At 40.4% G+C, this 144,179-nt stretch overlaps 3 protein-coding genes and 2 long non-coding RNA genes across 8 annotated transcripts; 1 reads left to right on the top strand and 4 right to left on the bottom strand.

The window, feature by feature from the left end:
* Positions 1–993: 993 nt before the first annotated feature.
* LOC117543426 lies at positions 994–3,240 on the bottom strand. Its single transcript, XR_004568563.1, has 3 exons — positions 3,172–3,240; positions 2,950–3,014; positions 994–1,014 (listed from the first exon to the last, which is right to left on the bottom strand). It is a non-coding gene; the product is annotated as an uncharacterized LOC117543426 (long non-coding RNA).
* An 18,721-nt stretch (positions 3,241–21,961) lies between these two features.
* Positions 21,962–23,700, bottom strand: LOC117543425. Its single transcript, XR_004568562.1, has 4 exons — positions 23,416–23,700; positions 22,697–22,730; positions 22,468–22,624; positions 21,962–22,141 (listed from the first exon to the last, which is right to left on the bottom strand). It is a non-coding gene; the product is annotated as an uncharacterized LOC117543425 (long non-coding RNA).
* A 4,262-nt stretch (positions 23,701–27,962) lies between these two features.
* On the bottom strand, positions 27,963–49,875 carry mettl14 (methyltransferase like 14). Of its 3 annotated transcripts, none has more exons than XM_034211719.1 (11): positions 49,446–49,869; positions 48,857–48,945; positions 48,359–48,446; positions 37,778–37,855; positions 34,201–34,288; positions 33,301–33,391; positions 32,997–33,138; positions 30,901–30,993; positions 29,296–29,412; positions 28,724–28,934; positions 27,963–28,631 (listed from the first exon to the last, which is right to left on the bottom strand). In XM_034211719.1, exons 1-11 carry the CDS (start codon positions 49,509–49,511, stop codon positions 28,330–28,332), a joined length of 1,365 nt encoding a protein of 454 aa, XP_034067610.1. In that variant the 5' UTR covers positions 49,512–49,869; the 3' UTR covers positions 27,963–28,329. The 3 variants fall into 3 exon arrangements, with proteins under 3 accessions (XP_034067610.1, XP_034067611.1, XP_034067612.1); XM_034211721.1 differs by having other exon boundaries at positions 28,360–28,680; positions 28,730–28,934; positions 49,446–49,875; XM_034211720.1 differs by lacking the exon at positions 37,778–37,855.
* A 736-nt stretch (positions 49,876–50,611) lies between these two features.
* On the top strand, positions 50,612–71,443 carry LOC117543420 (neurotrypsin-like). 2 transcript variants are annotated; one of them, XM_034211714.1, is made up of 13 exons: positions 50,612–51,149; positions 52,850–52,988; positions 54,014–54,186; positions 54,404–54,554; positions 55,606–55,784; positions 55,962–56,103; positions 56,206–56,426; positions 58,411–58,552; positions 62,152–62,357; positions 62,967–63,045; positions 63,745–63,867; positions 67,168–67,463; positions 70,243–71,443. In XM_034211714.1, exons 1-13 carry the CDS (start codon positions 50,816–50,818, stop codon positions 70,572–70,574), a joined length of 2,517 nt encoding a protein of 838 aa, XP_034067605.1. In that variant the 5' UTR covers positions 50,612–50,815; the 3' UTR covers positions 70,575–71,443. The 2 variants fall into 2 exon arrangements, with proteins under 2 accessions (XP_034067605.1, XP_034067606.1); XM_034211715.1 differs by having other exon boundaries at positions 50,614–51,149; positions 54,407–54,554.
* A 3,631-nt stretch (positions 71,444–75,074) lies between these two features.
* ndst3 (N-deacetylase/N-sulfotransferase (heparan glucosaminyl) 3) lies at positions 75,075–119,233 on the bottom strand. Its single transcript, XM_034211713.1, is given in 16 exon segments — positions 75,075–76,191; positions 77,348–77,458; positions 78,476–78,578; positions 86,723–86,832; positions 87,194–87,364; positions 87,757–87,931; positions 88,440–88,563; positions 89,428–89,524; positions 90,257–90,439; positions 97,046–97,174; positions 102,163–102,348; positions 103,686–103,736; positions 103,738–103,841; positions 106,349–106,436; positions 115,709–116,985; positions 118,795–119,233. Coding segments are annotated over 15 exon segments (2,631 nt in total). The 5' UTR covers positions 116,699–116,985; positions 118,795–119,233; the 3' UTR covers positions 75,075–76,182.
* Positions 119,234–144,179: the final 24,946 nt, after the last annotated feature.

Below are 144,179 nucleotides of genomic sequence, written 5' to 3'. Positions count from 1 at the left end.
TGAAGTTGGGTTGACTGATGGTGAAGTAATGTTGACTGATGGTGAGGTTGGTTTGACTGGTGATGTAAGGTTGACTGGTGGTGATGTCATGCTAACAGATGGTGAAGTTGGTTTGACTGATGGTGAAGTAATGTTGACTGATGGTGAGGTTGGTTTGACTGGTGATGTAATATTGACTGGTGGTGATGTTGGGTTGACTGGTGATGTAATATTGACTGATGGTGAAGTAATGTTGGCTGGTGTTGATGTCATGTTTTCTGATGGTGAAGTTGGGTTGACTGGTGGTGAAGTAATGTTGACTGTTGGTGATGTTGGGTTGACTGGTGATGTAAGGTTGACTGGTGATGTCATGTTGACTGATGGTGAAGTAATGTTGACTGATGGTGAGGTTGGGTTGACTGGTGATGTCATGTTTACTGATGGTGAGGTTGGGTTGAATGGTGATGTAATGTTGACTGGTGGGGATGTCATGTTGACTGGTGATGATGTCATGTTGACTGGTGATGATGTCCGGTTGACTGGTGTTGATGTCATCTTTACTGATGGTGATGTTGGGTTGACTGGTGATTGTTGACTGGTGGGGATGTCATGTTGACTGGTGATGATGTCCAGTTGACTGGTGGTGATGTTGGGTTGACTGGTGATGAAGTCATGTTGACTGGAGGTGAGGTGATGTTGACAAGTGGTGTTGAAGGGGCACCTGTGGTTGGGGCTGGAGTTGCAGCAAAAACAACTACAAATACAAATACAAATGTTCAAATACGTTATTGTGTGGTTTTGATAAACATATTCTTGTCACAAGATAGTCAGTATGTCCTCCCAATAATCAAACTTGACAGTTGGAAGATAGCAGCAAGTCTTACCTGCTGCAGAAATAGAAGATGTGTTGACACTGAGAGAAAAAATTGGAGCTGGAAGAGGCAGTCACCAAAGTTCCAGCTGCAGAAGTGGTATTTGGTAATGTATTCCCTTCATTGAATATCAGTTCAGCCTTCTACCTCAACGGATCCTTGACTGTAACACACAAATATTTTGAAAAGTCAATTTTTGATTCCTTATTGTCCTATGTATATGTTTAGCAAACAAGTAGAACAGCCATTTTACAAATGTAATGGCAAGCAATTGTTTTATACCTGAAGCTGTTGATGACAGTACGTGATTGAAGCTGGATCCATATTGTTCTGAATAGACCATAGTCGAGGCTGTTGAAGAATTTGGTTGAAAACATTCAAACCTTTAAGAATAAAGATGATATAAGAAAATAATCATTTGAAATTAGTGTTTTTAATAAATGTTCTTGAGTAGCAAAGGATAGTGTAAGACGCAAAAACAGAAGAAATATATAATATGAACTTACCGCTGTGGTCACTTTGTTCTTTAGTTCAAGGAACGCTGGTGAAGATTTGTTTGCAAGTTGAGGAGTAAAAGTTTTCTTTCAACTTAAATCCCAACTTGATTTTTGGCTCTGTTGTGGTAGGTGTTGAGGTTGTAGTTGTAGTTGGAGAGCTAGTAGTTGTGATGCTTGGTGGTGCTGATGTTCCAGTGACAGCGGAGTGCTTGCCATTACCCTTGAAATAAGGAATATTTATTGGAAAATAAATTATAACATTACACCAAAAAAGGTTGCTTTACGATATATACATTTCAGCCAGTGATAGTGGGTCCAATATGAAAAAGACTGATTGCTACATGTTTGGTGTATCTCACATTAAATAAAATGAAAACATATATTAATTATGGACCTAGTGGTATAATAATCATTAAGTTAATACAAAATATAGTATATCCATTGTGGAGAGCATAGTATTACCAGGCAAGGGCATTGTTGTAACTGGTGGTGAAGTCATGTTGACTGATGATGAGGTTGGGTTGACTGGTGATGTAATATTGACTGGTGGTGATGTCATCTTTACTGATGGTGAAGTTGGGTTGACTGATGGTGAGGTTGGGTTGACTGGTGATGTAAGGTTGACTGGTGGTTGATGTCATGCTGACAGATGGTGAAGTTGGGTTAACTGGGGATGTAATGTTGACTGGTGATGAGGTTGGGTTGACTGATGATGTAATATTGGCTGGTGTTGATGTCATCTTAACTGATGGTGAAGTTGGGTTGACTGATGGTGAAGTAATGTTGACTGATGGTGAGGTTGGTTTGACTGGTGATGTAAGGTTGACTGGTGGTGATGTCATGCTAACAGATGGTGAAGTTGGGTTGACTGATGGTGAAGTAATGTTGACTGATGGTGAGGTTGGTTTGACTGGTGAAGTAATGTTGGCTGATGTTGATGTCATGTTTACTGATGGTGAAGTTGGGTTGACTGATGGTGAAGTAATGTTGACTGATGGTGAGGTTGGGTTGACTGGTGATGTAATGTTGACTGGTGGGGATGTCATGTTGACTGGTGATGATGTCATGTTGACTGGTGATGATGTCCGGTTGACTGGTGGTGATGTTGGGTTGACTGGTGATGAAGTCATGTTGACTGGAGTTGAGGTGATGTTGACAAGTGGTGTTGAAGGGGCAACTGTGGTTGGGGCTGGAGTTGCAGCCAAAACAACTACAAATACAAATGTTCAAATACGTTATTGTGTGGTTTTGATAAACATATTCTTGTCACAGAGATAGTCAGTATTCCTCCCAATAATCAAAACTTGACAGTTGGAAGATACAGCAAGTCTTACCTGCTGCAGAAATAGAGAGATGTGTTGACACTGAGAGAAAAATTGGAGCTGGAAGAGGCAGTCACCAAAGTTCCAGCTGCAGAAGTGGTATTTGGTAATGTATTCCCTTCATTGAATATCAGTTCAGCATCTACCATCAACGGATCCTTGACTGTAACACAAATATTTTGAAAAGTCATTTTTGATTCCTTATTGTCCTATTGTATATGTTAGCAAACAAGTAGAACAGCCATTTTACAAATGTAATAGCAAGCAATTGTTTTATACCTGAAGCTGTTGATGACAGTACGATTGAAGCTGGATCCATATTGTTCTGAATAGACCATGTCGAGCTGTGAATGAATTTGGTTGAAAAACATTCAAACATTTAAGAATAAAGATGAAATAAGAAAAGAATCATTTGAAATGAGTGTTTTTTAATAAATGTTCTTGAGTAGCAAAGGATAGGGTAAGACGCAAAAACAGAAGAAATATATAATATGAACTTACCGCTGTGGTCACTTTGTTCTTTAGTTCAAGGAACGCTGGTGAAGATTTGTTTGCAAGTTGAGGAGTAAAAAGTTTCTTTCAACTTAAATCCCAACTTGATTTTGGCTCTGTTGTGGGAGGTGTTGAGGTTGTAGTTGTAGTTGGAGAGCTAACAGTTGTGATGCTAGGTGGTGCTGATGTTCCCAGGTGACAGGCGGAGTGCTTGCATTACCTTGAAATAAGGAAATATTTATTGGAAATAAATATAACATTACACCAAAAAAGGTTGCTTTACTATATATACATTTCAGCCAGTGATAGTGGTCCAATAAAGAAAAAAGACTGATGCTACATGTTTGGTGTATCTCACATTTAAATAAAAATGAAAACATATAATTAATTATGGACTAGTGGTATAATAATCATTAAGTTAATACAAAATATAGTATATCCATTGTGGAGAGCATGTATTACCAGGCAAGGGCATTGTTGTAACTGGTGGTGAAGTCATGTTGACTGATGGTGAGGTTGGGTTGACTGGTGATGTAATGTTGACTGGTGGTGATGTCATCTTTACTGATGGTGAAGTTGGGTTGACTGATGGTGAAGTAATGTTGACTGATGGGGAGGTTGGGTTGACTGGTGATGTAAGGTTGGCTGGTGGTGATGTCATGCTAACAGATGGTGAAGTTGGGTTGACTGATGTGAAGTAATGTTGACTGATGGTGAGGTTGGTTTGACTGGTGATGTAATATTGACTGTGGTGATGTTGGGGTTGACTGGTGATGTAATATTGACTGATGGTGAAGTAATGTTGGCTGGTGTTGATGTCATGTTTACTGATGGTGAAGTTGGGTTGACTGGTGGTGAAGTAATGTTGACTGTTGGTGATGTTGGGTTGACTGGTGATGTAAGGTTGACTGGTGATGTCATGTTTACTGATGGTGAAGTTGGGTTGACTGATGGTGAAGTAATGTTGACTGATGGTGAGGTTGGGTTGACTGGTGATGTCATGTTTACTGATGGTGAGGTTGGGTTGAATGGTGATGTCATGTTGACTGGTGGGGATGTCATGTTGACTGGTGATGATGTCATGTTGACTGGTGGTGAAGTCATGTTGACTGATGATGAGGTTGGGTTGACTGGTGATGTAAGGTTGACTGGTGGGTGATGTCATGTTTACTGATGGTGAAGTTGGGTTGACTGATGGTGAAGTAATGTTGACTGATGGTGAGGTTGGGTTGACTGGTGATGTCATGTTAACTGATGGTGAGGTTGGGTTGAATGGTGATGTCATGTTGACTGATGATGAGGTTGGGTTGACTGGTGATGTAATATTGACTGGTGGTGATGTCATGTTTACTGATGGTGAAGTTGGGTTGACTGGTGATGTACTATTGACTGGTGGTGATGTCATGTTAACTGATGGTGAGGTTGGGTTGAATGGTGATGTCATGTTGACTGATGATGAGTGGGGATTGAATGGTGATGTGGTGAAGTTTACTGGAAGTGAGGTGATGTTGTGTGGTGGTGACGTCATGTTGACTGGTGATGAGGTGCGGTTGAACGGTGATGCCATATTTTCTGGTGGTGAAGTAAAGTTTACTGGTGGTGAAGTAATGTTGAGAAGTGGTGATGTCATGTTGACTGGTGATGAGGTCGGGTTGACTGGTGATGTCATGTTGAATGGTGGTAAAGTAAAGTTTCCTGATGGTGAAGTAATGTTGACTGGTGCTGTCATGTTGATTTGTGATGAGGTGGGATTGACTGGTGTTGAAGTAAGGTTGACTGTTGATGCCATATTGACTGGTGGTGAAGTAATGTTGGGAAGAGGTGATGTCAAAATTGACTTCTATTGAGGTGGGGTGTTTTACTGGTGAGGTCATATTACCCTTGTGTTGAAGTAATGTTGACTGGTGGTGAAGAAGTCATGTGACTGGTTTGAGGTTGGGTTGACTGGTTGAGGTCATGTTGAAGTGTGGTGGAAGTCATATTTAGTGGTGGTGACGTCATGTTGACAGTTGGAGAGGTTGGATTGACTGTTGGGGAAGTCATGTTGACTGGTAGTGACGTCACATTGATTGGTGGTGAAGTCATGTTGATTGGCGAAGTGGCAATTCACTGTAAGGTAAGGTGAAGGTAAGGGTGTATGAAATACAATTAAATGGCACTGTTATTTGTGTTTGAGGGGACCAAGTTGCTTTACCTGGAGACAATTGTGGTGATTGGTGGATTTGAGGTTCACATTGGCCTGGTGTGGATGTTGGTTGACCGTAATGTGGTTGAGTCAACTGCAAAAGAAAATGTTCATGAGAAAAATTCAAGTAACACATGATAATAATTGTTCAATTGTTGTAGAAGTCCAGTCCTGCTTTTTATTCTCCAAGGTTGCTTTAGGTGTGATCCCTGTTGATCCTTATAAATCACTGATACAATCAAATGTACAAGGAATAAAAAAACCTTTATTCGGCAGATCAACCTAAATATTTTATTAGAAGTGCATATAAGCATGTTTAATAATCAAAGCCTAGTGGCTAAGTTATTAACTCAATATTTTACACTTGATGATTGGTCAATAAGGATACCTGCCATACCAGCACATATTGTGTGCTCATTCATCTGCTGTTGTCTTAAAAGAATGTACAGAAGTATCATAATGTTACCTGTGTTGCACTAGTGGTTGAGGCCGACGTTGTTCTCACCTCTTCTGTAAAGAAAATGTCACAATGATCCAACTTAATTCCGTCCGAAGTAATATTACATTTAAATTAAATTAAATTGTCCCTTAATCTTCCCCCACTCCCCTCCCCTCTTTCTCTCTTTCTCTCTTTCTCTCTTTCTCACACACACAAACACACATACATTCAAATAAATACCTGCACATAAGAGAAGGAATATAAGAAGAATCATCTTCTCTTTTTCCCGTTCCTGTGAAATAAAAGAGAAATATATATATATTTTAATATGCAAAATGTGTCCTAATTTACACTGTTAATTGTCAAAACAGCTCCACAATTAATCCTACCATCACATGTTTCATGCTTAAAGACGGGTTATTCAACTGAATGACCAGTTTGAGGTTATAGTTTAAGGTATTTGTAATATGTTGTTGCTCCCATTTATATCTATTAGGATGCAACATTTAGAAACACCACTATATTTAACTAAATGCAATTCAACAGAAACGTAAAAGTATATCCTTAAAAATCACTTTCATTAAGAGCTTATTAATGATTTGTATGAAAATGTTGTGTAAAACATCTATAAAAATGGATGGAAAATACAACCAATTATTAACAATTTACACATTTCTAGCTATCTATCTTGATAATGGTTCTTTACAAGTAATTTATTAGCCATTTTCGGGTCAATTATGTTACAAATTGTTACAAATTTGATCCATCTATCTATGTTATTATTTTAGATGTTTAATACAAATGTTGTTCTCAAGGTTTACAAATCCTTTGGGAATAATAATTCACAGATATTTAATCTTGTACATAAGTAATTAGTACAGAAATTCCCTCTTTAAAAAGCTAATTATAGTATTTATAATAAACATTATTCATTATCATTGAATTGTTATGTAAATATGATTCACTATTAGCTATCTTCGTTAAATACGTTATGTTAAATGATATATACATTATTTATGTATTAATGATAGTTATGACAAGGTCGTATCCCTTATAAACTACCATTGAATCACATGATGCATAGCAACTTAAAAGTAACAATAAAAGTGCTTTTGACTATGGTTTATACCCTTGTCCTAGCACCTGCCAGGCTATTCAAGTTTCTGTAATGGTGTATGTGTATGCTCTGCCAACAAGACTACTGAAATAATTTTTTTAAATATGTATTTTATCAAACATATAATGGCCTAGTTAAATTATCTTATCCAAATTTGATTGTGATCTGGACTCTGATTCTTACACCAAAGGGGCTTTAACATTTTATTAAAAATCTTATATTGAACATTCATATTTAATAGAAAAACAATTGTATCAACATTTCCAGCCCAGGATTCATTAGTGTCCTGTGATAAACCTTATTTATTCGAATATCAGAATACATACTTTACTATGTTGTCCAATTAGGAACCATTTGGTTATTTTCCATCATAAATAGTGATTTATATTTGTCAAATAAAAGCAACAACGGTTAAATTAATTGAAATTCCTACTCAACAAACGTGTTTATAGCACGGCCCAACCCTGACAAGCCAAGCATTGCAATCCATTATGTTAATTATATTGTTCAATTATTATTTAACCTTTCCAGCCTTCAGAATAACATGCATTACACGTATTAATGCTTTGTTTGTCAGGATTTTTTTGTTATTAAAAATAATGAAAATGAAAGGTGTTTCTTAGCAAATACCTAAATAGTAAGAGTCAATAGAAATGTGCAATTTAAAAGCAGTACACATATTAAAGGAAAAGTGTAGATTGTGAATTAAAGTTAGAAATCATTTGATGCATTTCCGAGCCCAAATGGAAGTTATTCATTCAAAACAGTTTCATTCTAATTCAAAAAAACTTGTACAGAAAAAACCACCAATTAAAATGTTTTACCTAGGCATTTATTATGAACTCATCATTATACCAAAATTGCATACTATGTGGTTTAGCGACAGTCTATTTTAAAATAAAGTGTTAACAGATATTGGTCATGGTTAATTCTTAAAGGTTGAAATGTATAAAACATGAAGGTGAATATTCTTACCCTCGTTGGAGTTCCAAGTCCAATTGTGCAGCAATATTGTTAAATTTGCAAGCAGTTCAATCAATGGTAGAAACTGACACAAAGAAGGCACAACACACCTTGAAGATGTGAAGATGGAAGTGAACACTTGTCAGTGAGTCAGGGCTTTTTGAGACCAGACATTCTTCTTTTTTTATTTCTCAGGAATTACAACAACATCATTGTACAAAACAAACTCTTCATTAATCCCTTGTCAATGTTGTTTGAAGAGATGCATTCTTTCATCACTTGACAAAAGAGATCCGCTCAACTAACTTCATGCTAGAGACAGTCTGAGATAATCTGTTAAAACAATCTCACATTTTTCGAAGCAGACACTTACAGTATCAGAATCAGAATACCTTTATTAGTCCCACAGAGGGGACATTTGCAGCGTTTAACAGCAGGAAAGAGCCACAGACAGCTTACCCAGCAACCCAGTCTCATGGCATTTCGTGTTCACCAACACAACATTTAATCTATTGATTCGATTTTCCACTTTTTTCGTGTTGCACAGCACGATTTTAAAGGCAATGTATTTACTGGTTATGTGTTTCGTGCCTGCAGCACGTCTTTTCCTCCGGTCGGGTTTGATTGATTGATTGAAAAGTCTATTAACAGCTTGTACATTGGGTACAGTACAGTACAGCTCAAAACATACAATTGTTAAGGGGATGCAGACCAGAGAAAACTTTCGTCTTGTTTACATCAGGGTCCCCCATTTCCAATTCATCATGTCATTTAAGACATATAAGATATATTTGACATACAGATGGCTTATTTACGATTTACATACAGGTGGTTTTTTTACATACAGATTGCTTATTTACAATTTTCATTTTAGATTTCGTTCTAATACATCCTAACCGGACATTTAAGACATACCAAGTCTACAGATATACAGTTAGTAACAGAGTCTAAAATGCGGAGTACATACATAGATGGGGGGGGAAGCTGTCCATTTGAACGACAGGTTTGAGATTTGTACCATTACCGGGGCCAGGTTTTGCAATGGCTCTCCCCCGAAGGTGCTCTTTAAGAGAGGTTTTGAAGGTAAGTATAGTTTTACTTTCCTCTACAGTTGTGGGAAGAGCGTTCCACCTTGATGTGGCATAATTGCGAAACGTGTATTCCCACCCCCTTTTTTTGTGGCCAAATCTGGGTTTCCTTCATGATTTGTGGAGCTCCCTCCTGGTGTTATGATCATGGTATTCCTTGACCTTTGGGAAGAATTTTGACATGTACATGGGTACCATAGAGGTGTAAGTGGATCTTGTAGACCCATTGCAAGTAGCTGTACTCTGTCGTCTACTCTAAGCCATCCTAGGTTGTCAAAGTGGGCAAAGGTGAGGTGGGTTCTAGATGAAAGGTCAAGCAGTAGGGTCGTGGAAGACCGGAAGCTGTGTGGGTTCATAAAAACATGTTCTTAACTCAATATCAAGCGCACAATTATTGCTTTTATTTTAAATCGTATAATTTCGGACTTTTGTTGCCGTCTGTGAGGAAAATAAATGGGGCTCAGAGCCTCAGAATACTGAAATCTGTATTTTTTAAATCTTTTTTCCTTCTATATTTGTTATTCTTTTCAAATAACACACTGTTATTTACTCACCAATAACACACAATTATCCTTGCTTTTATTTATTGGTTTAATTCCATAATCTCTGGCTTTTTTGGGCGTCCGTCAGGAACTGAATTTAAAAATAAAAATACCGGAAACAGACGTAGGCATTTCGCAAGAAATCTACCCTCGTGGGGGCGCGCTCATGTGATTGGCTTAGAATTGAGAAGACATCTGATTGGCTATAGATAGAAAAATGACAAGTACGACTCGGTGGTGAGCGTCAGGGGAGTCTCAAAAAAACCCACACAACGAATGCACAGCGATCCGTTCACAGAAAGCGGTTTGTGTTTGTAGGTGCAGCGGTTTTAAACGGAAAACTAATATGTGAGGATCAAAAATACAATATGTAAAACTTTTTTCTGCATTGGGATTTTATTTACATGTATATGAAACGGAACACATTTGTGTGTGCATCGAAAACACAAGTGTGGATCCGGAAATACAAGTGGTGAATCCTTTTTCGGATCATGAAAATACAAGTGTGAATCCTTCTGTGTGTGCATGTGTGTATTATGAGACTGTTCTGAGCCCATAGGGGAGTGTTGGCCGCCGTCTGAAATCCACCACCAGCTCCTTGGTCTTCGCTGCGTTCAGCTGAAGGTGGTTCCTCTGGCACCATAAGGTGAAGTCCTGCGTCAGCTCCCTGTACTCCCTGTCATCCTCGTTGGTGATGAGGCCAATGATGGCGGAGAACTTCTGCAGGTGACAGGTTGCAGTGTTGTGGGTGAAGTCTGCAGTGTAGAGGGTGAAGAGAAACGGTGCCAGCACCGTCCCCCGTACTGCTGATGATGGTGTCTGATTGACACTCCCTGGTCCTCACGTACTGTGGGCGGTTGGTGAGGTAGTCTAGGATCCAGGAGGTGAGGTGGTGATCCACCCCCGAGAGCTGCAGCTTGTCCCCCCAGGAGTGGGGTCTGGATGGTGTTGAAGGCACTGGAGAAATCAAAGAAAAATGATCCTCACTGTGCCCCCCCCATGTTTCTCCAGGTGGGAGAGGGACCTCTGCAGCAGGTAGATGACAGCGTCATCCACCCCGATGGCAGGCTGGCAGGCGAACTGCAGCGGGAATTTACAAGTATAACTAATGGCAAACAATGGATGGTTTGATTAAAATTAACTAGAAGCCTCTGGTTTGTGGTATCCGACTCAGAATCAGTCAACAAAAACACTAAGTTAATAATGTTAGTGCTGCACCTATGTCTATTGAGGAAATGTACAGTATAGGATCCGATTCTCTTTTGTCATGCATCCTCGACAAAGTATTTCCTAGAGCACAGCTTAATTTATACTCACATATTTACAGAGTTGTGCACTGTGCATGCATTTTAAAAACATTAATGGATCATATTTTTAAACTACTACGTGCTAAATTCTGACCTTGGCAATAGCTTGTCAACAAAATAATCCAAACTCAAGGGCCTTTAACTTGCTTTTTTAAGAGATTTTGAAAAAAGTATTTGTCAGTGAGGTGTGTAAGTAGACACCAAATAGAAAGTACTAAAGAGTATTTAACAACAACCAATACATGAATTGGTGGAAATAAGTAAGATTACGTTGCCAAATGATCAGGATCACTTTCCCTCACCATACATCTGCAACAATGGACTTAATGACTAAATCTTTGCTTTTTTCAGTGGAAACCTTTGAATAACTGCAAGAAGAAAAATACCATGTTTTAATCCTCTCTTTGTCACAGAAATAAAACAGGAAGTACATAATGTCAAGAGTATTTATCTTGTTTTCGTCAAAATAGTGTAAATATATGATCTTTGTTTCCTGTGTGTGCAATGTATTGTTGTTAGAGAAAGGAATAATGTGGTATACCTTTAATGCACACATTCTAAAGCCTCTATGGCAGGGGCAGGGCTCGACATTAAGGGCTGCCCGATGGCCCGGGGCCATCTAGTATTTAGCTCGGGCAATGAAGCCTCACCTGCTGGTTGCCCGATCGGGCAATCTATTATGCCAGTATCATGCAGCTCGCGGATCAGTAATGAGTGACCCGACAGTAAAACTAAACATATCTATAACTAGTTTAGGTAGTTTGAGAGGTAATTAAAATAGCTACGTGTGATATTCTAACCTGAAGTGTGTGTTTTGTCCACTCACCGCTGCATGTGATTATGCAGAGCTGCGTGTCGAGTCTCGACTCGTCAGCAGCAGCTGATCTCTCTCTCCCGTCAGATTAGACTTCACTCGCGTTTATGTCCATATCGATCAGATCCAGCTAGTTCTAGCTAATGATATGACTACCTGCTTATTAAAAGACACCTAAACAATAAGTGTCGCTATGCAACTGGGTGAGGCCACAAAGTATAGCGCAGCATTATGTATTTGTTTACATGCCCACCGGAACCCCGAGGCATTACCAACAGATCAACGCACAATCAACCCATACAGGACATCTCTTTCTCCACATTAAGTGTTAGACATTAGAATTGACTATTCTTGTCTGTCACATAAGTGGCGCAACTGAAGCGGTATTGCGCTAAAGGGAAATTATTTTGACTGGACATTTTGACCAAGAGATTTAGATTTTGCCGGCTAACGGGAACTCTGACGTCGCCATTTTGTGTGCTTCGCGGATGCGCTCGGCTCCTCTCGACTGCTGCTCGGGTCTGCTCGGTCAGCTTCCGGATGAGGAGGCATTCGTTCGACCAACTTACAGTAGATAATATTACAAACATTTTTAATAGGGGCCATAACAGTGTAAATAATGTTTGTTTTGGCAGTTATAACTGAATGTAATGTTTTCTACTTTTTTCCATCTGGGAAGGCATTTGCCTTCATCAGATGGAAAGTGTCTTGACCAACAACTTAAGTGTTTCTTATAGCTATGCAGGGCATGCAAGCGAGCAAACACAAACAAGAACAAACAAACAATGAAATGAGAATAAAATTGAAATTGTACAATATAATATTGTGGTGGTTCATCTTATAATTCAGTCAAGAAATGCACAGACAGCATCTAAGACCTGCAAAAATCTAAATGTTCTAGGGGGAGGCCCCCCAAACCCTCCGCGCAGCTATTTTTCGGGCAAGAATCGCATATTGGGCTCAGGGCCATCTGTAATTAGCTTAGATTAGGCCACAGGGCGCATCTCCCGAAAATCCTTAATGATCATGCCACTGCAGGGTACTCAAATACAAATCTTAAAGGTCCAAAATAAAAAAATGTTTCAATAAGACAAGGTCCGTTATTACGGTCATTCAAACTTTTAAACAATTGCAAAAAGATTCTTAACACTAAGAGTTGCCAAAAACAAAAATAATCTGTATGCAGCAGGTTTTTCATTGTTATTGTTTCTTGCTGTGCTTGACCCCTCAGAGTCGCAGTGTAAGAGCTGCACAGTTAGGAATAAAGGCGCTGCACCCCTCTTCATTCAAGCATTCCCATTATTGCTTTATAAATGTCTTGCCCCCTTTGTGTGTCACTGAGGTTCGTCAGGCCCAACACATCTTCAACAAACTCCCCCTTTGCCTCATCATAAAAACTCACAACACCAGCACTGAGCATTGTGAGTGGTGGGGTTACATGACGTGCATCTTGTGCTGCATTCACTTGCACTCGGACATTAGAGACTTTCTCTCATAAATGTCCGATGAGCCACAACTTTTCTTTCAAAAACAAAGACTGCCACTGGGGTGGCAGCTGGGGTGGCAAGGCCTATTTTAGGGTGTCAGTTGCCACCCGAGGTGAGGTGAAACTAGGCTACTAGCTACAGTACAGATGGAACTAGATGAGCTGTTAACTCTCGCTCTGAATTTTTTTTTGTTTTTGTTTTAATTCTCGCTCTGACTTAGACAGGTTGAAAGAGACACACACATTTTTCCCACCCGCATTCCGCGAAGACCCCCCCTAACTGTGCCTCTGATTTCGCAGATTGTTTGGGGGGAAAAACCAGCTGAACTGGATGCTGAATGTGATTGGACCAAAAGCGTTGACACACACAGGGGAACACAGTGGAACAGTCAGACATGAAGAGCGCTGTATGCAGTGGACATAGCGGAGAATTTTGACTGCGTTGCGAATAGCGTTGTGGCGATGTCTCACATATATACAGAGAGATCATACATATGAAAAGTATAATTTGCTCAGAGTCCGGAGGACAGTGGTGGTGGTTCGGTCCGGATCCGGACCGGAGTCCGTAGTTTGAGGATGCCCGCTCTATGGTTTAGTATCTAGTAACATGGCAATATTTGTTCTAAGAGACCGAATGTCACGTGCATGGTATTTCCGAGCATAAAACCAGCAAATGGGATGTTCTGTTCCTGCCGTGAGGATATCATGTGTGTTTCACTACTGACAGTGACAGCATTGTCAAACCTCTGACAATAAATGCCATTGACTGTTTTTGTATTCCCTTTTTGAAAAGGTTTGTGTAGGTTTACTGGGTAGGCTGAAAAAAAGAAAAATGATCACAGCAATACACACCCAAGGTGTAATAGATCTAAATGCAAAAAGATGAAAAAGAAAAGTAACAAAGTCTTATTACATCTGTTTGAATCAAATATTTACTACATATAATTTTGATCAATATAGGAACCTAATTGACATATGTACAAACTTTATTTTCATGTGTTACTGTAAATAAATGCATTGTGGTAAATGTATTATACACATGTATAAGCTCATCACGTTGATGGGAACTCAGAAAAGGTTGGTCCTCTTGATTTTAAATCATGTTTCATTTAACATATTTTAGAAGTGTTCAAAATAACTCATATCTCTATTTTCTTAGATCACAAAGTTGATATCTGGCACAAAACAAAAAGAAAATAAGTACACAAAACAAGGGGTATTCAGAGAGAAAACAAACAAAACAATGTAAACACATTTAACAAAAATAGAAACAACCAATTTTGTCATTTCTATGTTGAAGACAGTTCTGAAAACATTGTGCAAAGTTATATTATCAGAATCAGAATCGAATACCTTTAATCGTACCGCAGAGGGGACATTTACATTTATTCCAGCAGAAAAGAGCCAAAGACAGCTTAATGTTTAACAAGAAGTATAGGAAAGAATCTAATGAAAGACCCCATGTGACTCCTTTAAGTCTGAATGGCTGTGACACACCACACAAACTTACGACTGTAGTAAGGTAGCTTCAAAAGTACAGGAATTTAAACCACTCTGACAATGAATCAGATTTTCCAACATTCCGGAGACAAGTCCTATCAGATGAGCATTCCTGGTACATGACTCACCCAGAGGAGTAGTCAAGAATTCCCTTTTTTATTATGTAGCTAATAAAAATATGCACATCAAAATGCATCCAATCGGTCACACAATTAGAAATTAGTCTTACACGTTGAATAAGCTATTGTGATATTGATGCTTTTGGGTGGATAAACAAAAAAGTAGTATGTATGTCTACTATAAATGTGTTTTTGTTTTTTTGTATTATGTAACACACAAATAATAAAAGCCTCTGTGTACTCCAAACCGTGCCAATACAAATAGAGGGGACCCATCTCACTATGCGTATAGGCAGCTCAAAAGGCAACCTAGACATCTGCAAAACCTGCTAAACCAACCGCCACACCTTTTGCTCAGGTTAGAGGAAGTGTTCTACCAATCTACCCATTCCTACAGTAGGGGGCAGGGCTGGACTGGGACAAGCAAATCGGCTCTGGCATTTAGACCCAGACCGGCACAAATCCATAAAACAAACGAATAGTAGCGGTTCCTGACAAGAAGAATAACTCAGTATAATTTAAAACAACGCTATTATTATCCTTTTTTACGTACCAGGGGCAAAACTAAACTAATGCATACAAAAAGTATGTGTAACTATCAATCATTAGAAATTAGACCTTCAAACCCTCTCACCAAACCGAACAGTGACCGAGCAGGGGGGTCTGATGGTGGTGGAGGCGGGGAGGGAGCGGATCAACAGCTTGAGCAGCTGTCAACTCAACATTGTAAATAACCAACCAAAACGATCACCGGTTCATCTTGTTTTTGGTGTGAGAATAGTTTGGACAGCGTGAGAGCGTGAGATTGAGAGTGAAAGCGTGTGTCACACGCTAGATGCGTGAGAGTTGGCAACCCTGGTTTACCTGCTGCAGGTGGGGCCGACCAGTTATACAAGAGGGAGATAATAGCTGTACTTATTTTTTAATGAGCCACATGCCATGATGCACCAACTTCAGACTTCCTTACAGAGCATCTTTTCTTGGGCTTGTTTCTCCCACAGATTGACCCTCTGATATGACTCCCTGATAAACACTGCTATGTCATTGATTAGGTTGAAAAGTGTTCCACATTCGATGACCAGTTGGGTAGTTTCAGCCAGGACAAGATTAAGAACATGAGCATAGCACCACACATGGACATGAGTGGGTGACTGGGAGGTCATCAGTGCAAGAAAATCCTTTGTACCGGCCTTGCATATTGGATGCTCCATCTGTTGCATTACCTATACACATGCCCTTGTCCAGTTTCAGATGCTCTAAGACCTCTGAGAGCAAGTTCACAAAGTATTGTCCGGTGGATACATGGCACTTCACTAAAGCCACAAGCCTCTCTTGCACAGTCTCATTGACATATCTTAAGGTTACTGAACACTGATCCTGAGAAGTTATGTCTTGTGTTGTGTCCAGCTGAACAGAAAACATTCCGTCCTTCTGGACATCACTGGAGATACTTTCTTTGATTAGACTACCAACAGTTTCTATTATGGAGTTAACAGTAGTTTTGGAGAGTAGGTGATGAGAGACCCTCTACCTTTTGTTCCACTGGATTGGTGCAATGTATTGCTCTTCTCTACGCAATCATCCAGATGCTCTTTTAAGCAGACATCATACTTTCCTAATAAAAGGATGAGCTCCAAAAAGTTACCGTGGTCCACGGTGTTGTCAGCTAGCATATATGCTCCCTCATTCTCCACCTGCCTGCACTTTCACCACATCCACCACACGCTCCAAAACCTGACGTCTCTTTCGGACTTGTTCCCTATGAGCAGACATCTGACTGCCAGCAAACATGCTTTCAATGTCTGCTTTAGAGCACCGTAAGAAAAAAGCATCAGCACAGGTTGAATGTGTAATGCTCTTTTCGTGCTCCTCTGTACGCTGGTGTGCGTGCCTCCAATCTGACATTCCAGTTATAAATGTGCCAGTGTCAGCCCTCTTCCCAAATGCCAGACATACAAAACAACATATGACGTCCCTTGCAATATGTAAGCCACTTTCTGCTGGTGCCATCTTTACAGGTGAAGACCTTCTGCACAACTGGATTTCTGGTATGTTGTTGTGGGTGCTGTTCTAAAAACATCTGTAACATAGATGGCTCGGGGCGGGCAAAGTAATCTATGTCCTCCTGCTCTTTGCTCTCCTCACTCTCGCTGACACTCTCCTCCTCTGGGGATGCTACCTGGCTCAACACAATGATACAGAATGAATGGATTCCCTGATAGAGGTCCATACAAATAGGCATTGACATAACAATACCACACAGTTAATGGTCAAAACTACATGTGTGCCTCCATTTTTTATCTATTTCTATATTATTCATTCTATATATTGTCAATCAAAACTACCACAAAAAGCTGACTATACAAACATTTTTCAGGTCCCAAAAGACCACTGTTGCCCTTATAACCAAATAAGTAAATAAACTAAACAAAACAAGCTGCCAGCTGACAGTAATTGTTCATGAATGTTGGTTAACTTTCAATGAGTATCAGTCCCATTAAGCTATATTTTAACTTGCCAGGGAAAACCTAAAAAAGCCAGCTTACTAGCTTGTAGGCTAACGAATGTTTCTCTTATAATATGTGTCTTATTAGTGCTTCATCAAAGGGATATTAATGGGTTCCAGAACTACAGCACTGTAAAACCTGACAAGTTAATAGAACTCAAACGTTTTGTTGAAACCGATTACATCGACATTTTTGAGTACCTTAACTTAAATGTTTTAAGTTAAAGTATAATCTTATCAATTGAGTTCTATTTACTAGTAATTTTTAAGTGACACAAACATATTGTTTTAAGTTAAAGAAACATGGATATATTAAGTTATTTAAACTAATAATTTTTTGTTAACACTGTACATATAAAGATCAAGTATCTTTAACTTAAACATTTTCATATCTCTTCAACTAGCTATTTTGTGAGCACAGTAGATATGAAAATCAGGTAGATTTAACTTAAATATTTGTATTATCTAAACCCCAATATGAATTAAAAATTTCAATTGAGTAGTACTCAAAACGGAATGTCGAATACTTAAAACGTTTGTTGAGAAACCGATTACATCGACATTTTAGTTAACTGTAACTCAAAATCCCTAAGTTAACATTTTGACTAAACATTAAAAAGCACTTTAACACTGACAATTTAAATGCAAATTACTGTTTTATTAATTGACATAATCTTTACCAAACAATATAGATACATTATAGCAAATAACTAACTTTTCAATACAAAATAAATTAAACAGTGCTAAGGCCTTGACAAATATCTATGATATATTTTCTTAAAAGTATAAAATAATGGGAAACAGTCCTTCAACTTGAAGCTGAACAGTAACACAGTTTTCAATGAACATATTTAAAGTGCAGGATGTAAACAGAGAACTGTGTGTGTGTGTGTGTAATATGTATGTAAGGTATCAAATGTATGTGAAAATGTTTTCCATCCTTTAACATTTACAAACAAACAACTTGAACAGTAACACATTACAATGCATAGAACACATTTAAAGCAGCAGTATGTAAACAGAGAACATTGTGTGTGTGTAAAATATGTCTTGTAAGGTATCAAATGTTGTCCATCCTTTTTTTACATTTACAAACAAACAAACAAACTTGAACAGTAACACATATTACAATGCATATTTCAGATTTAAAGAGTGTGTGTGGTGCACAACGCCAGCGTCCAGCCACAAGGGAGTGTGGTTGTGTGGGGCACAACGCCAGCGTCCAGCCACAAGGGAGTTGTGGTGTGTGTGGGGCACAACGCCAGCGTCACAGCCACAAGGGAGTGTGGGGCACAACGCCAGCGTCCAGCCACAAGGGAGTGTGTGGTGTGTGTGTGTGGCACAATGCCAGCGTCCAGCCACAAGGGAGTGTGGTGTGTGTTATATTATAGGATGACTAAAATGTGAGAAGCTCATTTTTTAGGCTTCAATACCCCCTGGACCTCATGTTCCCTTCATCCAGGGCCCATCAATACTTTCTGGATGAAGTCGAAAGTGTTTGCCAACTCTTTCGGGGTAACTCAGATGGAGGGCATAGATCAGTGCGAAAAGATGGATGAATGCCTCAGCCAGTGTGGGAGTTCGAATAACTTGTCCCCACTCTATGACGACAGCGATTTCTCTGGGCAGAAGAGCGTGGCATTTGTCGACCTAGCACTGATCAGGAGAAGTCCGACCGCGACGTCATCTACTTCTGGATCCTCAGATGCTCTACCTGATGACAAGAACAGATACACGTTACCTATTACCCCAAATTGCCTTAGCTATCTCAGAAATATGTTTGCTGAAAAATACATCAGTGACATATCACATCAAATAACCTAATGTTTTGTGCATAACGTGGGTTTAAGGAAACGCCTATTCGCATTGCACCAGAAACTTCAGCCTCTAAAATAACCAATCAGTTGACATAAATTCTTTCTACAGAAAAAACATGTATAACCTTCATAAGGGTATTATTTATTGCATCACTGTATTAGACTGTTACTAGTAGCTAGTTGTACCTGTGAAGTTAAAACTTCTTTGCAGCAATGTTGAGCGCATCATCAAATGAGGGAAACTGGATTCACCTGTCAATACACTGATATTTATTGAGAGACAGACAATTACATACGGCCGGGAAATCATCCTAGTTTCACACTGTCCTTGTGCTCCACCAAGGTAATCTCTGAACCAAAAGACACAAAACATCTAACCAACACGAGGAGAGGCGGGCTTCCAGAAAGCCCGCGTATAATCAATAGCCGATGCGAGACAATGGTCTGCTTGTCTCAAAGAGATGCTGCCAGGTCAACCCTCGGACATAGGAGAAGCGTTTGACCTGTGACCTCAACCTACAGAGAAGTCTCTGACTGACTACAAGCAGATGTTTGCAGTATCACAGACTCTAAGGAACCATAAAAGACTCTATAAACAGATCAGATGAAAATATTCTCTTACAGTACCTAATAAACTGGAAACTGAATATGTATAGTATAATCTCTCCCTACTACACATACAAAAATATATGGGGAACACTAGAGATTATTTTGTATTAAACACTGATGCTGCAGGAAAGAAAGCTCTCTTTGATTGTGTGTATGTGTCTGTCTGTTTGTGTGTATGTGTGTGTACACATGTGTGTCTGTTTGTTTGTATGTATGCATGTATGTGTGTCTGTTCGTGTGTCTATGTATGTGTGTGTGTCTGTGTGTCTATATGTGTGTGTCAGAGATGTTCACAAGTCTTTTTTTGCAAGTCCAAGTCAAGTCTCAAGTCTTTGGTCACGAGTCCAAGTCAAGTCTCAAGTCTTTGTGGGGTGAGACTTGATCAAGTCTCAAGTCTTTGGTCACGAGTCCAAGTCAAGTCTCAAGTCTCTAAAAAATAAAAGTCTCATGTCTCTTCTGGTTGTAATAAGCCTTCTATTGTCTGCTGCTATCCAGTCTGTTAAGAATACTGCACAGCTATATCTAAGAAATTCAAAGCATTTACTGTATTATTATCACTCCTATATCTATTAGCATACAGTATCAGTACTGATTAGTTGTTTGTTATATGATCACTTTAAACAGGCTATTGCAATGCAATATGAGGAAAAACATCACACTTTAGCTAAATGCAAACAACTTATAAGCAAAACACTTCAGAATCAGAATCACAAATACTTTATTAATCCCCCGCAGGGAAACTGTGTTAAAAGTACTTAAAGAAAACATTTGTTCTTTGCAACTAAAAAAACTATTGCTGCAATATTATCTGAAATATACTGAACTGGTGATATTAAAACATGACCTGTTCCAAAAGAGATATCTACCATTAACACCATTTACCAGCCAAATGCTGGTAAATCATGCAAGTGGCTGGTACTGTATGTTGCACGTACCAGCCACAAATAACAATGGCAATCTATTGAGTGGCTGGTAACATTTCAACATTCACTAGGCTAGCCATTTGGCCAGTGGACAAAAATGTTAAAATGTGACCTCTGCAACCGTATTGTTTAATTACACTGGGTCTCTAATTACATCTTTTAAGTCTACTATAAATAAACATATTCCTCTATCCTCTCACTCAAACCCAGTGTAATGGTAACCCGATAAACCTGTAACATTAACGTTACCTGGTCAACAATAAACCTGTAACCTGCCTATAAACCGACAGATGTATTTATGTATGTAACTATGTATTTTTCTACATTTAACGTTAGCCAGTAGATGGTGGCAGCGGAACGTAATGATTAACGTTACCGACCTTTTTTATGTCATGTCAAGAGTTGGATGTCAACGCAAACAAGTGTGACAAGCAAACATTCACTCATCTTTTCAAATATTCAGTTACAAAGCTAGTAGCAAGCTAAGTTAACATTACATAGCTGATGCTGAGCTAAACATGTTTGCTAACCGTCCATATGCGTTAATGTGACTGACCTCTCCGGGTGAGTTTTCAAGTGCCTGATGAAATTTGACGTTGTTGCACCAGCATCCTTGATTTTAATATTGCAGACTTTGCAGTGTGCGCTCCTTTTGTTGGTGCCGCCGGCGTTTTTGTTCGAAGTTTTTATAGTTGAACCTAATTACAAGCGGTACAGCTGCAGGTGTGCCGCCGGTCGCCATGGTGTTACCATGATGTTAATGTTAAAGGTGGGGTAGGTACGTTTGAGAAACCGGCTCGAGATACACTTGTTGTTATATTCCATGGAATGCTCTTAACATCCCGATAGCCGGCCCGGCTAAAATAACCGGATGGCCCTACCTGCCTGTCAGCCTCCCATCGGGGCAGAAACTTATCTCGTGCCCTCATTGGTCATGTGCTCGTTCGTGTGTGTTGGAGGAGGGGCTCTGTGAGGAAGTGGCAGATTTTCTCCGGTTGTGTATTTTCAGATTCTAGCGATCTCGAGCCGGTTTCTCAAACTTACCTACCCCACCTTTAATACGCCAAAAATAGAAAACACAATGATTGTTCACGAGTCCCAAAACACGAGTCCAAGTCGAGTCCGAAGTCTTTTGAGCAGGAGTCCAAGTCAAGTCTGAAGTCTCTGTGTGTGCGACTTAAGTGCGACTCGAGTCCGAGTCTCAGACTCGAGTCCCCATCTCTGGTGTGTGTGTGTCTATGTGTGTGTCTATGTATGTGTGTGTGTGTGTCTGTGTCTATGTGTGTCTGTGTGTCTATGTATGTGTGTATGTATGTTCGTGTGTCTATGTATGTGTGTGTCTATGTATGTGTGTGTCTGTCTGTGTGTGTCTATCTGTGTGTGTGCATGTGTATGTATATTTATAAGATAAACTATATTTTTTGCTGATCTGTCACATACATTCAAAACAGTTATTATGCTGACTTACATGCCACAGCCTCAGAAACCTGGAGTCATCCTCATGCAGAAATCCAGGCAGACCACGGAGGACAGCAGCACATCGGCAATGGACGTCACCTTGATCCTTGAGTGCGAAAACATATCTTTGTTTTACTTTGGATGCTAAACAGCATAGCCACACAACAATTTATATCACAAGGGCTCTTCCATGACTGAAGAGATTAACATTTTGAAGCAATTGAGGCGTCTGCGATCCCACCTGTATCTCATTAGCACAACAACAAGGTGCAATAACATTAACACTGCTGTTCCCTGCCCAAACACAAGTATCTTAATAAATCTAAATCTATCAGGCTGACCCCCGCCCCCCAACACACACACCCCCCAACACACACACAGAAAATCCACTCTAGTATGATAATAAAACACCAAGAGGCTTAACCGACTCACCTGGAGGTCATAGGCGGTGAAGAGCTGATCCAGAACTTCAGACAATTTTCCTTTGAGTGCCGCCTTCTTCCTGAACAAGCTCAACATGCCGATCCAACTCCGCGTAAAAGTGGTTCTTCAGGTTGAAGTTCGTTATTCTATGAAACTCTGCACAAATCTGCCAAAATATAAAATGACTATTTAATTCAGAGTACAATGTATATGTGGACTGTGTGGACGCAAGGCTTACCAGGCTGAAGAAGCCATTTATCTGCCAGTTGCTCCTAAAGAGAAAAAACATTGAAGGTTAGCTGGGTTGCAAAGTTTTCACAAAATGATCAGAGAAACACTATTTTCGAGCATACAATGGCGGCAGGCGGCGCGCTTTCTTCTTTTGTTACCGCATGCATGTCTGGGCATGTTTTATTAACTTAGCGGCAAAGAGGATTTAGGTTAATTTTATCCACATTCATTTTATCCACTAACGTTGTACCATAACCGTGCGTTCTGCATGTTTTGTAAAAGCAAGCTAACTTGAAACCCATTGTAAAATGAATAGTCTAGTTAGTATTTCAAGTTAGCTTGCTTTTACAAAAATGCAGAACGCACGGTTATGGTAATTGTAGTGGATGAAATGAACTTAAATTCTCTATGCCTCTAAGTTAATAAAATATGACCATACATTGCATGCAGTAACAAAAGAGAAGAAAAAAAACTCCCGCCATTTGCGGTTTGAATTTTCCGGAGAACTTTTTTCAACACAAACGTTCCACTTTGAGATATAACTTAAAGCAATATAAAATACTGTCTTACAGGTTTAAATCATTGTTCAAGTGAGGCAGATATTAAATCTAGGCTAGCTAACAAAAGCTCAAATCAAACTAACACACCATGCGACACAAAGAGCATTAGATGCAGAAATGAATAACAAATCATTTAAATACTGTGCAAAGGCAAGACGTAACTTACCGCGGTAGCGCGGTCAAATTCCGGCAGTGAGACTCGAGGGCACGGTGGGCAAAGTATACTTCTGGAAGTTTGAGTGATTTCATTCGAGAGGAGCTATAATGGCGGACTCATGAACGAACGCGGGTGAGAGCAGTGAGGCACGTCGGGGGCGGAGCACATACGTGATGACGTCAGACAGATTCAGTAAAAACATTTGAGTACAATCCCCAATATGACCCAAAGTGGATGAATACTGTATACACAATATTACAAATCAGTTCATAGTCATCAGAACATTTGCGGTGAAATAACTTTTATAAATGTTTGGGTTAAAACAACCCATATTCTTCAAGAAGCTTGTACTGTTCGGTCTTACAGTGTATCATAACCTTAATAATAATCTTTTCCTAATTTTCTTAGCTTCTGCTTACCGCGAGTTCTCCTCGCTCTCTCCACTCGCGCTGATCTCTCTCCCTCTCATCATCTTCCTCACCACCAATATCGTTAGAAGAAGATGGACCTGCACCTGTACTAAACCATGGATGTATAATAAGAACTGGATACAGCGTGGGAGGCGGGGCCTCATTCATTCCTATGAGAGCTGCTCATTAGCGCATGATGATAAAATGGCCCAACTTTTGAGAGAGTGAAACGTCACAGATTACCCAGCATGCCTGAGAAGTACCCGTATGTGCACTCATAGAGCATGCGCAACTTTAACCAAAATGCTCGTTCACATCAAGCACGTCAATTTGCGTACACATAACAGCACCGCGCGTTCATGACAGCATGGTAATGGATTGTTGTTATCATGGATTTGATATGAACGAGGCGGCAGTTAGCAGCTAGCGGCTAGCTAGTAATGATGCTAATGTCCACATCAATCGTTATGTACTTATATTACGCTGTAACAGGATCTAGTGATATCCAACAGAGCTTCATTTAGCATAAAATAATTATTGCACTGTATATATATATATATATATAAATATTATTTATATATATATATATATTTATATACAGTGCAATAAGCTTCTTAGTGCAATACGAAGCTACAGGGACGTTAATAATGTCGGTAATATTAACTTTATTTAATACAACATTTACGGTACAAGATTTAATCATACAGCCCATGTAGTATGATAATGAATTACAGCAAACATGTGCAATATATCCATTATTACAGCTCCGTGGGATGGCAGTAAGACGATATGGATCCGTTCTTATTGTGCATCCATGGGTAAAGATAAACGCAACTCACATTGGTTTCTCATACAGCATCTCTGTAAACTACGTGTATTCACTGAATTTCACTCTCTGCCTTTAACGGGTCGTTGTAGCTCCAATAGCTCCAGCCCCCACCCTCCCTGTGAGCACAGTGTGCTCTGATTGGTCGGGACCATAGACTATATATAAATATACCAATTCTAACAATCTACCCATTCCTACAGTAGGGGGCAGGGCTGGACTGGGACAGCAAATCGGCTCTGGCATTTAGACCCAGACCGGCCCAAATCCATAAAACAAACGAATAGTAGCGGTTCCTGACAAGAAGAATAACTCAGTATAATTTAAAACAACGCTATTATTATCCTTTTTACGTACCAGGGGCAAACTAAACTAATACATACAACAAGTATGTGTAACTATCAATCATTAGAAATTAGACCTTCAAACCCTCTCACAAAGCGAACAGTGACCGAGCAGGGGGGTCTGATGGTGGTGGAGGCGGGGAGGGAGCGGATCAACAGCTTGAGCAGCTGTCAACTCAACATTCTAAATAACCAACCAAAAACGATCGCTGGTTCATCTTGTTTTTGGCGTGAGAATAGTTTGGGAAGCGTGAGAGCGTGAGATTGAGAGTGAAAGCGTGTGTCACACGCTAGATGCGTGAGAGTTGGCAACCCTGGTTTACCTGCTGCAGGTGGGGCCGACCAGTTATACAAGAGGGAGATAATAGCTGTACTTATTTTTTAATGAGCCACATGCCATGATGCACCAACTTCAGACTTCCTTACAGAGCCACTCCTCCAACACACACAAACGCGCACATGACCAATGAGGGCACGAGATAAGTTTGTGCACAGATGCAGATCTCTCTCCCTCTCATCATCTTCCTCACCACCAATATCGTTAGAAGAAGATGGACCTGCACTTGTACTAAACATGTCGGTTATTTTGACACAAGCGGCAGCACGAGGGCCTGCTTTTTTCTTGCCCGCAATTGTTCTGCTCCCCCTTTTCGCTTGGCCTTCACCATTTCTAACTCGAACTTATTTTTTTCTCGAAAAAAAAGGCAGTTTGGCTTCAACGGCCGGCTCACCTCCTGGGGACGTGATTTAATGATGCACACCGAGCGGCCAAAGGGGGAGGTAATTAAAGATTTGATTGGGCCGGCCCAGTGTCAATTACTAAAAACATTTAAACAGAGGGCCAATCTACCCGTTTTATGGGCCGGGACTTAAAAAAAAAAAAGACGTGTTGGCCCAAAAGGCAGGTCGGCCCACCGGGAAAATGCCCGGTATGCCAGATGGCAAGTCCAGCCCTGGTACAACAGGAACTGACAGGGGACTTTTTGTGGGCTTGAGAATCAACCAGTTGACACATAAAAGCACTACTGTGTATATTTGATGACAAAACGCTTCACACAAAAACTGGTCCAGACTAAAGTATTGAAGCCAAACTAGGAGCTCTGTGAGCATACTTATGCACAGTTTTAATTTAAGGTACATTTTCACTGACTTAGTAAAGGTTAATCTTCACTAATTCATTGATTGTTGGGACTTTGAATCAACCCTGAATTATAGTTTTACAATCTTTACTTCTGTACCAAAAGTCATAAGGCACGTTCACACCGCAGTACTTTTCCCACAAAGGTTCATGAGAACGTAGTTAATGAGAACTCTTTAGTTCTCATGAACTAAGTACAGATCGCGTTCACACCGGAATAAATCCCTGGAGAAGGATTAGGCAAATGATTATGAAGCCGCTGACGTCACTCCTTCTTCTTCTGCTTTGGGTTTACTGGCAGGCCGCAAAAAACTTCACGGCGTATACCGCCACCCGAAAATATTATACTATGGGCTGTATGATGTAAATCTTGTATTAAATAAAGTTAATATTACCGACGTTACGTAGATTAACGTCCCTGTAGCTTCTTATTGCACTTGCAATATACCATTAAAGGAGTTGAACGTTGCTGTTTGCTATTACTATAATACCACGCAGGGATAAGCCAGAGTTTACAACCTTTGCATGTGGGCACAACACATTTGGACCCAGATGAATTAGCTATACCATATGATATCGTCATAGGAAGTATTAATTATACTTGTATATGTATATATATATATGTATATAGCCTGTGTTGTATATTTATACACACAAATGAACAACCTTGTGTGTGTCAAATAACAAGTTATTGTAGTGTTTATTTTAGTGTTGTTTTATGCGTATCCACATTTTGATTTCAGAACACAGGAGAATGCTGGGCACAACATAAAGCTCAACAGTGAAGCTGGCAATGCTGAACAAAACCATCACTAGATCCTGTTAAATCAGCATTATATAAAAGTAGCCTACATAACGATTGATGTGTACATTAGCATAATTACTAATTGAGTGGCGAAGTCCCTCCCCTTCCGGTGGACCTCCATGGGACCTTATTTCGGAGAAATTATGTATTGAAGAAAACTGTAGTTTCCATAGTTGAAAAACTATGATTTTTGGATTATCCGACCGCAACCCTGCTCTCTAGCAGTGGGTAAAAAAGGTTCCAATTAACTAATTTTAGTTCCGGCTCTTTTTGGTATGAACGCGACATTTCGGAACTATATCGGAACTAAAGCGGGGAAAGTACTGAGGTGTGAACGCGGCAATTGAAATCAATACAACAATGTACAGACAAATGTAAAGGAAGATGCATGGCATTGTTCTAAGGAACCGCCCTTTGACTTTCAGTGTACATGCTAACGTCATGCAGGGAGAGCATGAACAGATGATTACAGCCAATCAGCTTCCAAAGCACTGAAGCTAATGTTGTGCAAACATAAATGACAGCATGTCTGCAGAGGAAAAGGCTGTTAACACAGCATTTGGATATATGTGTTTATCATGTTAGATAACAAAAACGTTGCATTACACCCCTTAAACCCAAAAGGGCTTTGTTTGTAGTAAATCCTTAACCTTGACGATCATTGTTAACTATCTCATCTGTCTCTTATCTTCTGTAGGAGAGCAATTTCTAAGGCTAGAGATGTTTTAGTGCCCTCTTCCTCCTCTGAGCAGAGATTTAGACATTGAAAGTCCAGGTCTAAAAGGATTATTAACTAATCCACAAAATCTGTTAAATACTCACTATGTCCTGATGATTAGTTTTCCATTCTACTGAGGGCTGACGATGATTGTTTGAGTGATGGCATACTCTAGTTTTTTTTCTAGTGTATTCATGATTATTTTTTCGTGTTATGTCTGTAGGTGTTCTGTTTCGCCTGTCTGCAAGACTAACTTCGCCTTGGGGACAAATATCCATTATATTCAAAACCCAATACAAAAATAAACACGAACACAACATTTGAAAAGAATGTTTATAAAGGCAACACACATTTTATCTTAAGTGTTTGCATGAAGAAAATATAAACACAAAAAGATTAAAAAAACATTGATTACATTTGCCAACTTCTCTGCTGTCACATTCCAACCATAACAAACTTCAAATAGCCTGCTTTACAAATGTTAATGTTTTTAAAGGTGGTCTTGATTTGCGAAGATTATCTTGCCAAAATCCAATGAAAAAAATCCCTCTTTGCTTTATATCGAGGGAACCAGTGTGATCATCAATCATCAATGTGGTCATCGTCAGTGTTGGCCAATAAAAAATGGTCAGGACTCTATGCACATAGGGATTCCCACCATAAGTCTGGTTAATTATTCGCTCTAGCGAGGAGGAAAGCCCCTATGTGGCCCTCCCCGACCCCTGAACCCTCCCCTGTCTCCTCGGAAATTTGGCCGGTTTCTTTCACGGCCCCTGTCTCCGCCTCTTCCTGAATTTGGCCCACCACGTCCCCCTCTAGCTGCTCCGCCCCCACGGTCCGACTTCATCTTAGAAGGGGGAGATTTAGGTCGCAGCCTCTCTATTTCCTCAGTGCAGCCAGATAGGTTGTCATTGACGAAATGTGAGGCGTAGGTCTCTGGGTTAAAGTTACTGTTTGTCAAAGTAGGACCTACAGTCAGCCAGCCTAAAAAGAGAAAAAAGCACAAATGCAATAAGAAACTTAAAGCAAACATACAAGCAGATATTACCAAAGAAAGAAAAGTGGTTCAATCTCACCTGGCCTGATGGTTGAGTCTCGTCCAAACAGGTGCAACCTTCTGCGGCCCAAACAGAAATGCTCAATGATATGGAAGATCTCCACAGGCTTCTCAACATTTCCCATCTCAGGCTCCTCAGTGATGATCAAGTCAATGTCCACATTCGCATGGATGAAGTCACCGTCAGTGCTCCTGCGCACTGTTCCTTTGATTCCCATCAGGCAGTGTTCCTGGAGGGAGGATATTGATTTCAGAATCAGAAATCCATGATTTGTCCCATAGACGGAAAATGGTTCGTGTTACAGAAGCAAGGGACAGTGCATATGAAAAGGTACAAAAAAAATAGTAGTCTAACATATTAAGTATGAGAGAGAGAGAGAGAGAGATAGATATAATAAAATAGCATTAAAAGGTTAAAAAAATATATACATGTGGAAAATATACATGAGGAAATACAAATTTCCAGTAACAAATATATCATAAAATATAATTAAAACAGGTTTAACTTGGAATTCATCATGGACTTCTTATGATCCCAAAGCAATTAGATGATGTTATATGTACATTAACATATATTTCACATTGCTGTACCTTGGTCCTCTGGAATACTGCCTTCGGGTCCAGCGCCTTGGTTTTGCCTGGGTTGTTCTTATTGGTCTTGATCCAACAGATGTCCTCACACCGCCTAAAGCCCCACTTCCTCAAACACTGAAATGGTTGGAATAAAGGAAGTTATTATGTTAAACTATAGCCGTTTCTCAATGTCGAGTAAACCTGCTGCAGAGCCACTATTTCAAGTATACTATGTCATCGAGTGGCGCCGAAGGACTGTTTAAATGCATGTTAAATGCCCAGCATTCGGCGCTACTCAATGACGTAGTATAGTTGAAATAGTGGCTCTGCAGCAGGTTTACTCGACATTAAGAAACGGCCTATGTGTAACAACAATGCTGAGGGTCATGCAATACCTTTGAAAATTACTGTATCTTAGGCTATTGACATAATCAATGCGTTATTGACACAATGCATCCCTGGCACACTAATAAAACATGTTTCAAACAACAAACTGGTTTCCAAACTGATGAAAAGTGCATTAACTAGGCTCCATTTCAACATGCCTCGGAGACCTCCCCTCTGCATTAGCCCTGGGTGGTATCCCTGCAGACAAAGTGTTGTTTTCAGTTGTTTGAAAACTGAACTGAACTTGGTGAAATTGATACTTTGAAGGGTTGAAGGGTTAAGCGAACAAAAATGGTAACTGGTAGCAGTAATGCATGCAAGATTTGGGTGCTTACCATTGTAGAACAATTTAAATCAAATCAAATAAATGCACTATCTGACATGCTTATTAGTTGTTGTAATACTAAAGGTGAGTAGAATTACATGTGTAGGTTATAGGTTCACTCTCCTAGATAATTATTAAGAGAATGTCATTGATAAGTCGATATTCTATTGAAAAAATGCCAGATAAAATATAACTGCAGTTCATATTTTATTATTCTCCTGTTGACGTTGTGTGATTCATTTATTTCCTTCATTATCTGTGAATGCAAGGACAAATGGTTGTTTTGCAAGACATCAAAAAACCTGTATAAGTATAGCTACTGCTTGATAATCATCAAACTGAGGCAGCATGTTACGTTGGGTATTGCAATTATTCAAAGACGACACCCTTGCCGCATTGAAATGAGCCTACAGGTATCTCATGATCTGTAAAAAGCTGAGCCAACACCTCAACACTTCTTTTCACCTACACATTCCCAAGATGGATCCATATCATGTATGTGATGTAATAACAATGAGGGTGAATGTTGGGAAGTGGAATTACTAATGAAAAGCAGCCTTTCTCTATGATACTTAAGCAATAATGAAGATTCTGAATAATCTGCACAAAACGGTTTTTTCTTTATTCCTGGCCTGGCTTGTTGAAATGTTCAATATTTGGTTTAATGACCCTTTGCATTTGTGTTTGGGGAAAACTCATATTTATACAAATATAACAATAGTCTTTATATGAATCACAGTTGTGGAAAAACAGGTGCTGGTCAAACATTCCTACTCAGGTAAAAACTACAAGAAAATCAATTTCAGACAAAGTAAGCCATGCAGTGATGCTGTGCTGTTGGCAAGCACAATAGGGACATGTGTAACACCAACAATGACCATACAGCAAAGTAAATATGACCGTCATGTTACCATTCTGCCCATGTCCAGGCCTTCACCAGAGCCACACCAGAGAAAGACAAAGGAACGAAGATCTGATATCTCCTCAATTTCCAGTTTCATGATCTACAACAGCAGAGAAGAGGAAAGAGAGGTGAGGGAACACAATGCCATAATCATCCATCCAGTGGATACATAAATCACAAAACACTTTAACACTTCCTTTCCCTGAGGAAGTCCTGTCATGAGAACATTTAGCCCTGAAATCTGCTCATTGGCAGGGTCCTTGTGGATCCATGTTGCCCCCTACTGGGAGAGGATATGCATTCTCTTATTGTCTGTAATCCCACACAAAATCCTGCACAGGTCTAGTTTTGCACACGGACCCATTACCCCATTTATCTCTGTGTTCTATCTGGACCAGACCCTTTAATAGAGACCCAGAACCAGTGATTAGACACACAGGCTATACAGTCACTCCCTTTATAGTGCTTCATTTTTACTCTGGTCTAAGCTGGGATCTCTGCTCTTAAATCACAAATCCAGCTATGGAAATTTGAATAGAGATATTACAGAAGGGTGCATTTGTACACAGCAACAAGGAAGGTGGGCTATGCCAGGCAATGTTTTTGTAAGGTATTTCTAACCGTTCTAATGCAACGCTATGGGTGTGTAGGGATGGGTACCGAGCCCCAGTATTAAACGGGCCCTGGGGCTGAATTATTAAAGACCGTGGTAACGTTAAGCTCCGACATTATTGGTCTTTTTATCGGTACTGGAGACATCTAAAAAGTATATGTCATATGTATTATTGCTACACAAACATTATATTGCAGTTTTAGTGTCGCCAACTCCGTTTATAATACGCAAAAAGCGTCCATGACTATTTTCGATCTCTCTCCCCCGCCTGCTTGCAAGGGGGCGGGGCAGTTTACACACACGTGGCTGCCACACACACACACCACACACACACACACACACACACACACACACACACACACACACACACACACACACACACACACACACACACACACACACACACACACACACACACACACACACACACACACACACACACAACACACACACACAACACACACACACACAGCACACACACACACACACACACACACACACACACGTGTGGTTCAACTTTACCTGTCTCGATGTGGACAATGCTCGTTACCAAAAGTGCAATAAGAGTTTAGCATGTGAGGGCGGTAACACGAGCAATTTGCCTAAACATTTAGCAAAAGTGCACCACATTCAGACGGAGGAATGCACCGGGTTCGACTGTCTTTCTAGTAGCTCTGTAGCCCCATCCACGAGTAACGTTTCCACGTCAGGTGTTATGTATGCTAGCAGCAACACACCGAGTTAACTCAATGATACAAACATGGGTTAATGATTAGAGGTAACAGAGTTATTTAGTTTGTTAAAGTTTCAGCTATTCTGTTTACAGTTCTGTCATCAGATTATTTAATACGATTTGTTAAAACATTGTTGTTTCTTTTGATGTGAAATATTATGTATTTCATTTCAATAAAAAGCAATGTTAGTTTTGTTCACAATTTGTTTAGTTAGTTTACCTTCTTTTTTTCTCCAAAAGAACCGATAAGAGTACCGTTTAAAGACCGGACCGATAAGTGGTATCGATAAAAGTAGTAGTACCGTTAAAACCTTAACGATACCCATCCCTATGGGTGTGGCTTAATTTTGAAATGGTTGGAAATAATGCTGGCTAAGGTGAGATATCCTCCACAGAAAGTACATCTGATATCTTTGTTCTCTTTATATATTATGACTGCTGAAGTGCCCTTTGTCTTGCGGCTGTGGTGTGATGCAGATTCTCAGCTTGGTGGTACCATCACTTTAGAAGGGAAAAACTGTTCACATTTACGTTTTTTTAAGCTCCACTGCCCAGATAAGTTTGCCAATGTCTTCAACATTCCCCATACTTTTTTTTTGTTTGAGTTCTCCTTTTTAATAGATGCATTAATACACTCTCATACAATCATGCAGATTTGTATCGCCTTCTTTGTTGTTTTATCTCTATTTTTGTTTTTTAAATACATTCACATATTAGCCCTAACTGCTAAATGCAGACTAGTAACATGCATACTTACATCATCCCAGTTCCAGAACTGTTCAGTGTGGCTGGTGCCTGATTCTCTGTAGTATTCCTCTAGGGGGGGCTCAACCAGAATCACATCAAACTTGCACTTCAAATCCTGCAGGTCAAAGTTCTCCGGTTCAGCCTGGAGGTACCTAAACACAGACAGACAAAGACGCTCTCAGTTATAAGAGCAAACCTTCCCAAATAGTTAAGGCCAACTTCAACTTGGTCTTCTTAATTCAACATATGTTCTCTGGGTGTTATCACATTGACATTAAGGTAAATATTTAAAATCACATCATCATTAAACGTACATGGGAGGAGTGTTGGTGGTTGAGATGAGTTCGTCCTTCAGTCTGATAAGCTCCCGAAGCTTTGGGTATTCTTCAAACCGGTCAGCCAGGCCTGAAGCACAAAGGAAAACGAGGTAAGACGCCCACACAAATGTACGCACATAAAGGCAAGGCAAGGCAAGGCAAGTTTATTTATATAGCACTTTTCAACACAAGGCAATTCAAGTGCTTTACAAAAAATGAAAGACATTAAGAAAAAGGCATTTAAAATCAGTCATTAAAAAGAAAAGCTAATAAAATAAACATTAAAAGAAAAAATACATGGATAAAAGTTACAGTGCAGTCTAAGATATGAATAGTTCAATTAAACATTAAAAGAAAAAGTACATGGATAAAAGTTACAGTGCAGTTTAAGATATGAATAGTTCAATTAAAAGCAGCGACAAAAAGAAAAGTCTTCAGCCTGGATTTAAAAGTAGTCAGAGTTGCAGCGGACCTGCAGGTTTCTGGGAGTTTGTTCCAGATATTTGGAGCATAATAACTGAACGCTGCTTTACCATGTTTAGTTCTGACTCTGGGGACAGAAAGCTGACCAGTCCCTGAAGACCTGAGAGATCTGGATGGTTCATAATTTAGCAGGAGGTCAGAAATGTATTTTGGGCCTAAACCATTCAGTGCTTTATAAACCAGCAGCAGTATTTTGAAATCTATTATTTGACACACAGGAAGCCAGTGTAAAGACTTCAGAACAGGAGTGATGTGATCCACTTTCTTAGTGTTAGTGAGGACTCGAGCAGCAGCGTTCTGAATCAGCTGCAGCTTTCCAATAGATTTTTTAGTGAGACCTGTGAAGACACCATTGCAGTAGTCGAGTCTACTGAAGATAAAAGCATGAAGAAACACACAGAAGCACACACTCACCAACATCTCTAATGAAGTTTTGGGGCCGGTGCCCTGTGTCCACAAAGTGCTGACAGTAGTCATTGTGTGGGTTCAAACTCTGAGTACCCTGAAAACAAATAGATGGAAAAAATACATTTAAGAAAAATATATCTGCATAAACAGAGACGACACAATAGGGACATACTGTACGTCACACCAACAACAACAACAACAACAACAACAACAACCATACAGCTGTACATAATCTGGTGTGAACAGATGAACATGGTTTAACAGCGAGTGTCATTCCATTGCACAAAAAGTTGCATAATTCCATTGTCAGGTGCATAAAAAAGTCCTGAATGATTGGATGAATGCAATGTAAATATCCTGAATGCCGTAAGTTGTAAAACTTTGTGAAAATGGCATATAAGATAAATTAAGAAAAATATATCTGCATAAAGAGAGACAACACAAATATGAATGACAGGATGTGTATTCAAGCCTTTAAATCAGGGGTGGGGAACCTCCGGCCTCCGGGCCGTATACGGTCCGCGAGACCATTTGATACGGCCCTCGAGGTAATTTATAAACACACGAAAGAAAAAAAAAGATTATAGAAATCAAGACCGCAAAATAATTAAACAAGCAAGTTTTTCCTAGCCAAGGTCAGGTTCCTTGAACACAACACAAGCCTAACGTGTATATCTCGTGATATATGTCTCATCTGACAGAGGTGTAGTTCTGACGGAGAGCACCGGAATGCCGCTCCGGCACTTCAAAAATTGCAGTACGCATAAGGAGCCGTACACATGCAGCAGTTTTTGCGTGGCTGTGTCTTTAGTGTCTTTAGTTGTAAGCCCAGTTAATCTGTCATACTGATCCAGGGCCAACCCTCCCTACAGCCGATCACGCAGACTGCGTGGGGCCTCACCTCGCGGAGGGGGAGCCTCAACTGAGCCGCAAATGCGGCGCACCTATGAGCTTATGCGGCGCAATTAGTGTGGTATCGCGGCTGCAAGGCTCCACGCTCCATGTGCTTTATAAATAAATGTGATTGATTGATAAATAAAAAGAAAATCTGTTTACAGTTCTGTTTCATATGGATGTTGAGAGATGTATCCATAGAGCTCCTAATGTTGTTCTCAAAGTGCACCAGATTGATGCTTTTAACTTCAACATTTAAAAAAAAATCTTCCCGGGGGAGCTTGCCCCCGGACCCCCCTAGAGGAGGTGAGGACCCCCACCATATCTCTGATAGATATGGACCCCCATCCATATCTTTCTGTTTTGGTGGTCATGCCACAACCGTGCACGTGAATGCATGCGCGAGTCATGGTAAATTATCTAGATTAAGAGGTTGCTTTTTCTTTGCACAGCATGAAAGAAAGGCGAAATGAATGGGCTGTGATTTTTGTTATTTTAAGCAGAGGTTGAGGTCAATAACTTGTAGGGCCCTCGGAGGATGTTGTAAAAATCGAAATGGCCCTTGAGAGGAAAAAGGTTCCCCACCCCTGCTTTAAATACACATGTGATGCATCAGATTGTATAGACTTAATCAAAACTGTAAGTTCTAATTCAATGCAATACATTCTGAGAAACTCCAAGACAATATGAGGAACAAAACATTCTAAATACAGATGTCACATGATGTGTCATAACTTGTGACACCACGCAGGCTTTCTAGAGCTTATTATTACCTTTCACAGTGTGACTGATCACCAACGGCGCAAAGCATTTTCATGGTACAATAACATGCTATGCTTGTGTGTACCTTGTGACAACTGTTTTTCATCACCTCTTAAAACTGGTTGTGCATGACTAGTTTCTTCTTTGTAAAATAAAACATTGCAACTCATTTATATCAATACACAAAAAACTAACCTGTAATTACAGGTTGTGGCTAAGTGTGTGTGGTAGCTGCTACCCTACTTCTCACATGCTATTTACTTTACTAAAGCTTAGACGAATGGGAGATAAAGCATGTCCTTCCAGCTTTGGATCATACATTTAAAAAAAGAAATGTCTAAGATATCAAAAAGCGTAGTAAAATGGTTATCTGACCCTGGCTATTTTTAAAGTCTTATAAGCCGTTCATCCGAACATTTTGTCGATGTAGGTTAATGTAAATTTGTGACAGACGTATGATCAATACCTAGCCATCTGAAATTCAGAGAGTTGAAATAACAGATTTTGTTGAAAGTATTCGCTGTGGTTGATGGTGGACATACAAATAAATGCTACGTTGAAAACGTTGTTGACATGTACGCCTACATTGCACATCTCATCATATTCCTTTTAAATGTGGCCATGTTTTATTTTAATGTTAATTATTATCATTATTATGGTGTTGAAAGTGAGAATTACATAAACCCATTAAAAAGGTTGTATATTTTAATATATACTGTATATATGGCTGAGTGGTTCAACGGTCATTGTTTTTTTCTTTGCGCAAAAAACAGTGTAATTGCAGTTAAACATGATAAAAGAACAGAAAACTATCTTCAATTATAAAAATACAGATTACTAGACCTACAGTATAAGAGACATTTTCTCCCAACTAAAAAATTGTAAAACACATCATATACCCGCATTAAATCGCAAAAGCGCAGCAAATTATTCAGAAGCTAATAGCATTATCAGCTGGTTGACATAAATAGCAGCTAAATCTAGTTCGCCTGTGCAGTGGCGTTTTTATATGTACAAAAGTGGTGGGGCACAAAAAACTTAGATGTCTATATATAAGCTTCTGCAGTGAGGTTCATGGCTGGTGAGGCACTGACTCTTCAGGTTTACAAATATTATATTTTGACCTAAATCAAAATATAATATTATTTTCAAAAGCCTCTTTAGTCTGATGCTTCAATTAATTTTAAACAGACAGTTCAACAAAAGGATACCCAACACATGTAATTGTATCATTTAAATATTGAATTGTTCTCTCTTAGTAAGATCCATGCGCAGTTTATTTCTGGGTTTTAGGACGTATCTCTCTCCTCCTCTTCACCTGCTCTTCACACACCACACTTTTCGCGGCACACGTACTTACAGCCAATCAGCTCTGAATGATGTGAGATGACGTATGGTGGGGATGGCAGCTATATGCCCCTATGGTCATTATTTTTTTGCCACACACATTAAATAGGATAATACTCTGAGCATGCGCAGTGTAGTTTTTACAGTCACCATTGACTTAAACAGGGAGAGGGAGGGGCAGGATCGGGTTTTGTCCCACATGGCTCAAAACAGCTCAATAGGCACACACTGTAGACACTAATTAGAAGAACACAGACTAAAACAGCAATGTACAGACGAATCAGATGATTAAACATGATCTTAAAATATATTGTTTAATTTATTTTTTGCATTTTTTTGTAATCATTACTTTTAATACTTTCTGCTGACACTAGGTGGGGCTGTGCCCCACCTGCCCCTAATGACCAGTCGCCACTGCGCCTGTGACATTTATGGTGTTCCAGTAAAGTAGTAGGTCCTGCACGCAACAGTATGTAAGGGCAGGTGCAGGTGCAATGCATAATAAAAGTAATAATTAAAAGTATGCGACTTGGAACGCAGCCAGTGTGTCTGTAAAAAGAAAGAGAGCAGGTTTTCAAACCTTGAGGAAAGTACTAGAGTCCTTGTACACTTCTTCATACGGGTTGTTTTCATCCGGCTGCTGCACCTCCGGCTCATCCTAACACACAAAAACACAATGAGGTTCATACTTTGGTCAGTGTGCGAAAAAGCACACGTCCGATCGTCCGGAACGTGTTATTTACAATATCGGACAAGTAAATCTCAAGGCAGAACTCATTCGCAAATTGTCCGTGTCCCCGCGGACCGCAGTTTTGTTTTTGTTCCTTGTGTTCGTTCTCTTTCTCTGTCCTCGCGCTGTCCTCACATCAACTCCTGAACAACAACAAAAAGCCGGCGTTTTATCCAGTTTGTACACAACGATGGAGAAACTTAACAAGCAGCAGTGGTCCACTGAAGAGACCAGCTACCTGCTGGGAATCTGGTCTTCTGAAGAGGTACAGAGGAAGCTGGAGCACAATCGGCCATTGTTGTTGTTGTCGGCGTCAGCTGTGAGGGGTTTCCGCACGGTTTGGCTTTATGAAGCAGGCACGCAAACGGTTACGTCATGACGCAAACGATGACGCAATGACGCAGCACCAGTCGGATTCTGGGCAGTGTGAAAAGAGCCGGAGCTAAACCGAAGAACCGGTTCTGAACCTGAAAAGCTCTAGCACGGAGCTTGAACCGGAGTTGCGTTGGTGTGAATGACGTATGAGCAGTGTTGGGCAAGTTACTTTAAAAAAGTAACTTTTAAAAAGTAACTAGTAATAGTTATAGTTACTGCTCTCGAAAAAGTTACTTTATTAGTTACTAAATTATAGAAGTAACTAGTAACAAGTTACTTTACTTAAAAAATAATAACAATAAAAATACAAGTTGTTGTGTTGTTCTGTGGCACCGTAAGAGAAAAGACAACTCCCCATCATTGTAGCAATTATCATTATGAAATAGTGGAACAATAAAACACAAAAGTGCGATTTTAAAAGATCGTTTTTTGGCTGTATAGATGGTGTTGCTCCATCTGGGTCACTGCCGGTGGTTGAGACGGTGGGGTCTTTGGCGACTAGTTTTATAGCCCCATGCACATTACTTAGGTGCTTCAGGAGATTGGCATTGCTGTTATTCGATGTGGACAATGCTTTCTGTCCTGCACACAGTTTACATTTTACCGTAACATTTGTTGCGTCCTTTATCCCCACAAATTGAAAATAGTGGTTATATTTCCAAGTTGCAAATGCGCTGCTGCTCTCGCTGATACTTGCATCTGCCATTGTGTGTGTGTGTGTGTGTGTGTGTGTGTGTGTGTGTGTGTGTGTGTGTGTGTGTGTGGTGTGTGTGTGTGTGTGCTAGTGGTGAGCGTTGCTGTGTGTGTGTGTGTGTGTGTTAGCATTAGCAAGTGTTTGTGTGTGTGTGTAATTTCCCCATAAGGCAAGACCCGCCCAACTCTGTCTCTGATTGGCTTACCCTGAAATGTTACCCCGCGTTAACCAATCATCACTCCTCTCTGGTTACTTTCTCTTTTCCATGGTACTGTGAGAGGACATCGCTGTATTCGCCTGTAAGCTACATCCGCAGGGAGATTCGGTTCAGTTCCATCACATAATGTAACGCAGTAACGCACCCATTTAAATCACAGTAACTATAACGGCGTTACTTAATGGGAATAGGTAACTAGTAACGCTATTAGTTACCGCAAAAAGTAGTTGCGTTACAGTAACACGTTACTTTGTAACTTTGTAACGCGTTAGTCCCAACACTGGGTATGAGTAAGCGGGGACATTTTCAAACTCTTAGGCCCAATTCCAAATCACACCCTACCCACTCCCACTCCGTGACGGAGTGAACTCTGTGGTGGAGTGACACTTGCAGCTAAACGAGGCTCCCTCCTGTCATGTTGAGGGTGTAAATACAGCGGCAAGCTTTGGAACAAACTCTCCTCTCTCCGGCAGAAACAGGAAATGCCGTAACTGTATCTAACAACGGTTTCAAAAAAGCATCTCTTGGACACATTTTTTAATGAATAACTAAAATAAAACTCCAAACATCTTTAATCGTGTTACTTTTTTGTAAAGCTCTTTTAGTTTTAAACCTGATGTTTATAAACTTCTTAGTTTTTGCAACAGTCTGTAAATATACACAACTTTATAATAAAATGCATAGGTATGACTAAACACAGTTTAGTCACAGATCCTAAGTTAAAAAAATATGAGGTTATCATGAGGTTGTTAACATCGCAATTTATCAGTGAATGTTTGCAGGAACTACTTGTTAACAGCTTGTTTCCTGACAGACACACACAGCATTGAGTCCGGTCAGGTAGGGCAGCACGTGAAGTCTGCACCGATGCAGACTTGCTGTTTGAGGGCTTGGTAACCCACTCCCCCTCCACACTCGTTGGTTTGGAACAGCACTTAATGTGGCGGACCCTCCGCGCGAACGTGCAAATGGAGGGGTAGTGTGTAGGGGGATTGGAATTGGGCCTTAATCTGCCCTCATGTCATCTTCACCCAAAAGGTATCAATGCTGTGTACCATTGTGCTTTACGTTTTATTACTGGATGTGGATATTGGGTACACCATTGCACTTTATATGCTGCTGCTAATTGGCCATCTTTGTCTGCTCGCAGACTTTTCCCACTGGTTGGGTTTTATTTATAAATCTCTGCTTGGGCTTGTTCCTTCTTACATTTGCACATTTATGTGTAAAAGAGAAAGTCTATATGGCCTGGGCTCCCAAGATTTTATTCAGATGCTGGTTCCTAAAGTAAGAACAGAACTGGGTAAAACAGCTTTTAAATATGCTGCCCCCACTGCTTAGAATAATGTACAGGAAGAGCTTAAACTCCCAGAATTGATCACTATGGGGGAATTCAAGTCCATCTTAAAGGACAGAGAACAAGACACCATTGGTAGATGTGATTGCTCGTATATCCTAAAATTGAAGTCGTTTTAAAGTTTACCAGTTTTTAATGATTTTTAATAGTTTCTTTTATGTTGCATATTTGACTGGCTAATGTGCCATTTTATTTGTGTTTTACTGCTGTCTTTGTCTGTCTGTATTGTCTGTGTTTTATCTGTTGTAACTTTGTTCATGCTGCCCTTCTTGGCCAGGTCACTCTTGTAAAAGAGATCTCAATTAGTTATTTTACCTGGTTAAATAAAGGATATATAGCATTAGTTTATATATATATAATATATATAAACTAATGCTGTCAAAATTATCGCGTTAACGGCGGTAATTAATTTTTTGAATTAATTGCATTAAAATATTTAACGCATTTAACGCATGTGCAGAATGGCCCGCCCCATACATCCCACCAGTGGCAGCGCCAGGGTATGGCTAGGGTAGGCTACACCCATACCAAGAAATGGCTTAGCCCCACCATGAAAATTATGTTAAAGTAAGCAAAATAAAGTCCGCCAACTTGCGCCGAGTATTGCACAGACAGCAGTTTGTTTGTTTGTAGCCTTTATTTAACCAGGTGAAGCCCCTTGAGATCAAAAGATCTCTTTTTCAAGGGTGACCTGCAGGACATTAGTTACACATGTAACATAAAAACAACAGAACAACAATAAGGATGACATACAACATAATGTACAGGGTACAGTTTACAAACTCTATTTACAGTGACAGGTACCATGAGTATCAAACAGCATGTCACCCAGCCGAGTTTTAAAATGATGCAGGGGAAGCAAAGTGCTCAGTTTTAAACATGTTTGCAGACTGTTCCAATTTAGTGGAGCTGCACAACTAAAAGCTTTCTTCCCTAAGACAATCCTAGCACTTGGCACATTTAATAAAACAACATCATGAGATCTCAGGCAATATGTACTTTCAATTCGTCGAGAGATCAGAGAGCAGATATAAAATGGGAGTTTACCCAACATGGCTTTGTAAATGAACATGTACCAATGACTGAGCCTCCGTACAGTTAGTGAAGGCAGACCTGCCTTGGCATACAGGGTACAGTGATGAGTAAGTGCTTTATAGTTAGTAACAAATCTCAGAGCACTGTGATAGGCGGCATCTAACTTTTCCAGGCAATGGGCAGGTGCATTCATATAGATCAAATCACCATAGTCCAGCACAGGTAAAAAGGTCACAGTGACTAGCCTTTTCCTGGCTTCAAAAGAGAAACAGGACTTGTTTCTGAAAAAGAAACCTAGTCTAACCCTCAGCTTTTTAAGCAGGTTATTGACATGAAGTTTAAAAGTAAGACAATCATCAAGCCAGATACCTAGGTATTTATAAATGGTAACCACTTCAAGTACTTGTCCTTGCATAGTAACAATATCCAAAACAGGCTCTGGTGTCTTTTTAGCTTTTGAAAATAGCATTAACTTGGTTTTATCAACATTTAAAATAAGCTTAAGTTCAGCAAGCTGAGTCTGAATAATGTTAAAAACAGCCTGTAATTTAACACCAGCCTCCTTAATGGAGGGACCTGCACAATACATCACGGTATCATCAGCATAAAAATGTAAAGCAGCTTCATCCACATTTTCACCTAAACTGTTGATATATATGGAGAATAAAAGTGGACCTAAAACAGAACCTTGAGGAACACCATTAGCAATGTTTAACCACTCAGAAGACAGCCCATCAAAGTGAACACATTGGGACCTTTCAGAGAGGTAGTTCACAAACCAACCCACTGCATGGCTGGATATGCCGATACTGAGTAGCCTCTGCTTTAAGATGCGATGATCGACGGTATCAAACGCTTTGGAAAGGTCAATAAATAGAGCTGCACAACTCTGCTTATTGTCTAAAATACTCGTAATGTCATTCACCACTTTCATTGTGGCAGTGATGGTGCTATGTTGTTTTCTGAAGCCTGACTGATATTTAGACAGGATATCATTTTTACATAAAAACTCCTTTACCTGTTCACTCACTAGGCGTTCGAGCACCTTCGCCAGAACTGACAATTTAGAGATTGGCCTATAGTTATTTAAAATAGTTGCCTCCCCTCCTTTTAGTAAAGGCAAGACATAAGCTGACTTCCATACTTTTGGAATTGCATTTGTGCTGAGGGAGAGGTTAAAAAGAGTAGTAAGAGGAAGAGCAATAAAATCTGCAGCTATCTTTAAAAAGAAAGGTTCTACGTTGTCCGGGCCAGCCGGTTTCTTAGGATCTAGCTTAGATAAGGCTTCATGAACAACATTGACAGTAAAAGGAGTAAAACTGAAAGTTTTCCAGACCACATTGTTCAGAGTCACGGATTGGGGTGTTCACAGAAGCAGAGTTAGTCACAGAATCAAACATAGAACCGCAGGACACAAAATGCTCATTAAAGCAATTTAACATGGTGGCCCGGTCCGATATAGTGCCAGATGCTGTGGTAAGGCACGGAGATAGCTCATTACGGATCTCACCGGTGGATATCGATTTTATTGCTTTCCAAAATGTCCTAGGATTATTTAGGTTTTCTGTGGTAACTGACAAATAGTACTTCGACTTTGCACTTTTGACATTTGAAGTGAAGCTATTCCTTAGCTGCCTAAAACGCAGCCACTCTACCTCTGAGCCTGATTGCCTAGCCTTTGCCCAGGCCTTGTTTCTCTCATGAAGGAGACTAGACAGCTCAGCAGAAAACCAAGGATTGTCTCGTCCCTTTACTCTAAATGTACGCAGGGGTGCATGTCTATCAATGATCTCCATAAAACCAAGATAAAATAAGACCATGCGGTTTCCACATCAGCACACAGATCGATTTTAACCCAATCAAAATCAAACAGATCATGCACAAAACCCTGCTCAACAAAATGCTTTTTGTCTCTCTTAATGATAATGCGAGGTTTAACCTTTTGGACCTTAGTGTCCCTAATTGTGGCTACAACACAGTGATCGCTCAGATCATTTGCAAATACTCCCACAGATGAATATTTATGGGGAACATTAGTTAAAATGAGATCAATTAGGGAGGATTTATTAGGGGACTTAATATTTGGGCGAGTAGGACTGTCAACAATCTGAGTAACATTCAAAGAGATACAAAGGTTTTTAAAATCCTCTGACACTGCAGTTAACCAATCCCAGTTAAAATCTCCAAGTAGCACTATTTCCTTGTAGTCTAGTTGTGATAAAAGATTTGCTAGTGAAGACAAGGAGTCTTTGACAGCTGAGGGGGGTCTGTAACAACTCACTACCATGACCTGTTGACCCTTTGCCACTTCTATATTTATGGCTAAAAATTCAAATTGCTTACTGATCGATTTGGAAACTAATGTGGTTACACTGAACTTATTCTTAACATAAATGGCAACGCCACCACCTTTATTAGGCCGGTCTGTACGATACACATTAAAACCATTTAAGGCAATGTCAGAGGCCAAAATAGATTTATTTAGCCATGTTTCTGATAAGACAATGACGTCAGCGTCAGTCGATTTTGCCCAGATACGGACAAAATCTAGTTTACCTAACAGACTGCGCACATTCAAGTGGATGAAACCCAACCCAGACCTAGCTTTAAAATCAGCAGGAGTAGCGATCTGACTACTACTACTGGGCGGACCAGGGTTAGGTTGTACATTTCCTGACAGTAATAACAACAACAAAAAACAGGCATCTTTTCCTCTTAAACGACACAAATACATTGTCATCTAATTTAGAAACACCGGAAAAGTCTGCGAGAGTGTGATTAGAGCTTAAGAAGCAGTCCTTAAGAACCATCATCGCAGGAAAATAAAAAAGACAAACATATTTTGTCGAGCAGATTGACTGTGACAAGGCAACCGGTAATTGTTTGAGCAACACATCCGAACCTTTGCAGGGGATGCCCACTGCGGGTAGCAGAACAGACCTGAATCCAGTAGTCTTCTCAGAATGAATAGAGATCTTCTCATAGTCCAAAACAGTTAACAGGCACAGCAGAATCCCGATATGGGCCATTTTCCCAGACCAGCACACAGTATCCGCGATGTTCCTGGAGCAAAATCAGCACAGCAGCAAAGGACAGGCGAAAACAGCAGCGTGGAAGTGCTCCGGTCCCTCCGTGGTATCCCCGGGGTGAAAGCAGGCCTCTGCAACAGCAGAATCAGGACAGGTGGAAAGCAGGCCCCAGCGGTGGTAAAATCCTCGTCCGCACAGCAGCACACGCCCGGTGGAAGCAGGCCAAGCCCGAAGCGTGGATCCACTCCGTCTCTCCGCGACGACTCCGGGGTAAAAACCTCTCCAGTACAGCCGTATTATACAGGTGGGAGCAGGCCTCCGTAGATCGCAGATCGCAGGCAGCAAACAGGTGGAGCCGCTCCGTCTCTTCGCGACGAGCAGGCCTCCGTAAATCGCAGATCGCATGCAGCAACAGGTGGAGTCGCTCCGTCTCTTCGCTCCGTCTCCGGAGGAAAAAACACCTCAGTACAGCCGCACTCGACAGGTGGGAGTAGGCCTCCACAGTTAGTAAGATTGATTTCAGTAGCCACTTGTCTGGAAATACCGAAGACCAGAAACGGTTTTAAAAACTTTTGTCACGTAGTGATCGTCTTCTCAATAGAACATCTTTGATAATGTCTTCTGGCCAATCAGAATCAAGATAACGGCGTGGTGTTGTTGCAGGAAGTCCCGACGGAGAATACTTTTGCTGTAGTAGGTGCACATAACTGGTACGCAGGTTATGTGCGTAATCTGAAATGCGTACCGTCACTTGTGTCACAAAGCGCATTTGCGTACCGACGTACTTGTGAAGCTTTTCCAGAAGGCGGTTAGATCACCGGACGACAGAGTCGGTCTCCGTGTGCACAGACAGGGCTGCTGTTAACGTCGGTCTGTACAACAGAATTGTGTCAAAACTACGCCAACCGGCTGCGGAGGGAGACTCCCCCCCTTCACTGGAGAACTGCGCTAAAACAGCTGATCACAACGTTCACACTCTGTGGTCATGAAGTACTCCACTAGCCCCCCCCCCCGTCGACTTTCCTGAAGTACTCCCCCGTTGATAGAAATCAACACGTAATGAATTAAGACCCCACGGTTTGATGATTGATAGGTGCTCTCTTTCATTTTGACACAGAAAAATGTTACAATAAACATGTTAAATGGATATATCCACCTTCTTTCATTTATCTTTCCATTCCCACAACAATATACATAAATAAATGACATATTTTGGACATAGTTCGAATGGTGATTAATAGGGATGCTCCGATCGCCAATTTCGGGGCCGATCGCCGATCACCGGAATCAGTATCGGCCGATACCGATCGCCGATCCGATCGAGTGGGCGGGGCCTAAATGGAAGATTTAAACATCACTTTAAATCTTCCATTTAAAGTGATGTTTATAACTCAGTTAATGGGGCTCATTCACTGGAGCTTCCACAAACAACAATCAACTTAATTATTACATTCAAATGATGTACATTATTCAAGTTTACATTCACTTTGGATAATAACACGGGAGAAATTAGCGGAAGCGCTCTCTTTTCCTCTCTCCCTCTCCTGACAGCCTGTCAGTATCTCATGCAGCTCACTGATCCAGTAATGAGTGACCTGACAATGAAGAATAAATATATTTATAATAACTAGTTTAGCTTGTTCCAGAGGTAGATAAAATAGCTAAGTGTGTTAGGTCTAACTCTTACGGTACGTCCACACAGCAGCTTTTCAAAAATCTTGAAAATCTTGGAGATGGGCGTGTCTGAAAGCTTGGGGATTTTTTGCGAGCAACGCGACCAACAACCAATCACATGAATCTTCCGCCCCCGACATACAAAGCAAAAAACCCCGGGGATTTTATGCGAGCAATATATATATATGTAAACTCCCCAAACAGGCGAAAACTTACCAGTTTCACCCACTGTCTCTGCCACCTCCCTCCATATCTGGTTCCTCCGGTTTGTATCCCGTTAATAGTTCTGGTCGTAAAGAACCGGGTGATTTGCTACCGTAATTTCTCGTTTGGAATATGAGGAAATGAACTGCGGTCTGGTTCTCCCTGTGTGTGTGTTTCGCTGCGCTTACCTGTCCGGCGGGCGGAGCTGCAGGATTTCTGCTTCACACACACGTTGCATACCGCTATTTTACTGTCTTTTTCGGACACCATAAAATAATGCCAGACCGGTGAAGCCATTTTGGCGAGCTTGTTTTGCCGCACACAGAGAAAAGTGTCGGCTCTCGCGATCGGCATGTTTAGAGAGCACCGATCGATCGGTAGAGAGTGAGTATCGGCCGATATCGATCGGTGACCGATCGATCGGAGCATCCCTAGTGATTAATCATGATTAATTCATTTTTAAGCTGTGATTAATCTGATTAAAAATGTTAATCGTTTGACACCCTTATATATATATATATATATATATATATATATATATACACATATACATATATATATATATATATATATACATATATATATATATACATATATACATATATATATATATATACATATACATATACATATACATATATATATATATATATATACATATATAATGGGTGAAACTGTTCACAATAATGTTTTACAATAACCTCAAGTTTTAAATGTGATAGATCCTACATTTTAAAACTCATGGAAACAACAGAAAAATGTTTGCAGCATCTTGAGAGATCACAGTTGTGGGTGGCGGCAAAAAAAACAACTTTTTATCTGGTTTTGTTGTCTCCTTCTCATGTTTTATTTACAGTGGTGCAAACACACCTATGGTGAAAAAAGAGAGAACTATTCGAAGCAGAAAAAAAACAGCGTAATATACCATCTGACAAAGGCCTGCACTATAATGCTTCAATTAACTGGCTATTCTTTATAATATACTCAAATCAATAGGAGACAGAGATGTTAAGTTAGAAATCAAGGGTTTTTACAGGTAGATATTATCAAGGGTGTAACTTTGGTTTAAGAAGTGGGGGGGGACACAAAACGGGGTCCTCCGCAATTAACCATATATATTATCATTATATATAATGAATGTGCAAACTTATCTAGTATCCTATCCATATGAACCTGTTTATTTGTGGGGGGACCTCACCTCCTCTTGGGGGGTCCAGGGGCATGCTCCCCCAGGAAGATTTTTTTTTTTTCTTTAAATTGAAGTTAAATGCATCAATCTGGTGCGCTTTGAGGGCAACATTAAGAGATTTATGGATACATCTCTTAACACTCATATAAAACAGAACTGTATAATGCTTCAATTAACTGTCTTCTGTTGGTCGCTTGTTAGCAGACCCTTCAAGCGATAGGAGAGTGCACAGGTAGAGGAGGCGTAGTGCGAGGGATCATTGTCCACTAGTCGTGCTCGCTGATGGATACAAAAATATACTTTGGCGGCCGTTAATAGGCTATACGTGGGCGGTCGCCCCCAAGTAAAGTCTATGTTTTGAAGTGAGAAGTTGTCCATCAGTCCGTGAGTTGGACACCCCCCCCCCCCCCCCACACTCTTCGGTTCTCCACGAATTACAGAAGTCACCCAAATCAGCATTAAAAAAGCGGGAGGCGCCGAAAAGCGACTAATTAGCATCACTATATTTAGGAAACTTGGTGTTATGTTAAAGCTAAGTGTGTTTTCATACTGTAAATTGCTGGCACATTTGTTTAGAAAAGTGCAATATTAAATCAGGTTTATAATCATATGATAGGGTGGATGCTTCTTTAACCCATGTAGATTCCTAATGCTCACCTTTGGTTCTTCAACATCTTCCTCTGTGTCCTCTCCCTCCGTCAGGGCCTTCCTTTTGGAAGGTACGGCTAAACTGTCAAATGAAGCCCTGCAAGACACAACAAATATGAGATACATTCCAAGATACTTTGCCACATTAATGCACAAAACCCACATTTTAGCGCTGACAATAACAAAGCAAAACGTCTAAGCAAGCGGGACAAACATATAACAATACTTTAAAGAAAATGAGGTGGGCTGTTGTGTGTAGAGGAGTGAGTGAATACAATATGATCAATGTGTGCATAAATGCAAGGATCAGATCAAACAAAAACCTTAAAAAGGTTTGGATAGGCAGCTACTCTGTATCGTGTTTTGTGTTATTCATGCCATTAAAATCCATTTGTAAATTAAATTAACTAACTCTTATGCTTACAACTGCACCCCTAATTTATTATTTATATTGTTACTAACCTGTTCGCCAGGATTTTGTTCAACCCGTTTTTGATCATAGCTTACCTGCATGTCTCTCTTGTCTCCTCGATTTCTTTTAGTTCATCTTTGCTGTTTAGGACAGCTCCGATGCTGTCTGCACTTTCAGCTCCCAACTGGGGTTAGAGAAAAAGGAGAAAGTCATTTATTTATGTCCTTTATTATAAAATGCATTGTTTAGCTCAGAGTTGTCTCTCAGCATGTTACTGCTTTTGTGTAGCAGCAGCTTCAACAACTTATTTAAAGTAAAGTTGTATTTTATCTAACACCATTTTCATTATAGTCTGACTACTATATCTGCAACAATAGCTTAACATATAGATACAATTAATTAACATTCAATGTTTCAGGGATGTTATTTATGCCTGGAGTCCACTCGATGGAGAACAATGTAAATGCGGAGATAACTCAGCTATGTTATCTTCCCTTATGCATGTATTGGTGCCACATGGCTCTTTCCTTGTCCACCACGTTTTCAAAAATGCGTAATTTAAACAACATGTTGTGATCTAGCAGCTCCATAGATGGTCAACAGATACCATTATAGCTTCAGTTAGATTACTTGTGAACTATTAGCTAACATTACATGCTAACATCACCAAGAAGCTCCACTTGCCTGTTGAGCTAAAAGCTCGCGTCTACGTTTTTGTTTCTCGCGAATCTCTTGCAGTCGACTGTTCATTTTCTTCACTTTGTATAGTTTCTAATCAACTATCAACCACATTTGCTCGTTGATACACACAGTTAAAGTTGATTAGCAAGCTATTATGGTAGCCAACAATCGGCCAATGTGTAATAGCCGCTAAAAAATAACAATGGGTGCACTCGTTACGGCCCCGGGACGCTCCGGTTTGTCACTGCCTTGGTGTACTGTAGATGGAGCAAGCAGCTACAATAAGGCATTACAGACATCTGGGAGTGGCTGTTGCCTTGCGTTGTATACTGAGGCGTTTATTTTGTATACGGTGCTGGCAGTCCACTTTCATTGTGTCAATTTGGTTAACCGACAAACGCTATTTATCCAGTGCCGACTCCGTCAACCCACTTACGGCGTACGCCGGTTAACATTAGGAGTGAACACTTTTGTGATCGAATGGATGCTGCGTGATGATGTCACCCGGTAGGACGCTTCTGTTTGACGTTTACTGATGCCTCCTCCAATCAGAGGATACTATACTGTAGACGCTGGAGGCGCTATTTAGTCAATTCCATCCTGTCATCACTACTCAGGGAGAGAGCACTTCAAGCAAAATCATGCAATCCAATACCGCTCTGCCTCTGCGCCAAACTGCAGCATCTCTCAGATAGTGTGCTTCACTAATGTAGCCACAACAAGAAGATCCTTAACAAATTGTTAATTGTAAATGCTTTTTACTTGCCAGGCTTAAGTAAAATATGGATACTAGACCTATAGGTTAAATATGGTGTGGGAATTGCTTAAACTTATGATGTGAATCAGAAGTGTAATGCATAGGCCTACGCCAGAATAAACTGTTAACACAATCTTTTAGTTCATTTTCGCTTTGTTTCAACAATTGCAAGTGTGCTTTTAATGTTTTGGGAGCATGGATACCATGCCACGGTTTACATGGCCCGGCTAATATGTGCAATAGCCTTATTACAATTTACAATAAGTGTCCCTCTCTATTCCCTGTGAATTTGGTTGTGATAGGCCTACTATAAACATGATTACAGATTTTGTATTAGAGATAGGCCTACAATTGCCAAATATAATAAAATGGTTTCAAATCGCATTATGGGGGAAATTACTTCGATTATACGTTATTGGTTCGTTGGGGGGCAATCTGGCCATTAGCCCACGCAAATCTGAGTTTCATTGATCGGCGTCGTTTCTCCTTTCCCGGTTCACACTCTCGTCCCACCGCAAAGCGATGAGCCTGACTGGAAATCGCCTCCTCAGCTGATGATAGGAGCGATTGATGATAGAAGGCACTGTCTTCGCCTCCTTACAGTCAGAGACCTACCATGAATTTGGCATTTATTGCTCTAACAGCCGCGCTTTTGGCTGCGAATAGCGGCTTCTGTTATTCTAGCAGCGTTCCGTCATTCATCCTGCCGTTTACTGACTGCGTCCAGAGCCGTGGGAAAGACGGTTTCTACCGGGGAGCGATAGACGTCACCGAGTCCGGCACCCGGTGTATGAACTGGACCGAAGTGGCCGGCTTCAAGGAGCGCTACCCTGGCAAAGGAGTTGGAGAGCATAACCACTGCCGCAACCCGGACGGCAGGATCCGACCCTGGTGCTTTTTTAGGAACCACAAAGGCAGAGCTGACTGGGGCTATTGCGACTGTAAACAAGGTAAACACGAAGACCCATACACAGCAATAGCCTACCTATTTTGGGGGGATTCATAATCTGTAGGAATATGTCAACAACATTATGAATTTATATTGAAATTTGCCAAAATGAAATGAATGATAATCTAAAAAATAATACAGGTGGCCCAATATCTAGAAAGTCGCTTTAACTTATAACATGCTAAGATAAGATGTAGATGTACTTTACTAGGACATTATTAATATGAATTTGGGCTGATGAAAAGCAGTTTTTGTTTTACCTCTGTGTGCAAGAATGTTCTAGCTCAATTGTGTTCAACTCAGGAAGCCCATGCTGAAGTAATTAGAGGACACACCTTCAGTGTCCCAGGTGTGAGAGCAGTCTATGCAGATAGCAAGTCTAAGCACATTTGTGTTGTAATGAGTGCACAGGTATTTGCTTATATGGGGTGGAATAACACATTCCAAAGGATCACAAAAAGCAAGTGAGTCATCTCAATACACTGTCTCTTACCATATTAAAAATAGTTTGACATGGGGAACACCACATTATCCAAACCTATGAAGTACACAGGCTTGAGCCAATTAGTGTTGCTAAAAAGAAAAGTGAGGGCAATGAGGACTCTACATCTTTGGACTGATGAAAGGGAGAGAAGTATGACATATAGTGGTGAAAGGAAAAGTGTGATATCCATCTGGCACACGAGAAGCAGCCTGTGGTATTTTTAGTCTTGTAGTGTGTTGGCACATCATGAATAAATCCTCCTCCTGTAATTGATACATGGAATTGATGTATTGATCCAGTTATGTAAGATGTTTGAACAATTGCACACCTTATATTTGGAGTCCAGATTATTTTTGTTTTAACTTCATGTAAGGAAAAGACTGACTCCCCTATGCATGTGTGTTTGAAAATGCACCCTTACATTCCCGGTTATCCTAATAACCTACATAATGTGCATGTAAAAATAGATATGCGCAAAGCATTCAAGTTACTCGATCAATAAACAACCTGCACGGAAGGAAAAAGTCTATGAGGAAAATCTGTACACTTTAGGCAACATCTGTTAAACACTCAATCCCAAATCCTCTTGCACCATGCGTGTTTGAGGACAAAAGACGGACAGAAGGACATAGTCAAACAGTGTTATAGTGTATTTTAACAACAGTTAAAAATAAGTGTTTTCTTTATATAGACTGGTTGTGATGTGTCGACTCACACAACATGTTATGTCAATGGATATCATGAACTGATGTAAAATGATACTTTTTAAATGCAGCCCTTTTGACACAGACAGATTGATTGGATCATTTATAACACAGTTGTATACGCCTGTGTGATCCCCTGTCATCATGACCAAATCAAACAAAGGCTGCCTTTCTTTTACCTCTTTTTTTAACACTTTCATTTAGGGCTTGACAATATATCAACGTAATATTGATAAAGTGCTATGAGAATAGATATTGTTTGAGATTTTGATATCATTGTAACTTAACATATGTTTTTTTTCCCCCTAAATTGTGTAATTTTCTGAACTTGACAGAATTGCCGTTCTGTTATTTGCGTTTACCTTCAAAGTGAATGCATCCACATCAATCCTAATTAATTCTAAGAAATATAAATGTGTACATATTTGTGTGAAAGCACCAATAGCCAACCCTACAGTGTTGTCAGAATATGCTGTACTAATAGTCTGTTCTCCAACTCTCTTTCCATCCCAGGCTCTGTACGTTTGCAAGGAGGCCGCACCAAGCTAGATGGCAGGGTCGAAATGTATCTTGGAGGAGTGTGGGGGTCTGTCTGTAGCGATGACTGGGGGGACGAAGACGCTGCAGTGGTTTGCAGACAGCTGGGCAAGGGGTGAGAGAGAACCCATGCACACACATGCACTCAGACATGGATTATTTGCTGGCCTCTGTCTGCCTCCCCCGCTTACATATTTTTTTAGACACAGGTGCCAGTACAATCACCATCTGCCACATAAATTCACATGTGAAGCTGCCTACAGAGATTTGACATATGGTAAGAGTGTGATAGAAATCTGGTGGGAATGCTAGAACATTTCCCCACAACCTAGACATACACATGCACTCTCTTCACAGTCCTTGTACCTTTCTTATGTGACCCTTGCATTCCAACCCCCCATTCTCCAGCGGTATTTAAATACCTTCAGTGCTCAGCTATTTACCTTGTTACCAGCTCTCTTTGTTACTCTCTTGACTGTGTCTTATGGTCTTGAATTTAAAGGTGCTTTCATGCTAGAAAAGCCACTGACTTGTCGGGTCCACAGGGAGAACGTAGACAGATCATACATATTGACAGTGTTAATAAGCTGGGGTCAGTTTCTCAATTCAGAAAGCGTCTTATTTCCCTGGAGAACAGAGACCTTCTGTGCACTTACTACACATGTTGACACTAACTCCAACACTGGCACGCATGCTGACATGAACACATGCCTGTGTGTGCATATTCACACAGGAGTCAATGAAAGTACACAGCGGAAAGGGAAAGGGGCAAATGTCAGCCATATGTCAGCTGGAATCGTTGGTGATGACTTTCACGTGGCCAGTTACTGAAGCTGTTTTGAGTAAAACTGCTGACCGCATTGGCCCTCCAATGGCAGATCATGAACATACTTATGGCTCAAGGTTACTGCTACCATGTAAACACGTGTGTTGTACCTTTTCTTATAAGATGGGCTGCCTGAGCCTGGCTGCAGCAATTACCTCAGGTGACTTAAACATGAGGGCCAAAATCCCCTAATTAGGTTACATTTCTCTTGAAAAAACTCTCATACGATAAAACGGTTCAACGTCACTTGTCGGTTAAAAAACCTATTTCAGATAAGGTAAACTTTGTCGTTTACTTTCTACATCTCCTTCCAGGATCTCAGGTCGTGCACGTGCAGTTCCCCTGTTTCATCCAAGCATGGCCAAACTCCATTGGAGGGCAGTCCATTGCCAGGGAGAGGAGTCAGACCTGCTCCAGTGTCCTAAGACTGTGTGGAATGGAGGGGAATGTAATCTGGCTGCAGCCATCACTTGCACACAGCAGCAAGGTAGGCACTCCTCATTCGGAATTGTAGGTCTATGATGGATGGAGTGTTTGGATGTGATGAGAACTCTGATAAATCAACAAACCTTCAACATTTCTACAACTCCTACTCAATTCTAACTTTCCTCATGTTTGTACTTTAAAATGACAAAAGTCCTGACATTTTTGTTACCTTGCCTAGTAGTGAAAATGTGTGTTTTAAATGCTTGTGTGGGCTCCAGCAGAAGTGGCGCTCCCTATAAGGCTGGTGGGAGGTGCATCGGGGTCAGAGGGCACAGTGGAGGTCTTCCATGCGGGGCAGTGGGGGTCCATATGTGACGACCAATGGGATGACAGTGATGCAGAGGTGGTGTGTCGACAACTGGGGCTGAGGTGAAGGGGCAAACACACACACACACACAAATTAGTGCCCATCCTCACATGAATTCCAACCAGTAATTAGCATAAAAGGAAATACATTATGTATGGGGAAAAGAATCAAATGTGTGAGAGAAAAATCGACTTGGAGGCTGAGATAAATGAATGTGGGTGTCCAGCCGTCAGTCTTTCTCTCTGTCTCCAAAAGTATGAAAAGTATTCTTTCCATTTGGACACACACAGAGAGGAGCGAGCAGTAAAGCACATCTGGGGTCAGATAATGAATCAGGCTCATTGTTCCTGCATGAATTCTAGTACCACTGAGATATGCATATTTAGCAACGCTACACACTCTTCAAATCTTGATGTGTGCACTTTTTGTCTATGCCAATGTGGTGTTGGTGTTGCAATGTCTCTGGATATGCATGGCAAGCATCTAAAACATGTACAATAGGTTTATTTCATCCAATTTCCACATTAAACTGAACAGCATCCTTAAAGGCATCCTATGCAAAATGCACTTTTTGATGTATTTTATACATACATATGTGTCCCCGGTGTATCAGGAAACTCACAAAGTGTCAGAAAATAAAACCCTCTCTCTTTTCCTCCGTACCCAAACGGGGGTACAATGGAGCTGATCCAGATTTGCTGCCGATATGCCGTAATATCGGAAATGTGGGCTGGCTTTACACCCAGGGCCCTATCAGAAACGTTGCTATAAGAATAAATGCAATGCCTGACGTGTTTTGGAAGTAATATGGTCTTTAATTACATTAGCAAGCATCGCTAACACTCAGAGCTAACGCAGTACTGGAGAGTATGTGTAAAAAAGCAGGAAATTAAAAAGGGAACTCACATTGTAGTAAACCCGCAAGAAAAGAAGCATTTGAGCTCCATACTTTTTCAGAAATAATCCTTGAATTGGTTTGGAACATGATATGGCGTTTAATCGCATGATAGGAGATCTTTAAAGTCAGTAAGGGTGAATCAGTGCATCTGTTTTTAAATGTGTCAAAATAACTGCAAACCAAACCTTCTATTATTCTGTCCTTTTTTTATGTAGCGGTGTAGCGAGGGCATGGGGCCAGGGACATTTTGGCAAGGGTTCAGGCCGTGTGCTGCTGGATGAGGTACGATGCACAGGCAATGAGCTCACTCTGGAGCAGTGTCCAAAAAGTGCCTGGGGGGAACACAACTGTCAGCACTCTGAGGATGCAGGAGTGTCCTGCAACCCTCTCACAGGTAGAACACCACCTGACCCAGCATTAGCAGTCAATGCTATTCAAATATGTTCACATATAGAGATATAAAAGCCAAACCAGGAGATTTGATGTTATTGGGGCAGAAGGGCTTGGATGTACTCTCTGGGGCTTGGATGTATGGGGCAATGGCCAACTCTCTTTTTCTCTTTCTCTTCAGATGGCTCTCTTAGGTTGGTTGGGGGCGCAACCAGCTATGAGGGACGTTTAGAAGTATTTTACCGTGGTCGGTGGGGGACAGTGTGTGATGACGGCTGGACAGACTCTAACACACAAGTAGTGTGCCGACAACTTGGTTACAGGTAATGTGAAGTGGTCATGTTGTCGTACACATGCATCAATCTCAGTACTATTAATAAGTTTGAATAACATCGTGTTTGTGTGTGAACATGTCTACCTGGCAGATTAGGTGAGACTCTCCTTTCCGAAGGATTAGACATCACTCCAGTCCCGCGCTTCGGGGTGGGGTCAGGTCCCATTCTCTTGGATGATGTGAGCTGCACAGGGAAAGAACCGAGCATATTAGTGTGCAACAGGAATGAGTGGCTCCGGCACGACTGCACACATCATGAAGATGTTAACATCGCTTGCAGCCCTGGTCGCAATGGAGAGAGTCTTCCAATGAGTAAGACAGAATCTTATCTTACTGTAAGACTTAAAGGCTAAGATGGCATTGAATGGGTGAAAGAGGCTCAATGTTACTTTTACTATTTTGTTGGATACTGATACAAAGGACATGATGTATGTGCAGATTTAGTTTGTCACAATTCTTTGAAAGACAACGAGCTTGGCACTTTGCACAAAGAGCACACATACTCTGTTGTCAGTGGAAAAGGAAAGCGAATCATGAAAGCTTCTATGTCATTTCCTGCCACTTCATAAAACCTGATAATGGAAGTGCAAGCTGAAATCTGTTTCTAAGATCTCTGCCAAACTCAACCTGCAGTTAATTTGATCTCATCTTACTTAGAAGAGGAAAGCCAACCTGCTCCAAGAGAGGGATAGAGGATGTAAGTCATGCTTACGTTTAAAGGCACAGCTGTTAGTTGGTGTGTCCTGCCTTATTAACTGGGCAGCTTGTAAAGTCGTCATGCTTAATGGATCTACTGCAAACCTTTACCTAAAGTAAATCACCCTGATGTAAAATTATTCACTATTTTTAACTGCAAAATCATATTGGGCACCAGTGGGTTGATGTATTGCCAGACACATAACACTGAACTACTTCCTCTTTATTAGAGGAGACAGAAGGGTTCAGTGGTTTTTGCTGAAAGGGGAAGAAAGGGTTGAATGGTAGGACCATTAATCAAGCTGTGTCTATAGCCTCCAGACAGCAATAAAGATGTAAACGCATAGCGCTGGATAGAACTACTAGTGGCTCAGATTTCACCTCATACTATATATAACTGTTTCATTCTCTGTCATCTGTCTTAATGTTGAATGTAATAGATATGAGTCTGGTGAATGTCACAGAGAGGATACATCATGTTTTTTTCAAGTGATGAAAAGTTGCAGTTAGGTAGCTTATGTTTTTTGGCCAGAGCCTAAGAGACACTGTCACCTGACAATTACCACTGAATAATTGTGTTATTACTACAAATAATTTGTGTGTATTTGTTTGAGTGTTTATGTGTGTACCAAATCCTTCCTTCCCGCTCAACTAAAACAGGCAGATTGGTTTATGTTGTTTTGGGAAAAGGAGAAAAAGCAGATAAGCCCGTCTGTGCTTTGAACACCCCCCCCACTACTCCTCTCTCTCCTTCTCTCTCTCTTTCACTATTTTCTAAGAGACCATCTTGTATGTATTGTAACAGAGCAGCAATGCTGAGAGAGTTCAGAGATAAAAACAGTGTTTGTAGTTCTAAGATAGATGACAAAAATGACCATTTCCTCAACTGCCAACCCCAACAAACAAGTAAACATTCCCACATTTAACTCTCATTACCTTAATGACCCACTCCTATAACTCCTACACGCACAGTGTTCAAAGGCGGCATAGTATTCAACTCATACAGCCACAGAGAACATTTTAAGGCTAAATTGAAGACTGCTGAAGTTGTGTAATGAAAATGAAGTTTTGAGCTACAAAACAAAAACATCTTTATTTTCCATAGCATAAAATGACTTGGTCAGGGTGTAAACTGATCCTGAAAAGGTCCACACATGGAAAATACATTAGCATCCCATAAATGACATTAGTGTGTGTTTGTGTGTAAATGTCTAGGCATCTGTGGGCAGACCATGATGATATGATTGAAACTTAAATACCAGACTGATTTGATTAACACAAGCGAATAGCATTTGAGAGACAAATACAAGAGGGGGAGACTGTGAAAAAACAGAAAGGCAATGAAAATAAAGGATCTGTTTATAGAGTCAGATGTTTAAAAATGTCCCCTTCTGGACACACAAGTTGTTACGCATGCAGACAGATGTTCAAGTTACTTCCTTTGTAGGGGACATGAGCACATGCCCCACTCAGTTTTGATGAGAAATGTGTGTAGTGTCAGTGTTATTTATAGAGTCAGGGGTTTTGGGGAACTTTAGAAATATTGTTTAGCAGGGCAAGTCTGTGTAGTGATTCTGAATTGTGCTTGTGTGTTCTTCAGGTATGCCGGTAAGACTAGTGGGAGGAGAGAGTCCTAGGGAAGGTCGGGTGGAGCTCTATCTGTCCGGGCAATGGGGGACCGTTTGTGATGACGGATGGACTGACCATGACGCTGAGGTGGTATGCCGGCAGATGGGATACAGGTATGCAGTGGCGGCCGGCACATAGGGGCGCTTGGGGCGCTGCCCCCCCTCTTCCCACATGTTTGATTGTCATTAAAAATAAATAAGAAAATATATTTAAAAAATATATATATTTTATATTTTTATTTGTAATGAACAAGGTAAATATTATATAGTTGGTATCGGTAAAATGTATAATATACAATAAAATCTCGATTAAAATGGTGTTACGATGTCTAAAGTTACTGATAAGTCACATGTTTCCTGCCTGGCCGCAGCATGTATCATTACCCTCTCTCGTCTGGGCGGTAAGAAAGGAGCCCTCAGCCAGAGCAGCAGCAGCCAACACATTGCTGACTGTTGCTATCTGTAAACTATGCCGCCGAAACATAATTTCAGTCAATCAGCGTCATCAGATCTGATGGTTACAGGGCGCCAATTTCAGCGCCCGATGCAGTCTGTGAGTTGTTTTGACTCGTAGCCAAGGTGACGCTACAGTAGTTGATGAGGATGGCTGCGTCTGCAGGTGGAGACTCCGGGTGCTAGTGGATCGCCGGAGCTGTACATTAATGATCATTAATCATTATCCATGAGCTAATAGAATGCCATACTCAAACAAAACGTTTTTTTTATGCACTCAATTATGTAGGTTCATTTGGGAAGTGTAGAAATGACCATTGAGGTTTAAGAGAGGAAAGCATTTCACAGCAGCATCCAACTATTATGTCCATTATGGATTAACTATCGATAATCTGTCAATTAGGAATTTTGCAAATACATTTTCAGAATTTTGCTGGAAAACTAAAATGATAAAAGTTAGTTGACAGTTCATTTTTAGTCATGGTCAGAATGTTGGAATACAGTTAACATTTTGAGAGGCTCAGTTGAGAGCTGTGGCATTGCAATGTGATCACTCTATACATTACACTCACTTAAGTGAAGCCAGACGGCCTACTCTGTTTGCAAAATCAATCTCCACTTCTCAGAATTGGCATCTGTCTTACACCTGCCCCCCCTTACTCTGTCTGCCGTTCATCCTTCCAACTCTTTCAACCCTTGACTGTTTTGAGTTAGCACCTCATCAAGCATGTCTGGAGTTTCCAACCATCTCTGCAATGGAAAAAGTTAAACTATATGCTTTAAATCATTACATTACTTATCTTATTCTTATATTACTATATCTATCACTATATTTCATTAATCCATCTTAACAAATGTTACGCTCAAGTTTCAGAGCACTTGTGCGGAGCCGCCTCTGGTGTGCTGCCAGCTACTTTTATTAGGGGTTTAAGCTGTGCTCTTTTGCAGAGCCAAGATACACATCCAATTAAAGGGCAGGCCAATTGTGCATGACACATTCACGGTGACAGATATGTTGAGGCTAAGCTACGTCATCTCATCCTCTCTGTGTCCCATTATGCCTTCCCTCTGAGACACTGTCGCATTTTCCAAAAACAATGGCAATGAGGTGGCAAGGGAAAACTGTACCATAACAAACTGTCTTCAATTTATCTCTCATCACTGCTCAGCATGACGCTCATCCCTTAGTCACCCACTTTTCTGTGACACATTGCATGTAGATGAAAGCCACATCTGGAGTGCATAAGCATGAGAGAGAAATGAAGCGTGTTAGAGGCATGTAAAAGTCATGTTAGGATCATCATTCTGTCTCACACAGGGTGTGGTGAAAGGTCATTACACACACAGCAGGTCCCCAAGGGTGAGAGGTTGCTCTGGGAGTGATAAAAGAAAGTATGCATTAATACACAGAGACTTTCACACAAATTATTTTCAAGTTCAACTGTCACATTAAAGAAGGACCAACATTTAACTGGAAAACACAAAGGAAAAAGTTTCCAGCATAATACATACAAATATATTTGGGGGAAAAAATTCAGGGCCAAAATAGAGCGTACTAAAACATACCATTAACTTGGAAACTGATTTAAAGGCAAAAGGTTTGCTTGTTTGTAACCAATTATTTTGTATATCTGCAAATGTAAAAAAAGGCAAAGCTGAAAATGTATTTATGAAGCAAAAGTATGTAATTTATACTAAGGTAATTTCAAAGTGCTTATACACTTACACTCAAAAATGGATTTAAAACAAAATCAAATCTAATCATAATGAGAAAATAAAGTTAAAAAAACAACAATAATATATACATAACTAGAGGGCAACAGAATTGGGTTTTATTGTAAGCCTTTAAAATCACATTGTGAAGATGTTGCCATGCGACAAAAAAGGTTACAGAGGCTAATCTTTTCTTTCATCCTCCCTTGCGATATTTACAACAGATCCAACAAAATGCAGCCAAGTAAATAAATACTATCCATTCAACATTTTAAAGATGCAAACACGAAATATAATATCTGAGAAAACTTTTGACTTCTCTTTTTAACTTGATCTTTTAATATCCGAAGCAGATTGTGTGGCATTTTTTGACTGATGCTGTGTTTCCAAAGAAACACACCAAGCAGGTTCAATGTCAGGATCTAGGCTCGGTTCCAAGTGAGTTGGAGGTTCGCCCTTTGCTTGCTAAATACCGCTCAGGGAGCTATTGGAGTCACAGACACAATTCTAGATGTCTCAATAAGAGACATGAGATTCCCTTTGGACAATTTGGGATACAAGACCTGCCACCTATCATACCCCCGGGACGCAACACAAGATCCTCCCTGTCGGTAATCTATCAGTCTTAATTAAAATCCCAGTTACAGCCTATACAGGCCTACATACACACCCACAACCTATAGGCCTCTTTGTGCTAGCTGTTTGACAATTAAAGTCAGAGGTGAGAAATTGATACAAATACTGTTATCAGATTGTAAAAGTGGTTTGACCCGGTGTGCGTCACTGCCAGAGAATGTCAGACCATAACATCTATACTAACATGTCATCACCGCCTATCTGATAATACACACGCACGCACGCACGCACGCACGTACGCACGCACGCACGCACGCACGCACGCACGCACGCACGCACGCACGCACGCACGCACGCACGCACGCACGCACGCACGCACACACACACACACACACACACACACGCACACACACACACACACACACACACACACACAGACAGCAATATCTGGCAGCCAAGCATTTAACATTTCAATGTTAGTGGAACAGACCAACACACATTGCTACATTTACAATTCTGACAAAGTGCAGGGAGAGCATTACTCCAGTTTCATCTCTTTCCTTTGCCCACTGGTGAAGCCTACAATGTATTATATTTTATTTATTACTTTTCTAGGTGAAACCTGATTACATTGTTTGAATTGTTGAATCCTTATAGGTCTCTCAGGTTGGCAAACCAGGGTCTAGATGTTCAGAGCTAAGTTTAAAATGATGGGAGGGCAAGCATTTGAAGTCAAAGCCCTACATTTTGGAGTTTGGAATAGTTTACCTCTTTCTCTTTTTTGAAAAGCTTCTCATGACGTTTATTTACTTGCTTCCTGTCTTTTTTGTATTTAATGCTCCTATTATGAAACTTAGTTTCTTACCTCAAGCCTACAGTAAATACGGAGTTTCAGTTTTCCAACTAGTATCATTTATTAAGCAATGGCAACTAAATCTGTGTGTGTTTTGTTTCCCTGCTATTTACCACAGTGGGGTGGCAAAGGCCCGTGTGATGGCGTACTTCGGGGAAGGCACAGGACCGATCCACGTGGACAATGTGAAGTGCAGCGGCGAGGAGCGTTCGTTGGCAGACTGCATCAAACAGCCACCCGGCACACACAACTGTCGCCATAGTGAGGATGCTGGGGTCATCTGTGACTATGGTGAATCTCAGCACAGCTACCAAGAGGTGAAAGGTCAGTACAGTTTGTTTTTTCCTTACAATAAATGAATGTGTTTAACAAACATTTCCATCATGTCAAATACACTGAAAAACTAATGAGAAACAAATGGCTAAAGAGAAGTTAGGAGGGAAGATTCTGAGAGAACTTCTGTGGGTGTGTGTTTGTTTCCAGATGGTAAAATGGAGAGAGCAATGTTATTTCTTCACCCTGTCTGTCACCCATCAGGGCGACTCACACAATGCTATCCGTTACCGACACATATGCTATTACTTCAATTTTTCACATGCACATACTGGGGAAAGTCAAACCAAGGCAGGAGAATGTTTTGTCTCTTCAGTATGATAGATTACCTCTTGTTAAAAATAGCTCAGTCTATGTTTGTATGTTTTAACACAAGATACACACAGACTATGAAAACGATCTCTCATTTATTTTATTTACTTTATTTTTCAGGTTCATATGTAGAAGTAAAATATTAATTTGAAGCAGTATTCTTTTTTGGATAAGTCTAAATATTTAAAAAAGTCAACATCTGAGCTAAAATGTATGGTTTAACAATCATCACCCTCCTACACTCTCTCACATATACACACTCAATGGTTCCTCTTTTGTCTCTGTCAGATCCTGTCAACTCAATCTGTGGTTTGCGGCTTATACACACTCGCCAGAAACGAATTATAGGAGGAGAAAACTCTCTGAGGTAAGCTGGAAAGGACAGGAGGGATTAATGAGAGTGCATAGAACGCCTGCCAAAGACATATAGAATAAGAATATTGGACACATGGAAAACAGCTGATCTATAGCTACATGCATATAATATATAATTGTGTGTACTTACAAACACAAACTATATGTGGGCAAAGCAAAATGTCAGTATTAAATGTATTTAATGTTTGTCATCTGCAACAATTTACTCTAAAGCAAAGCATGTGTGAATGATGTGTGGGCGTGTGTGTGTTGTGTGTGTATTGTGTATGAAGAAGAGATAAACATGCTGGGATAAACATAGAGAAAAGCAACATGTATGCATCTTTGTGTGTGAGTGTCTGTGTGGTCACATGTATGGATGTAAAACCAAATAACTTTGGTACTGAGTATTTACACACTGAGTATTTATTTGTGTTTTAGTGGGTACGCATGTTTAGAATACATCAGGCGTGTTTACACTAGAAGTTCACACTAAATGTATTCTGGCATTTATGCTTATGTTGAAAAATAAATCCTATTTGTAAATGGTGCTTGTAATGTTCTGTATCACTTTCTAAGGTTGCACGTGGATGGCATACCCAATATGAAAGTGTTTTAATTGTTGCAATGTTGGCTCTTCTTAAGGGTTTTTTCACTTCTTAAAAAAGTGTCTTAATGTGTTTTTGTGTGTGTGTGCGCTGTGTGTCTTTAGAGGGGGCTGGCCATGGCAGGCCGCGGTTCGGTTGCGAGGATCTCGTGGAGACGGGAGGTTGGTGTGTGGAGCGACTCTGATTGACAGCTGCTGGGTCCTCACATCAGCACACTGCTTCAAGAGGTCAAAAACACACACTGCCTATTCACTCATGTTTGTATGTGTCACAATTTGAAATGGACACGCTATGTTACATTTAAAAAAATATATATATATTGCAATGCAGAAGGTTCAGTATGAAGGCAAGGAAATAATGACTTACCTTAATATATCTGTTTACGTGCCTCTCAAAACACAGGCCAAGCATCTCCCCCCTCCCCCTTTTCCATGCACTCACAACACAGCGTTTCCACCCGTCAGTGTCAGTGATTGGTTGAGAGTCTTTATTCATGGTAATGTGGCTGTGCTTATGCATACATTTAACTCTGCCTTGAGCTCCAGCAGAACTACACAAACTAATTGTCTGCTTCCCCTTGTATATTTAAGTCTGGCAGAAGCAGGAGAACCTCAACAATGTGAGCATTGATAAGCAGTGCTTTAGTTGTGGTTGTGGTGCAGTCGGCCGGGAGTCATCATTTTCACTTCATCTGGTCTAGTGGCCTCCACATGGTACCACCACCTTGAAATCAATCACCTTATGAATACAGCAGAGAAGGCGGAAGAAAATAAAAAAAATAGGAAAAGGAAATGAGTAGAAAAAAATAAATATAAAATAAAGTTCAATAAAGTTGCGGGTTGTGAGAGCACCAACCCTAATGTCTGCATTTTATATTTATGCAGCACATGTATGGCTGTCAGACTCCATTTTTAAGAGTAATATATTTTGGTTGCATTATGAAGTATGAGTCTCAATAATTGGGTTTGAGGAAACCAGAACTCTTTACAGGGCTCTGCAGCTCTACCACTATAAATCCAGATTGTTCCACATTAAAGAGAGTCATGTGGTCATTCACTAAATCCTTTCCAATGCCATTTCTCCAGGCATCCCCAGGGCTTAATGGAGGGACGTCTACGCTGTGATCTGACTTGCACCTCTGCTTTGTTTAAATGACACACACAGGAAGCATACAGCTGAGCTTTATGCTGCAAATTTAGACCACTTGGGATGTAGCAATCATGACTTCTCGGACTGATTAATACTAACAAATGTGTTGACCAGATTAAAACTAGCGGGCAGACCTCTGGCAAAGCTATATGCCATATCTCCTAATCTTAACAAATGTAAAACATTGTGCGTATCCTCCCTGTGTTTTGAATCTGTTACAACATTTAATGGCTATTCATTGGCCTACGCTACACCCTTCACAAACTTTCTGGAAAATCAGGCCGGACATTTTTGTGATCCATTTTTACAATCACACACAGATCAAACAGAAAACATAACCTCCATGGCAGAAGCAATACTGACTCTAAGTCCTTTATAACTTTGGTAAGTCATTTTATTGCACTACAGTGTAAGCACTACAGAAGCCATAATAGTTAGCCTTAAACATAACACCTTCAGATCGTTCTTCAATCAATCAATCAATCAATCAATCAATCAATCAATCAATCAATCAATCAATCAATCAATCAATCAATCAATCAATCAATGTTTATTTATATAGCCCAATATCACAAATGTTACATTTGTCTCAGTGGACTTCACAGTTTGTACAGAATATCAGTATTTAATATCAGTTATTGTGGTTGAGTGCCATAGTTTCCTTTGTGTAAGAGGGAATAATATATCTTTCCGGGACTTGAACTGGTGACCTTCCAGTTGCCAAGCCAAATCCCTATGGACTTTGCCACCACCGCCCTAATTATATTAAATGGAATATAATAATGTTTTGTAGCTTGTGGAATGAAATTGTCAGATTCAGACGGATGACACTCCTACAATAGTAACACCTTGCTGACTGCTGGAGATTGGCGCAACATAAGTACAACAACATGTACAGTTTCCTAGTGTAACAGTTAATGATTTACTATAGAGTCTTATTGTGGCCCAAAGAAAACTCTAAGTGAACACCAACATAGAGCATACTGTATTAAAACACCACCGAATTTATATTTTATATTTGAGCTGTATGTAAGATTTGTTATCATAGACACTGTAAGGAAACAAACAAGGTTAAATACAACACAATACCCCTGCTGCCTGATCACATGACATATCAGTCTTTAGTACTTCAAGCTGTAAGCTTGGGCAATGACAGCTTTGTTTGCTGCGAGCAAGCCAGAGCACGTAGACCAAGATAGGAACTTCCGACTTAACAGTGTCACCTTTCTTACAGTAACCAACATAGGGTGGTAAATAAACAAACACACATGGCAACAAAGAAATACACCTATGCAGTCACACAATTAACATAAAATACATAATTAAGTTGGCATACACACTCCTGCTTGTTCTAATTTTGACACAAGCACCGATACTTTTATAATTACATGTTAATGTGCAACTACTAAGTGTAGCTAACATGATCATGTTTCCTTATCCCTCACACTACTATTACCGATTAGTGGCTTCATAAAAGAGTGACCTCAGGTCGGTGGTCACATGCTGTCAACATGATAAACCTATTTATATCTTGAAGCTGTACAGCTAGGGGCTTGCCAAAAGTAACACAACTCCAGCAGATTTTTAACTGCTTTTAGCCACAACAACAATACTTGAAAAGTAACTGAGGTGTCACATTCAAACTCCTTTCTAATCCTGAGATGTTGCCTTTATGTTCGGTATGTACTGTACGTAGATGAGTAGTCAGCAGTGTATCCGCTTTTCCAGGAACGTCATGGCTTTCCCAGGTCAGGAGATCTTTCCGGAAACACTCCACCAGTTGTAACTGGACACAGAGACTTGGCTCGATCGAAAGGCATCTTCCTTTACACCTCTCCACTTCCTTCTCTTCTCTCCCTGCCTCTCCTTTTCCCCTGACTTCCCCTACTTTACCTTTATTTAAAAAAGGCCAAACAGCTCAATCAAGCAAACAGAAAGCATGGAAAATAATTCATTATGTCAACCTATGAGTCAGTTTAACGCATAAACACAAAGTCACAATGACTGATGTGTTGTTATTATTCTTCCCTTTTTCATTTCTTAAGTTGTCCAAACAGCTTTCAACTCTTTCTTAGTAATGGTTACGGCAGAGACCAAGACAGACCATCAACATATCGAAAACGTTGCAGGAAGAATATAATGCCTCAAACATATGGGTTAAAATCTATTATTCTATTAACTACAGTAGTGCTGCTGACTTTATTACTGTGTGAGCTCAGTGTAATGGATTGTTCTTTTTCCAGATGTAGTTTAACTATTGATGATTTAACTCCAGCCAATGCTCGTTATTTATGTATCAGCAGTGGGATTGCTCATGCACACACATCCTCTTTCTTTAATGGTCCTTCTCGATCCTTTCCCTCTATTTCTCTCTGCAGATATGGAAACAGCACCAAGCAGTATAAAGTTAGAGTGGGCGACTACCACTCACTTGTGCCTGAGGAATACGAAGAAGAGTACGGTGTTGATCAAATCGTCATCCACCCAAGCTACCGGTCCCAAAGCAACGATTACGACCTTGCCTTGGTTCGTCTGTCACCTGGGGCAGTGGGCCAGATGCCGGGAGAGTGTGTGTCATTCAGCCGTCATGTTCTTCCCGCCTGTCTGCCCATGAAGAAAGAGAGAGTGCTCAAACAAGCCAGCAACTGTCACATTACCGGCTGGGGGGATACAGGTGAGGGTGTGTGTGTGTGTTGTGTGTGTGTGTGTGTGTGATGTGTGTGTGTGTGTGTGTGTGTGTGTGTGTGTGTGTTGTATGTGTGTGTGTGTGTGTGGCCTAGCATTACTATACTTGTGGGGACCTAAATCTGTTTACATAGTCACGTGTGGGGACTCGCCTCCCTTATGGGGACAAAATGGAGGTCCCCATGAGGGGAATCATTAATTTTAGCGTGAAGACTTGGTTAGGTTTAGGGTAAGGGTAAGGTTAAGGTTAAGGGTAAGGGTAAGGGTAAGGGTTAGGGTCAGGGTTAGGCATGTGTTGGTTATGGTTAAGGTTAGGATAAGTCTCCAGAAAATGCATGTGAGTCAATTTAATGTCCCCTGAAGTGATGTATACATGGTATGTGGTGTGTGTGTGTGTGTGTGTGTGTGTGTGTGTGTGTGTGTGTGTGTGTGTGTGTGTGTGTGTGTGTGTGTGTGTGTGTGTGTGTGTGTGTGTGTGTGTGTGTGTGTGTGTGGTATAGTGTAGAGAGGAGGTGGGTGTGATGGCCCTGAGGTGCAAATCATTATTTTATTCTTGAATTTAAAATGTTGGAGGAACTGTTAATGGGAAGGTGTAGGAGCTTTAAGCTTTTAAATATGTAAAGATACGGGAAGTGAGAAAAGATGGGACTTTAAAAGATAGATCCAACCAGATCTAACCCATTTCCCTTTTTTTTTTTATCTCTAAAATGTTAATTTCAGGACTATATTTTTATGTTTGTTTATTCTTCTTCCTTGAGCCAAGCTCTTGAAATGAATGCAAACAGAGCTGCAGTTTTTTTACAATCATCATCGCAAACAATCTGGTATATGCCTCACTAGAATTCCGTTTATTTAAAAAATATTGATCAGGTAAATTGGAATCTAGAAAATATTTGTAAAGGAGATCTGGGATCATAGAACATCATATCACACCACAACTATATGTGGTAGAGTTCGACTTGAACAGACAGGTAAAACATCCAGTGCTGTAACCACGGTATTTCTACCATATGTAAGTCATTTTGAAAGTCAGCTGCAAATGCATTTAAAGGAGAAGAGAATCCTTCACTAGTAATTGCACTTGTTTGAATTCACGCTCTGTATCTTTCAAAACACTTGACTGTATGCACCGCCACACATCTGTTAGTGATCTTTAAATGACATGCCAATGTCATTAATCATTGCAACTTAGTCACAAAGGGCAACAGAAGGTCTCCTAAATACTTATGCATAAACATGTACTCCCTTTTGAGATGGTGTGTCTTCTTTGACGATTGAATTCACAAGGGAGATTGTGTGTGTTTGTCTTTGTGGGAAAGAGTGTTTTTATTACTGAAGTGTGATGACAACATCACAGTTATTTATAGTGTGATGCTGGCAATGCTTGTTTAACTTAAAGCACAATGTCTTCTTTGTTCAGCTGTTGCATTTGGCTATAAGCCACTCATATACAGTATCACACACACACACCACCACACACACACACACACACACACACACACACACACACACACACACACACACACACACACACACACACACACACACCACAACCACACACACACACACACACAACCACACACACCCACACACCCACACACACAACACACACACACACCACACACACACACACACATACATACCTAGCATCCTAAGCCACCATGGATAGTTATTAACACTGTGTGGTCACAGAGAGAAGCAGCAGAAAAACCCAACACTGCACTTCGTTACCTTTGCATCAGTAGTCCCCTTTCAGTTTGTTTGTGCATTCCGACGTTCACGTGTAGAAAGCCATGGCAGGGTCCGGTCCTTGTCGTTACTGGTTGTTTGAGGGTACTGGAAATATCTGGAAGGATTAAAAAGAGGTACAGGAGAAAGAGGGCAGAATATTAGTAGAAGAAAATATTGTTGGATAGGTTCAACCTCTCAACAAACACATTTGGCCAAAGGGGTAAGTTCCATGCTGGAAGTTCAACAATATGATCCGGAGACTTGCATATTAATCAAAGGTAGCATATTGTGGGTTAAACCTGCAAACAGGCCAACATAAAACGGGACACAGTCAGCATGCCAGGGGAATTACATTTCTTATTCATTTTAATTGGGATCCTTCATAAGATGAAAGAAAACAGCCTCTCCTAATACTCTGCCAGAAACCTTGAAATTGATTAATCTCTAAATTAGAGCTCGCTAATGCCTGAAAAAATGAGGGTGCCTTTGATAAGAAGGTCAAGTCAACCGGAGTCTGCTGCCCAATTGTAGGGCAAAGCAACAAAAAAAAGCTATGCTCATGGACTTCATGTGTCAAATAAATCAGAAAATAGGAGTCTTATAGTAGTCTAGTAGTAGAGTCTCACACTGATGTTGTTATTCTAGCGTGTTAATTTTCAGCAGGTATGGTGGTTACCATGTTAGTTTGGTGTAATTAGTGCTACACACAAAGTACATCTGAGGTTGATTTGAATTTAATTGCAGTGATTTATTCATAACCAAAGTGTTAATATACATTATGATGGGATGAAGGTCACTGGGTAAACATTCACAAATGAACATGATTGTGGGTCCCACAATTGGATGGTAAACCCTGTAATAGTTTCCAGACTTTCTCTCAAAACCCAAACTGCCAACCTACTGGTCATGCTACAAGACCAAATAGATGAGCAGACTGACCAACATAACCATCCCATGCCACTATCATGGTTTAAACACTAACATTATGCTCACAAACACTTTAATTCTAAACTGTAATGCTTTGCCTTTTTTCTCAGGTCGCTCATACTCCAAGACCCTTCAGCAGGCCCCCATATCCTTACTGCCCCGTCGTCACTGCCAGCATCATTTCCACAGCGCCTTCACAAGCCGCATGCTCTGCGCCGGCAGCATCCAGTCGGAGAGGCGTGTGGACAGTTGCCGTGGTGACAGTGGAGGTCCGTTGGTGTGTGAGCGTCCAGGAGGGGGTTGGGTGGTTTACGGGGTCACATCCTGGGGTCATGCTTGCCGGACACAACAGTCCCCTGGCGTCTACACCAAAGTGTCTGCCTTCAGCCCCTGGATACGCAAGGTGATTACACGTGATGACCAAAAAGAGAGAGGACGATAGAAGGACAATTATATATTGAGAAGAATCACACTTAAGACTTTCTTGAACTGATACAACAATATAGTTCAGTCATGAATAACTGATGTCATGATGTTATCACCTGATAATCCGGGGATGTTAGTTACAACCTGACTTTCAAATTAAAAGCACAAGGCAATGCTGGACTTGCTATAAATTGGATAAACCATCCACTTAGAAACTTTTAAATATTTTTGGGAGAGAGGAGGGTTATAAGCACTTATGTAACTGATTTAATATCATCTTGAGATGCAAGATTTTGTATTGTATTCAAATCTCAACCCAAGAGAATCTATGTAACTTAAATATCTTGTTTCATGTGACATTGCATGCTAAACTTCTGTGCTTGCTTTTACAATGAAATGATTGTGTAACTTATGATATGTGATTAAAAATGTTGAAAAGGGACCACAGTTAAAAATACAACAACATACTGTTAACATGTACAGAATTAGCCACGCATTGTATGGACTTGAACACTTTCACAAAGAACCCCCTTAGGTACTTATTGCATATTATCTTGTGCTTTTGTGTTTAGCATTCTAGTCATATTGACATTTGCCAAACTGAAATATGTAATTCGACCTCATTTTATTATTGTTTTTTTTTTTCTCTGTGCTCATTGTTTTGCTGTGTAAAAAGCATATTTCAGGTCTTAGTTATTTCTCAGGCATTTATCATTTGCATGCAGTCAGTATTTCTCCGTGTCTCAGTGCTGCTTAACATTTGCAGAGGAAGAAAGGGACTAAAGTGTTTCTGCGTCCAAGCACATTATAGCAAGTGTTGATTTGTCATATCCTCTTCTAATTCATGAGCTTTTGTTTTGGCGGGATAGGGTTGTTGTTGTTGTTGTTAAAAGAGACAATCTGGTACACTTGAAAAACTACACTGCCATCTTTTTAGGTGTAAACTGACTATTTGTACTGTAACATTTCTTTATAAATACGATTTTGTAAAAAAAATTGATGTTGACACACCGATGAAATATTAAGGCACATTGCTGATGGAACTGTAATGTATAATTAGCAGGTAACACTTTATAGTAACCATTATTAATAAAGGGTTGATTGATATTAAGATTAACTTTAAATAAAGTTATAGATTTAAAATTAAATACATGAACTTGCAATTTAAATTATGATCAGATGTGAATGCAAGAATGTATTATCTTTCTCAAGTCAAACCTTTCAGTAACACTATCTTACTAAAATTGATCAAGAACATCAAGAATAACACCTTTTATCAAAGGTTTAATGTTCAAGTTCTTAAGTCTTATCTATTTTTTATTTACAAAAACAGCTATATACACAAACTTTCACAATGATACACTTGGGTAAAAAAACTTTTTTCGCACTTGATATCACACATTCTGTGATCCTCCCACATCTGAAAGAACCCTTTTAGGTTTGTTTCTGACTGCAAACTGTCAAAGTGAGCACCACTGTGTCAGACAATGTGTATGCACACACACCCAGACACAGTGTGGCTGGTTTGTCACACTGTATACGCTACAGAAATGGCAGCCAGTTGTCCTTATTTACAAGGCAAACATGTAATGTTGACTCAACACAACTTAAGAACTGGGACCAACTGCTACAGTGGGAGGCTGCATGAGATGTTGGCATGAAAAAAATCACATTTATCATCTTCCCAGAATTTGTTATTGTTCCTCATGTGCTTAAACAATATGTTTTGCATCATTAATGTAACTTTTTACCAGTTATGTAATGGCATTGTTTCTTCTGACAAAACACTACAGTACATTTCCCATGCATTTAGTGAAAGCGTATTGTCTTTAAAAAGCGAAATACTTCCTCTTGCCACAACATCTATATCAGTACAGTATGTTACAGAACAGCACCGCCGTGTGGTTGACCCATTACATGAAACTGGTCCATAAATCTGTATGGATGGCCCTTGCAATTGCAATTGAATTTACTTTTACAGCAAGATACAATGATTATATCCCCACATAGAACATTGTCCCCTGGACATTAACACTGTATCATCTATAGCATTTTCGAAACCAAAATACATAACTTGAGCCCACAATGATTCAAACGACTTTGAAAGGCATCATACAAATAATGTTGTTGTCATTACGCTCATATTTGGGGTTGATCCGATGTTTTGGCTCTACTTTAGACAAGCTTTAGATTTTGAATATCACGTTCAATGTAACTTTCGCTTATCAAGTTGCTCAAAATGCATTAAGGACTTTATATCAGTGTACCATTCCCTTTTTCCTCCTTATATATTTGGGATGAAGCATAGTGAAGTTACGAAACGCGTTATCAAAATAATGAGTCAACCAGGTGTGATGGTTTCACACTGCTAAACTATTCCACGGTAACAACATATTAGGAAGGAGGAAGCTACTTAATTAACGAATAAGCTCAGAAGGCACAAGGAGGGGATAAATATAAATTTTTCTGATCTTGTTTCACATCTGCTAAATGTTTTGCCTAAACTGACAGAACTTCTCTCAGCCAAAGCACAGTAGTCCTTAATTTGTAAGAGCACCCTCCTGTGGTCACTATCACACATTACAACATATTGGAACTAATTTTCTAAGGTTAATATTATGGAACATCTAACATCAAAACGTTTTGTTATTCCCCCGTCCACCAAAAAAAGTGTGAATGTCATATAGCGTAAAATAAATAATTTAAAAAACCATTGATAAACAATTAACATAATATACACTTTAACTAAATACATTTTATGGTAGTTGAATTGAAGATTCTATTGAATTTCATAGTGGTTATTATGACAATTATTCAATTTAATTATTTTTGCTTTCTTGTGCTGGTTTTTTATGTTGATTATCTTTGTCAAAACATTGTTTATGTCTGCTGATTACATTTCCAACATCGACGCTGCAGTTATATTGAAAATGTTCAAGATACTGAATAAACATTGTGAATATACAATCAAAACACCTGATGAATAGAGGAACCAGGGAGCATTGCCCTTTTTGTCTTTTTCTTTTTGCTATTCCCACTGAACCTCTAGCTCTCTGCACTAATGAGCTTATATTAGATGTCACCAGAGGAGGTGCAGAACAGAAGGTCTCATTATACATGGATAATTTATTTCTGCTCATATCTATTTCCATCCCTTAAAATCTGGCAACACTTGGGAAAACCAGTTGGGAAAGATCTGAGAAAACTGCTAAAACATGAAAAGAGTGATCTCATGCGGATTAAAATTGGCTGCTAGAAAAATCATCTTTAACCAGATGTGTTTGAAGATGGCTGGATTTTTTTTTACAGTTTTGGGATTTGGGTTACTTTTTTATATCTCTATGTACAACACGAGTAATGTACTTATTTTATCATTGTATTTAAACTTGAATTATTTAAACTATAATCTTAAAAAAAGCCTTTTGGAACAACAGATCTACATACTTATAAGAAAAAGATATTGCTGCAACAACCTAAATCTTCGTATGGCATTTTACCAGGCTGCAACTTCTGCTTTACAGTGACTGTAAAAACATTTCCTATTTGATATCCCTAAAACATTATGACTGTTTGCTGATATCCTATAAAGTATAATTTCTTTCATCTTTACCGTATCTGCAGACCACAGACTTAATATGTAAAAACGGAGTGCTTCCTGGTATTACTCACCGCTTTGAACTCTAAAGGTCGAACCCTGCTGTCGATAAACCATAACTGGATTATTTCAGCCCTCTAACAGAGTCAGTTATATCTCCTTACAAACACAATGGACTCCTGCAAGGATGCAGCTACTGTAGATACGGTTAGTGATTTATGGGAAGCTTTATTGTATACTTCCATTATCATCCATATCTGGCAAAAAGGGCTCTTTGAGTTTAAAGTGTGTTGAAAGTGCCTTGGATCTTTTCAAATATAGACCATATGTTCACTATCTGACATTCACATGCTGTGTGTTGTCCTTTACTTCTGCCATGGATGTTTTAATTGATTTCTCCCAGAGTACAGTCTTACATTTTTTCCTTTTGTGACTACATGGCTAAACTTTAGCTGCCGCTTTGGTAATGTCAAATCTTCTCTGTCACATTCAGGGTTTATTGCAAATGTTCTTCATTTTATGATCAGAGACTTTAACAAAACATTGCTCAACAAATACAATCTCTCCTTACAACCCTTACTGCAGCATACCACACCCTCTGATATGTGATTACCATGTTGTCCATTGAAGTATGGGTTCACATTTCAAGTATGTCTGAGAAGAAAAATCAGGTGTGTTATGTGTTATATTGTTTACAACATTAATGGTGACTGTGTTAAAACCAAAGACAGTAAAAATGTGTCAAACAGCAAACTGTCATCCATGCCATTTTCACTTACCTTAAAAAGGACAAAGAGGCTACTGTCAACCATTTATGCCACATCATGTGTGAACGAATGTTAGTATGATGGTGTGTCCCTGTACAATATGGGTTATCTGTGTTGTGTACTTGGTCACAAAAGACACATATTATGCACTCAGTAATATTGATTTCTTTAATTTTGGTTTGTGTGTTTGACATTTAGAGGTTTTTTTGCATTCAGATTGAAGCTCAACAACGTAGGCCACTGGTTTTTTAAAAGGAAAGAAAAAGAAGGTTGAAACTTACAAAACAAAGACTGCCTGCTGTTACAGTAGCTACTTAAAGAGTCTTGGAATTAAGTGTCATATCCATTAGGCTCATTTTGCTCAGTTTACTTCCCACAAACTCATGTCCCCTCAGTCTTCAGCGCTGAAGTCATCAGTGCTCATGCTCTGCTAAATGGACACAGCGTTCTTCTGCATGGCTTGTCAAAGGAAAATAATGAGTGGGCAATGCATCTTGCTTCAATGACTAATTTCTAGTCCACACTTTCCAGTGAAAGCCTCAAGTGACATCTCTAAGGGTGAACAAGGCTACCAGATCTACCAGAAACTAGCTTCACTTAAAACAACTTTTTACAAATTGATAAGAACCTGTCATGGCAAGTAACAGCCAGTCACCCACCCTGAGTCTATGCACTTATCCTCCCTGCTTATACACTCTTATTGTGACAAAACAACACTATAAAAAATATTTAAACAAAACCACAAAGGCTGCGTTTCTTTTGTCTTGAAAATACATGGAATGGAACATAGTGCAAAGTCATCTCTATGGGAACCACGCACAGCTGACCCGCGCTGTCCTGGCATCATAAATTAAAGGTGAAAATAAAATAAAATAACCATCAAAGTCACTGCAGGTCTGCACGAGAGTTCACAAAAGTTCTGAACAGCGTGTGACCTTCAAAGATTGCTCTTCATCTTCCTAATGTGGCTCTTCCTTTTAGTCCCGCTTTCTTTAGAGCTGTCGGAGTCTTCTGAAACTCTGATTCCTCCATCCATTCTTTCAAGAGTTCAGTTTCAGAGCGCCAACATTTGTTTGCGCTTTCATGCCTTCGGCTCCTTCCAGCAGTGTCCTAGCTCCGAGGTGGAACAAGGCATCTTGTCCTTGCCATCACCTCAGGGTTCACTAAAAGGCCACAGACAGTGTATCTGAAGGTCAGGTGCTCCTGGTCACTTCCTGGTCTTGGACCTCTTGACCTTTAACCCTGGTTAATGGATGCCAACGTTATCTAACCTTCAGAAATAGGTAACAAGATGGAGGGGGTGGAGAATAAAAAACAGAGAAAAAGGACAAAGATAAGAAAAAGTAATTTAATCCAATTCCTTCGCCTATTGATTCAAATGCCAACCATGAAAAAGGGAAAGAAAACAGGCTCTGATTGCTGTGAATTGGCTGGAAAACCTAAGCAGCCTTGTCAAGTGGCTCCCTCTGATTCATAAACAGTGACAAACAGTTGCACAAACAAATCCGCAGACAAAGAAAACATTGTTGAGCACTGCAGTAGAAAGAGGGCTCTGCAGAGATCAAGGTGAGCAATTACACCAGGAAGCTTCACAGCCACATGTTTAGAATAACCTGACTGGATTATGAAGTAATTACCGTACTCAAATAGATGTCTTGCTTTGCTTACATGTTAGTGATATTTGTATTTTCTTTGTATTTTGAATCATCCCATCATGTCCTACATCTGTTGCTGTTGCTGTGTGTTTAACTAAGGGCAATGACATATATTTCATCGTACCAATTAAATCCAAATCAATGACTGTGGTGGGTTTGAATCCTCAAGCGTCTTTGAGCACCTGATAAAGCGCTAGATGAATACAATGTATTATTATTAATATTTTGTTTCTAGCACTGTCTAAAAGATAGATTAGGCTTAGATCTAAGTGTCAGACTTCCTATAGATGTTGTAGTTCGTCCATGGCTTATCGCTTTTGTTGTTGACTATCTTGAGTAAATCAAATTTGCAACTAATTCTGTGTGAATTAAGACTTTTTTTCAACAGTTACAAATACCTTTTACTGGATATTTACAGCAGTAGCTTATAGAATTACTTTATTACTTATTTTCTGCCAAGAATAAGTTCTTCTTATACAACATAATGATGCTGTGTTTTGCTCATTGGCCTACACTACACACCAGCCTGAAATATCTGATTAAAACACACTTGCACAGTCCTGATGAGTGTTTGAGATTAACATGCTTAAAGAAAAGTTGTATATTTTATTTGTAACTGTAACACTGATTGTTGGCTAATTAGTCACAAACTAATTTAAAACCACATTTTCTTGGCTTTAAGAGCTTTTAAAAAAAGATTATTTGCTGACGTAAGACCATTTAAAAATGATAACTTCATTAGATAAATGTTGCAAATGTTGTGGCTGCTGACCTTCTGCAACTCTTCTCTTAGCCAGGAGGGAAGGGGCTGTCCGAGGCGATGCAGCAGCTTTGACAGCTCCACGTTGTGTTCCCTGTAGTACCGGGAGAGATATGCGTGTGCCTGAAGAGAGTAGAGTAAGGCCACAGAGAACAAAATACATAAGAAGATGAGCAGACATTGATGGTGAATAAGGGAGATGGAGTGAGAGAAAAAAATGTCAAGATACGATTAGTGGTAAATGAGGAAGACAGAAGGTAGAGTAAGACATGTGGAAATAGACAAGAAATTGGGAGAGTCATTAGCAAGGAGGAAAAAAAGTAAGAATAGAAAAAAAGTGTTGGAAAGAGGGATATATAGAGGATACATTTAATTAGGGGGCAAGCAAGAAATTGAGAGAGATTAATGAGGTGCCACCATCTTTAGATTTGTATATTTCTCCCCAATAGGCCACTAAGTGCCGACTGGTAGGGCTAGGGAAAGAGAGGTTAGAGAAAGAGGGAGAAATATATATGAAGGATGTATGAGATCCATTATCTCCCCCTCCTCTGTAAATCAGTTAACTTCCTCTATCTTGCCTCTTTTCCCTGGTGTTCTCTTTATTTTTATTTCCTTCTCATCTGTCCTTTCCTATTTCCCCGTGGTGGAAACTCAAATACAGTTTAATTACAGGTGACACTAAGGCGCAACCATTAGCCATGTGTGAGTGAGCACATGAGGGAAGACAAATTGCATCTATGTGTATTTGTCTTCATGTGAGCGCAACTGTGTGATTCATTGTCGGGCAGGTCTGGTCTCTCCTCTGTGGAATCAGAGGCCAGCACAAAGATTTATGGATTGGATTTTCTCCTTCTACCTTTCTCTTTCTATCCTAATCCCTCGCCACCCCCCCCCCCCCCATCTCACGGGTGTTGTGTCACTATTGAGTCCTCATAATTAGGTTGTAACTTTCTGCCAGGATCTGATTGGCTGACAGTTTCCACCCCAACGCCGAGCCCGGTGGGAAATGTTGCCACAGCAATGAAGGGGACTGTGTATCACTGTCAGTCAGGCTGCTGCTTTTTCTGTTTTATTAGACTCTTTTTCTTACTTTTCATTCAATGCATATACCCGTTTGCCACACTGTGCAGCAATCTTTACCTCTGGCTCCATAGGAGGGTACTTTCTCCCTTTGCTCTTTCCCAAACACTTTGTCTTTCCTCCCTCAAGGAGCTGGCACCAAAAGCCCTTCTGAGGGTCAAATCTGAGAGAAGAGAAAAGGAGAGAAAGAAGATCATTCTTAATACAAATGTAAAAGAGATGTCAGTTCAGTCCGGATATAGAGTAGTGTCTTTTCTTTTAAGAAAGTAAGCTCATCTTGGACTAGACATAAATGCCACTACGCATTCAACACTGTCTCTTACTCTCCTGCTATCGGTGTCTCTCGAACTGCCACACTGTCTCGTTTCATCTCTGTCTCTATCAGCCTCCATCTCCATGTCGCTTCTCTTCATAGCGCAGCCTCTTTCTAGATATAAACTATTCTCCATCGCACTCTCCCTCTCAATGCAGACTCACAATAATCACAAGTATAATTTGTTGGTTAGTTAATGCAGTAATACACTGGTTATTACTGTATTATGTATATATAGCATCGGGGCAGCAGAGACACTCCTTTTATCATGTTTGTTTTACTTTTTTGTTTTCGTTTGTATACATATCATCTTAATTAGTTTTGATGTATTGCTTTCAATGTAATGCTTATGTACTCCATTTGAAACACAATATATACAGTATGTTGTTCTATCTGTTCTATTCTTTCTTTAAATAACCAGATAAAGATAAAGACATCACAACTTTACATTCTTGAAGAGCAGAAATGCAAACACATGGCTCCCAAAGAGAGATAATAGCATTGAGATAACAGATAACATAAAATCACTGCTTAGATGGTTCCTTCTTTCATTACTGAAATGTATATAAATGTTAGGCAGGAAGATATTAATACATTTGATCGATGTATAACATGTTCCTCTTGGCTCTATGACCATCCCTTGTGAAGCCAAATTGCCTCTCCTATTAGCAGAGTGTGAAGGCTCCCAGCAGCATGTCATGTGACAACCTGTCACCTGGAGACGAAATGGTAGGTGACTTTCACGGCAAAGTATTCTGGTAAAAACATGTGCTTGATGTCCCATGTATATGCATGAATACATATGCATCTATTTCAAATACTGTATGTATTTTATGTATGTTCATATACAGAATATAAGTATTTAAGTTGTGTTTTCATGTGTACAGCTATTGTGGGTATGCATGTGTACAGATCTTAATCTACTGTATGCATAATGTTGATTTCTTAGTAATTGTGCATGCATATACAGTATACATCCATACACCTTGCTTTTGCAGTATAGTACAAATCATTTCTAAAGAGGTAAACATACCGCATTGTTAACTGCTATCTGTCAGTGAGAGTATGAGGGCTAATGTGGTTGTGACTGAAAAATGCAAATATTTGTCTTTATCTGCATGCATCAGTGGGTGAATAAAAGGGGAAAAAAGACTTAAGTGCTTCTCCTTCAGTTTCCCTCTGACAGAACAGGAGGAGGAAAGAGAGGGGGATTAAATAAATAGGCTGCAGTGTTGAGGATCTGTCAGACCGCTGCCATGCCACAAGAATGAGAATAGAAAGATTAGGACACACACACACACACACACACACACACACACACACACACACACACACACACACACACACACACACACACACACACACACACACACACACACACACACACCACACACCACACACACACACACACACACACACACACACACACACACACACACACACACACACACACACACACACACACACACACACACACCACACACACACACACACACACAACACACACACACACAACACACACATCCACACACACACACACACACACACACACACCACACACACACACCACACACACACACACACACAGCACACACACACACACACACACACACACACACACACACACACACACACACACACACACACACACACACACACACACACACACACACACACACACACACACACACACACACACACACACACACACACACACACACACACACACACACCACACACACACAAAATGCATCTCTTTACAATTGATATGCTTGCATGTGAGCTTGGGATTCAGAACAGAGGGACTCTCTGTCTCAATTTGAGCTACACATTTGAGATGTCCCTGTCTGGAGATTTGAGGGTTTGTGGGCCTTCTGATGAGAGGTTCTTGAGGTAAATAAACTGTTGAAGGTCATATTCTCTATTAGAGAATGAGTTGAAACAGAGCATCAGGGGGGCAAAGCTAAAATATGCTTACCTCCGCTCGAGTTATCACTTCCAATATATTACACATATTAAAGCCTGTGTTAGGATCTGTCTGTGTTGTTGTTTTGTCTTGTCTTTTTCTATCTTTGGGTTCCTGTGTTATTTTGTAAAGTGTTCACCCCCGTTTCCTGCCTGTTGCTTTTTGTCTGTTTCCCTCCCTGATTACCCGATTGTGTTCACCTGGTGCCTCTGTGTTTTCTCCTCCCTCCTCACCTGTTTCGGGTTTGTTTGATTAGTCCTGGGTATATTTAAGTTCTGGGTTTTCTGTCTCTCTTTGTCGGGTTGTCTTGTGTAATGACCAGTTCATCGGTGAGTGGTCCGTTCTGTCTTTGTGTATATCTAGCCTTGAAATACAGGAATTATTTTTACTCTAATCTGCATTTGGGTCCTGCTTCCTGCACACCGTAACAGCCTGAATACATTGGTCTACATTTTGTTCTCTGAGGGGGACATGACACTGACACCTTTGTTTCAAACACCATGCATGCAGCCTTTTTGAGTCCTGGTGTAAACCTGTGAAAAGCTTTCTAATGATTACATCCACATGTGATTTGGCTTTTTCTATATTTGAATAGAAATATACTTAAGTAAACAAAGCACTAAGTGAGGAAGAAAATACTCAGGGAGAGTCAGAGATTGAGCTGTCAGGAGATCGTTTTTTTCTTTCTAATATTGATCAAAGAAGAAATAATTTTAAAAGAAAGATAATTATTTATTTATTGTAAAAATAAAATACACTTTTCTTTTCATCTACAAGGGACATATTATGAAACATACAAAAAATACTAATGAATGCTTATTTTCAAAAATATATTTTCTCAGGAGGTTATATCTGTGTTTCAGAATATACACATGATGCTGTTAACAACTATTGGGAATGTGCCTCAGGTGATCAATGGTCAATGCAGTTGATCTTTTGTGACTACAGCTACATGATAATGTATTTGCCTTTTTTATCTGAAAGACTGCAAAGATATGTTTAAACTGTAGACGTAGTTGCATTACTTATTAATCTTGGTTACTCACATTAGTTCTTTGCTGCTTTAATTCTTTCTGATTGGCATTGAGCAGTGCGCCAACATTTCCATCCTTGTTTTTATTCAGACAGCTGTGACACAGACAGACAGGCACTGTAAGTGAGACATTCAACGCTCTGTTGGGATCTGATCCCGGGCCAGCAGCATAGGATGCTGACGCTGACAAAAGAATAGGTATACAACTTTGATGCTAGAACATATTGTTTTCAATATCTAATACAATTATTATTTCTGAACTCCAGATTTGTACAAGCAATGTAATCAGTTATTATTTTGAATAGATTAGAAAGTATGCCTGAAATATGAGTGGCAGGAGATTAAGTGTTGAACATTGATCACCACCAATTTGAATAATTAAAGCTTATCAAGTCATTCCTCAGGTTAAGACTTTCACAAAAATACCTGCCACATTTAGGCTGCATCTACATGGAGACGAAACGGAGAACGAACCGAATTCGATATCAAAAAAGTCTTCCATCCACACGGTATCGGCTCAATAAACGTGTCCGTCCACACAAGACCGCTCGACCCGCTGGAGATGCTGTAGTACATATGCCGGGCCAGTAAGTGGCGCTGTGTTTCCGCCACAAAATACACCAAAAGCAGCGAAGAAGGTGGATTTAGAAACATGCAGTTCATGCCTCCCCGAGGCGAGCGTGTGCGAAGAGTCGGAGTCGAGTCGGAGTCCAAGTCCGAGTCACCCAAGGAGTGTCCGAGTCATCATTACCTGTGTTCGAGTCTGAGTCCAAGTCACCCAAGGAGTGTCCGAGTCATCATTACCTGTGTTCGAGTCTGAGTCCAAGTCACCCAAGGAGTGTCCTAATCGAGTCCGAGTCATCATTACCTATGTTCGAGTCCGAGTCCAAGTCTGAGTCACCAAGAAGAGTCCAAGTCAAGTCCGAGTCACAAGTCTTCATGTATTAATCTTAGTGGATATATTTGTTGAAATGTAGCTGCTCCTCTACATTGCTTTTATCCTGTCATGTTATACTAATTTGTCTATTGAACTGCTGTGAAGCGAGTTTGGCTACAATTCTTGTATAAAAGGTGCTATACAAATATAAAGCTTATTACTAATATTAATATTATTATTTTTATTATTGTAAATTACCTTTAATATGTCTAACTATATTTAAAATGAGTTACCTTTTTATATTTGTATGCCAATATTTTTCTTATGGTAACATTTTCGTTTTGTACTTTTATTTTGATAGTAATAAGATCGGGACTCTTATTTTTGAAGGAACTTTTACCGGAAGTCAATGGAAAACGGAGTGTAAACACACGTATAATGACCTATGATAATGACGGATAGATGACGAAGAAATTAACATACTAAATAGTTGCATTTGGTTTTTAGCACCTGGCTGATAAGGGCATATGTTCTTACTTTGGTAATGATTGTATCCAAGCAAGGGTGTGCAATAAACAGATACCCTGGCCGTTTCTCAATGTCGAGTAAAGCTGCTCCAGAGCCACTAGGCTTGTTTGAGATGAGCGAGACCGACGCAGACCTGCGCAATTGCGACCGCCGTCTTGCTAGTGCGTTGCATGATGGTTAGTCATTTTGTCCGACTTGCTCTGGAGGCTCGACTGCATGAGACGTTGAAATCTCGCGGAACAAAGACGCCCGCAGCCTTGAGAGCGAGGCGGAGCAGTTTCTCTCCACGAGCTGCAGAAGCGAAATGCTTGATGGGAAACGACTCGCTGGTATCTCGAGCTGAGCGCTCATTGGTGGTTTTTACCCCGTGCCAGTGGCGGCGCCAGAGATGTCCTCTAGGGGGTGCTGTGGGGTAGCTTGACGTTTCATAGAGGGTGCTCAAACATTTAGGGTTTCCCATTAATTGCACCAGCGCTACAGTTGAATTGTCTACTGCAACACTCCCCAGACACCACCACACACACACACAACACACACACACACCCACACACACACACACACACCACACACACACAACACACACACACACACACACACACACACACACACACACACACCACACACACACACACCACACACACACACACACACCACACAGTGCACCCGCGACTGTTACAATGAAGGCTCGATAATCAGCTCACGGCATATAGGCAGGGGTATAAAGTGCTATTTTTACAAGTGGAGAGCGGACCTCACCTCCTCTACGGGGGGACCTCACCTCCTCTAGGGGGGTCCGGGGGCATGCTCCCCCGGGAAGATGTGTTTTTAAATGTTGAAGTTAAAGCATCAATCTGGTGCACTTTGAGAGCAACATTAGAGATCTATGGATACATCTCTCAATACCCATACGAAAACAGAACTGTCAACAGATTTACTTTTTCTTTATAGATATTTTACAAATCACTCCCCTTTTAAAACAAACCGTTTGAGACCCACTGAGATAACTAGACTAAAGTTAACCATCTAAACACTGAGAGAGTCCTTTACTTCACCTGAGCTGAGGTTACCTGAGACTCTCCGTCTGACAGGAGAGAGTTCTCTCTCCACCTTGTTGTTGAAAAAGCTCCTTATATCCGTTAGCTTGGCTAGCTAGCACCAGATGCTAACCACTGTCACTACCCGATCTGCAGCGCGCATGTGCGAGATGGTCCACCATATTGGACAACTCCGGACGGCAACCCAAGATGGACACTTGACACAGTGGCTTTTAGCAAAGCTCAAAAATAAAACGAGAGAGAAATGAGTTATTGTTATTACAACGTGACTTCACTATTATTTAACAACTCTTTTTATGGGGTTCTTTTATTTGGGGTTAAGTACATTGTCAGAATAAGTGATAAATGAATTTAACTTCTGTTAGACAGCTATATGCCATACGTTTTTGCACACATTCACAGTAAATATGTATTCAGTATGATAGCTGTCTAACAGAAGTTAAATCCATTTCTCACTTATTCTGACAATGTACTTAACCCCAAATAAACGAACCCAATAAAAATAGTTGTTAAATAATAGTGAAGTCACGTTGTAATAACAATAACTCATCCCTCTCGAGTTTTCCTTTTTAGCTTTGCCAAAAGCCACTGTGTCAATGTTGTCCTATTTGGGTTGCCGTCCGGAGTTGTCCAATATGGCGGACCATCTCGCACATGCGCACTGCAGATCGGGCAGAGCTGCAGATCGGGTAGTGACAACCACAACGATCTCCGGTAGATACCCACTGGTGCGCGAGGCGAGCTCTCTCGCTCGCTCGCGCACGCACGCACACAAAATGGCTCGTGCCACACACACACACACACACACACACCACACACACACCACACACACACACACACACACACACCATATCACACACACACCATATCTCACACACACACACACACACACAGAGCAGGGCTTGAATGAAACACAGAGACCCAGAAGTAAGCTACTTGTACTCACGAGGCCTATTATGTGCAGAATCCCTCTCGCTTTCAGTTGGTTTTGATTGAGTGTCCACACGTGGACGTTTAAGGATTAAAAACGATCAATTTTTCACTTTGCTGTTAGCAAATCATATGGCGCTCTAGCTAACAGGAAGTCACCCAAGTGTCACAAAGTAATTTAGTCTATGGGTAGGTCAAAAATCGAATGGGTGCTGGCCATTGGCCTAATCATATCACCTGTGTTGGCTTTATGTTTTTGGTCAAAAATGTGTTTGTTTCACATATGCATTGATGTAATCAATAATATTTCTAATTTAATTTAATAAAAATAATAATAATAATAAAAAAAATTAAAAAAAACACATATTTCTTGGGGGTGCTTAGGGGGTGCTTTGGCAATCCTGGGGGGTGCTTCAGCACCCCCTAGCTCCCCCCTGGCACCGCCCCTGCCCCATGCTGGTGATGAAACTGGCTCCGCAAAAGTGTGTTGTTGTTTTGTGTCAGTTTTACGTCGCCACTTCCATTCACAATTTTCATCATTGTTCCACAATGTTTATCATCATTCATAAATGAATATCTATATATTTTATACTATACTTGCACTGCTTACCGTTTATATATCTTAGCATATTCATACATACTGTTAATACTGTTCATACTGCTACTTTGTATATCTAGTGTATTCATACCCCTCACTGTTTATTCATAATTCAATTCATTCTATATTTTATTCTGTAGATTGTATACATTACTTTTCACTTTACTGCTTTTTGCACTCCTGGTTGGAAGCTAAACTGCATTTCGTTGTCTCAGTACCTGTAATATGTGCAATAACAATAAAGTTGAATCTAATCTTGAGCAGGAACACATTTATTTACTTAGTACATATCTGACATTAACGATTAAACACATTTGTGCATTCTTTCTAAATGCAAACCGAGTCAAGCCGACTCCGAGAGGAGAGACACCTCTGGAGATCAGAAGAGAGAAACTTGCTCTGTCATACTGGGAGTGGAGAGGAAAATATCACAGAATACTACAGGATTGCTGGGAATATACAAAGTTCCAGGGGCGTGGGTTTGGCTGAACAAGTAAGGAGAGAACGAGGGCATATGCAGTGGAGACCATAACGTTTCCCAAAGCAAGCCCACAATTCTTTGTTTTCCGAGGCTAGGAAGGATTCTTATTTATTTTATTCTTTTATTATTGTACTCCCATTGTGTTATTTAATATTGTAGTTATTGCCTGTACAGCACTTTGGTCAACTGAAGGTTGTTTTAAATGTGCTATATAAATAAATAAAGATTGAGCAAGTGACTCGGACGACATGTGCTACCAAGCAAGCGTCCTCGACATTGAGAAACACCCACTGTCTGTTGTGGTTTTTCAAACACCCACCTGGCACCAAAAACTGGCAAAGAAGAGGTGTCTCAGTTTAAGGCCCCACTGTTCACCAGTAGATGGCAGGATTCACACAAATGTAGGTTTGGATTGTTAGAACTTTAATATCTAATCATTCCTATGATGCATTCCAGGTTAAAGGTGCGCCTACCCCTGGAGCCCTGAGGTGGAACAGACTGGTGAGAAAAAGGAATAGAGACTTACGTAAGAGCCTGGGAGTAGTTGAAGTGAGGAGTGACTCCCAGGAACTTCTGGACTTCATCCATCACTGCTGCAGGGTCAGTTCTCAGCTGATGGCCATCTATGATCATGACCTAAACACAGATACATTCATACTGTAACAATGGGTACTATTTACAAGCTAGTAAGGTTGTAACAACTGACTTTGGTACTGAACAAAGGTAATGGCATGGTGGCGGCTTATTTGTGTAACAACATCTACAATTCATACAGGTAAAGCAGTAGTAAGTGTAACATTGTGTAACACCCATCTAAATTCATTGAAATCTAATAATATGGTTAGCCATTCCTTCAGTTACATTTGTAATAATCAATACACTATATAGAAGGGAAAAAAAGATCCCTTTCATTCACTTTCTTCCAAATATAATAATCATCTTTAACATACACATTTAGAATAACAAAAAGTGCATGTGTGTTTGATCCTGTGCATACCTGGTTAGCAGGGTAGTAAGTGAGCCACCTGTCTAGGTGAGAGGAGTACAGACCGGGGAGGAGACAGCGGTTCTGCAGGGAGCGGAGCTCGGCCGGGGCTCCCTGTCTTGCGCTAATGACATCATAGAAGGTGAAGCGCAGGGCTGCATGGTCCTCATGAGCTCTTTGATGCTAGGAACGTAAGCAGATTCAGCCATATATGCTTAAAAAATGCCCTCTTATTGTACAATTGATCTCATTCCGCCTCTTAAACTAGTATATTTTAAACCTGGAAGAAGACACCATCTTTGTTGTTAATGACATAACATTTGTGCAGGTATGCTGTTGAAATGCATGTCTTATTAATCAAAAGAGATTTCAGGTTCCTGTGAAATGTTTCGCACTGAGACGTTTAATAAAAATCATGTTCATTAACTCCAGACTCACAGCTTCAACTCCAAACTTAATTAAAATCAATACAGAGATAAAGCAGGTCATATAATGAAGCAGGGAGCTTATGAGAGTAAAAAAAACAACATTTATCAATCAAATATCAAATACATTGTGTGTGTTTCTGTACATACCTGATACCAGCTGTAGGCCCTGTCGGAGGGGTTGATAAGCAGGGTGATGATCTTGGCCTTGGGCAGCAGGGCAGCGGCTCGCCGGGGGGACTCCTCTGAGGGGAAGTAGTTAGCACTCTTCTCAAACAGGAAGTCAGTGCTAACATTAGAGGGCACGGGGAAAAACTCCATGTACCTGAGGCAAGAGACAAACAGAACATTGAAAGGAAATGCTACATAAACACACTTGTGATACACACCTCATACAGAAGACAGCATTACACATCCTTTTTAAAGTCAGATACAGTCACAGAAGAATGGCCTTAAACTGTGCATAGACAACAAGCCTAAAATTGAATTGATAACATATTTTCAATGTGTTTAATGACACAATTTAAGAGTTAAAGCTTTTCTGGATGACTTTGGAGATTGTACCAGCAGTGTCTCTGTCAGCTAAGTAACACATTTATGGGTCAATTTAGGCAGCCGTATGTCTGCAGGCTTAAAATATCACTGTGAAGATGTTTTTGAACTGTTTAGATCTGCTTAATGTATCATTGAAATCTGCAAGACACATTCAAGTCTATACAACAACCTTGCAAAAATGAAAAGTGGATGTCTATAATGTCCCTGTTCACCTTAGGTTTCACCAATTAAAAGGAACAGAGTGCATGAAAGATAGGTGTGTGTGTCTGCGCTCTCACCAGTCAATTCCTTTGTGGTAGTTATTGGTGTTGAAGAACTGGACCTCCTCATAAGTCTTTGGACTGGGAAAGTTACTGGAGATGGAGGGATGCATAAGTAGGAAGAGATAAAGTGCTGTCGTTCCTGGAAGAAAGGGCATAATTCATAACTGGCTCGTTAATTCAGCTCAGTAGAGAGAAGTCTGTGTGTGTGCGTCAGTATGTGTGAGAGCTGTCATCCACTGATCCATATTGGATGATTTCTTTCCTCGGCGATTGATATCTTGCTGATAATGCTGTGTGTGTGTGTGTGTGTGTGTGTGTGTGTGTGTGTGTGTGTGTGTGTGTGTGTGTGTGTGTGTGTGTGTGATGATGATCACAGGCCTCCCCATCAAATCTTTCAAAAGCGTTTGACACCAATAAGCACTGGGGCTCTGGTCGTGCCCTCTGTCTCTCCCTCAGCAGTCCTCTTTTCACCCTGTCCCCCTAACACTACTCCTATGCATTGTATTACATCCCCCTCACCCTGTTTCCTATTTGCTCCAACATCTCTTTCATTGCGAGGCACACACCGCAATAAAACGAGAACCGTAGTTGTTGTAAGAGTGCTAACGTTGCTGTAGTGACCCCTCCTCCCATTTAGTAAACCATCATCTGGTAATTAGCAGCATTGTAGGACCTCCTCACCTCCCACATCAAACACCGGCAATTAGAATTCATGAGATAACATGAAGGCTGCTCTGGATCCAAGTAGCGTAAATAGATAGAGATCTCCTTTTTTTGTCTCTTTCAAAGAAAGAAAGCCATACAAGGAGAGGTGTGTGGCTCAGCACTGTATCTCTGTGCATCTAAAGTAGATAGTGGGTGGAAGAAAGGAGGTAAGAGCCTCCTCCTTTGTCTCCCTTTGGCAGGGCCAAGGGAGCTGTGGGGATTAGATGAACAGGCTCTGATGTTGATGATCTCAACACCTGGGCACACAGAAGCGGTGTCTCTGTTGTGTGTAGCTCACCTGTTTTCTGTGGCCCTATGACCATGAACTTGGGTAACCTGTCACAGGTTTTCTCTTTAGACCAGATGTCTTTATGTCGTTTGTCATCACAAGGGTTCTTAAGATGCAAAGACAAAGGAATATAGGTTAGACTCATGGTGTAGGCTGCATATAGAGATCAAGTATAAACATACATGGCAATTATTATTAATATACGGGAAGCTGTGGCTCAGTGGATAGTGTGCTGGACTTCAAATCAGGGGATAGCAAGTTTGAGACCCACTGCAGTCAGCATGTCGTTGTGTCCCTGGGCAAGACACTTCACCCCAAATTGCTCCTGTGTGGATTGTCCACAATACTGAATGTATGTAAGTCGCTTTGGATAAAAGCATCTAACAAGTGACATGTAATATACAGTATTTACTACATAGAATGACTGATTTATATTATTGTTTCACTTACTTACAAAAAGCAATTTAATCTTGAATTCCTTCTTTTTCAGATGTGTGAGACAAAGTTAGCACGTGTAGAATGAATTCTCAATAAACCATCATAAATTTGACTATGACATTTGGGCAATTTATCAATATACACTTTGCAATTGTGTATGATGATATGTTCATGATATATTCTATGGAAAGATAAAACGTAATAATATAGCATTTTTTCTTTTCTTTTTACAAAAGAAAACAGGACTCACTTTCCACATCAAACAGCTTTTACAACCTGTGTTATTCCTGAACATCATTGAATCCACATAATAACACTGTAAAACACAATAAAAAAATGTACAGGCAAGTGCAGAAACACACAAGCCAGTACACGTGTTCAAATATTCAAGCAAACACACCTGCCAGAGTGGATTCCTTTGTTCCGGAAAAAGCTGGAAGTACTTGTGTGCAAGCTGCAGCGGTGGGAGTGTGTGGAGTTTTAGGTTGGTCCAGGATCGAATGAAGGAAGCCAGGTGGACAAACGTGTAAAGACCCAGCCGATCATTGCCATAGTTAGACAGATGCGTCATGAATATACTGATCTAGGGTGGAAAACAGAGACAGAGTAGTGTTATAGAGAGGAAAGGAGAAATAAATGGAGAGAAGGAAATCATAAACTGTTGTGTGAAAAATTGTGATAAAGTCAAAATATCATTTCCCAAGTTCCCATGTTTGCTATTAAAAAAAGGGAGCGCGGTAAATCTAATTACTGTTGTTGTGACTGCAGTGGAAAACTGAGATTATTTCTCAGTGTGTGATGGTTTTAAAGTCACTAACAGAGCAGCAGTCCATTGGGTATCAACATTTGCTACCACTTTTCAAAGAGTCACACTCACTTTTTGTGATGCATGACTATAATAACTTTTGGCGCAATACAGTTTCAAGTATAAAGAGAAAAACAGATAAAGAAAAGCTGATGTATTTACCACTGACAGATAAAGCTGAGGAGGCAGCACAATACTCCTCATAGCCACCGGGTGATGGGAGAGATGCAGCTACACACGGGGAAAGTGTTTCCGAGTGTGTTGGTGTGTGTTCATGATAGTTAATGTGTGTGAGGGAGAAGGAGAGACTCAGAGGGAGTGAAGGAGCGATAGTGTGTTGGTCCAGGCTATATGTCCACGCCTCAGTGCTTTTATAGGCTGATCAAAGAGACAAGCTAAGATAGCTGCTACACACACACACACACACACACACACACACACACACACACACACACACACACACACACACACACACACACACACACACACACACACACACACACACACACACACACACACACACACACACACACACACACACACAAATACATACTCCTTTTGTGATTGGAAGGAGCTTGGATGAAACGGTAACATCAGCCATTAAGATATGAATTATTTGGTGGATATGTGTGTGTGAGTGTGTCCATGGATGATTGTAAGTATATTTAGGAGAATGTCTATGAATGTGAATGAACACACACATACATAGAAAAAGACACACACAAGCACACACAGTGAATTTCCTGGTGACAGAGGACTGTCGGTGCTCCTCTTTAACGCTGAAGGTTGCCTCAGATACAAAGCGACACAGTGTCGGGGTTTGATGGATCAGCGTCCGGCCGACCTGGAAAGCTGTTCGGAATACTGATTGCCCCCGAATACTGATGTTTGTGTGCGTGTGTGAAACACTGTGGGAGGGAAGGAGAAACTAGGCGTGTGGCTAGTTGTGTGTGTCTTTTTGACAAAGAACGCAACAGAGAAGGGACAGAGAGGAGCAAGGGTATGCATGTCAGAGCCATTTTTCATGTGTGTGTGTGTCAGCATAATTGTTTATGCAGCTGTGCGTTTGCGTTGTCAGGGCAAATGTGTGCATCTGCCAGCTCCTTCCTATCTTGTGCTCAATCTAAGCTAACCAGCAACGCATCATCCAGCAGCGCCTGCTTCATATCAATCCGGGTGATGTCAGGGCAACAATGTGGAACCACTGTCAAGGCATCACCAAGCACTCAACCAGGAACAACAGAAACACAAGCCATTAGGAAATGTTTGCTTACTCGTCCTTTCCAATGACAAGAATGTCAAAGCACAGAAACCTTGCTCTTCGAAGCATGGATGGAGAACTAGAAGCAATGCTCTAAGAAGAGTGTAAGAATTCAATTTGACAGCGTCTCACAGGAAACATCTATTCACATTTGGGATTGAGAAGGGATTTTCTTAAGGCATGCAGCCGTGTTTGAGAGTGTGTGTGTAAAATGAAACGTTTTTTTTACTAATACACTACAAATGCAGACAAATCTGACCTGCGCAATAACATCACTTCTGCCTTTTTGTGTTGTTTTGTGCTTTGGCAAGGTGATCAAAAAGTGATTTATGTACCCTTCAAACCACTCAATACCCTATGATATTTGGCCGAGGCTGTGAGGTATAGAGAGAGAATGAGAGCGAGAGACAGAGAGAGAATCTGGTTGTTATTGAACATGGAAACATTCATTATGGAGCTTAAGCACTGGCTGCCAAATTAAACAAAGGGGGAGAGAAAAGATGATTTGTGTTTGTAATTGGAGAACTGTAGAAAAAGAGGAGGAAAAAAAGGACAAAGGGGTAACAAAGGGAAACACAGAGAGAATGCCATTGACAGGTGAGTGTGAATTAAAAAACAAAAAAGCCATTGGAGAGATTGTTAATCTCCTGACACAGTGCAACCCCAATCCCTTTTGGTGGAAGAAATCACTGTGGGTAAGAATTAAATGAACTGAACCGTATAAACCTTTTCTCTTCGCATCTGGTGCCATGTCTAGTTTGGAGAATTTTGAATTGCTTTGAGTCCTCCATGTGCATTTGATAAAGGATATTTCGCTTATAATTTAACACCAGAATTGGGCTCAAATCATACTTGGAACTGGACTTGGAGAGGAAGTGTGAAAAATTAGAGAAATCAACCCTGCAGCTTTTAATCTGTGTCCCTTGTCTGTTCTTCTCATTGCTCCTAAGCAGCTTCATCTCCTCCCTCTTCTCTCTTCATTTTAATGTCTTGCTCTCACTCTCTCATCTGCTCTACTTTACCATTTTTTTTTTCACCTCTCCTCTCTCCGATCTCATGCTGACCTAGATGCTCTGATGAAGCATGTCAAAGCAACATGGAGTGATGTTCTTCAAAACCCATGCACACATGAACACATGAGCACACAAACACTCACATACACACAAATGTCACGTCTGGGAAGATTAAGAGAACACCAGTCATGTATTTGAGTTTGTGACATGTTTCAATCCCCTCTAACATGATTGCATTTGTGAAGGAATTACTTGTTTTACTGGCCCTTGGTTGATACAAATGTTTCCATCTTTTCCATCTTTATTTCTGGCTATCCTTTTGCTCCTTGACTACTGCATTTCACTCCCAGTATGTCTCTGCATTCTCTCTCCTTCAATGTGTAGCTGTAGCAGCCTGTTTCCCATTACAGAGCACTTAGTTCCACATACATTTCCCCCTGATTGAATTGTTATTGCTACTAAAAACAGAAGCCTACACCACACCCGACCCCCCCCCGCTTGGTTTTATTCTCTACCTCCATTCTTGCTCTTGCAGTGTCTCTCTCGTTTTTTCTCACAGTCCATCTAGCTGTCTCTATCTCATCAGTTGATAATTGAAAGCTGAACATCAATAGCAAATGATTTCGATACAATTTATTCTGCCTGTTCCAGTCAACATCTTCTGGCCCTTTCCATTCTGCCATCTTTCACTCCTTTGCACTCACTTTGTAATTTCTCCTCCTGTTTGGATTGTAGGGTATTGTGCGTGTGTGTGTGTGTGTGTGTGTGTGTGTGTGTGTGTGTGTGTGTGTGTGTGTGTGTGTGTGTGTGTGTGTGTGTGTGTGTGTGTGTGTGCGTGTGTTGATGAGCTGCCAAAGCCTTCAGTAGCAATCAGCAGGACTCTTGAAAAGGAAGGAGTGGAAATGAGACAAAAAGAAGTGCGGAGAGATTCACATGTGTGAACTACATGAACAGGAAAAGAAAATAATATTAGAAAGAGAAAGAAAGAGTTTGAGGATAGGTAAGAGACGTGGGGGTGCGCACTGGGTAAAACTGAGACCTAGGAGGAAGCGAGGGAGATTGTGCTGATATTTGGTGTTTGGTTAATAAGCTTAGTGGCAGAGCTAAGCGCTAAATGTCAGCCCTGATATATGTCTACAGCTCTGCTTATGTCAGCTATACACACATTTATAGAAACATACACATGCACACATACTTGGATGCTGACACGAAAACATATGCAATGTTTGTGTGTGTGTGTGTGTGTGTGTGTGTGTGTGTGTGTGTGTGTGTGTGTGTGTGTGTGTGTGTGTGTGTGCCTGCATGTGCACCACTTCCTCTCTGTATGTGTCTGGATTCTCAAGTGACACAAGATGCCGTGACCTGAAAATTAAATCTCAATCTGTCTGCCACCTTCTCACCCTGCTCTCCCTGCCCCCACCCCCCCTCCATCTCATCTTGTCCTCTCTCTCTCCCTCACCCCTCTCTCACCATCTCTCTGGCCATTTATCGGGAAATGACTTGTGCCCTATTGGCTGTTTGCAGAGTATAGGTCGTCCAATCGATTGTCGAGCTGATGTGAGACAGGGAGCTCAATGATCGCTGATGCAGCCCGAAATGATGCAAGAGTATCCAAACACACACAGACTTTAAAGACATGTGCGTACGCATGCACACAAACATAATTGATGCAGTCACAAACACACACACAAGTGTTTGGTTGCTGTCAGTGTTTTACCCTCACCACTGGCCATATGTGATTTAAAGTCGCTAAATGGAAAGTGACAATGTTTCCAATGTGCAGATCATCAAACAATAGGAAACCCCCCAGGGGACTAAAGCAGTGAGCCACAGAACACTATTGATTACGCACAAAGTGCACACACTAATGAAAGCTTTTGTTCCTGCACATGGAAACATAATGGAGAGAAGTGAAGTAAAAATAAGAGAAGAGAAGTAAAAATAAATCATCTGTCTTTATGTATCTGTGAGCGTGTGTTGTGTGCGTATTGACGTACGTCATTGCAACACAAGCCTCTTCATTAAGAGATAGAACAAGATGAGAGTTTCATTTCGTATGACACTGATTAAGAAAGTGAGGTAGTTAGAGAGAAAGATGTGGAAAACAGAGAACAAAATGTAATTAGCCTGCGTGTTGCTGGCTCTCAGGAAGTGTTTCAAACCCTTATACCTGTGTGTGTGTGTGTGTGTGTGTGTGTGTGTGTGTGTGTGTGTGTGTGTGTGTGTGTGTGTGTGTGTGTGTGTGTGTGTGTGTGTGTGTGTGTGTGTGTGTGTGTGTGTGTGTGTGTGTGTGTGTGTGTGTGTGTGTGTGTGTGTGTGTGTGTGTGTGTGTGTGTGTGTGTGTGTGTGTGTTGAAGAAAATTAAAGAGAATGTGCAGATGCATCCCTTGGGGTTTCTGAGATATGTTGAGATGACATCATTTGTGGGAAAACGATGTTCGGGCCTTTATTAAGAGACAAAGGGGTCACTGTATTATTTTTACTGTTATGCGTTTGACTTTCTTAATAAATGACTGCAACCATTCATCATAGGTCTTTAGTATTTAAATATTAAAAAGAAAAATTGGCTTTTTTTCTCTAGTTTTTCTTTTTAGGGTAATTTCTGGTAATGATAGGCTGAGGTTAAATGGACTTTTAGCCTAAATACTTTTTATTCCTTATTACAATATATGCTAAAAAAAAGCGGTCAGAAGGACTATAATAGGCACATGTGACCATTTATCTGGAACACCTTTCCCAGGGACTTCTTCTATACAAATCACTCACCCCCCTAAATAAAAAGCCAACCACCTAGTTCTTAGTCTATTATTAGAAAACCATACTAGGGGAAATGTAAAAACACTTAACAATTATTTTTTACCAAAGGCATTTTTTCCCATGAAAGTGCAATGTGACAAAGAGAAGTTAGAAAAATCGAAATTAAACAACAGTCATAGTTCTTATAAAATGGATATAACTCCTATTTTGTTAAATCAATCTTCAATATATAGAAGAAGAAGCTAATACAGCATTTCTGTCATGTATAATTATCAGCTCAAGATAGTGACACATTGTGCTCAAAGGGAGAAACAGGGATGCACTGACATGTGAAGACACAGATGACGGACAGCACAAAAGAAAAAAACATCAAACTAAATAAAACAGTGAAGAATGGCAGAACCAAAGAAAAAGAAGAAAAGACTAGATTGGGTTGTTGTGGGAAGCTGCACTCGACTCTGTGATGTTGGCTGAGATCTGACAGCTCCTCTAGTTCAGCACTCCTCTACCTGACACTTCAATACAGCCTACTGCTGGTCTATGAGCATCTCTGGGTGTGCATGAGTATGGATTGAGACAGAGTTCCTGGGAATTTCTATGCCTACCTTCAACTGTGTGAAGGCACGTGAGGATGAATCTTAACTGCCACCAAAACCTAATTCTGTTCATTAATTCAAAGCAGGATCCAGTTGAGCTGACATACACAGCAGTGGTAAGCAAAAGGGGGAGTATACCTACTTGCGCGCGAGCGTGAGATTGTGTGTGTGTGTGTGAGTGTGACAGCAACTCCCCCTGTGGTGTGACCTAATTTAAAGTGGGGAGATGAACACAGCTCCACATTTAGAAGCAGTCCGTGTCAGAGAAAGAGACACACACGTCCCGTGCACACAGACACACAATCACACGCACCTACGCACGCACGCACACACACACACACACACACACACACACACACACACACACACACACACACACACACACACACACACACACACACACACAAACACACACACACACACCACACACACACACACACACACACACACACACACACACACACACACACACACACAGACACATACACACACAAAATGAAAAAGAATGAACCAGACAGAGAGGAAGTTACTTTTACAGAGAGAGCGGGAAAACAAGTTGCAACCTCTTTAAGATGCAAAAATCAAAATGGAAGTAACAGGTCTCCTTGTTCCCCACTATTTATCGGTTTGTGTTTATAAGTGTGTGTGTGTGTGTGTGTGTGTGTGTGTGTGTGTGTGTGTGTGTGTGTGTGTGTGTGTGTGTGTGTGTGTGTGTGTGTGTGTGGGTGTGTGTGTGTGTGTAGTTTCTCTGACTCACTGGGTTGAGAAGCAGGGTGAGAAACAGCTCCCCCCCACGAATGCTTTTGTCCAGTTCTTTAGGTCCACCAGGGTATTCCTTATAGTAGATGGTGTGAGTAAACAAGCCACACGTCTGGCGGGGCAGCACCTACACACAGGTTTTAAAAGGAGGAGTGGTTAATGTCCTTAGTATTATCGCTTTACATAGAAAATGCAAATTAACATTAATCCGATTTGGCTTAGGTCCCCCGGAGCCACAGAATGTTTTCTACACATTGCAAACATGCAGTAGTACTTCCTAGGAACCTGTAAACACACTCTGATGTTCCAATTTAAGTGCCATGTGAAACCAAAGAGATACAATGATTTGAGATTAAGCAGGAAACTAAAGGGCCAGTTTTTGCTGATCATTCATTTTTTTCAAGGCAAACGTACAAACAAACTAGATACAAAGACTTTATTTTATATAACAAAGAAAACAGCTAAAAGCATAGAAGACTAAAGCTGAAAGGATAACATGTATAAGTATAGAGTCAAGCTTTTCCACATTGCAGTTTTTAAAATAAGAGAAGCCGACAGCAGAGCAGGTCAGGGATATTCTGATGTGTTGTGTCACCCAGCATATGGTAATGTTACCTGTGGCAGTGGAGAAGCACAGGTGCCAATTCTACAGATGGTTCGAGTCACATCATATTTCACAGCTGGAATTTACACTTGTTATCAAGGACATTAATGACGGCTTTGCTCTATTTTGGACTCTGGTATTGTGTGTGCCGGCTCGCTGACACAGCTTACTGGGAAACTTCAAAAGAATGGAGCCGGCATTAAATGTTATTAGTTCCACCTGTGACTTTCTTGTGATGACAATACAATATGTTGGCTGTAAAAAGTTCCAAAGGAGTCAAACTATTTCAAGGACAATCCATTTACTGCTGTGCTGAAGCCATGAGTCCACAGCTGTACAGAGGAGATTACTACACCAGTAGAGACCCTTTATTTTCATGCAGGTGCATGAATCAAACTGATGAAGTTAAGTCTTCCCCCTGCCTTCACCTATTTGGTATTTTGGTGACTCGTTGTTTACCGTAGCGGAGGGAGGTGATAATGGATTACTGTAAATCCCACCTGGAGCAGATGCACCATGCACCCTTGGCCACTAAACACCGCCATGCCCTGTGTGAGTTACATACTCATTAATCTTTATAAACAGATTCTGCATTCATAAGTGGAATGTGTAGGCAACGGTACAAGATTGTGTCATTAGAAGCAGTCTGGTTTATATTTATTGTCTGAGTGTAACAGTCAGTGTAGAGAGTAAAGAGGAGAAATGCCTAGGCTTAAAGGGACATTTCCTGATAAGGATTTAGCTTTTGATTGGCTTAAAATGTGTCTGTAAACTGGCTACATGTGCAACAATCCAATCAATTCCAACTCAATTCTCTCATCTCAAGGTGCTAACTGGACTGTTAAAAATGGACTTACACACAGACAATAAAGTCTTGGCCTGGTTATGGGCTTGCTGGAACCCCAGAAATATAGCCCCTTCCCCCAGAGGGCTATCGTCATCCGACCCTTCAGCTGATGGGTTCTGAGATTGCATCCTCAGCAGGGTACCACGTCTACTTAATCAGATTTTATTTATCACTACTATAGTAAATCTGTGTGGTTGATAGAGGTTTTAAACCTGACAACAACAATTACATAACTGCAATGACATGTTGAAATTACATGTGTTTACTTTATATATTAAATTTGACAAAACATTCCACTCTGAGTTTTAGAGTCAAACGTTTTTTTGGAGCGATGTAAATGTATATTCTAAATATTCTATGCTGTAAAAAAGCAAAAACAAGTGCCCAAAACATTCAGTACATGAAATAATCACAGATTGCCTTGTCACGTGTTTAACAGTAGATGGATTCTTCTCTTTTCATTAGGTCATTAAATGAATTAAATGAACAAAAAGAGAAGAAGGTATTTATTGTGAACTCCTTGCGGAGCACTTCTCTGTGTGTAATAGAGAGTAAAAGCATGAAGCGCAGATATTGGTTTATCTATAAAACACTGCAGTCGTTCACACTCACACACACGCGTGAAAGAGAGAGAGAGAAGGCCACCAGAGCCACAGACACTCAGCACTATTTCACCAAACCAATTATCCACAGAGCTATAGCTCAAACTGATATAGTACATTTTAAAAAGAAACGCACACACACACACACACACACACACACACACACACACACACACACACACACACACACACACACACCACACACAGATTCACACACACAGGTATGCATGTTTGTGAGAATGCGTACACACACACACACACACACACACACACACACACACACACACACACACACACACACACACACACACACACACACACACACACACACACACACACACACACACACACACACACACACAAGCCCATATCTCAGTGTGATTTGTTCTGATACAGTGGGTCCAGTGGGTGGTTCTCAATCTGCTGACAGAGACACACAAGCACCAATTTTACAGCCTTAAGACAACTTCCTGTCCTCCTTGGAGCAAACAAAGATGGAGCAAGGGGCAGAGAGGAAAGAGATTAATGGACAGAAATTGCAAGATAAATTGGATGTGAAAAAGTGCGAAAGGTGAGGAATATGGGAAGGTTGTGACTGATGTGCTAACTCAGGAAGCTAGATGAATTATGGGAATCTAAAAGTTCACCAGCTGATATATGGTGAAATTATTTCCTTTTTTAAAATTCTGCATACAGGCGCACACATACACAAGCACACAACTGCTTCTCAGAATAATGTTTCACATCCAAAAGTTTGTTTTCCATTTGTCCTTGCCTCCCTTTGCTATTTAGTCAGTGCAGCATGCAATGTCTTGGAGTAATAGATAAACCGCTTCACTATTCCTACACTGTTTTTTCATTGCTCCCGAGACCTACTGCATTATATTTAACAGTGGATACTAATACATATTTGTATATTTCTACAGTGTAGCTGTTGTGTAGCCTGTATTCATGTTTTCCTCAGCACATGGTGTTGGCTTAGTTGTTCAGAAGTTCTTTCAAGAGCATTTTTCTGGCTAAAAAGCTGAGTTTTAATTCCTGAAACATTTCCTTATACTAGAGCTTTTTATAAAATCTTACAATATTCTACTGCTGATGTGGATAAATATTGCTTTTTCATTGTAGTATTGACAAGAAATTCTCAAACCAGAGAATTCGAAAAATATAAATGAAAAGACCTCCGTCTAGTTATGCTTTGTTTTGAGGGACACATACTGGACACTGCTGAGACCAACATTGGTTGCTAATTCTAATTTATGAACCTGAAGGCCCACTGTGCCTCCCAAAGGTAATTACGTCATAACATTTTCCTTTGAGAATTAGAAAACAGCTGACTGAAGTGAAGAGTGTCATATGTCATCTCTTTACTAAACATAAATCTTGCACCAGAGAAGGGCAAACTGAGGGACCAGGAAAACTCAGCTGATGGAAGCTCACTCTGTGCTTGATCATCATTTTTCCTGGATCTGATTTCATTTGATTTTAGCCTCTATTTTCGCTTCAGCTTTTCTTTGAAAACAAACATTATGTTTACCTTCCTGACTTTTTTCTTCTTTTGTTTTCTTTCTTTGTGCACAACATTTAGTTTGTTAATTGGCTTGTTATGTGATTCAGTGATTCACTACCTTACTATTGATAATGTATAATAACACATTATAGCCTGTCAAAGTGTCGGCTTGTTATTGTATTGATGATGTAGGATTAAGTGGCTGCCTTTTATGAAGCTGTGACAAAATGTCAAGAAATAAAAGCCAAGTTATAGGATTGATTAGTAAATTGATATTGCCGTCAGTTTAATTTTTTTCCCCCAGAACCCAGAAACAGCAGAACAACATAGACTGGTAATTTTGGTGTCGGATGTGATTGGTTCTTTTGTCAATAAGGGAGCATTTGTGAACACTGACAAAGAGCCTGACTGACAAGTGAATGAAGATGAGGAGGAGGAGATAAAGAGGGCGGGACGAATACAACTTGCTTAGTTGGATGGGGCGACAGGAGTATTATTCTACTGCTTTCGCAAACTTTGACTGATGAATCATTTATTGGAGCACAAAAGTGTAAAAATGATTTCATAACTTGATCCGTATTCTACGATACACACCCGGCACATATACAAATGCACACAGATATATACAAACGAAAAGCTAACCCCTTTAACCACCTTGGATAGCCATTAAATATTAAATCAACAAAGCTGCTGTGAGACGAGGTCAAAAAATACATCACACCCGAACACACACACACACACACACACACACACACACACACACACACACACACACACACACACACACACACACACACACACACACACACACACACACACACACACACACACACCACACACACACACACACACACACACACACACACACACAGCGACACAGAGGTTACACACCATGCACGGCATCATTGATTTTCTGTTAAGGACCGCAAGAAACAATCAGTAAACTATTTACTATTCAGCAAACGCTTATTTGAATGCAAAAAGATTAAAGTAAATAAAAACAGTTTTTCAAAGTCAGATATAATAATCCAATCAGTTGCTTCTTGTGACTAAATGATTCTGCATTTAAGCTTCGAGGTAGTCTTTCTAAGAATGTACAACTCATCATTTTCATTTTAGATGAGAGAATCAAGTAATTGTTCCGTCATGGAGGGCAAGGACACTACATAATACGCTTTGAGTGTTAGGCTACATTCAAGACCTTTAGTAGAAGTATATTATAAGTCGCACAATACAATCATTTTTTATTTGACATATCATTAATAAGTAATTATTGATTACACAATGTAATGGTTATGAATAATGAAACAATCTGCGTTAAGATTAACAAATAAAATGAGTTGTTCATCACCAACTACCCGGTAAATAGCTGTGAAGGTGGTTATAAATGTTGTAGGTTGTTCCAAAATATGTCAATTAGTCAAAGTGCTTTTAAGGTTGAGCATATTTCATTGATTGATTTGTCTGCTATATTCAATAAAACAACCAAAGGCCAAAGATACAAGGCTGATAAAGGGGATGACATGCATTAAAGGGCCTCGGGTAGTGTCCTCACCATGATGTTGTTGTGGATGAAGCCCTTGCGGTAGCGGGCAGGTTTGAGGTGGGGGTACTCTTCAGTGCTGGTGACCTGGATGTTCCACACACGTCTCCACGCCTTGTACAGCTGCAGGTGAACTGGGTACACACCGGAGTGGTGAGGGGCCACAGCATAGCCCATGTCCACTGGGATGTTGTGCTCCTAGAGATGGAGGACATACATACGCAGAGACATATATGTGAGGGTTATATACATAAACAGAAGTTATGGCGCATTTACAACTCTGACAGAGGACATGGTGGGACATAAACACCGGGCCCAACAGTCTGACCTTGTACAAGAAGCGCCTGGTTTGTGTTTTGTTTGTTACGACGGCGGCCTTCGGGTTGAAAATAGTTTGTGTGAGCATGTGTATGTGTGGGAGTGTGAGGGTGGATGGTGCCGGGTGCATCTTGCAGACTGATGGTGTTGTCCTTCGCTCTGACACACACCTACACACACTGTCAAAGCTAAGCATCAGCGGTCAGGGGATGAGGGAGTGGAATAGGTGTGTGTGTGTGTGTGTGTGTGTGTGTGTGTGTGTGTGTGTGTGTGTGTATGTGTGTGTGTGTGTGTGTGTGTGTGTGTGTGTGTGTGTGTGTGTGTGTGTGGTGTTGTGTGTGTGGTGTGTGTGTGTGTGTGTGTGTGTGTGTGTGTGGAGGTGAGGGATCACACTTTATGATCGCGTTCACCTTCAACATCATGAACCAACCCCCCTCTCTGCATTGTATGTGCGATAGGGCATGATCCTACAGTTTGGTTGAACTCAGTCACACATCTGCTAACAAAGCAAAGGAAAATAATGCAGAGGAAGGCTAGAATAACCTGGTGGACTTCAGAATAAACTGGGCTCAGGTGTGCCCATCTGAATAAGTGCATCGCTGCCCAACAGGGATATTAATGTCGTTAGTTTGTTTTTTACAGCGGAAAATTAGTACTACACTCTGTTAAAACATTCTTCTTCGCTGACAGAAATACAACTATTTTCCGAACACCGCCTCATAAAAATGAGTTATATGGAAGTAATTTGCGTGTAAAGAATGTAATTCAACATATTTGTGCACCTTCAAGACTTCTTTTACAGTATTAGCTGGTGAAAACTAAATCAAACATAAACCTAATAACAATTAGACACAGGAAAGTAAACCAAGTTTACAATTTCATAGTCCTGGTATATGAACACCAAACCTTCCGTACTAGACATTTTTTTTATGCAATGTAAACAAAGAAGCATTTTTATATTTCCTGTAAAGTAGTTTATGTAACAAAGTGTATTGTTTGTGTTAGAATAGTTCCAGTAATTTGACCTGCAAACTTCATCTCAGCAATCTGCTGTAGCAAAGAAATAGCAATTACTAACAGCAACAGACGTCCTTGAAGAAAATGCAATCATGGGAAGCGAGCATGATTAAAAGGACACACAAGAACAAAAATGCAACAATAGAACAAACAACTGCAAGAAATGAGTGTGCGTGTCTGAGTGTGCGCATCCATCTCACCAGAGCGAACTCCTTGTTGAGGACCATCTGCTCCAGCAGCGATGACTCGTTTGTGGAAGAGGTGAGGCTGCATGTGGCTCCACATGTGGGGGAACCACCAGAACTCATCCACATACTTTAATAGTAAATCGTCTCCCTCGTCCTCCTCCACCGTGCCTGCACACACAAAACCCACACATGGTCACAGACAAAGGGACATGGAACAATATGTATAAATGCCCACTTCATGTAGATAAGGAGCATATTATGGACCTTTGCTATATACAGCTTCACGGTGGCGTGATGGTATATCATCACTAAGCAACTGGGTTGTTTTAAGGTTGGGTTGCTAAATAAGGTGGCGGTCTGATGCCATGGTGACAAAAAGTCATGCCATAGCAATAACAGATGCCATTGTAATACGTTCTAGTCCGTATCAGCTATTTCCTAATTATAATTATGTTCAGTCACACCTCTATTATTCGTCTTGACTGTATCTTACTCCTGTGTTCTGCTGCTGCAGATTTAGACACTTTCACTAGAAAATCAATAAAATCTGTCCTTGAAACAACAACAAAGCTTAGAATGCACAGCCGTATGTCACCTCATCACACTTACGCCTTAAGGTTATTTCTTTACTTTTATTATAAAGGTAAGATACAAATATGTATTGTATTGTTTGTATTTCATTGTACTACAAGCTATATCAACTTCATGCGATTGATTATTCTGTCTGACGATTGTCCTGAAAGTATTTTTTTGCTTTGATAAATGTTATTTTGGTAGATTAATTAGTGATGACTTTGCAGGGGTCGGCAACAGGCGGACCACGGTCCGGATCCGGACCCAAACGCCGACCTATACGGACCCGGACCTATAATCAATACATTAATAGGGAATTTCAATTTTGACGGGGCGATTCTATTTTAACCGCCGCCGACAGGGGGCGAAAGAGACGAGTGAGCGATACAGGGAGAGAAACAAAGAAGAAGAGACGAGAGCGCGGCAGATAGAAGCGGAGAGGAAAGTGCGAAGAGAATAATTAGCGATACAGGGAGAGAAGACGGAGAGGAGAGTGAAGAACAGGCGTGTTAGCGGTAGACAGGGAGAGACAAATAATTACACATGGCGCTCTCCAAGAAGAGGAAAGTGGACAGTGAGAACAGAGCTTTTAACCCTGAGTGGACGGACTCTTCATGTTCATCCTGCCCACTGGGAGCACAGAACCAGTGTGTCTCATTTGTTCAGAGACCGTGGCGCTCATTAAAAGTGCCAAAACGCCACTATGAGGCAAAACACAAAGTGTTTGACCAAACATTCCCTCTCAAGTCAGAACTGAGGTCACAAAAAATAAATATGGTTCCAGGGCAGGCTAACCGAGGCTAACCACCTGCATGTATGAGAATGGCCCTGACACTATTTCAGCCCAGATTTAAACTCCTGGCAGGACAAGCTCCAGCTCAATTCTCGCACTGAATTAAAAAAAGTGAGTGAGGGACTGCAATATAAGAGGGAAAGAAAGAGAAACTTTAAAACTGTTCAATTGTTACTGATATTGTTCTATAATCGTCTGAAACAGTGAAGTCATGATGTGAAACGGTTAACAAAGAAAAAGGGAAACTCAAGCTGCTGCTACACTTTATTTTATTTATCTAAAATGAAGCACTTTTGAGATGCACACATTTTCAAAAGCTATTTTATTTATTTTCTCTATTTCATTTTTAAATGCAGCCCGAGAGGAACATTACACATATCCACAGTATGTTACTGTATATCTGTATAGTTCAATGTTAATTGACAAAATATATAGAAATATTGTTGTTTATGAATTGTATTTTCTTTATTTGATTGGCAGTCAGTTGTTGATTACATGCAGATGTTGATAAAACTACAGGCTACTTCAATATATATCACACTAATTCATAAAGCAAGTTAGACATTTTGAAGCTCCGGACCTTTGCATGGGGACATTTTTTCTAACTGGACCTCGTTGAATTTTAGTTGAAGACCCCTGAGGGTGTAAAAGTCTTTATTATATTATAAGGGTTTTTGTTAGTGTAAATAAACATGGACTGCAATGCCCTTATCTACATTAGAGTAATGTAAGAGACATTTATTTTACACCGATACATAATAACATCAATTATAAAGCCATGTTATTTGATGAATATGTTGAAAGTTAGTTGTACGGTTTGTTTAGATATACAACATTGATATAAATTCAATCAACAGTTGACATTTTGACAGTATTGTGTAACCTTTCATGTTTCAAATACAGATTTGCCACACAAGACAAATAGTGCTCTTTAGACTTTATCATAAAAATAGATATTATTTTATATTGAGTAAGCCAACATCATATCATGTTAGATTGGTATATAATTGATGGTGTGTGCTCGGTGAAAAAAAATAGAATTTCAAATTAAAATATAAAAAACAAGTGAACAAAAAATTGATAGCTCTTATAAAAGGCAAACTATTTTACCTCTTGTATAAAAACCAACCTAAATGAATAAAGTAATGTGTAGTGAATGTCCTTTATACAAAACATCACTCTAATATATATATATATATAACAAAAACCTTTCTAGACATGTTTTTGAAAGCATATTTATATCTGTTAGAGTTACTGTGTACATTTTACAAGGGTGTGTATATTAAGAAAACAAATACAAAGGACACACCTGTGTGGTAGAACTTCCCGGAGAAGCCCAGGTTGAAGGTAAAGTTGGAGATCTGAGAACGAAGCTGTTTCTGAGTCTCAAGGAGAGCCTGCAGATAGAGAGATATTGATAGTCAGACAGATAGTCAGACAGATAGACAGACAGTTTATCAGGTTTATCTATCCCCAGTCAAAACGTACACACACAAACACCTGAGACGTCTGATTCAGCTCCTATGCTGTATAATTGAGTGAACTCTGGTCCCTTAGACAATTATCATGATGGCTATGTGGACTCATCAGTGCATATAATATGGTTTGAAAATGGCAGTCACAGACATGCTGTTACAGTGTGTCTCATTATTGTGTTCTGTTTTATTTGTGCACCAAGTTTTTCCAGTGGCTGTGCTGTCCTTAAAGTTACCTCAGTCTCTGGGTTTCAATACTTGAATCAGGATTTTCTCCACTTATTTAATGACTTCATTAGTTTACTGGCCTTTAAACAAAGACTCTGTAATGAGTGTTAACTAAAGACAGTTGCACATTGGCACACACACTCACACACACCGACAGAAATGCGAGTTAATGAAGGTCAGTGCATTAGTAGCCTCTGGAGGGTGGACTAATAACCCCCGCACACACTCCTCCCTTCATAATTCTCTCCATCCATCCCTAACACTACCAAGTAAAACCGTGCCCCCCCCTCTCTCACTCCTCTCCTGCCTCCTTTCTTTCTGATTCTCCCTCTATTCTTCCATCTTCCCGCTTCTGAGAACCTGCAGTCGCCTTTCTGCCCCCCTTCCCAATTTGTCTTCACTCCCCCCCACCCTTTTCTGAACCTCCATCTCTCCCTCGCTTGCTCCGTGAAAATGTCACATTCTCAGGAGACGGGGCTGTTCTAATTTGAAAGGAAGGCTGAAGCAGCATGGAGGAAGGAGCGCTCTCACTCCCTTTCTAAAACACTCTCCTCTTGCTCTTTCCTTTGCGTCTTCTTACTATATTGTTGCAATTTTCACCGTTTTCCCCCTTCCACAGGTATTTTGTTTATTTATGAAACTCTTATAACTCCTTGTGTATTTAGGTCTAAAGGGTCTTTCTGTTTGGTTATGTGCCACATCACTATTAACAATCTGTGTTATGCTGCTTTTAATCCTTCCCCAGGAACCCTGCCTGATTTATGAGACCTGAGCAGCTGATGTCAGAATAAGGAATCGGTTCCAGGCAGACTCTCACTCTTTCTCTCTCCTCCTGTGTGTGTGTGTGTGTGTGTGTGTGTGTGTGTGTGTGTGTGTGTGTGTGTGTGTGTGTGTGTGTGTGTGTGTGTGTGTGTGTGTGTGTGTGTGTGTGTGTGTGCTAAACTAACAAATAAACAGACACAGGCACACAGTGTCTTCATTAGCTCTAATCTAATGGTGTTGAAGATGGCTGCATGCTGACAGATGTGCACAGCTCCCTAATCTGATCCCCTGTCTCCTCTCTTATGACATCCTCTAAATCACACACACACACACACACACACACACACACACACACACACACACACACACACACACACACACACACACAGGCCAATGTGTGAATACAGAGACACAAGATTTAAATTAAGTTTATAGCCGACTGCTTTGCATTGTAACTCAATATACAGTACACTCCCCGATGCACTTGGTCGCAATGCATTATTAACGTTTGTTGGTATCTGTAAGACTCAGTGTAGGTGTGTGTCCAAGTGTGCAGTATATTAGTTAAAACACCTCATTTGTATTCTGCTACCTAACACCCATAGCAGAAAACAGAAGAGCCACACAGATGACCAACCTTTGAGATGCGTCACAGCCACAGACAAGTGACCCACAGCATGCTTTTGCATGTTTTAGCCCTTTTACTCTCGCAGTGAGCATTTTATCACCTTTATTTATTTCTTGGGAAAGTTCTATTTTATTGTGCAGCAGTGCCATTGTGAGCAGAGAACAATTTGTAAAGCTCTTTTAGCTGACAGATCCAGAGCACCAAAAAGAAAACTCTCAAATTGGCCAGTTCTCACATTAAAGACGTTGTTGTTCAGCAGCCAACGCTCAAATCTTACAGTGAACAAACAAACAAGGGCATCTTCTCTGTTAGTAACCGAATAACTTAATATATGAAACTTTCACAAGCTACAAAATGATAACTGCATTGGATCATCTTTCTCAAGCAAGTTTTAAGTCTCTGCAAAGTGTTTTTTCAAAACATTTAGAAAGATTTATTTTGAATGGCCTATATTTAATAATAAACTCTCAGTTTAGTTTTGTACCATATACTGCTGAGAAATTGAAAGGACACTACTGACATGTAATCCATTTAAATATTTCAAAACAAGGTTTTTTCATATTTCAGCACTTTCACTTATTTTACCTTTTCAAACTGTTTGATATTCATATAATGGTCCTGTTGAGATTTGATGGTGAATGATGACTTTATTAACTCTAACCAATAACTGATACTAATATTGTTTTAATGGAAACCTCATTCACACCAACGGTGTTTCAGGGCCGGTTCGGAGCTGGAGCTTGAAAAGCACCGGGTTTTCCTGTTCACACCGCAGCGGAGCAGCCTCTTAGTTCCGGAATCCGGTTCGTTTCAAGCACCAAAAAATTGTCCGGCTAGAGCAAAAGCACCGCATACGTCACGCTTACGTCGAGGCGGGGGGCAGGGGCGGGATCAACTCCTGAACAACAACAAAAGCCGGCGTTTTATCCAGTTTGTACACAACGATGGAGAAACTTAATAAGCAGCAGTGGTCCACTGAAGAGACCAGCTACCTGCTGGGAATCTGGTCTTCTGAAGAGGTACAGAGGAAGCTGGAGCACAATCGGCCATTGTTGTTGTTGTCGGTGTCAGCTGTGAGCGCGGTTTGGCTTTATGAAGCAGGCACGCAAACGGTTACGTCATGACGCAAACGATGACGCAATGACGCAGCACCAGTCGGACTCTGTGCGGTGTGAAAAGAGCCGGAGCTAAACCGAAGAACCGGTTCTGAACCTGAAAAGCTCTAGCACAGAGTTTGAACCGGAGTTGCGTTGGTGTGAATGAGGTAAACATGTTTTTCTTAAAAGGCTTTGATAGTGTGAAAAGTGACCAAAAATAGTTTTGCAAATAATGAAATGTAGTGTAAGCATGCTTAAGAGCCATTGCGATTTGTATAGTTGCTTAATTTCTCTGCTTCTGTAACACTTCACTCACAGGTTCTTCAGACCACAGATAAAATGGTTTACCTGTTTCGATTGTTCAGGCCATTCAATTGGTCAGCAACCATGTTAATAGATCAACCCTTCTGCACCTACTCTTATCTATAAAGCAGATAACCACTGACAATGGCGATTTTAATGTGGATGATATCCATCAAAGGGTTGTCTTAACTGCATAATATTCAAAACACAACCACAGCACTTGTATATCAATAGTTTGTCAACACCTAATTGAACAAAAAAAAACACATCATGTGCTGGGCAAATTGCGGCATTTTACTGCCTCCCTTACTGACCTGAGTGTTGTCTTTAGAAGCCTTTCTTTTAAGAATAGAAAACAATAGGGGGCCACGGTGGCTCATCATAAGGTGGCAGCACTGTGGAACTAAACTATGCCCAGCAATAAAAAAGGAGTGATATTTTTTAACAGAAAAAACAGCACTGAGCATACGACAAAACCCTAGCTCCGTCAGGGACAATGAAGCCCCCCCTCTGCTGTTTTTCTGAGGGTGGCAGCAGATCCAGAAGCATGGATGACTTTAAGCAATATGAAGCCAATCTGTCCACTGGATACTGAGCTCAAAGCTGGATATTGTTTTGAAATGGCCAATAAGAGATACTTAAAAGAAGGGGGGATTTGGATTAGCAAGAGGTGGGACTATGTAGCATTCGATCTTGACAATCCTAGTGATGAAGGTAAACACACAAATGGATTAGCAGTTAGTGATAGCCCTTATTTCTGTGCCCAATCCTACAGCTGCCTAACACTGCGAGTGTCAGAAGCAATGCCAGTTTGTTTCTGTGTTAGAGAAAGCGACAGTGGTTGCGTGGTTGTTGGTGTGTTCTTCCATGTGTGTGTGGGAAGCACTAGAAGAGGTGCCAGCTAGATGTTGGGGTTCAAACAGATGGGAGACAGGCATCTGGACAGCTGGCATTCACTGCCTTTCACAAACCCTTTACACCAACCACCTCCCCACCATATCCCCATTCTGTCATTCTCGCCTTTGCAACATTTCTTACAGCTTTTCTTTTCACATCCTTTAACTAGACTGGGAGATATAAAATAACAAGATAAGTAATTTGCGAGTTGTATTTCATGTGCAAACAGATTGAAAGGAATGAGAAAAACATTTACGGGGTTTAAATGTCATGGGAAAGCAGGTCAAAGTTTTTGAATTCATCTAAATTAGTGCATTTGTTTGTGTCTAGTTGTTTGTATCTTTACATGTAATGTGAAAGCTAGACCAGCAAATGTAACTGGGTCATGCATCTCTATTTGATGAGCACAAAGAGCACTTTACAAGTTAACGTCAGTCTTCCTTTTGCTTACTCTTACCATCTCTGTCCCCATTGCAGCCTGCTTGTCAGATTCAAGTCAGTGTAGCTTTTTATATTTGAGCATTTTACAAAACCATCTTTTCACTTGCATTTACAGATTCAAAGGTAATTGTGATTGCTTTGGCATTGCGATACTAAATTCTTCTTGGCAGCCCCTCAAGGATTTTGAGTTTCCGTGATTGCTGTGACCGCAAAACCTGCCTCATTTTGTAGAAGGAAATGCATGGAACTCTGCCACATTTGGAGTTAATTTGGAGTAAAAAAAAAGAGCACTGACTTAATTAAACAAAAAAAGTTATTAATGATCTTGTTGACAGATGCTTTAAGAGAATATTCATTAAACTAACACTGCCAAGATACATTTCATAACTCTTGATTCATAAACATGTAACCACCTTTTTTCTTTATAATAACGTAACTGTAAAACTTAGATAATTTCTCTTGTCCAGATCAGGGGGGCCAACGAGAGCAGATGTAAGGATGATTTATGCTGGAAGCAATATCCTGTTCTTTTCTCCTGTGATGTGTCACCACCTACAACTTTGTAACTTTAAAAGCCATTAAGATTTAACACTAAAGGTCCCTTAGCAGGGGTGCCAGCCTTTTCCATGTGTTAAATGAATAATGTCGCCTGATACAAATGTAATTTATATGCCTCATGTAACAAAAGAAGTCTAATTTTCTCCCATTTCCTTGTACGCCTCCAGTGGTTTTCAAATATTTTCTCCACTTTATATATCTTTTATTCATTATTCATGTAATAGCATTTGGCAAAGTAATAAACTGATATGGAATGAGCTCAGTCTCAATGACTTTAGTGGCATTATATGCATCATACTTAATGAGACTACAGAATTAACTCTAAGTAGCGCACAATTAATTACAGAATGCTACAACAAAAAAATCGTAATTGAAGTCTAAAGATTGCACATTTTATGACATTCCTTTTTTTGTTTTGTTTTCAATTTCATGCCATCGCCAGACCAAAGTGATCGGGAAAATATACTTAAGCCCAGAATGTCAAGTTTTCATTCCAAATGTCCCTGCCCCATTATCCGTTCCCTTTAGTCAGACTTTACTCAGTGCAATGCCGTTATATGTAGAAAACAACCTTCCAGCTGGAAAATATGTTAAAACAGGTTTACTATTTAGCCAAAAAGGAACATTTGCACTTTATGGATTATTAGGCCACATGAAAGCAGTAATTATTTGACTTGCTAAATTAAACAAAGTAATGAAAGTGCTCAATGGCCCCACTGTGTCTATAAAAACACATGTTTCAGTCGTAATTAACCAAGGACTTCTTTGCAGGAGCAAAAAGAGACACATTGCAAAAACATATAATGTGCCAAATGCAGGGGAATTCTTCTGACAGTCAATCAGTAGACTATCTAAAAATGCACCCACACAAATATGAGGAGGATTTGCAAACAGAAGCTATACATATTCTAAGTATGTGTGCATATCACTGAGCCACTACATTCTTTTAGATGACAACATAGTCAGTTCTAGTAAATGCAACCCCAAAAGAATGAGTCTTGGCACGGTATGTGTTTTCACATGTGTGGGGGTCCACTCAACTCAGATGACACCGCTTAAGAAAGCAGAGAGCAAGTAAAAGAGTTGAAACGAGTTGAGAGAGAGGTTTCGGGGGGAATACAAATAGGTCGGAGATAGTGATCAATGACTCAGGCAAGGAGGGGGTGAGGAAGACAGTGAGTGGAGGAGGAGGAGGAAGAGAAGAAGGAGGAAGGGGTGAAAGGAGGAGGTGATAAAGAGCGATCTGAAGATGTGCATCGGACACCTCCCTAACGACCACTCCGAGGCAGACAAGATGAGAAAACCTGCAGGCATGAATTAAAAAACACAAGCACCGACACGCGCAAATCATTAATGGGAGTTTTTGACTGGCATCATCCCTCATTTTGAGAAATGTCATCTGTGGGGTGCCTCCCTGTGAATCATTTTAATAGAGAAAATACAGCCGCGTGTGTGTGAGTGTGTGTGCAGACATGAGGGGGTGTAGGTATTGTTTGTCACCAGATGAACTCGTGGGGTGAGACTAATGAAGAGTGCAGAGGAGAGGAGGGAGGCATTTTAATTGGCCTCTCTATGTCTCACTCCCCTCTCTTCTTCTCTCGGGGAGAACAGGAGATTTAATGTTGGTGTTACGGAGGTAAGAGGGGATTTCTAACAATGGCCCTGCAAATGCCTTGTCCTACTAATTGGTCAATAACCCATCATGTTAGACATAAGCTGTTTTTGGAGCACCAGGGATGAGAGAAGCTTTACATTTGCACATCATTTGTCATTCATAATGATTTTTTTGCAATGCGCTTGTGCTGCGGTGTCTTGCAACTAATTTGCTTATTATAAAAAAATTAATTCTGCAATGCAAGAACATGTAGAATTACATATTCTGACATGTCTTAACATGAAAGTAAGTGATATCATGGAAGAATTAACATGTATATTTTTGGAAATTTCTTTGTATTGCCATGATGGCCATTAGTCACTCTGTTCTGACCATAATGTCGTCCAATCACCAGATTATGACAAAGTGTACTTTGTGCGAACGCATTGCTGCAAAATTACAGTAAGTATTGAGTCATGCATCATATTTAATAAAAAGATGAAATGTCTGTCACCTTCACCTAAAAAGCTAGATTTGACACTTGGTCATCTAATATGAGTCATCCTTTCAACAGCTTTACAACGACACTTTGCTAGAAGCAAGAGACGCTCGCCTATGAGCTTAATAACAACTAACCAACATGATTTACTAATCAAACTTCCTCTCTATCACAGAAAGTATGCAAGAAATGTAGACATGATAACAGCAAGACAACCACACATTATTTAAACAGCAGTGACCAAATACGCACACATGCACACACTTGACATCCATGACAAAATGTGTCCTCCTATAGCTAACACTGTGACACCAAAAGGTGTCATTTTTTATCAACTCATTAAATATCCGACCGAATGAACGAAAGATCAAATGTCCAATCAACAGAGCAAGAGACAGAGCTGGTCACAGCTAATAATTTCGTTGTGGATGTTTATTGACGTAACATTATTTTACATTTCTCACTTAAAATGTGCCTTACTCAAACTGTAATCTGACAACTCTACCCTAGGCTCTCTCTGAGGGGAATGGCTGCTACAAATCACCATATTCCCGCTTCCCTCCTCTGCTTTCCCATTTCCCTTCAGCATTTTGTTTCTCTGAAATCGCAAAGTTAGCTGCTAGCTCTTCCCTTAGGCTACATTCTCTATCTTTCCCTCCCTCCAGTCTTTCCTCCCTTCCTCCCAACTCTTCCCTTTTCTCCTCTCGTCTTCCTCACTGTGATTGCCAGCTATACTGAAGGAGAGAGAAGGTATAGGTGAGTGTTTCAAATGGCATCACTCTCTTTTTCTGGCCCTCACTCTCTCCACCTCTTCCTCCTTCTCCTTCTGCTATGGCACTGGTTCATCCTCATGTATATTTATGGTACAAAGCTGAAGAGTCAGGCAGACTTAAAATGAAAACTTCAACTAGAGAGGGATTGTGTGCTCATTTTGTGAATGTTCTTGAGCATCGGTGTGTGTGTGTGTGTGTGTGTGTGTGTGTGTGTGTGTGTGTGTGTGTGTGCGCGCGTGCATGTGTGTATATGCACTCTCTTATCCTTGTTGGACTCAAGCATCCTTTTTATATTCAAGGGCGAAATTCCTCTCCACTTCACCACCCACTGCCCTCCTGTTTTCTCAGCCTCCCCATTTCTGTCATTACCTCCCCAAGTTTCAGTCACAGACAGGTGGTTGTTTTTTATTTCCACGGCTGACGGGACAGGTGTCAACCTTTGACGGGAAGTGACATTCTAATCTAAAGAAGTGATTCGAAAAAAGACCCACACAGAAATACACATATATACACACACGCACATCTCCCTATCATGTATATCCTGTGGCTGCAGAAGGACGGGCAGACCAGATTTAGCTCATGCACATCAGCGCAGAGAGAGAAGCATAAATCTCACATATTTTCTCACAATTTTCTCTTAAATGGCTCTGAGTGAGGTCGCAGTGGGAGAATATGACCGCCGATTTCAAACAAATTCATCTTGCAGAAGCGTCTCATCTACACTTCAGCAAACATAAGACGTTTTTTTTCCCTTTAAAAAAAATAAAAAATTAAGTTCCTACAGAAATTGGGGTTAGAATGCATGTATAAAACGTATGCAAACACTATATCTGCGTGGTGCACGTCTAAGCACATCTAGAGTGTGTGTGTGTGTTTGCTCATGCAGGCGTGTGTGTTGAAACAATGGCTGTCTTGAGAGGCGGCTGCATGGCTGACTCTCCTTTGGTTTCCGTAAGAGGAGGAACGTGGGAAAAGAGGAATAAGTGCCATTCATCTTTTCACTGGCTCATTCACTACCTCGTTTTCTCTCTTTCACTCCAAGTCTTTGTTCCCTTAAATGGCCTCTTTACTTCTGTCTAAACCTCCATTTGAGATAAATTCCCTCTCGCTGTACCCCAACACATATGCAATTGGCACACAACATGCACAGACATAACACAGGCAGGAGCTTTTCCCAAAGTCTCTCCCATGCCTGAGCTAAAATCCTCAGGAATAAACTCAAGGTCAAATGTTTTTGCTGATTTGTGTGCGGACTTAAACAGCAATATCTCTTTGATCTTATTTTCACCACTGCACTGGCATCAATTACTGTTTTTAGAAGTTCCATTTTAATCCAACACCAATGACATCACATGCATGCTCTCTCTTTTCCCCTCTGTCATTCAATTATCACACTCCCATCAACCATCAATACCTTCACATCCTTGGTGTTCATGCGTGTCCCTTCCTTCCCCACGAAAATGTCGTCTACATCCACCAGTATGTGCCGGTCCAGACCCAAAGTAAGTTTCCTGTCAGTGAGGTAGGAGATGGCATCCACCAAAATGAGTCTGTGGAGCCAATAGCCCAGTCCCTGGCCAAAAAGTACCCTTCTCACCCCATCAAAGAGTCCCATGTCCTGCACCACAGTGGCGTGAAGGCCTGAAAAACCAAGTCCTGGATTATCTCCACTGCCTGCCCCTGCTCCCTCCTTGGACCGTGCATGCAGCACAGCCTGATAGGTGGAGTGATTGGAGGAAAACGAGGTCCAGTCCTCCCCAGGTAACGCCCCTCGATCTGCTCCAGGCTTGGTCAGGTGGAGGAGAGGTGAGCTAGACACCACACAACAGTCCCAAAGTGCCTGGTTGGTCCTAAGTACCAGTGGGAGGCCTCGGAGTTTGAGGAGCGGTGGGGAGTTCTCAGTGGAGCGGTAGAAACCAATGATGCCCACTCTGTACTCAGTGCAGTATTGATGCAACAGCTGTCTGTTCCATGTGTCCGCATGTGCATACTTTAAAAGATTTTCATAAATGATGAGTAAATATCTGCCGCGGCCTTTTTCTGTCAGCGGCGGAAGGTCGCCCTTCCCTGAGGCGATCTCCATGCGAAACTGGAAGTGTGCTGACTCCAATATAGCCACAATGTCCTGACCCAGCTGGGAGTACTGGGACTCCACAAGCACCAGCACTACTGGGTTGGTGTGGACATGTGTGTGAGGGGGGTTAGGGGGGTATGGGTTTGGGAGTTGATGATACGGGGAAAGTGGCTGGGAACAGGCAGGTTCTGGGGATTGTCCAAGCTGCATGGAAGGGGAGGAGTTGTTAAACAGAAAGTAGGCAGAGAGGAGGAGGGAGAGGAGACAGCAGGAGGCCAGCAGGAGCAGGAGCCTACGTAAGTGGCGGCGGAAACGCACGGCCACCGTCATTGCAAACTAGGGAGGTATTGTGCGGAGGAGGAGGAGATGTCTTAATTTAGTTTGATGGAGCCTAGAGAGTGTGAGTACAAGTTGAGGAGCCTAAGAGATTGTCTTTGCGTGCGAGAAAGGAGCAAAGCCACTCAGGGGTGTGTCATGTCACCATGGCAGGTGGAGAAGGGAGTTGTGCCGGATGTTGGGGAACAAAGGTCTTCATTGAGGAAACACAGTTGAGGTACTCTCCTTCCAATCCTCACAGAGGAATCACGCGCAGAGACGGAGGGAGTGATGATTAATGCCTGCAGAGAAAGAGGACAAGGAGAAAAGAAGAAAGAGTGCATTTTTTGGGCAAGGTTGAATAGTATGCATTAGTTCTCTGAGAACCTGCTCGCGGGAGTGCGTGTATAGGTTGTGCCACTCTGGGGAATGTGAGGGCACAGCTGGTATCTACAGAGCTGATTGAAAACAACTTGCATCCTAAGGGCTTATCCAACCTCTGGCACACACACAAAAAGTGACATCACAGTTAAAAGCACAAACACAACAAAAACGTGAATCTTCACAAATAAACAACAGCTGGCTATGCGTTAATGTGGCAATGTGGGGAGGTGAATGAGACTTCAACTAATCAGTCCCATAAAGCTCTTTGGAGAATTACTCTAATTGCGCAAAACTATGTGCACTTCTGTCCTATTTCTGAACCTAATCATCTGAAATACCACAAAATTAAAGTTGGAATCCTTTTGCCAGGAGCACCAATCTGGGGGGAGCCTGTGACAGAACAGAGGAAATGGAGAGCAAGAGAAAAGTGCAAGAATAAAAGAGACAGAACAGAGAGGAACAAAATGCAATGAATTATAGAAAGAGACAAAAAAGACCAGGATTAGCATCTTAATGTATGTGCCGGGAGCCAGGGAGAAGAAAAAATCCCACAGCATCTCTTTCTCTCTCTTTTTCTCTCTATGCCTCACTCTCCCCCTCTATCTTTCTACACCCCCTCTTTCTCTTCTTCTGTCTGTTTGAATATCAATAGTCTTCTCTCATGTTCCCCATCCTTCTCTCCTTGTTCCTCGCCTTTAGAGAACACACGCAAAGAGAAGGTCATAGAGGAGAGACAGTCATATTCCTTAAATATGATAGCAGAAAATGGAAAAAAGGAGAAGGGAAATAATTCACAGCACTTTTTTATTGCCAACAAAGAGGAGAAGGTAGTATTTTTTATCACAATTGTAAGATCTTAATTGCTACTTGAATTACTACTCTAATTATGTTGGAGATCATCTTTGGCTTCAGTTTCATTACAAGTTTAATATGTGGGGGATATTGTCTCTACCAAGAAATTGCGTGTGCACTTAATCAATAGAGGAGGTGAATTGTAAGTATATTGGAAATTATGAAAAACATAACTATTGGTAAGTGTTGGTTTAACCTGTTACAGGGGTATGCCTGAGTCTCTATTAAAAGCCACAGGAGGGCGCTTGAGTTAGCTCAATAACACGAGACTTATCGTGAGAGTTCTCCTCTGGTCAATTTAATAACTAATACTTTAAAGCATGTCATGTAAAAAAAAAGCCTAATGATCGAGCAAGAGATGCATGAAGCTTTCCATGCTTTTTTGTAAAAAACATAAAAAAAGTTTCACTCCATTGTAAAACTCAAAGTGTAACCTAAAATGTTCCAACACTTCAACATCGAATTTGTGTATTTTAGACGTCATATCATATTAATAAATACAAATTCATATTTAAAACGGGAATCTTTTTAAAAATATAGTAGGCTACTCGAGCAAAGTTAATACAATTAGATTAACAGTGGCCCCCAGTGTTAATTCTATTTTATTAACTTTGGATGAGTATATATTTGTCAAGTATAGGATAAAAAATGTTTTGAAAAAAATTGAAGGAAGAAAACATTTCGAAAATTGTTTAAAATATGGGGATGAATCTCTAATGTAAAAGAAAGCTACTTGCAGCGTAAACATCGCTAGCTATTACCATATCAATATATTAAGTCACTAAACTAACAGCAGGTAATTCCAGAGAGTTTTCCATCCCGCTTCCTGACGCTGAAGTTTATGTTAAGAAAATAACACCGACTCGCCCACTTACCTCTAACCGAGGCTGAGGGGCTGCGGAGCGTGGAAGAGGCGTGCCGGCGGACCGGTGAGTGAGAGGCTGCTTCGGGTGGGTCCGGGGCTCCGGTCTCGGTGGTGCACCACTCCCGTGTGTTTTGGATGCTCAAGCGTTGTGCCATCTCCCCCCTCTCTCTTTCTCTCTCTCTCGCTGCTTCTCCACTAGAGCAGCAGATGCGGGAAACCGGAATGATCGGCTCTCCTCCCCCCTTTCATAATTCTTCTCTTTCTCTAAACTCTCGTCTCCCCCGCAGTCTTCTCCTCTCTCCCGCTTTGCACACTTCTCTTTTAATCTCTGCTTTTTAAAATAGAGTTTAGCATACGGGGATGGACAGAGAAGCACCGATAGCACGCCGCCCGTTAAAGACTGACAGCCGAGCGTAAATGCTGTGGTTTAAGAGCGCCTGCCCAAGTGGAGGCGATCGAGAGAGGGAGGGAGAGAGAGCGAGAGAGAGAGAGGTGGTTGGTAGAAGGGAGGGAGAACAAGGGATAGGTAAAAGGAAATAAGGGGAGGGGCTCGGTTTGATTGACACAAACAGCCTTTTTCTCAGCAATCACCGGCCAAGGATGGTAAAAGCTCACGGCCCGTTAGTTGGTGTTAGTCGGATGGGGGATGCGCACCGGTGCAAGTTAATGGCGCGCCTTTCTGATTCCCTCTTGCTCATTGCACAAGTTGTATCAGTCAAGGGTAAAAAGAAAGAAAAAAAGCAACACTTTCACTGTAGCTGGTGTAAAATGGCATTTCATTTCCACATTATCAAGAATGGTATCAATCATGTGGATGAATAAGACATTTCTGATATGCTCTATTCGAATTGCACTCATTCATGCCCACATGCAATTCAGGCCTATTATTCTTACTTCTCCAGAATGTCAATCAACCATGCACAGCATGTCAATCACACAGAGTTTTTAACTTGATTAGGGGTTCCCTTCTCTCTTCCTACCAGTTCATCAATCTCTCTAACCCATCTGCACTGACATACGCTCACTCACACACATCTCAATGAAGATAGTGGGCCCCTCATTCACATTGTAATGGCCTTACAATAGAGCTTATTTAGTGTGTGTGTGTGTGTGTGTGTGTGTGCGTGTGTGTGTGTGTGTTTCTCAAGGAAGTATATGAACCCGTATAGGCAGGACACGGTTTTGCTGACAGCTCTCTAAAGGTTTGGGCTGATTTCTGGCTAGATAAATAGGCCTATACAAACACATATACACACACAGATGAACATAATGAGCATCATTTGTTAAATATAAGCCAATTTCCATACTAGTATCATGCTCCTTTTACTTACCCCTCTACTTAGTTTGAAATATATTTCACTGGAAACCCTATTTGTGGCTCTCAGTTAGTGTAATGACTAAGCAGCGGTGCTGAGAAAAAGAGAGCTTGAATGAAATTTAACAGCCAGAATATCATGCCCTACAGAACGCAATCCAGAGATAATGAAGGTTTGGATTGGAGTGCGATTGTGTTTGTATGTAAATTAGTGTCAGTGGGTGAAGTGTAATTAGAGAGGCTGTTCACCTTTTTCCTCCACATTGCAAGCTGAGAACCACTACTGCTATTCTGCTTGTTGAAGACAATAGGCCAGAAATGAAAACTAGACGGCTGCACATAGATGCCGGTGTCGGCCACAATGTGTATGTGATTCAACGCGTGTTTTGTTAACCTATAAGGCTAATTACAGGGGCGTAGGACAGCAGGAATAATATTCAGAGAAAGACTTTCATAAGGATGAACAAATTATTTGAAACAAATATTAAAACAAATAGTTGTTAAAGCTCTGTCTTTTCTTAGGGTTCATATTTGTATCTTTGTTTTGGTGTGCTTCTGTGTGTACAAAATAGAACTTAAATCGAAACAATTTCAGAATTGTTTTACTGTTACTGAAATCTTGTTTTTGTGTTAAGATGAAAGCAAAATAAGGGTGGTAAAAAAAAATGACATAAAGTTTAACCAAACGTATACGAGAGCATGATCGTAGTAGTGTTTTGGTGAAAGTGTGTTTTTCTGTGTGACTCATTCAAAGACGGGATGTGGTACACCAATAAGAACATCGCTTTTTGACCTGTTCGGGAACAATCTTGCCTCCACACAAACAGAAACACACTTAAATGCGTCGACTTACCCACAAGATCATGCTTAACGCCCACACATCGCTGTAAACAACCCAACTCTCCCACACTTTTACAAGCCACAAACACTGGCAGGCTTGTTGTAAGAGTGACAGAGCACACCTTCATTTCATATCACATCAACACTTCATCTCAGCACTGATTACAAGTGAAGCTTCTGACAGGCAAAGAGACACCATGCATGGAAAGCCTAAATTAAAACAAGAGTGTTTTTAGAAAACAAACATGAGTCTGGCTGTCTTGAACAAGTGCTCCCATCATCATACAAGGATTTTAAAAAAGAAAATAGGAATGAGAGGAGATAGGAAGGCGGAGGGAGGATGTCAGAAAGCACAACAGTGATCAGATCGCACAGCACTCAAGGGAGGGAGGGGTAAAGTGATCTATCTCTGTCTCTCTCTGACCTTGTTCACTCTCGCCAAAAACCTGACTTACAATCCCAAACTAAATATGATACCTTCTCTCTCTGTCTTCCCCCCCTTTCCCCCCCACCCTGCTCCTCGCGTTCTGGTAATAAATCGCTCTGTAATTACCAGGGAGGATCAATAACAGTCACATCCCTCCTCTCCTCTGCTCGTCTCCCCCGTCTGCAACTGACACTAACGTGTTCATCCCTCGCTGTGTGCCACTGTTATAGATCCATGAGTGATAGATCGCATCCTGTATCGTCTGTACACACACCAACACACATGCAAAACACAGGTACACACTTAAAGGCTGCACACACAGGGGGCTGAACCCAGGCATACATACTCACTGCCACAAGTATGAGCACTGGACACCACAGGGGGGAGGCCATAGGTCTCAGTTGCTATTGGAGACGTTTCCTCAGCCGAGCAACCCAGAATAGCTCACTCGGCCCCCTGTCTAATGAAATCGAGGACAAGGATGAGCATCACATGGGCAGTCATGCAGTGTGAACTTGGGAGAGAGCGTGTGTGTGTGTGTGTGTGTGTGTGTGTGTGTGTGTGTGTGTGTGTGTGTGTGTGTGTGTGTGTGTGTGTGTGTGTGTGTGTGTGTGTGTGTGTGTGTGTGTGTGTGTGTGTGTGTGTGTGTGTGTGTGTGTGCATGAGTGTGGTTTCAATGGATAATCATGTAAGTGAAATTATGTTTAATAGGAAATTAATAATATCCTAGAGAGCAAGAGCAATTTTCACACCTCAAAATTGCTGACTTCATGATATTCTCTCACACCCACACTTCCATGCTTAGTGGGTGTGTGTGAGGGGGGGAAAGGAAGAGGGAGAGCATGTGCGTCAATATAGAAAATAGTTTCAGAACTATGAAGAACAAGAACGGTTTTAAATAAACTTTCATTCGTCAGCATATTTCCCTGCATGATAATGGTGTTTGGCATGTTAGTGTTACATTTCAAACTCTTTCTCAAGTTTTATATTCCCCAACTTAATTTACTTTTTTCTAAGTATGACCAAACATTCACAACTTTGAGGAGAAAGGAACTCTTTACAACATTAATTTGTGTAGGGTGTTTAGTGTTCTCCCTGTTAGCCTGGCTTGGAGGCAGGTGAGTTAAAGAGTTGGTGGTGGGCAGTGTTCAGAGAGAAGATGGCTACAAGGACAAAACTGTGCTGATTCTCAAACAGGAAGACAAATATGAGGTAACAGGAATGGGTCGAGTCTGTACATTTGTATAGCTTTCAAAATGTTGTAACTGTCCTTAATGTCTTGAGGATGTGATCGCATGATACTCTGGGAAATTTGGTTTGTGTTTTATCTGTAACAGAAGAAATAAATGCACCCAGTCAAAGCAACATAATAAAAGGGTTAGTAATAAAACTCCAATATCCCAAAAATGACCTTCAGATTGAATGTTTCCGCAACCCATGTTTTACCTTCACTGCAAATGTTCAAAGACAAAGTTGAATGATGGGGCCTTTGTGTAGTTGTAGGGGAAGAGGTTTGGAGGTCAGGATGGGGAGTGGGCATACGATCATTTATTTACTGCTACGATTGGAGGTATTTACCTTATTTACCTGAAGTTACCTCATGTTTTCACTTTTGTTCTGTTGTTTTTAAATTTGCATTTAAACCAAGAGATATGTGTAAAATAAGTAAGACAATTTTACACCAATACAAGGTAATACAGTACATGCTAAATGTTACAACTTTTTTAACGTTGGTAAAGGAGAGGGAAATGATTAGAATATGTGGTGTAGGCTAATCCTTTAAATGTAATTCATAATATTTTGGACAGATCTTTGTGCCTCTAAAACAATCAATATATTAAGATATTCATTTTGTATATAACACACAGGAGTCAGCACATTTACTGAATGAAGACTCTGTAGTCTGGAGTGAGTTAATCGGATAGCCGTGACTTGTCAGGTTGCTCCTGTCCTGCACTCTAAAAACAAATGCCTTGGCTCAACAAAGAAAATCAAGGCAACAGTTTGCATCGATGTTTATTGAGTTAAGACAACTTCTAATGAAATTGTCTTAAAGCAACAAAGTTATTTGAGTTAGGGGAGAAGGCTTTTCCTCTACAATCAGAGGTGTTTTTAATTACCACTTACTTAATAATTGGTAGCATAAACAGTTTTTAAGTTGATTACTTATTAAAATTAAGTTGTTCCAACTTGTTTTACCGTATGATTTAAATGTAATCTTAAGTTGTATGTACTTAATTACCATCATTGTGAACACACGTTTTTAAGTTGACAACCATTTATAAATGAAGTTGCTCCAAATATATTGTATTCAATAGTTTTTTTTCTTAGCTTTTTCATGTTTTTGCCTTTAAAGAAATAAATGAATTGATTCCACAACAAAAATATTAGGCAATTCACTTTTTATTTTGAACTGCAGTTGTTTATTTCAACACATGATGTTTCAATCAGGAGATAATTCATTTTTGTTTGAACATTTATTGACACATGCCATATGATAAGGTGCATGAACACCTGAAATCACAGCTGACTGCAGGAGAGAGGAGAACCATTTTATAGTTTGGCTGCAGCTCGGTGATTGGCTGCTGGAGAATGAGGTGAACTGTAATAGGTTAAAGAGAACGCCTGTGATGAGCTGATTGTATGCAGCTGCGGAGTGAATGTACATACACCCAGTCTTCCTGAAAGAACTTGCGCTGAGCTTCATTTAAATCTTGAGAAAAAAGATAAATAACACAAATTGAAATGGCCCCACAAATAATAAATAAACACATTAGCCATATTACCATGGGACATGGGCACACAGCAATTTGCCTATACAGTGCAACTACAAGGCTATCTACTGTATTTGAATGACAAAAGATGACACTCACCTTAAAATGTCCTTTGTATATTTCTATTTGTCTTAACTGTGGGAACTTGTCCAGGCATCTTAAGTGGGAGTGGACTTGAAATCCTTAACTCAAGGTGTAGAACAATTAAGTTATCAAGCCAATTGCATTACTTACTACAACTTGAATTTAGTTTGAAGTCAATTAACGCAGAAATCAGAGTTCAAATTACACACAATATTAAGTTGATGTAATTACCAACATTATTACATCAACACAACTTATAAATTAATGTTTGCAACTTAAAATGTTTATCTAAATCAATTAACTCACATTTTTATCTTGCAACCATGCATTTAATTAAGTGGAGGTGAAAGGTCGCCTGAATTCGTTTTTAGAGTGTGGCTGACAGGGGCAATAAAGTCCACTTAAAACTGAGCGAGCACACTGAAAGCGACACATTTCACACCATATTTGTAGTATCACGCATCAAAATCAAGCATAAGCCCAGTAGGTTCACACTTCACTAGCTGAGATATTTCGTCTTTGTTAGAGACCTATCAGCACATGGCGACAATGTGTGGAAAGTTGCAGATTTTAGCTTTAAAGACATTTTTCTCCAGACTAACAATAGCAACAGAATGAAACATTTAAAACGCATTACCAGTTACCAGACTAACCAGAGTTCACCACCGGAGTTACCAGAGATCAACACATTTTTACTTCTGATTAAATAAGCTCCACCGATTTTGCCAATGTTAACCAGATTACGAGCATGTGGAGTACTACTTAGCCTGTGAAAAACAGCCGTTCTAGTCCTCTGTGCCTTATCTCAGTTTTGGCTTGGAGACTGCAAATTCTTATCAAACAGCCTTTGCTGCAAACAGAAACTCAAAAGACGTGGGAGTTTCAGGGAGCTGCAGGGAGAGTCAAACTAATGATGTTAGTAAGTGGCATAACGGGAATTCAGATCTGGCTCCATTTTAACATCATAGGGAGTGACAATCAGAAGCATCTCCCTCAATTCTAACAATGATCTTCTTCTTCTTTTTAAGACTATTGCTTTATTAATACTATAATTGTGAATTCCCAAACTTCTTAAAAATGCACTTTCAAAATGGAGTTCTACAATTGAAAGGTATCGATTAAGTTTGTTTTGAGGTGGACGAAGGATTCAGGGTTTTTTTTACGAGTAAAATAATCTTGCGTTTGAAATGTTCCTTATTTGAAATGATAGAAGTATTAGCCTTCAAATGTACTCTAGGTTGAAAAGTAATATAACTCAATTAGCACAATGATCCATTTCAAATTGATTTATATTATTCAATTTTCACTGGTGATGCACTGGTTTTTTCATCACGTGAGGATTGCAGCTAATTACATTTCTTTTGTTTGTGAATTTCACCATAGATCAATTAAATTGATGTTAAAATTAGGTTAATGAAGTCAAATTAACTTAAATCTGGGAGTTTTTTTTAGTAGATGTATTGTAGGACATGAACATAATCAAATAAAGCATAAGTATCTCAAAAGTACAGGACTTGAGTCAACGTATTAGTATTGACCCCGACAGGGTTTGATTAACTCTTTATTTTGAATCTATCTATTTTATTGTTGGAGTATGTCTCTATGTTACAGTCCAGCATACCTTTTGTACCCAGAACCCAAAAATGTTGTTGCTATTCCCTGGTTATATTTGTGATGATGTCAACACTGTCTAACACGTTTTAGCCATCTGAGGAAGAAATGTATCATATAAATGATGCTGAGGCTGCACTCTAAAAACGAATTCAGGCGACCTTTCACCTCCACTTAATTAAATGCATGGTTGCAAGATAAAATGTGAGTTAATTGATTCAGATAAACATTTTAAGTTGCAAACATTAATTTATAAGTTGTGTTGACGTAATAATGTTGGTAATTACATCAACTTAATATTGTGTGTAATTTGAACTCTGATTTCTGCGTTAATTGACTTCAAACTAAATTCAAGTTGTAGTAAGTAATGCAATTGGCTTGATAACTTAATTGTTCTACACCTTGAGTTAAGGATTTCAAGTCCACTCCCACTTAACATGCCTGGACAAGTTCCGACAGTTAAGAGAAATAGAAATATACAAAGGACATTTTAAGGTGAGTGTCATCTTTTGTCATTCAAATACAGTAGATAGCCTTGTAGTTGCACTGTATAGGCAAATTGCTGTTTGACCAAAATTAGCAGCCTTTGAACTGTGAATAGTTCTGTGAGAGGATACAAAGTAGTAGAGGCTACTGTGAGAGTAAAAATACTTTGGTTACTATTGTGATATCGCTTTTTATTCAAAATGAATCTCGGTGAAACAGATCAAGGACATGCTTCTTGAGGTAGGATCGTTATTTAGAGTTGTCATTGAAATGCAAGTTGTTGGCAGTCACCCATTCAGAATATATTCATTTAGGTAATTTCTCTTTTTTTCCATTTTCAAAAATAGCACAATACAATTGAAGTACGCAGAGAACTAGCCATCCACTGCCTTGTCGTGTACCTTGGAGAAAAGGAAGAGGACCTTTTCAAGGAGTTTAGCGACGTAATTAAAAATCTTGAAATAAAATAAAATCCATGGGCACAGGACAAAAGCACTGCTCTCTCAGTTACATTTTGAAGCATATTGCACTTTTGGCCACACCCCAATCAATAATATCTTAGCAACGTTCAGCATGGATAGGTGTTGACAGCAATGGCATGGGAAAAGGATTGTGTAACATTTGAAAAGTGGCTTCTGCTCTTCTTAACCAGTTCACATATTGTATGGAACCTGCAAAAAATATGAGAAGGTACACTAAAACGTATCTACTAAATCTGTCCACATGCATTTAAACACTAGGCAAAGTACTCAAAAGCACCTCTGTGTGTCTTCAGGACCACATTGCCATGACGACACACACATGCAGACTCAATAGGTGAAAACAATACCAGCGTTGCTTTAGCAGCTGGTAATAATGGCTCTGAATTGGCTAAGAGTGACAGTTTAAAAATAATGCAATTACCTAATTCATTATCTCTTATGCGCTAACCTATTATTTAATGTGCTTCAAAAGGACATGAATATCGCCTTCATCAGTGACCGGTCCACCCCAGGATCTGACCATACGATGGCAACCATCGTGGTCGAGGGAAACAAATGAATGAGCATTCTGCGTTAAATGTGTTCATACTGTTTGAAATAATGACTGTCGGCAGTGTAAACATCTTTGTTACATCTTTTGTCAAATGGATGTGTGTGATCTGCAGGTTGGTGGCCATTGAGAGTTTGTTTCTGTAGTTTTACAAAAACTTTACAGATTTGACATATTAGGCACTGGTTTTAAATATGCAAAGGCCTCTAACTTCGATGTGCTGGCAGCATTTATTTGCTGTGTCCCCATGTCCCATGGTAATATGGCTAATGTGTTTATTTATTATTTGTGGGGCCATTTCAATTTGTGTTATTTATCTTTTTTTTCAAGATTTAAATGAAGCTCAGCGCAAGTTCTTTCAGGAAGACTGGGTGTATGTACATTCACTCTGCAGCTGCATACAATCAGCTCATCACAGGCGTTCTCTTTAACCTATTACATTTCACCTCATTCTCCAGCAGCCAATCACCGAGCTGCAGCCAAACTATAAAATGGTTCTCCTCTCTCCTGCAGTCAGCTGTGATTTCAGGTGTTCATGCACCTTATCATATGGCATGTGTCAATAAATGTTCAAACTAAATGAATTCTCTCCTGATTGAAACATCATGTGTTGAAATAAACAACTGCAGTTCAAAATAAAAAGTGAATTGCCTAATATTTTTGTTGTGGAATCAATTCATTTCTTTCTTTAAAGGCAAAAACATGAAAAAGCTAAGAAAAAAAACTATTGAATACAATATATTTGGAGCAACTTCATTTTGTAAATGGTTGTCAACTTAAAAACGTGTGTTCACAATGATGGTAATTAAGTACATACAACTTAAAATTCCTTTTAAATCATACGGTAAAACAAATCGGAACAACTTAATCTTTTGAGTAATCAACTTCAAAACCTGTGTTTACTGTATGCTACCAATTATTAAGTAAGTGGTAATTAAAAACACCTCTGATTGTAGAGGAAAAGCCTTCTCCCCTAACTCAAATAACTTGATGCTTTAAGACAATTTCATTAGAAGTTGTCTTGACTCAATAAACATTGATGCAAACTGTTGCCTTGATTTTCTTTGTTGAGCCAAGGCATGAGTGTGGTTTGGCCTACAACACAAATTATTAAATTATCAAAAACTACTACCCATCATGCATACAGGTTTTTTTTATATAAGAAAATGTCCATTATTTTAATGTAGTTGTTTTGTTTTTTGTTCTGACATCGGTAAGATATGAGAGATGAAGGGCAGGCAAAGAAGTGAAAATAAATGAGACAAAAATGAAGGTAAGGGAGATAGATCCTCTGCCTTGTTGAAAATGAAGGTGTACATCTGGACACACGCGTGCACACACTGACACTCACACACACACACGCACGCGCACACACACACACACACACACACACACACACACACACACACACACACACACACACACACACACAAATAGGATGAGACCTGTAGAGAGTGTATGATTAACTGTTCTGTCAGAACTGAGAACTCTCCGGGGCTGGAAGGGCAGAGGAGGAGGAGGAATAGAACAGAGGAAAGGATGAATTGGAAAGGGATGGAGAGCATTAGGAGGAAGGCTGAGGTCTCTGGGGTCTCGGGAAGGAAGTCTCATGGGTTTAGGGAGCCAAGCTAGAGCCAACTGTTGCTCCTGCAGCACTTTGGTGTATTGCTTTTCAGAGTGTGATTGTCCCCCTTCCATGACACTTCCGCAGAACCCTCCTTGTGGACTATATTTATTGCAATCTATATGCAGAGCAGAATGGGCAGTGCATTATGGAATGCAGTTGCTGATCAGTTGATGTGTGTGTGTGTGTGTGTGTGTGTGTGTGTGTGTGTGTGTGTGTGTGTGTGTGTGTGTGTGTGTGTGTGTGTGTGTGTGTGTGTGTGTGTGTGTGTGTGTGTGTGTGTGGGTGTGTGTGTACAAACACACACACACACACACACAGTGCGACTCCTCTATTTTCTCCCATTCGTCACAGAGCTTGTTTTTCTAATGCCATGGGTAGGTCTGCGTTCAGGGACCTCATGCTGGGCGGCTCTGCTCATAATGACTGGCGTCTCAACATTTCTCACCAACAGTGGGGGATAAGCTGACAGAGAATGTGGTTGACATAGAAAGTGGTTGAAAATATATTCGTGAAATTTAAACGTCCACATTTGTAATTGATGCAGCTTGTTGTTATAACATTTCCAGTGAAGCTATAGTGTCCTTGCATTTTAGGTGGTCGGGAAGTACTTAAAGGTTCTGAACATAGCTCCAAGCTTAGAGGGAGAGGGGAAACGAATCTCTAGAAACCTGCAGCCAGCAGAGAGTGGAAGATTATATACAATACCACCCCAACCCCCAAACACATCTACACTCACAAAAAGCACCCCACAGCTCTGTGATGAATTTGAACACAGTTTATAATGCCATCTCTTTATCTTTCATTGTAAACATCAGGGAGCGCTCTTTGTGAGAGAGACAATACAATACCTAATCAACACATTGGTTTAAAAAATATTGCGTTACAGCTATATTGGGGATAATAACTTATCTCCAGTTGCTCAATTTTCACACTCTCTTCCTGTGTCGGCCCCTCACAAGCTTTTCCTCCATCTCACTACTTCCTCCCTCCACAATGAAGTGCCTTTTTGCACGTAACCACAGACTTTCAAAACACTTCACCCCACTTTAGATCAAAAATAGCACGGTTCTACTAGTTGCTGAATGTTGCTTATGAAAGGCTATTGTTTGCCCACTTCAGCTATGGCCTCAGAGCTGTAAATCACCAGCTACTACTTAGCTTACTAACACTCCATTCAGGAGCTGGACACAATAGATCCACAACACATTCATTCACCCACTCTCACACTCCCGCCCTCCTGCTATTCAACTTTACTCTCCTCCCGCGCTCTCCCTCTTTCTCTCTCCTCCCTCCTGCTACGCTAAGCTGTTTTCTCTCCTTCCCCTTCTTTCTTCTACATTTCTCCCCCCATCAATTCTGCCATTCTAGTTCCTGATGTGGTTTTGTCTGTTGTAGGGGCCAACAGTTTCCCATGCACCTGCCAGGTCGGAGATATATATGAATACACACACACACACACACACACACACACACACACACACACACACACACACACACACACACACACACACACACACACACACACACACACACACACACACACACACACACACACACCACACACACACACACACACACACAAACTCACTCACACACACACACACACACACACACACACACACACACACACACACACACCACACACACACACACACACTTGTTATGAATTAATAGCTGGTACATTCCATCTTTAACTAGTGTGAGTGTAAGCCCTTGTTGTGCTTGCAAAAAGGCGAAGAGGAAGGGCGAGAGATCCAAAGTGAACTACATAGAGAAGCATGATTTCTGATTGGTCTTGACATTTCACCAATCTTTTCTTATTGGTTGTGGCACTTCAAGAGTGCAGTTTCACTCCCTATCTGTTGGGTGTTAAAGCAGTGATGGCCACACACAAATTCACATATGCAAACACAGACATGCATGCAAAGAATACCAGCATTGACTGTCAGACGCAATCACCTCAAAGTATGCTCTACGTCCATGCAGAAGGTATGAGCAAGAAGGAGGGGGAAAAGAAATAAATAGGGAAGGAGATAGAGAGAGAGAGAGATGCCAAGTAGTGATTTATGACCTGAAAAGACAGATTAACTCCACTGGTTGCCTAACCAGCCCTGAAACAAGCTGAATTACAGCCCAGACCAGGAGGAAAGGAGAGGTAGAGAAATGGAGGAAGAATGAAACTGAAAGGTCAGTAGTATGGCAGGATTGAGGGAGAGCGTAGACGACACGATGGAAGAGCAGGTTGGTGTGGAGAAACTCAAAAATAAAAAGGTCAGAGGTAAAGAGGTAAAGATAGATTGAAGACTGCAGAGGGGACATATAGATTGAGAGGGGTGAGCACTATACAAAAAAAGACACTGGAGGTTTTGGAATGTGTAGTTGGACCTGGAGTTTGTGTGATCTGATGAACCCTATCAAGCCGAGCGAAACATACCATTGCTTTTGCATGCTGCGAAAAAGCAGGTTTAGAGTCAACACTATTTCACCTGCTTCCTGGCATGAGGTTAAAGGCCAACATACGGTGTGTGAGCAATTCACACAAATCATTTGAAGCTAAAGCCCCCCTGATCTGAACCCAGCCCCCCAGTGAGCTGCACCATGGCTGTTCAGAGGACGGTGGAAAGCAAAGAATACAGATTTTAAATCTCAGTAAAGGGACAATCTTTTACTGCTTTACTCTTCCGACTACAGGTCTTAATCTGATAGTATTAGGGTGGGATGCCAAGCATTTAGGGCTCTCCACAAATAAACTGGAGTGACTGCTGGACAACTGATGTTCAATCATGGCACTTTGGACAGAAGACGTATATTCTTGAATCATTTTTAAATGATGGGCTTATGCCCCGGTCACGGTGCCATGCCATTGTTCCAAAACCACAATAGTTTGAAAAATGTCCCATGCAACCGAAAGCCGATTTGCCTGACAATCTGTTAACCTGTAAACAAACAGCAAATGCTCAGATAATACGATGTATACATGTGTTGGACTATTGGAGTGTTGGATCATTGCGCAGTTCCGATGGTCTCATCAGCATTTTTTGAAAATCAAGTGATTCTAAAAGAAAGACCACAACCAGTTGATCTGTTAATGAAGGCTAAGTAAATATGTGCAAGTAAACCTAGTGTCCAAACATGCTTATTAGCTCTATTTCAAAATCCACTTTTATTCATCCTCCCCCAAAAAAGAGGAATTGTTTGCAAAGAGCTATAAAACAAGAATCGATGGTGCAAACATACATTTTGAAAAAACTGTGAATTTATGTCCCATTAGCAATTGAGCTAAACTGCTAACTGACAACTAAGAATTAGTTAGAACACATATTAGACCTGACAGATTTTCCCCCTGGTCAATTAATAAAATTATGGAAATCCCCAAATCTCAAAATATCAGATTATTTACAGTGACAACATCTGCACAGTAATCTGCGTTACTCAGTACGAAGGTCTGAAGCTACTGGGCTGTTATGGCACAGGTTATGCTGTCAACTGAGACAACCACAGGCAATCATGTGAAAGATTAAGAGAAATTAAAAGTTTAAGCTCAGCCAGCTAGTAATCCCCCGATACAGAGAATTCAATTAGACAAAAGGAACGACATATGAGAGCAGCTTCTTAGCCATTGAGAAAGAACCAGTGAAGATGTTTGCAGTCCTGCTACACTGTGAGCATTGACATTGAGTGCTAGCTGTGTGATGCCCCTGCTGAGGTAACAATACTGCCAATATTCACAAAACCGTCCAAAATGAATTTCAGCTCCATATCCAGTGCTCCAACGCTCAGGAAACCATTCCTTCAGCCTTTCCGTTTCAGAAAAAAAGATGAGACATACTGCATTTATATTGAGTGCATTTTGTGTACTGGATCAAGCTTTAAACATATCAGAAGCTTCTTAGGGAAGGATCTATACCTTATGTAATAAAAGTAATGTAAATAGCTTTGAAACCACAATGAAGACACTGACGATAAATACAATGTTGGGTCTCTTTTTTCCTCCTCGGCCTATCCCTCTCCCTCCCTCTCTCACATTAAGTAAAATAGCATTAACAAATGATGGCGAAAAAGGCTATAAATACAAGCAATCACCTCTCAGAAAACGTTCAATAAGAGCTGTTGACAAATGAAGTAGCTATTCACCAATTGCCCTAGGTCCTGTTAATGTCTCTCAAGTTTATTAACTTGCTGTTTTAATGGTTATCCCATACGGTATTTTGGCATACACACACACAAATACACATTCTGTGACACATCTTGTTCCATTAAGTGTGAATGTGTTTATGTGTGCCTGAGTGTGAGTTATGCCACTGGTCGCTAATTGCAGACAAATCGCTTTGCCGCACACAATCATTTCTGTTTTTTTTATGTTTAATTTCACCAGTTGATTACCGGCGGAGTTTAGCCCCGCCATTCCTCTTCCTCCGCCACCGGGACGACTCATCCGTCTTCTCACACTCTCACTGTGACGCATACATAATGAGCTTGCTCTGACGAACAGAGGGGTGGATTTCATAAATCACGCTCTTGTTTGAAACAGCTTTCCTCTCTCTTTCCCTGTCCCTCTATCCCTTTCAATTAAAGTAGCAGAGCCCATTTTAAATGTTGAGTGTCTGGATACATAAAGTCCAAGTAAATTATTTCCTCTATAGTTTTTTGAATTGTAGCTATTTTGCTGCCATTCTCCCAATATTCTCTCTAATACACCCGCCAAATGTCTCTCTAAAACATTGGCTGGGCTTTTCTACTCACATGAGACTTTTATGTCTGTTGACTTTCCAATAATAAATGCCATAAAGAGAGTGAAGTATAGACACAGCATGAGGACAGCAGCGAGCCAGAGAAAAGGATATAACATTGTTTGTATCTGCACACATACTATAGAAATTGTTTATTGTTAATGGAACTCAGTGGGCATGTGCACTGGTTATGACATTGTGCATCTGCTAGGTGAATAGAAACCCGCATTTATGTCACAAGCACACTAAAAAGTGCTGTTGTCGCAGACTGAGGCAACTGTCTTGCACAAATATATTCACACACACGCAAATGCTATGCACGTAAATGAAAACTGCAAGCAAAGCTTAGCGTTGGTGTAATACAGTTTTTATTACTCACTTCTCTCTGTGATCGAAAAATAAACCCGGCAACTAAATTGATTGATTTGTTTTTATCACTTGCTCTGTTGCTCATCCCCTCCTTGTTGCAGATTGGATTCTCATATAAACCCGATAGATACACATGTTTACAACCCAATTAAAAGACATGTTCAGAAAAATGGCGGGGTGTGGGGTGGGTCTGTTTGATAGCATGTTTCATTTAGGCTCAATCTTCTTTTGCAGCATGCTTCATGCTCTTCACCCTCGGTGACCTCTTTAAAATGCCTTACTGGGTTGAGAAAAGAGTCAGGTTTCTGGAGGTGTAGGCGCCTCTCCTTCTGCCTCTATTCTAATAGGTTCACTCTCATCAGCTAAATAAATAGAACCTTTTACTGTTCCTTTTCAACAACCTCCGGCCACATAGATTCACGTATACAGTGCGTTTGTGTGCATGTGGCAGGAAATACAGAGAACGAGTGGCTGTGTTTGTGTGCAGACATGCACGTTTTTTCTCGAGTTCCAAATGATGTGGTAAGCTAGCCTTTGGCATGAAGGAAATTGTTGTTCGATCCTTAGGAAGGCCGACATGCCTTTAGGCTAGCTATTAGCCATGTGCTAAGCTAAAAACAATGCAAATGCAGGCCCAGGGTCAAGCAGAGGATCATTAACAGGCACTCAGTCTCTTCAATTATACAACAGGTGATGCATGGCAGCGTTGAGGGGATGCTTACACTCAATAAAGCTGCAGTGACACACTCACTTACCTAGCAAGGGGTCAGGGGAAGTGCACTACACTGAGAGTGTTTTGAGAGGGGGAACTGAAGCTGCAGGCTATGTTATTATAAGCTTAAATGCAGTGGATGATGTGTTGCTCATCTTTAAAATATATTGATAAAATCTGGATAGGTAGCTGTTTCAAGATAATGAAATGGATGAGGGGGTTCTGCTCCATTCCAAACTAGGCTTAAATATATGGTGCTGCTTGAGATACGGGCATTGATAATGGTTTTCCGGGAGGACACATGTCACTAGCGGGTAGGAGGAATAAAGCTACATTCAGCTTTAACTCCAGGGCCACAATCCATCATGACTGAGGTAGGTATTGACCACCTACTCCTACTTAGGTTTTCTTTTCCTCCTTTTTTCTTGTGCTTGTGATAAATAAGGGCAGTGTGATGCTGGAAACCACTGATGTTAGTTCATCCAGACTGTGTGCTTTATGAACACTAAGAGACTCTGGCTGTGAGTGTGTTTCTGCATGTACTGTAAGCTCAGTGAGCTGGCTCTCTGTGATTCACAAAGTGCTTTTTACATACCAACAGGGCCCTATTTGATCAACCCTAATATGTTCTCTCTAGTTATTTACGGGGTTTGTGGGCCTGTCTGAGTGTGTGTGATGTGGAAAAGTGTGCATTTGTGTGTGTGCATGTGATTGTGTGTGTGTTGTTGCGCATGTGTGCTGTAGATCTGGTTGTTCCAGTGATTCTCTTTTTGCTGACAGGAATGAACACGCCGTTGGGCTGGCAGTGCGTCGAGGCGAGACCGGGTAGGAGAGCAGAAGAGTAGGAGAAAGAACGACAGGAGAGGAGAAGCACATCGGACACCACCTATTTATCACCCCGACTCCTTCCGTCCATTGCCAAGGAGATAGAGGGAGATGGGGCAGATGAAGACAGCAAGGAGAGCGATAAGAATAGAAGAGAGGGCTGAGAAAGGGTTGAGAAAAAAAACAAGGAATCAAATCTGTATCTCAGCTTTAAGGCTTTTCTTTATGCTTGTGTTGTTTTCATGGTTCAAGGCTTCCCTCATAACCCTGATGCCCATCCCCCCGCTCTCCCTTAAGTCCTCACCCCCAGCTGATTTGGTACAGCAGAAATGGATGAATAGAAGGAGAGCTGTTGGGGGTGGTTTGGGTGGGGTACTGGTAAGGGGCCCCCAGTGGAGAAAGCTACAGTTACCAAGGAGAGAGTGAAGGAATGTGCATTTCAATAGATACAAAAAAAAAGAACTATCAAGAGAGACACTTCTACCTCCAATAAAAGATTGATGATGAGCTGGTCGATATCCAGCAAAACGTTGTGATCTTCAGCGATCAAATTATGCATTTAACTTCCATATCCAAACTCAATCTCTTCGCTGGCCTGGGAGCGCCTTGGGATCCCCCAGTCAGAGCTGGTTGATGTCGCCAGGGAAAGGAAAGTTTGGGGCTCTCTGCTGGAACTGCTACCCCCGCGACCCGAACCACGGATAAGCGGGAGAAGATGGATGGATCCAAACTCACTCTCAAAACCATTTTTTTTGTGTATGTGTCTAAGTGTGTGTATGCGAGTGCCACAGGGCATTCACAAAAAAGGTTGTTATGCTCACAAACCAATTTAAGCCCTGAAATGAGATCTAAAGTACCGTCTCACCACGCTCTCATAATTCATTGAAAAGAACTAAAATAATGATATCTGGGGAGTTATATTGATAGCCATGGTTTATTTCTGACAGCTGGCTCATACCGAGCCCTGCAACCCTTTTTATTATCAAGCCAGGAAGAACAAAAGACTTAAAATCTCCATGGCTGCTCAGCATGCCTCAACTTTTTTGTTCTGGTTAGAATAAATTCGCTGCCATTGTCAGTGTATGGCTAATGAGAGAGGGAGAGAGGGATGTAAGAGCAATATTATCATATTTGTAAGGCTTTGGTTTGAAATTGGTTTGTTTTACTTGAAATTGAGAAAGAGAGAGAGTTAAAAAGAGAGAGGTAGACATATAGAGAGAAAGCATTTTGTTTTATGGGAATTTGGACTCAAGCAAAGGTCCCTACCACCAGTGGGGTGATAAATTGCATGGCTAAGAAAAAGGGACACCTGTCAGCAACCCCCTACCTAGACCAACACTACAAAAGAGGACACATACACATATGTGCTCACTCGCTCGCTCACACACACACACACACACACACACACACACACACACACACACACACACACACACACACACACACACACACACACACACACACACACACACACACACACACACACACACACACACACACACACACACACACACACAAACACACACACACACACACACACACACACACACACACATCCATCCTGTACACACCCTAAGCTCACATCACAACGCAACACTGGATTGATTGGAGGTAGCCGTCACCTTGAACTGTCAATTTTCTCATCTAGAACATGTACTGTGCTGTCAGAGCACAAATGAAGTGTGCTATAAGCTTTACTGTGTGTGTGTGTGTGTGTGTGTGTGTGTGTGTGTGTGTGTGTGTGTGCGTGCGTGCGTGCGTGCGTGCGTGCGTGCGCGCGTGCGCGCGCGCGTGCGCGTGTGCCACTTTTCACATAAGTAGTCAGAAGTTGTGACAAGCAGAAAACGAGAAGTGCCAAGAGAACTGCTGTCTCTGGTTGTGGCCTGTTAGTTTAATAACATGATGACTGTATCTGTTACACTCACACACACACACACACACACACACCACACACACACACACACACACACACACACACACACACACACACACACACACACACACACACACACACACACACACACACACAATCACGATTAAAGAAATAAATAACAGTACAGCTCTGACTGCATTCTACTGGTCACTAAAACAGGCAATTTTAACAAGACCCACAGCTGCTTACTGACAGCCGACTGTTGGCTCTGTACACCAGGGCCTTAACTTCATAGCTGTTTGCTGCTTTATTAATGTTCTGAATGTCCCACATGAAACCTTTAATTTCCTAAAAATGTTCTTGCTAACTTGGAAAAGTATACATATAGGCAGACATTTTGCTGGATAGAAACATTTTGCAGTTGCATCTTAGTCTCTCTTTACGAGCTCAATATTGAAAGCTATTAGATTAATGAACATCTAAAATGTCTCAATTAATCATGCGTGTTTGCGACATGTTTCAGTGCAGCAACTCATATCCTATATTTCATTTCAATACAACCTTTTTTATAGTCATATTTTATATTACAAAATGTGGTACTCAGCAGAATCATGTTTGTACAGAGTAACTGCAGTTGAGTGGTACAGAAAACCTCAGCAAACATTTTACTATAACTATTAGTACTAAAAAGGAAATTGGTAGTTGTATGTTCTTTGCAATGTTTAGCGTATATTAAATGCTGGAAACTGCATAATAATACTAAAATGTGGCTGACTTATGAATGTAAACGTTAGAAATGTATTTTGATTTTATGGTGGTATGGATGTTTGAAGAAAATTATAGTTTTCCCTGTATTTGTATACACTTCTTCATTATTTATGATTTCAATGTGTATATGAAAAGCTTTCAAGAATTCAACACCACAGCTTATAATGCATGACAGACAATTTCCATTCATTTACATACTGTGCAGAAATCCCAATGGATTTCTTATTAAACATTTCCACATGGTCCACTCCGTTTCATCCTGCAAATCCATGGTGCGAGATTATTATGGGTGAGGGGCTAAAAATAATGAATTTAAAACTACTTAAGCACATTTGAAGGGAAAAGGCAGAGGCAACGAAGAAAGGAAAATGCCAATTTTTACTAGATGAATGTTTTGGCACATTCAAGTACAGACCTGCAGCAAGAACGACACAGACTGCCAGAAATATCATCATAGGTATCATTATATTTATCATGTCATTATACTGTACATTTATAGCTTATCATTTCCTATTGCACTAAGAAAATATTGGAATAATGTCTTTACATTTGCATTTCAGGCCAAACAATTAAAAACATAAATGCTCTTGTGGTGTTCAGCATTTCTTGTAGCAGCTGGGTTTCAAAATGGCTGTTGCAAGACCACACATGGTTAATGCCATTATCAGCAGGAGTTGGCAAATGAAATGTCCTCTGACTGATTTACACAGATTGCTGTGTGATGGCTGTGATACTGCCACCAGAGAGGAAAACAATTAAATGAAATGTGTTTGAGGAAGATGCACTGCAAATGAATCATGCATAACAAATTCCACATACTGTATGTTGAAGTACTGTTATTATGATCATTCAGCTAATTTATTGTCATATAATGACAATGACTACGCAACGCAGTTACATTCAAATAATCTGGATCTCTCATCTCTCCGTGTCACTCACTTTCTCTTCCTTTATCCAAGGCTGGATTACCAAGTGCTCCCCTGCTGTGTAGCCTACTGTGTATTTAATATGAATTTAGAGCCAATGAGGTATAAACCAGCCCGTCTTCGAAATTACCTCCATATTTGATGATTCTGCTCCTCACGGTTTATGTCTAATGTTCAGTGCTATTACAGAAAATAGCCTCACGTTTCCTATTATATATGCACTCAGCAATCCATCAAATTAACCGCAACCTTTTCAATACCCTCGTTGCCATGAGCATATATTTAAGAGAGATTTTTATTTTTAGATTTCTCGACAATATATGTTCTTCTCTACTCATAGTGTTGATACTGTATGTGTGTAGAGGGTAATAGACGTGTGGAATTGAGTTCAAAAGCAGCTCAACTTATAATGTTGCCCTCGGGCCCACTAACAGGTTGTGATTTACAGTCACACTCGATGGTGGAGGGAAAGCCGGTCATCAGAAATTATGTTTTGAAATGGGTATTATTACTGTGCACATTTTCAGACAGTCTCTCCTTTTATATGAAAAGGGACATAAATCGTTATGTGAATAATGAAAAAAGAGAGCTAGAGAGAAGTGCAAACCCTGGCTGCTTTCTAACCTCTGGCCAATCAACGTGGGAAGTGGTTGTTGAAACTGGATAGTTAGTTTTAGAAAGTTATTGTACAGTTGGTACACTATCAGTGATAGATGGAAGAAAAAAACCCTATTTAAAAACTATAAAACTACATAGTAAACGTACACATTGTAAATGCAAAATATACTGCACAAGACGACAATGTGAATCATCCTACCAAGGCGGATTTATGTGATTTGTACCAAATGAATGTGATTGCAAAGTGTGTTTTGATGTGGAGTATATAGTAATATTCTGTGTGCATTTAACATACATATTATCTACATCCAGTCCTCTTGTACTTAGGTAAAGACAGCAACAATAACTAAGTACAAGAGAACTGGTACAACAAATGCAAAAAGTCAGCTTTGCGCACTGTAGCTAATTTATATTTATGAAGTTTGTGAGTTTTAACTGCGTCATATATATCCTGCTGCATGTTTTTAAAATAGCTAACAATCTGTGCTTGTGTTGTCTTCCTTCATGGCTTTTCTTATCCTTCAGCCAGCAGTAAGGCCTGACAGAGTGATGATACAAGTGGAGGATATAGGTGCACCATAGGACTTATACACCCTCATATGACACACCAGACACATGTTTCATAGGCAGTGGTATAAATAGCCTTCTACGGGGAAACCAAACAGAGACAGGAAGACTCAAAAAGCATGCTGGAAGACTGCAAAACGCACAGCTTTCACACACTTTATCAAAGTAATATTGCCATGCTTTTCGTCCTAAATGACCTTCAGCTGCTATGTCTTGATACAAGCTAAAAGCCTGACAATGTGATTAGAAATGTGCTTCGATAAGTGTCCAGAAGCTGTTTGCCTTTTAAATTTCAATATAGCCACATTTTGATAGTGTCATGGTTTGTCAGTTCTCATTGTGTTGCATTGTTCTTTTCAACCTGATTCCATTTAGATCTTAAAAAAACTTTTATTTGACTACTATAAAGCCAGCAGCAATAGGGGAGGGAAGAAAACCTCAGTGCTTAGTGCACTACTGCTTCGAGGCATGTTTGTATGACGCCATGATGAATGTTAATAGCTGTGTTACCTTGTTACCAGCTTGTCCTTATTAAACAGATTGGATTGCCAGAAAAGAAAAATATATGCAAATACAACAAATGTTTATTAGATCATACCGACACCAAGATCTGTCTTTTATTTGTCAATGTGGGTGTTAGCCATGCTCCCTCGTCTTCCTCTGCTGCCTCTAGTCTCACACAATTGACTGGGTACATCTTACATTCACCCCTTTAAGAAAACTATGTTAAGGATTTTTCAAAAGCTGAATCGTTAGCCATATATATTATTACACTGTATGCTCTCAGTCATTTTGATCAATGGGAGAAAATAAAGCCAGTGGCAATCTGAGCTGAAATAAAACATGTCAGTTGTCTTGGTAACAGACAGGAAAAAGAAGTCTATGCAGAAAACAAGTTTCGCTGCACGGTGAATGGGACTTTGTTATTTGTGTATTTTGGGTCCATTGTTTCTCGGCACATACACACAAGGTTGAACCCACAAACACATAGCCACCCACACACACATGCATAATGTGTAAAAAAAAATCCTGATATTAATACTGAATCTACTAACATGAGGTGACTTGTATTTGCAATCTTGTGAGTTTTGAAGGGAACTTTTCTTATCAAACAAGTCTTCCTCCCTCCCTCTAGCCCCAGCCTATCTCTCTTCCTTCCCCTGTGTATCTGTGTCTCTCCTTGTCTATCCGTTTCACGCAATGAGAAGTTTCTCGATTTTCATTTTGTCTTCTTGACCCATTTTAAAAAGATAACTGTCAAATAGGCAAGATATAAGTGTGTAGTGCATATGCAAGAACAAATGTGTATGTGAGTTTGCTTTTGTGCTTGCGGATGGGAAAATGTGTGTTTGCAATGTGGTGAAGAGATTTATATTCTTGTCATTGAGACTTGAATTATCATGATTAATAATTCAGGTGATAATATCCCCAGTTTTACCCTCCTCCTCTCTTTTGCACTGTATGTTTGCATTTATCATTTTATTTATCGTTTTTTTTAAAACATGCAATGTTAAACATCCACACAGCTAGATATTAGATTCAGCGGTTTCTTTTTTACTTATCCCACAAAGTTTATGGAAACACTTGAATGGCAGTAAAGTCACACCGCAGTGTTGAATCGTACTGGTATCTGTGGTTATGGGGGAATAAAGTACACTGCCTCCTCATAAATATTATATGAGGGAATGACAGGATCAATATGCAAGCAGTATTGAATTACTTTAATGTCTCATAATGACTGGCCATCTCGGCTTTGCCTCTCAAATGAGGAGACGGAGAATGCATTAAGCCAATTTAGAAATGACTATATATAGATATGCCAGAAAGAAAACACACAACGTGACGTACAGACGGATGTTTACAACAATATACATATAAACGTGATTATAATTTAATTAGTTTTATGTTAACACCCTGTTGTTTTGGTTGTTTTCGGAAATATGTGTTAATGTTCAAATCTGTACTTTTTTTTTTTTCGTTATTTCATAGATATTTCTAGATTGAGTTGCAAGTTGAGATCTGAAGTGCGTTCACAAATAAATGCAGGCAAGACGTTGTCGCTCAAAGCTGGCATGAAACCTCCAGTCGTCTATTTATGGGAGTTAGAGAGAGCACTGTTTCCCTCTTTTCCCTCCATGTCTACCCTCCAACCCTTCCCAAGTGTCATGTCAACATCTTTTCTAAACCAGAAGACAGGAAATGATTGCAACTGAAAAGCTTACACACACACACACACACACACACACACACACACACACACACACACACACACACACACACACACACACACACACACACACACACACACACACACACACACACACACCATGTATACATCACTTCAGGGGACATTACATTGAAGTGTATCTTAACTTTAGGAACAGCAAAAACCAACTAACTAAAACCACAACCAAAATCTAAAGGCACTTCTGAGACAGTTGAGCAACCCTGCTAATGAGGATTGTCACAATTTCAGTTTGAAAGCTTCGGAAACACAAGTGAATTGAACCTTGCATTTTCATTGTGTTACATTTCTGTAAAATAGTAATTTGTTGACCTTTCATACAGAGGCAAGGCAAGTTTATTTATATAGCACTTTTCAACACAAGGCAATTCAAAGTGCTTTACAAAAAATGAAAGAGATTAAGAAAATGGCATTTAAAATCAGTCATTAAAAAGAAAAGCTAATAAAATAAACATTAAAATAATAAATACATGGATAAAAGTTACAGTGCAGTCTAAGATATGAATAGTTCAATTAAAAGCAGCGACAAAAAGAAAAGTCTTCAGTCTGGATTTAAAAGTAGTAAGAGTTGCAGCGGACCTGCAGGTTTCTGGGAGTTTGTTCCAGATATTTGGAGCATAATAACTGAACGCTGCTTTACCATGTTTAGTTCTGACTCTGGGGACAGAAAGCTGACCAGTCCCTGAAGACCTGAGAGATCTGGATGGTTCATAATTTAGCAGGAGGTCAGAAATGTATTTTGGGCCTAAACCATTCAAAGCTTTATAAACCAGTAGCAATATTTTGAAATCTATTCTTTGACACACAGGAAGCCAGTGTAAAGACTTCAGAACAGGAGTGATGTGATCCACTTTCTTAGTGTTAGTGAGGACTCGAGCAGCAGCGTTCTGAATTAGCTGCAGCTTCCTAATAGATTTTTTAGTGAGACCTGTGAAGACACCATTGCAGTAGTCGAGTCTACTGAAGATAAAAGCATGGACAAGTTTTTCCAAATCCTGCTGTGACATTAGTCTTTTAATCCTAGATATATTCTTTAGGTGATAGTAGGCTGATTTAGTAACAGTTTTAATGTGACTGTTGAAACTCAGGTCAGAGTCCATGACTACGCCTAGATTTCTGGCTTTATCTGTTGTTTTGAACATTGCACACTGAAGCTCAGCGCTAACTTTTATACGTTCTGCCTTGGCTCCAAAAACCATTACCTCAGTTTTATCTTTAGGGGGATTAACAAACTAAATTCAGGCCTGGAATAGGCAAACATATGTAAAAAATGATTTGTATTTATTAATAATGCAGTATCTATCTTATTATAAGTGTGCCCTATATGCTTCATCTTTCCTATATGCATGCAGTGCCTTAGTTTCAGCTGCATTTGCTGATGCCATACATCCATGAGATCATATTATTCTCACGTATTTATTCAAATCATCTGTTCATTTATATTTAAAGCGATATAAGTTGCAACTGAAATCTTCTAGGTTTTAGAATTCTGTCCCTATTTTGGTCGATGTGATGTTGCTCTTGAAAATTGCTGTTTTCCCATTGGAGGCAAATAACTTATTGAAA

This window comes from Gymnodraco acuticeps, unplaced genomic scaffold (assembly GCF_902827175.1).
Source record: "Gymnodraco acuticeps unplaced genomic scaffold, fGymAcu1.1, whole genome shotgun sequence".
Classification (NCBI taxonomy): Eukaryota; Metazoa; Chordata; class Actinopteri; order Perciformes; family Bathydraconidae; genus Gymnodraco; species Gymnodraco acuticeps.
The sequence above is the reverse complement of the archived record's forward strand: the minus strand, read 5'-3'. Positions and strand labels throughout refer to the sequence as shown.

Coding starts and splice junctions, on each gene's coding strand:
- mettl14 (XM_034211719.1), bottom strand. CDS start 49,511: ATGAACAGTCGACTGCAAGAGATTCGCGAGAAACAAAAACGTAGACGC. Junction 48,946..49,445: donor GCGAGCTTTTAGCTCAACAG/GCAAGTGGAGCT, acceptor CTCTAACCCCAG/TTGGGAGCTGAAAGTGCAGA. Junction 30,994..32,996: donor AGTTCTGGAACTGGGATGAT/GTAAGTATGCAT, acceptor CTGCTGTTGTAG/ATCATGAAACTGGAAATTGA.
- LOC117543420 (XM_034211714.1), top strand. CDS start 50,816: ATGAATTTGGCATTTATTGCTCTAACAGCCGCGCTTTTGGCTGCGAAT. Junction 62,358..62,966: donor CAGCTACCAAGAGGTGAAAG/GTCAGTACAGTT, acceptor TGTCTCTGTCAG/ATCCTGTCAACTCAATCTGT. Junction 67,464..70,242: donor TACCGGCTGGGGGGATACAG/GTGAGGGTGTGT, acceptor CTTTTTTCTCAG/GTCGCTCATACTCCAAGACC.